Here is a 117500-nt window from a genome sequence, read left to right as displayed (position 1 = left end):
GAGAGAAGGAGAGAGAGGGAGAGAGATGGAGAGAGAGAGAGGGAGATGGAGAGAGAGAGGGAGAGAGAGAGGGAGAGAGAGGGAGAGAGAGAGAGAGGGGGGAGAGAGAGGGAGAGAGAGAGAGGGAGAGAGAGAGAGTGAGAGAGATGGAGAGAGAGAGAGGGAGAGAGAGAGGGGGGGAGGGAGAGAGAGAGAGAGGAGATGGAGAGAGAGGGAGAGAGAGAGATGGAGAGAGAGAGTGGGAGAGAGATGGAGAGAGAGAGAGACTGTGCAAAGCTCTTAGGCTCATATTTGAGTCACAGCCGGCACTGTGGTAATTCTATGAATTGCATGGTGCTGCCGCCTCAAAAAATACTCATAACCTCTGTGAGTGGATAAACCTGATTCCGATCTGGGTCTCTCTGTTGTCAGCTGAGAGTGGGAGAGGGGGGATCGTGGCTGGGAAAGGGGCAGGGAGAGGGGCATCGTGGCTGGGAAAGGGGGAAGGGAGAGACGTTCTGTAATGACCAAAAAAACAATTGTTTGGCATCTAATCAAATGGCCCTCCCCCGCCCCTGGGTCCCCTTCTCAGCAGCCCCCCCCCCCCCTGCGAGAGAGAGAGAGAGAGAGAGGAGGGATAGAGAGAGAGGTAGTGGGGTGGAAGAGAGAGAGGGAGAGGAGGGGGAAGGTGAGAGAGGCAGAGAGAGAGAGGGAAGGAGAGAGAGGGCAGAGAGAGAAAAGGGACAGGGAGAAAGTAGGAGAGAGAGAAGGAAGGAGGGAGAGGGAGAGAGAGAGAGAGGCAGAGAGGGAGGGAGAGAGAGCGGGCAGAGAGAGAAGGGACAGGGCGAAAGTAGGAGAGTAGGGGGGAGAGGGAGAGAGAGGGAAGGAGAGAGAGGGGAGAGAGGCAGAGAGGGAGGGAGTGAGAGAGAGAGAAGGAAGGAGGGAGAGGGGAGAGAGGCAGAGAGGGAGGGAGAGAGGGGGGGGCAGAGAGAGAAGGGACAGGGGCGAAAGTAGGAGAGAGTAGGGGGAAGGAGGGAGGGAGACAGAGGCAGAGAGGGAGGGAGAGAGAGAGAGGGAAGGAGAGAGAGGGGAGAGAGGCAGAGAGGGAGGGAGTGAGAGAGAGAGAAGGAAGGAGGGAGAGGGGAGAGAGGCAGAGAGGGAGGGGGAGAGAGGGGGCAGAGAGAGAAGGGACAGGGCGAAAGTAGGAGAGAGAGTAGGGGAAGGAGGGAGGGAGACAGAGGCAGAGAGTAAGGGAGAGAGGGGGAGAGAGAGAGGGAGAGGCAGAGAGAGGCAGAGAGGGAGGGAGAGAGAGAGGGAGGAGAGTGGCAGAGAGGGAGGGAGAGAGGGGGGGCAGAGAGAGAAGGGACAGGGTGAAAGTAGGAGAGATAGGGGGAAGGAGGGGAGGGAGACAGAGGCAGAGAGTAAGGGGAGAGAGGGGGAGAGAGAGAGAGGGAGAGGCAGAGAGAGGCAGAGAGGGAGGGAGAGAGAGTGGCAGAGAGGGAGGGAGAGAGGGGGGGCAGAGAGAAGGGACAGGGCGAAAGTAGGAGAGAGTAGGGGGAAGGGTCGCTCGGGTGAGGCAGGTGCGCTATGTGGTGGGAGGTGGGGCAGGGAGGGCACAGCTGCTGACAGCGACGGCGACCTTCCCGGACCTGCAAAGCCAAGAGGCCTGACGGCGTGACCCAGTTTCCCCGCCGAGAGGCGGATATGCTCCGCTCTGCTCGAGGCCCTCCCCCCACCCTACCCCACCTCCCCTCCCCCCTCACCACTTCCTCTGGGACTGGCGGTCGCGTCTCGACACCTGCTCCTGTTGTTTTTTAGTTTGCATCCGCCCCTCTCTCTCTGTTTCTCACTCAGCTCTCTCCCCCGCGGCTCTATGTTTGAGTCATTTTCCGACTGTCACCGGAGCGAGGGCAGGATGTGATCTCGACCGCGGACAGAAGCCGTGTCTGTTTACCCCCGCTTAATGCTCTCGAAAACAACATTGCTTTGGAGAGAGAGAGACGGTGGCAGGTGTTAATCTCAACAACACAGCACGGAACAGGCCCGGGGGCAAGCGCCTCCCTCCATTCTGAAACACACAGGCCCCCCCCACCCCGCTCCTATGCACTCCCCTCCGTTCACGGGTGTGTGTCCTACCCTCGTATACCGAGGTCCCCCTGTCCCTCGACACTCCCCACCGTTCACGGTGTGTGTCCAACCCTCGTACACCGAGGTCCCCCCTGTCCCTCGACACTCCCCACCGTTCACGGTGTGTGTCCTACCCCCGCGTACACCGAGGTCCCCCTGTCCCTCCACACTCCCCCACCGTTCACGGTGTGTGTGCTACCCCCCCGTACACCGAGTTCTCTCTGTCCCTGGACTCTCCCCCACCGTTCACGGTGTGTGTCCTACCCTCGTACACCGAGGTCCCCCTGTCCCTTCACACTCCCCACTGTTCACGGTGTGTGTCCTACCCTCGTACACCTAGGTCCCCCTGTCCCTCGACACTCCCCACCGTTCACACTGTGTGTCCGACCCCTCGTACACTGAGGTCCCCCTGTCCCTCGACACTCCACCCACCGTTCACGGTGTGTGTCCGACCCCTCGTACACCGAGGTCCCCCTGTCCCTCGACACTCCCCACCGTTCACGGTGTGTGTCCGACCCCTCGTACACCAAGGTCCCCTCTGTCCCTCGACACTCCCCACCATTCACACTGTGTGTCCCGACCCCTCGTACACCAAGGTCCCTCTGTCCCTCGACACTCCCCACCATTCACGGTGTGGTGTCCCTACCCTCGTATACCGAGGTCCCCCTGTCCCTCGACACTCCCCACCGTTCACGGTGTGTGTCTTACCCTCCTACACCAAGGTCCCCCTGTCCCTGGACACTCCCCACCGTTCACGGTGTGTGTCCTACCCTCGTATACCGAGGTTCCCCTGTCCCTCGACACTCCCCACCGTTCACGGTGTGTGTCTTACCCTCCTACACCAAGGTCCCCCTGTCCCTGGACACTCCCCACCATTCACGGTGTGTGTCCTACCCTCGTATACCGAGGACCCCCTGTCCCTCGACACTCCCCACCGTTCACGGTGTGTGTCCGACCCTCGTACACCGAGGTCCCCCTGTCCCTCGACACTCCCCACCGTTCACGGTGTGTGTCCTACCCTCGTATACCGAGGTCCCCCTGTCCCTCGACACTCCCCACCGTTCACGGTGTGCGTCCTACCCTCGTATACCGAGGTCCCCCTGTCCCGCGACACTCCCCACCGTTCACGGTGTGTGTCCCCACCTCGTACACCGAGGTCCCCCTGTCCCTCGACACTCCCCACCGTTCACGGTGTGTGTGCTACCCCCCGTACACCGAGTTCTCTCTGTCCCTGGACACTCCCCACCGTTCATGGTGTGTGTCCCACCCTCGTACACCGAGGTCCCTCTGTCCCACGACACTCCCCACCGTTCACGGTGTGTGTCCGACCCTCGTACACCGAGGTCCCCCTGTCCCTCGACTCTCCCCACCGTTCACGGTGTGTCCTACCCTCGTACACCGAGGTCCCCCTGTCCCTCGACACTCCCCACCGTTCACGGTGTGTGTCCTACCCTCGTACACCGAGGTCCCACTGTCCCTCAACTCTCCCCACCATTCACACTGTGTGTCCGACCGTCGTACACCGAGGTTGCCCTGTCCCTCGACACTCCCCACCGTTCACGGTGTGTGTCCTACCCTCGTACACCGAGGTCCCTCTGTCCCTCGACACTCCCCACCGTTCACGGTGTGTGTCCTACCCTCGTACACCGAGGTCCCCCTGTCCATCGACACTCCCCACCGTTCACGGTGTGTGTCCTACCCTCGTACACCGAGGTCCCCCTGTCCCTCGACACTCCCCACCGTTCACGGTGTGTGTGCTACCCCCCGTACACCGATTTCTCTCTGTCCCTGGACACTCCCCACCGTTCATGGTGTGTGTCCGACCCCTCGTACATCGAGGTCCCCCTGTCCCTCGACACTCCCCACCGTTCACGGTGTGTGTCCTACCCTCGTACACCGAGGTCCCCCTGTCCCTCGACACACCCCACCGTTCACGGTGAGTGTCCGACCCCTCGTACACCGAGGTCCCCCTGTCCCTCGACACACCCCACCGTTCACGGTGTGTGTCCTACCCTCGTACACCGAGGTCCCCCTGTCCCTTGACACTCCCCACCGTTCACGGTGTGTGTCCTACCCTCGTACACCAAGGTCCCCCTGTCCCTCGACACACCCCACCGTTCACGGTGTGTGTCCGACCCCTCGTACACCGAGGTCCCCCTGTCCCTCGACACTCCCCACCGTTCACGGTGTGTGTCCGACCCCTCGTACACCGAGGTCCCCCTGTCCCTCGACACTCCCCACCATCACAGTGAAAGGCTTCCCTTCTACCACCAGGGCCGTGAGTCCACTCCCCGCACTTTGGATATCCGCCGGTCTGTCGGAGGGCCTCTGAGACGCCTCCATTGTAGTTGACTCTGTCAGGACCACTGGCGGGTCATTGCAGTCACCCACCGCTCTGTGTGTGGGACAAAAGACATTCCCCTGACAGGTCCTTGGTAACTATCTCCTCTCACAATCAAGAGAAGTTCTCCCAAGAGGAGGAAAATGGTGTCCGTGCACTTTTTTGTCATCCGATTAACCTCCGTCAGTTCCCGCTTCAACCTCCAACACTGCAGGGAAAACATCCCCGGGTTGCCTGACCCCCCTCCTTCTGCCTCACGCCCTCGCACCCTCTCACTAGAACCATGACACCACAGCACAGTACAGGCCCTTCAGCCCTCCATGTTGTGCCGACCCATATAAAAACTTACTAAACCGACACTACCCCAGAACCCTCCATTTTTCTTTCATCCATGTGCCTGTCCAAGAGTCTCTTAAATACCCCTAATGTTTTAGTCTCCACCACCATCCCTGGCAAGTCATTCCAGGCACTCACAACCCTCCGTGTAAAAAACGTACCCCTGATATCTCCCCTAAACCTCCCTCCCTTAATTTTGTACATATGCCCTCTGGTGTTTGCTATTGATGCCCCGGGAAACAGGTACTGACTATCCACCCTATCTGTGACTCTCATAATCTTGTAGACCTCGATCAAGTCCCCTCTCGTTCTTCTACGCTCCAAATAGAAAAGTCCCAGCTCTGCTAACCTTGCTTCATATGACTTGTTTGGCAGGATACTTGGTAGTGTGGAGGAGCAGAGGGACCTGGGGGTACATGTCCACAGATCCCTGAAAGTTGCCTCAGAGGTAGATGGGGTAGTTAAGAAAGCTTATGGGGTGTTAGCTTTCTTAAGTTGAGGGATAGAGTTTAAGAGTCGCGATGTGAGGATGCAGCTCTATAAAACTCTGGTTCGGCCACACTTGGAGTACTGTGTCCAGTTCAGGTCCCCTCACTACAGGAAGGATGTGGAAGCATTGGAAAGTGTACAGAGGAGATTTACCAGGATGCTGCCTGGTTTAGAGAATACGCATTATGATCAGAGATTAAGGGAGCTAGGGCTTTACTCTTTGGAGAGAAGGAGGATGAGAGGAGACATGATAGAGGTGTACAAGATATTAAGAGGAATAGACAGAGTGGACAGCCAGCACCTCTTCCCCAGGGCACCACTGCTCAGTACAAGAGGACGTGGCTTTAAGTTGAGGGGAGGGAAGTTCAAGGGGGATATCAGAGGAAGGTTTTTCACTCAGAGAGTGGTTGGTGCGTGGAATGCACTGCCTGTGTGGAGATTAAAGCTACGGCAGTGACTGGGACAGTTCGCCAGAAGTCAGCGGGGGTTGGAGCTGCCTCTCCTAGATGAGCTATCGACCGCGGCTGATGCCTCCCCCCCCAACTCTGCACGAAGTGACAGGCTCTAGGGGGCCAGTAAACCCGCCCCTTGCCCCGTCTCCCATCAGTAGAAACGGATTCATAGAGCATAGAGCGGTACAGCACCTTACAGGCCCTTCGGCCCACAATGTTGTGCTGACCCTTAAACCCTGCCTCCCATATAACCCCCTACCTTCAATTCCTCCATATACCTGTCTAGTAGTCTCTTAAACTTCAATAGTGTATCTGCCTCCACCACTGACTCAGGCAGTGCATTTCACGCACCAACCTGTCTCTGAGTGAAAAACCTTCCTCTAATATCCCCCTTGAACTTCCCACACCTCACCTTAAAGCCATGTCCTCTTGTACTGAGCAGTGGTGCCCTGGGGAAGAGGCGCTGACTGTCCACTCTGTCTATTCCTCTTAATATCTTGTATACCTCTATCATGTCTCCTCTCATCCTCCTTCTCTCCAAAGAGTAAAGCCCCAGCTCCCTTAATCTCTGATCATGATCCACACTCTCTAAACCAGGCAGCATCCAGGTAAATCTCCTCTGTACCCTTTCCAATGCTTCCACATCCTTCCTATTGTGAGGCGACCAGAACTGGACACAGTACTCCAAGTGTGGCCAAACCAGAGTTTTATGGAGCTGCATCATTACATCGCGACTCTTAAACTCTATCCCTCGACTTATGAAAGCTAACACCTGATAAGCTTCCTTAACTACCCCATCTACCTCTGAGACAACTTTCTGGACATGTACCCCCAGATCCCTCTGCTCCTCGCACTACCAAGTATCCTGCCACTTACTTTGTACTCTGCCTTGGAGTTTGTCCTTCCAAAGTGTACCACCTCACACTTCTCCGGGTTGAACTCCATCTGCCACTTCTCAGCCCACTTCTGCATCCTATCAATGTCTCTCTGTAATCTTCGACAATCCTCTACACTATCCACAACACCACCGACCTTTGTGTCGTCTGAAAACTTGCCAACCCACCCTTCTACCCCCACATCCAGGTCGTCAATAAAAATCACGAGAAGTAGAGGTCCCAGAACCGATCCTGGTGGGACACCACAAGTCACAGCCCTCCAATCTGAATGTACTCCCTCCACCATGACCCTCTGCCTTCTGCAGGCAAGCCAATTCTGAATCCACCAGGCCAAACTTCCCTGGATCCCATGCCTTCTGACTTTCCGAATAAGCCTGCCATGTCAAACGCCTTCCTAAAATCCATGCAGATCACATCCACTGCACTACCCTCATCCATATGCCTGGTCACCTCCTCAAGGAACTGACGAGCTGAGTCACACGTGAAGGCCGGGAGCCGGGCTTAGTTGTCAGGGGCGATTTGAAATGCAAGCCTCTGGGAAGGTGAGAGGTGACCTGTCTGTAAGGTGGTGAGAGCCACAGATGGAGTGGACCGCCAGAGAATTTTACCACCCCACCCCCGCCCGGGGCGGAAATGGCTAATACGAGGGGTCATACTTTTCTGGTGATTGGAGGAATGTGGGTAGTGGATGTCAGAGTGAGTGTTCTGTTCCATGGAGACGGCGGGTGCGTGCGACGCTGAAGAAAGTATAGATGGAACTTAACGCAGACAAGTGCGAGGTGGTGTACGTTGGTCGGACTGACCAGGGTGGGTCTCCCACCGTGAACGGCCGGGCCGCTCCACGCACCGACCACTCTCTGAGTAAAAAGCCTTCCCCTGATCTGCCCCTTGAACTTCCCTCCGCTTACCACAGGAACTAACCCTAATGCGGAGGAGCAAGGGGATCTGGGAATGTGGGCCCATAATCCCTTGGAAGTGGCGTCGCAGGTAGACAGGGTCATAAAGAGAGCTGTCGTCACGTTGAACCATATAACACTTCAGCACAGAAACAGGCCTTTAGGCCCTTCTTGGCTGTACTGAACCATTTTTCTGCCTAGTCCCACTGACCTGCACCTGGGCTGTTATCCCTCCATACCCCTCTCATCCATGTACCTTTACTCTATCTATACCCGTCATAATTTTATACACCTCTATCAAGTCTCCCCTCATTCTCCTACGCTCCAGGGAATAAAGTCCACACCTATTCAACCTTTCTCTGTAACTCAGTTTCTCAAGTCCCGGCAACATCCTTGTAAACCTTCCCTGCACTCTTTCAACCTTATTAATATCCTTCCTGTAATTTGGTGACCAAAACTGCACACAATACTCCAAATTCGGTCTCACCAATGCCTTATACAACCTCACCATAACATTCCAACTCTTATACTCAATACTTTGATTTGTAAAGGCCAATGTGTCTAAATCTCTCTTTACGACCCCATCGACCTGTGACGCCACTTTTAGGGAATTATGTATCTGTACTCCCAGATCCCTCTGTTCTACTGCACTCCTCAGTGTCCGACCATTTACCTTGTATGTTCTACCTTGGTTTGTCCTTCCAAAGTGCAATACCTCACACTTGTCCGCATTAAACTGCATCTGCCGTTCTTTCAGCCCATTTTTCCAGCTGGTCCAGGTCCCTCTGCAAGATTTGAAAACCTTCCTCACTGTCCACTTGTGGTGAACTACGTGTGCCTGTCTGGACACGCCCCCCGCTGACTGCTCCTGTGGCTCCTCCCACAGACCCCGGTATAAAGGCGATTGAGGTCTGAGCCCGGCCTCTCAGTCTCCCGGATGTAGTATGGTGGTCACTCACTGCTTGTTCCTTCTTCCAGTCAATAAAAGCCGATATCTCGCCTAATGTCTCGGTGTGAGTTATTGATGGTGCATCTCCACTACTCCTTCACAAGTCAAAGTATTGAGTACAGGAGATGGGATGTGATGTTGAAGTTGTACAGGATGTTGGTGAGGCCTTGTTTGGGGTACTGTGTGCAGTTTTGGTCACCGGATTACAGGAAAGATGTAAACAAGGCCGAAAACATGCAGTGGTTTTTGCCAGCACTGGAGGGACTGAGACGTAAGGAAATATTGAACCGTAGAACTACAGAACAGTTCGGCAAAGAAAACAGGCCATTCGGCCCTTCTAGTCTGGGCCGAAACTTCATTCCGCTCGTCCCTTTGACCTGCACCCAGTCCATAACCCTCCAGACCTCTCCCATCCATGCATCTGTCCAATGTATTCTTAAAACGTAAGAGTGAGCCCGCATTTACCACGTCAGATGGCGGCTCGTTCCACGCTCCCACCACTCTCTGAGTGAAGATGTTCCCCCTAAACCCTTCCCCTTTCACCATAAAGCCATGTCCTCTCGTAGTTATCTCTCCTAATCCAAGTGTAAAGAGCCTACTCGCATTTACTCTGTCTATACCCCTCATAATTTTGTAAACCTCTATCAAATCCCCCCTCATTCTTCCACACTCCAGGGAATAAAGTCCTAACCTGTTCAATCTTCCCCTGTAACTAAACTCCTGAAGACCCAGCAACATCCCAGTGAATCTTCTCCACACTCTTTCCATCTTACTGATAAACTACACACAATACTCCAAATTCGGCCTCACCAATGTCTTATACCACCTCACCGTAACATCCCAACTCTTATACTCAATACTATGATTTATGAATGCCAGGATGCCAAAATCCTTCTTTACAACCCTGTCACCCTGTGACGCTACTTCCAGGGAATGATGTCTCTGAACTACCAGATCCCTCTGTTCCTCCGCACTCCTCAGCGCCCTGCTGTTTACTGTGTATGATTTGTCCTTCCAAAATGCAGCACCCCGCACTTGTCCGCGTTAAATTCCGTCCAGACCCCCCCGGCCAGCTTTAAAAGCTTTCCTCGCTGAAACTCCACAACGCCTCCAAACGTAGTGTCAGCAAACTTGCTGATCCAATTTACCTCCTTATCATCCAGCTCGTTGATATAGACAACAAACAACTATCGTCCCAGCACAGATCCCTGAGGCCCACCACTAGTCACAGGCCTCCGGTCTGAGAAGCAATCATCCACCACCACCCTCTGTCTTCTCCCACAAGGCCAATTTCGAGTCCAGTTTACAACCTCTCCCTGGATACCTAGTGACCGAACCCTCTGAACTAACCTCCCATGTGGGACCTTGTCAAAGGCCTTACTAAAGTCCATGTAGACAACATCCACAGCCTTTCCTTCATCTACTTTCTTGGTAACCTCCTCAAAAAACACTATAAGATTCGTTAAACACGATCTACCACGCACAAAGTCATGCTGACTACCCTTTATCAGCCCTTGGCTGTCCAAATACCTGTATATCTGATCTCTCAGAACCCCTTCCAATAACTTACCTACTGCTGATGTCAGGCTCACTGGGCTGTAATTACCTGGTGTACTTTTGGAGCCTTTTTCAAACAAGGGAACAACATGAGCTACCCTCCAATCCTCCGGCACCGCACCCGAGGCTGAGGATATTTCTGCCAGGGCCCCTGCAATTTCTGCACGAGTCTCTCTCAAGGCCCGAGGAAATATCATGTCAGGCCCGGGGGATTTATTTATCTTTATTCACCGTGAGGCAGGAAGCAACTCCTCCTCTTTAATCTCCATGTGTTCCATGACACTGCTGCTTGTTTCCCTTCCTCCCATATACGCTATGCCAGTTTCCTGAGTAAATACTGATTCAAGAAAACTGTTTAAGATCCCCCCCCCCCTCCAGCTCGTGAGGCTCCACTCTGATCTTCCAGCGGACCAATTTTGTCCCTTACTATCTTTTACCCTATAATATACTTGTAGAAACCATTCGCTTTTACCTTCACATTATCTGCCAAAGCAACCTCATGTCTTCTTTTTGCCTGCCTGATTTCCTTCTTTAGTATTTTCTTACATTTTCTGTACTCTTCAAGTATCTCATTTGTTCCTTGTTGCCTATACCTACACAAGGTTGGGACTTTATTCCCTGGAGCCCAGAAGGTTGAGGGGAGGTTTGATACATCCATAATGCTGCCTGGATTAGAGAGGGTACAGAGGAGATTCACCAGGATGCTGCCTGGATTAGAGAGGGTGCAGAGGAGATTCACCAGGATGCTGCCTGGATTAGAGAGGGTGCAGAGGAGATTCACCAGGATGCTGCCTGGATTAGAGAGGGTGCAGAGGAGATTCACCAGGATGCTGCCTGGATTAGAGCGGGTGCAGAGGAGATTCACCGGGATGCTGCCTGGATTACAGAGGGTGCAGAGGAGATTCACCGGGATGCTGCCTGGATTAGAGAGGGTGCAGAGGAGATTCACCGGGATGCTGCCTGGATTAGAGAGGGTGCAGAGGAGATTCACCGGGATGCTGCCTGGATTAGAGAGGGTGCAGAGGAGATTCACTAGGATGCTGACTGGATTAGAGAGGGTACAGAGGAGATTCACCAGGATGCTGCCTGGATTAGAGAGGGTGTAGAGGAGATTCACCGGGATGCTGCCTGGATTAGAGAGGGTGCAGAGGAGATTCACCAGGATGCTGCCTGGATTAGAGAGGGTGTAGAGGAGATTCACCAGGACGCTGACTGGATTAGAGAGGGTGCAGAGGAGATTCACCAGGATGCTGCCTAGATTAGAGAGGGTGCAGAGGAGATTCACCGGGATACTGCCTGGATTAGAGAGGGTGCAGAGGAGATTCACCGGGATGCTATCTGGATTAGAGAGGGTGCAGAGGAGATTCACCGGGATGCTGCCTGGATTAGAAAGGGTGCAGAGGAGATTCACCAGGATGCTGCCTGGATTAGAGAGGGTGCAGAGGAGATTCACCAGGACGCTGACTGGATTAGAGAGGGTGCAGAGGAAATTCATCGGGACGCTGCCTGGATTAGAGAGGGTGCAGAGGAGATTCACCAGGATGCTGCCTAGATTAGAGAGGGTGCAGAGGAGATTCACCGGGTACTGCCTGGATTAGAGAGGGTGCAGAGGAGATTCACCGGGATGCTATCTGGATTAGAGAGGGTGCAGAGGAGATTCACCGGGATGCTGCCTGGATTAGAGAGGGTGCAGAGGAGATTCACCAGGATGCTGCCTAGATTAGAGAGGGTGCAGAGGAGATTCACCGGGATACTGCCTGGATTAGAGAGGGTGCAGAGGAGATTCACCGGGATGCTGTCTGGATTATAGAGGGTGCAGAGGAGATTCACCGGGATGCTGCCTGGATTAGAGAGGGTGCAGAGGAGATACACAGGGACGCTGCCTGGATTAGAGAGGGTGCACAGGAGATTCACCGGGATGCTGCCTGGATTAGAGGGTGCAGAAGAGATTCACCAGGATGCTGCCTGGATTAGAGAGGGTGCACAGGAGATTCACCAGGACGCTGCCTGGATTAGAGAGGGTGCAGAGGAGATTCACCAGGATGTTGCCCGGATTACAGAGGGTGCAGAAGAGATTCAGCAGGATGCTGCCTGGATTAGTGAGGGTGCAGAGGAGATTCACCGGGATGCTGCCCGGATTACAGAGGGTGAGAAGGGATTCACCAGGATGCTGACTGGATTAGAGAGGGTGCAGAGGAGATTCAGCAGGATGCTGCCTGGATTAGAGAGGGTGCAGAGGAGATTCACCAGGATGCTGCCTGGATTAGAGAGGGTGGATTAGTTTCGCCAGGATGCTGCCTGGATTAGAGAGGGTGCAGAGGAGATTCACCAGGACGCTGCCTGGATTATAGAGGGTGCAGAGGAGATTCACGAGGTCGCTGCCTGGATTAGAGAGGGTGCAGAGGAGATTCGCCAGGATGCTGCCTGGATTAGAGAGGGTGCAGAGGAATTTCACCAGGATGCTGCCCGGATTAGAGAGGGTGCAGAGGAGATTCTCCGGGATGCTGCCTGGATTAGAGAGGGTGCAGAAGAGATTCACCAGGATGCTGACTGGATTAGAGAGGGTGCACAGGAGATTCAACAGGATGCTTCCTGGATTAGAGAGGGTGCAGAGGAGATTCACCGGGATGCTGCCTGGATTAGAGAGGGTGCAGAGGAGATACACAGGGACGCTGCCTGGATTAGAGAGGGTGCAGAGGAGATTCACCAGGATGCTGCCTGGATTAGAGAGGGTGCACAGGAGATTCACCAGGACGCTGCCCGGATTACAGAGGGTGCAGAAGAGATTCACCAGGATGCTGCCCGGATTAGAGAGGGTGCAGAGGAGATTCACCAGGATGCTGCCTGGATTAGAGAGGGTGTAGAGGAGATTCACCAGGACTCTGCCTGGATTAGAGAGGGTGCAGAGGAGATTCACCAGGACGCTGCCTGGATTAGAGAGTGTGCAGAGGAGATTCGCCAGGACGCTGCCTGGATTAGAGAGGGTGCACAGGAGATTCACCGGGATGCTGCCTGGCATTCATAGCAAAAGGATTTGTGTTCAGGAGCAGGGAGGTTCTACTGCAGTTGTACAAGGCCTTGGTGAGACCACACCTAGAATATTGTGTACAGTTTTGGTCCCCTAATCTGAGGAAAGACATTCTTTCCTCAGAGGGAGTACAGAGAAGGTTAACTAGATTGATTGCTGTGATGGCAGGAATTTCATATGAAGAAAGACTGGATCGACTAGGCTTATACTCACTGGAATTTAGAAGATTGAGGGGGGGATCTCATTGAAACGTATAAAATTCTAAAAGGATTGGACAGGATAGATGCAGGAAGATTGTTTCCGATGTTGTGGAAGTCCAGAACGAGGGGTGACAGTTTAAGGATAAAGGGGAAGCCTTTTAGGACCGAGATGAGGGAAAACTTCTTCACAGAGAGAGTGGTGAATCTGTGGAATTGTCTGCCACAGGAAACAGTTGGGGCCGGTTCATTGGCTATATTTAAGAGGAAGTTAGATATGGCCCTTGTGGCTAAAGGGATCAGGGGGTATGGAGAGAAAGCAGGTACCGGGTCCTGAGTTGGATGATCAGCCATGGTCATACTGAATGGCGGTGGAGGCTCGAAGGGCCGAATGGCCGACTCCTGCACTTACATTCTATGTTTCTATGGATTAGATTCACCAGGATGTTGCCTGGATTAGAGAGGGTGCAGAGGAGATTCACTAATACGAGTTGCTTAAGTTTTAAGGAGATTGGAGGACGGAGTGCGGCGGGTATTGGAGTTAGGTTTCTTTATGCAGAGGGGAGTGGGTGTGTTGGACGCGTGGTAGAGGCAAGCACATCAGGGATATTTAAGAGTTCCTTCAGTAAGCAAACGGATGAAAGCAAATTGAAAGCTTTGCGGGACTGAAGGGTTAGATTGATTTTGAAGAAGGCAGAGAGGTCAGCACAGCATCTTGGGCCGAAGGGCCTGCACTGTGCTGTTGTGTCCTATGCTCTCAACGCTATGCAATCACGCGATTGTTGAATCATTGCAAAATCCTCAGATCATGAATTCAAGAAGTTATAAAATCATGAGATCATGCATTCACCAATTCATAAACTCATAATCACGACCGTATGAAATTATGAAATCATTTAAAATAGAAATAATGGAATCACAGGGTTAAAACATCGTGAAAAGGTAGAAATCATTTAATGGTAAAGTTACAGAAAGATGAAAAATATAGGAATCATCGAATGAAGAATTTATAAAATCATATAAGAATAGAAATCATGGAAACAAGAAGTTAAAAATCATGAAATCACGGAATCAAGAAGTTATTAAATCTTTACAAATTAACAGATATGATGGGAAAGAGCCATAAGATCATGCCAAAATAGAAACTACAGAATCATGAAGTTACAAAATAAAAATCATGGAATCATGAAATTACATAACAGAAATCATGAAATCATGAAGTCACAAAACTGAAATTACAGAATTCACAAATCATGAAGTTGTGAAATAGCAAGTTTCTAAAGCATGGATTTGCGGAATTTAAAAATCATGAAATCAACGAATCGCAATAGTAAACTTATGAATCCATTAAATTGTGGAATTGTGAAAGAATAAAGCCCCAGAGTAATAACATCAGAAAAAGAACATAACATTGTGAAACTGTCCAATTCATGAGAAATAAAATCATCAAAATATACAGATCAGGGAGACCAGCGATGACAACATGGAGAGGGAGGAAGCTGGGAAGAAGGAGCGATGTGCAAGCTCTCGACATACGAACAGACAGGCACACTGAGAGACACACCTCCACTGGAACCGGGACTCTCTCTCACACCCTCCCTTCCTCCCTCCCTCTCTCTCTCTCTCTCTCTCTCTCTCTCTCTCTCTCTCTCTCTCTCTCTCACACACACACACACTCTCTCACACACACACATACACACACACACACACACTCTCACACACACCATACACACTCTCTCTCTCTCACACACACACACTCTCTCACACACACTCTCTCTCTCTCTCACACACACACACACACACACACACACACACACACACACACACACACACATACACACACACACACACACACACACACACACACACACACACACACACTCACACACACACATCGAATCCGGCTCTCTCCACTTTGCCAGCCGAGCGACAGAGACTGGAAGCGACTGAGTGACAAAGGTGGCGGCGAGATTGGAAGAGCAAGTCTGGGCTGGGCGCCCGACAGAGGGCGAGAGTGAGGGAGCACCGGCCATTAGTGACCCCGACGGCCGGGTGATCTTGAGGGCCGACGATGACGCTCCCTTCATCCTTCCCATCCAATGCTCCTGACCCTTCTCGGCCATTCAGTCAAATCTTCTCTTGTACGATGACTGGAATAGAAAAGGGGAGAGAAGAAAACGGCGGATCAAAAAACGGATCAGAGGGATCTTGGGGTCTGAGTACATAGGATGCTCAAAGCAGCTGCGCAGGTTGACTGTGTTGTTAAGAAGGCGTACGGTGTATTGGCCTTCATCAATCGTGGGTCTGAGTTCAGGAGCCGAGAGGTAATGTTGCAGCTATATAGGACCCTGGTCAGACCCCACTTGGAGTACTGTGCTCAGTTCTGGTCGCCTCACTACAAGAAGAACGTGGAAGCCATAGAAAGGGTGCAGAGGAGATTTACAAGGATGTTGCCTGGATTGGGGAGCATGCCTTATGAGAATAGGTTGAGTGAACTCGGCCTTTTCTCCTTGGAGCGACGGAGGATGAGAGGTGACCTGATAGAGGTGTATAAGATAATGAGAGGCATTGATCGTGTGGATAGTCAGAGACTTTTCCCCGGGGCTGAAATGGCTAAAACAAGAGGACACGGGTTTCAGGTGCTGGGGAGTAGGTGCAGAGGAGATGTCAGGGGTAAGTTTTTTACTCAAAGAATGGTGAGTGCATGGATTAGAGAAGGTGCAGAGGAGATTCACCGGGATGCTGCCTGGATTAGAGAGGGTGCAGAGGAGATTCACCGGAATGCTGCCTGGATTAGAGAGGGTGCAGAGGAGATTCACCAGGACGCTGCCTCTATTAAAGAGGGTGCAGAGGAGATTCACTGGGATGCTGCCCGGATTAGAGAGGCTGCAGAGGAGATTCACCAAGACGCTGCCTGGATTAGAGAGGGTGCAGAGGAGATTCACCAGGACGCTGCCTGGATTAGAGAGGGTGCAGAGGAAATCCACCAGGATGCTGCCCGGATTAGAGAGGGTGCAGAGGAGATCCTCCAGGATGCTGCCTGGATTAGAGAGGGTGCAGAGGAGATTCACCAGGGTGCTACATGGATTAGAGAGGGTGCAGAAGACATACACCGGGATGCTGCCTGGATTAGAGAGGGTGCAGAGGAGATTCACCATGATGCTGCCTGGATTAGAGAGGGTGCAGAGGAGATTCACCAGGATGCTGCCTGGATTAGAGAGGGTGCAGAGGAAATCCACCAGGATGCTGCCCGGATTAGAGAGGGTGCAGAGGAGATCCTCCAGGATGCTGCCTGGATTAGAGAGGGTGCAGAGGAGATTCACCAGGACGTTGCCTGGATTAGAGAGGGTGCTGAGGAGATTCACCGGGACGCTGCCTGGATTAGAGAGGGTGTAGAGGAGATTCACCAGGACGCTGCCTGGATTAGTGAGGGTGCAGAGGAGATTCACCGGGATGCTGCCTGGATTAGAGAGGGTGCAGAGGAGATTCACCATGATGCTGCCTGGATTAGAGAGGGTGCAGCGGAGATTCACCAGGATGCTACCTGGATTACAGAGGGTGCAGAGGGGATTCACCAGGATGCTGCCTGGATTAGAGAGTGTGCAGAGGAGATTCGCCAGGATGCTGCCTGGATTAGAGAGGGTGCAGAGGAGATTCACCATGATGCTGTCTGGATTAGAGCGGTTGTAAAGAAGATTTCCCAGGATGCTGCTTGGATTAGAGAGGGTGCAGAGGATATTCAACGGGATGCTGCCTGGATTAGAGAGTGTGTAAAGAAGATTTACCAGGGTGCTGCCTGGATTTGAGAGGGTGCAGAGGAGATTCACCAGGGTGCTACATGGATTAGAGAGGGTGCAGAAGACATTCACCGGGATGCTGCCTGGATTAGAGAGGGTGCAGAGGAGATTCACCATGATGCTGCCTGGATTAGAGAGGGTGCAGAGGAGATTCACCAGGATGCTACCTGGATTACAGAGGGTGCAGAGGAGATTCACCAGGATGCTGCCTGGATTAGAGAGGGTGCAGAGGAGATTCACCATGATGCTGCCTGGATTAGAGAGGGTGCAGAGGAGATTCACCAGGATGCTGTCTGGATTAGAGCGGGTGTAAAGAAGATTTCCCAGGATGCTGCTTGGATTAGAGAGGGTGCAGAGGACATTCAACGGGATGCTGCCTGGATTAGAGAGGGTGTAAAGAAGATTTACCAGGGTGCTGCCTGGATTTGAGAGGGTGCAGAGGAGATTCACCATGATGCTGCCTGGATTAGAGAGGGTGCAGAGGAGATTCACCAGGATGCTACCTGGATTACAGAGGGTGCAGAGGAGATTCACCAGGATGCTGCCTGGATTAGAGAGGGTGCAGAGGAGATTCACCATGATGCTGCCTGGATTAGAGAGGGTGCAGAGGAGATTCACCAGGATGCTGTCCGGATTAGAGCGGGTGTAAAGAAGATTTCCCAGGATGCTGCTTGGATTAGAGAGGGTGCAGAGGACATTCAACGGGATGCTGCCTGGATTAGAGAGGGTGTAAAGAAGATTTACCAGGGTGCTGCCTGGATTTGAGAGGGTGCAGAGGAGATTCACCAGGGTGCTACATGGATTAGAGAGGGTGCAGAAGACATTCACCGGGATGCTGCCTGGATTAGAGAGAGTGCAGAGGAGATTCACCAGGATGCTACCTGGATTACAGAGGGTGCAGAGGAGATTCACCAGGATGCTGCCTGGATTAGAGAGGGTGCAGAGGAGATTCACCAGGATGCTGTCTGGATTAGAGCGGGTGTAAAGAAGATTTCCCAGGATGCTGCTTGGATTAGAGAGGGTGCAGAGGAGATTCACCAGGATGCTGTCTGGATTAGAGAGGGTGCAGAGGAGATTCACCGGGATGCTGCCTGGATTAGAGAGTGTGCAGAGGAGATTCGCCAGGATGCTGCCTGGATTAGAGAGGGTGCAGAGGAGATTCACCAGGATGCTGTCTGGATTAGAGCGGGTGTAAAGAAGATTTCCCAGGATGCTGCTTGGATTAGAGAGGGTGCAGAGGAGATTCACCAGGATGCTGTCTGGATTAGAGAGGGTGCAGAGGAGATTCACCGGGATGCTGCCTGGATTAGAGAGTGTGCAGAGGAGATTCGCCAGGATGCTGCCTGGATTAGAGAGGGTGCAGAGGAGATTCACCAGGATGCTGTCTGGATTAGAGCGGGTGTAAAGAAGATTTCCCAGGATGCTGCTTGGATTAGAGAGGGTGCAGAGGATATTCAACGGGATGCTGCCTGGAGTAGAGAGGGTGTAAAGAAGATTTACCAGGGTGCTGCCTGGATTTGAGAGGGTGCAGAGGAGATTCACCAGGGTGCTACATGGATTAGAGAGGGTGCAGAAGACATTCACCGGGATGCTGCCTGGATTAGAGAGGGTGCAGCGGAGATTCACCAGGATGCTACCTGGATTACAGAGGGTGCAGAGGGGATTCACCAGGATGCTGCCTGGATTAGAGAGTGTGCAGAGGAGATTCGCCAGGATGCTGCCTGGATTAGAGAGGATGCAGAGGAGATTCACCAGGATGCTGTCTGGATTAGAGTGGGTGTAAAGAAGATTTCCCAGGATGCTGCTTGGATTAGAGAGGGTGCAGAGGATATTCACCAGGATGCTGTCTGGATTAGAGAGGGTGCAGAGGAGATTCACCGGGATGCTGCCTGGATTAGAGAGTGTGCAGAGGAGATTCGCCAGGATGCTGCCTGGATTAGAGAGGGTGCAGAGGAGATTCACCAGGATGCTGTCTGGATTAGAGCGGGTGTAAAGAAGATTTCCCAGGATGCTGCTTGGATTAGAGAGGGTGCAGAGGAGATTCAGCAGGATGCTGTCTGGATTAGAGAGGGTGCAGAGGAGATTCACCGGGATGCTGCCTGGATTAGAGAGTGTGCAGAGGAGATTCGCCAGGATGCTGCCTGGATTAGAGAGGTTGCAGAGGAGATTCACCAGGATGCTGTCTGGATTAGATCGGGTGTAAAGAAGATTTCCCAGGATGCTGCTTGGATTAGAGAGGGTGCAGAGGATATTCAACGGGATGCTGCCTGGATTAGAGAGGGTGTAAAGAAGATTTACCAGGGTGCTGCCTGGATTTGAGAGGGTGCAGAGGAGATTCACCAGGGTGCTACATGGATTAGAGAGGGTGCAGAAGACATACACCGGGATGCTGCCTGGATTAGAGAGGGTGCAGAGGAGATTCACCATGATGCTGCCTGGATTAGAGAGGGTGCAGAGGAGATTCACCAGGATGCTGCCTGGATTAGAGAGGGTGCAGAGGAAATCCACCAGGATGCTGCCCGGATTAGAGAGGGTGCAGAGGAGATCCTCCAGGATGCTGCCTGGATTAGAGAGGGTGCAGAGGAGATTCACCAGGACGTTGCCTGGATTAGAGAGGGTGCTGAGGAGATTCACCGAGACGCTGCCTGGATTAGAGAGGGTGTAGAGGAGATTCACCAGGACGCTGCCTGGATTAGTGAGGGTGCAGAGGAGATTCACCGGGATGCTGCCTGGATTAGAGAGGGTGCAGAGGAGATTCACCATGATGCTGCCTGGATTAGAGAGGGTGCAGCGGAGATTCACCAGGATGCTACCTGGATTACAGAGGGTGCAGAAGGGATTCACCAGGAAGCTGCCTGGATTAGAGAGTGTGCAGAGGAGATTCGCCAGGATGCTGCCTGGATTAGAGAGGGTGCAGAGGAGATTCACCATGATGCTGTCTGGATTAGAGCGGGTGTAAAGAAGATTTCCCAGGATGCTGCTTGGATTAGAGAGGGTGCAGAGGATATTCAACGGGATGCTGCCTGGATTAGAGAGTGTGTAAAGAAGATTTACCAGGGTGCTGCCTGGATTTGAGAGGGTGCAGAGGAGATTCACCAGGGTGCTACATGGATTAGAGAGGGTGCAGAAGACATTCACCGGGATGCTGCCTGGATTAGAGAGGGTGCAGAGGAGATTCACCATGATGCTGCCTGGATTAGAGAGGGTGCAGAGGAGATTCACCAGGATGCTACCTGGATTACAGAGGGTGCAGAGGAGATTCACCAGGATGCTGCCTGGATTAGAGAGGGTGCAGAGGAGATTCACCATGATGCTGCCTGGATTAGAGAGGGTGCAGAGGAGATTCACCAGGATGCTGTCTGGATTAGAGCGGGTGTAAAGAAGATTTCCCAGGATGCTGCTTGGATTAGAGAGGGTGCAGAGGACATTCAACGGGATGCTGCCTGGATTAGAGAGGGTGTAAAGAAGATTTACCAGGGTGCTGCCTGGATTTGAGAGGGTGCAGAGGAGATTCACCATGATGCTGCCTGGATTAGAGAGGGTGCAGAGGAGATTCACCAGGATGCTACCTGGATTACAGAGGGTGCAGAGGAGATTCACCAGGATGCTGCCTGGATTAGAGAGGGTGCAGAGGAGATTCACCATGATGCTGCCTGGATTAGAGAGGGTGCAGAGGAGATTCACCAGGATGCTGTCTGGATTAGAGCGGGTGTAAAGAAGATTTCCCAGGATGCTGCTTGGATTAGAGAGGGTGCAGAGGACATTCAACGGGATGCTGCCTGGATTAGAGAGGGTGTAAAGAAGATTTACCAGGGTGCTGCCTGGATTTGAGAGGGTGCAGAGGAGATTCACCAGGGTGCTACATGGATTAGAGAGGGTGCAGAAGACATTCACCGGGATGCTGCCTGGATTAGAGAGAGTGCAGAGGAGATTCACCAGGATGCTACCTGGATTACAGAGGGTGCAGAGGAGATTCACCAGGATGCTGCCTGGATTAGAGAGGGTGCAGAGGAGATTCACCAGGATGCTGTCTGGATTAGAGCGGGTGTAAAGAAGATTTCCCAGGATGCTGCTTGAATTAGAGAGGGTGCAGAGGAGATTCACCAGGATGCTGTCTGGATTAGAGAGGGTGCAGAGGTGATTCACCGGGATGCTGCCTGGATTAGAGAGTGTGCAGAGGAGATTCGCCAGGATGCTGCCTGGATTAGAGAGGGTGCAGAGGAGATTCACCAGGATGCTGTCTGGATTAGAGCGGGTGTAAAGAAGATTTCCCAGGATGCTGCTTCGATTAGAGAGGGTGCAGAGGATATTCAACGGGATGCTGCCTGGAGTAGAGAGGGTGTAAAGAAGATTTACCAGGGTGCTGCCTGGATTTGAGAGGGTGCAGAGGAGATTCACCAGGGTGCTACATGGATTAGAGAGGGTGCAGAAGACATTCACCGGGATGCTGCCTGGATTAGAGAGTGTGCAGAGGAGATTCGCCAGGATGCTGCCTGGATTAGAGAGGGTGCAGAGGAGATTCACCAGGATGCTGTCTGGATTAGTGCGGGTGTAAAGAAGATTTCCCAGGATGCTGCTTGGATTAGAGAGGGTGCAGAGGATATTCAACGGGATGCTGCCTGGAGTAGAGAGGGTGTAAAGAAGATTTACCAGGGTGCTGCCTGGATTTGAGAGGGTGCAGAGGAGATTCGCCAGGATGCTGCCTTGATTAGAGAGGGTGCAGAGGAGATTCACCAGGATGCTGTCTGGATTAGAGTGGGTGTAAAGAAGATTTCCCAGGATGCTGCTTGGATTAGAGAGGGTGCAGAGGAGATTCACCAGGATGCTGTCTGGATTAGAGAGGGTGCAGAGGAGATTCACCGGGATGCTGCCTGGATTAGAAAGGGTGCAGAGGAGATTCACCAGGATGCTGCCTGGATTAGAGAGGGTGCAGAGGAGATTCACCAGGATGCTGCCTGGATTAGAGCGGGTGCAGAGGAGATTCACCGGGATGCTGCCTGGATTAGAGAGGGTGCAGAGGAGATTCACCAGGATGCTGCCTGGATTAGAGCGGGTGCAGAGGAGATTCACCGGGATGCTGCCTGGATTACAGAGGGTGCAGAGGAGATTCACCGGGATGCTGCCTGGATTAGAGAGGGTGCAGAGGAGATTCACCGGGATGCTGCCTGGATTAGAGAGGGTGCAGAGGAGATTCACCGGGATGCTGCCTGGATTAGAGAGGGTGCAGAGGAGATTCACTAGGATGCTGACTGGATTAGAGAGGGTACAGAGGAGATTCACCAGGATGCTGCCTGGATTAGAGAGGGTGTAGAGGAGATTCACCGGGATGCTGCCTGGATTAGAGCGGGTGCAGAGGAGATTCACCGGGATGCTGCCTGGATTACAGAGGGTGCAGAGGAGATTCACCGGGATGCTGCCTGGATTAGAGAGGGTGCAGAGGAGATTCACCGGGATGCTGCCTGGATTAGAGAGGGTGCAGAGGAGATTCACCGGGATGCTGCCTGGATTAGAGAGGGTGCAGAGGAGATTCACTAGGATGCTGACTGGATTAGAGAGGGTACAGAGGAGATTCACCAGGATGCTGCCTGGATTAGAGAGGGTGTAGAGGAGATTCACCGGGATGCTGCCTGGATTAGAGAGGGTGCAGAGGAGATTCACCAGGATGCTGCCTGGATTAGAGAGGGTGTAGAGGAGATTCACCAGGACGCTGACTGGATTAGAGAGGGTGCAGAGGAGATTCACCAGGATGCTGCCTAGATTAGAGAGGGTGCAGAGGAGATTCACCGGGATACTGCCTGGATTAGAGAGGGTGCAGAGGAGATTCACCGGGATGCTATCTGGATTAGAGAGGGTGCAGAGGAGATTCACCGGGATGCTGCCTGGATTAGAAAGGGTGCAGAGGAGATTCACCAGGATGCTGCCTGGATTAGAGAGGGTGCAGAGGAGATTCACCAGGACGCTGACTGGATTAGAGAGGGTGCAGAGGAAATTCATCGGGACGCTGCCTGGATTAGAGAGGGTGCAGAGGAGATTCACCAGGATGCTGCCTAGATTAGAGAGGGTGCAGAGGAGATTCACCGGGTACTGCCTGGATTAGAGAGGGTGCAGAGGAGATTCACCGGGATGCTATCTGGATTAGAGAGGGTGCAGAGGAGATTCACCGGGATGCTGCCTGGATTAGAGAGGGTGCAGAGGAGATTCACCAGGATGCTGCCTAGATTAGAGAGGGTGCAGAGGAGATTCACCGGGATACTGCCTGGATTAGAGAGGGTGCAGAGGAGATTCACCGGGATGCTGTCTGGATTATAGAGGGTGCAGAGGAGATTCACCGGGATGCTGCCTGGATTAGAGAGGGTGCAGAGGAGATACACAGGGACGCTGCCTGGATTAGAGAGGGTGCACAGGAGATTCACCGGGATGCTGCCTGGATTAGAGGGTGCAGAAGAGATTCACCAGGATGCTGCCTGGATTAGAGAGGGTGCACAGGAGATTCACCAGGACGCTGCCTGGATTAGAGAGGGTGCAGAGGAGATTCACCAGGATGTTGCCCGGATTACAGAGGGTGCAGAAGAGATTCAGCAGGATGCTGCCTGGATTAGTGAGGGTGCAGAGGAGATTCACCGGGATGCTGCCCGGATTACAGAGGGTGAGAAGGGATTCACCAGGATGCTGACTGGATTAGAGAGGGTGCAGAGGAGATTCAGCAGGATGCTGCCTGGATTAGAGAGGGTGCAGAGGAGATTCACCAGGATGCTGCCTGGATTAGAGAGGGTGGATTAGTTTCGCCAGGATGCTGCCTGGATTAGAGAGGGTGCAGAGGAGATTCACCAGGACGCTGCCTGGATTAGAGAGGGTGCAGAGGAGATTCGCCAGGATGCTGCCTGGATTAGAGAGGGTGCAGAGGAATTTCACCAGGATGCTGCCCGGATTAGAGAGGGTGCAGAGGAGATTCTCCGGGATGCTGCCTGGATTAGAGAGGGTGCAGAAGAGATTCACCAGGATGCTGACTGGATTAGAGAGGGTGCACAGGAGATTCAACAGGATGCTTCCTGGATTAGAGAGGGTGCAGAGGAGATTCACCGGGATGCTGCCTGGATTAGAGAGGGTGCAGAGGAGATACACAGGGACGCTGCCTGGATTAGAGAGGGTGCAGAGGAGATTCACCAGGATGCTGCCTGGAATAGAGAGGGTGCAGAGGAGATTCACCAGGATGCTGCCTGGATTAGAGAGGGTACAGAGGAGATTCACCAGGATGCTGCCTGGATTAGAGAGGGTGCAGAGGAGATTCACCAGGATGCTGCCTGGATTAGAGAGGGTGCAGAGGAGATTCACCAGGATGCTGCCTGGATTAGAGAGGGTGCAGAGGAGATTCACCAGGATGCTGCCTGGATTAGAGCGGGTGCAGAGGAGATTCACCGGGATGCTGCCTGGATTAGAGAGGGTGCAGAGGAGATTCACCGGGATGCTGCCTGGATTAGAGAGGGTGCAGAGGAGATTCACTAGGATGCTGACTGGATTAGAGAGGGTACAGAGGAGATTCACCGGGATGCTGCCTGGATTAGAGAGGGTGCAGAGGAGATTCACTAGGATGCTGACTGGATTAGAGAGGGTACAGAGGAGATTCACCAGGATGCTGCCTGGATTAGAGAGGGTGTAGAGGAGATTCACCGGGATGCTGCCTGGATTAGAGAGGGTGCAGAGGAGATTCACCAGGATGCTGCCTGGATTAGAGAGGGTGTAGAGGAGATTCACCAGGACGCTGACTGGATTAGAGAGGGTGCAGAGGAGATTCACCAGGATGCTGCCTAGATTAGAGAGGGTGCAGAGGAGATTCACCGGGATACTGCCTGGATTAGAGAGGGTGCAGAGGAGATTCACCGGGATGCTATCTGGATTAGAGAGGGTGCAGAGGAGATTCACCGGGATGCTGCCTGGATTAGAAAGGGTGCAGAGGAGATTCACCAGGATGCTGCCTGGATTAGAGAGGGTGCAGAGGAGATTCACCAGGACGCTGACTGGATTAGAGAGGGTGCAGAGGAAATTCATCGGGACGCTGCCTGGATTAGAGAGGGTGCAGAGGAGATTCACCAGGATGCTGCCTAGATTAGAGAGGGTGCAGAGGAGATTCACCGGGTACTGCCTGGATTAGAGAGGGTGCAGAGGAGATTCACCGGGATGCTATCTGGATTAGAGAGGGTGCAGAGGAGATTCACCGGGATGCTGCCTGGATTAGAGAGGGTGCAGAGGAGATTCACCGGGATACTGCCTGGATTAGAGAGGGTGCAGAGGAGATTCACCGGGATGCTGTCTGGATTATAGAGGGTGCAGAGGAGATTCACCGGGATGCTGCCTGGATTAGAGAGGGTGCAGAGGAGATACACAGGGACGCTGCCTGGATTAGAGAGGGTGCACAGGAGATTCACCGGGATGCTGCCTGGATTAGAGGGTGCAGAAGAGATTCACCAGGATGCTGCCTGGATTAGAGAGGGTGCAGTGGAGATTCACCAGGATGTTGCCCGGATTACAGAGGGTGCAGAAGAGATTCAGCAGGATGCTGCCTGGATTAGTGAGGGTGCAGAGGAGATTCACCGGGATGCTGCCCGGATTACAGAGGGTGAGAAGGGATTCACCAGGATGCTGACTGGATTAGAGAGGGTGCAGAGGAGATTCAGCAGGATGCTGCCTGGATTAGAGAGGGTGCAGAGGAGATTCACCAGGATGCTGCCTGGATTAGAGAGGGTGGATTAGTTTCGCCAGGATGCTGCCTGGATTAGAGAGGGTGCAGAGGAGATTCACCAGGACGCTGCCTGGATTATAGAGGGTGCAGAGGAGATTCACGAGGTCGCTGCCTGGATTAGAGAGGGTGCAGAGGAGATTCGCCAGGATGCTGCCTGGATTAGAGAGGGTGCAGAGGAATTTCACCAGGATGCTGCCCGGATTAGAGAGGGTGCAGAGGAGATTCTCCGGGATGCTGCCTGGATTAGAGAGGGTGTATAAGAGATTCACCAGGATGCTGCCTGGATTAGAGAGGGTGCACAGGAGATTCACCAGGACGCTGCCCGGATTACAGAGGGTGCAGAAGAGATTCACCAGGATGCTGACTGGATTAGAGAGGGTGCACAGGAGATTCAACAGGATGCTTCCTGGATTAGAGAGGGTGCAGAGGAGATTCACCGGGATGCTGCCTGGATTAGAGAGGGTGCAGAGGAGATACACAGGGACGCTGCCTGGATTAGAGAGGGTGCAGAGGAGATTCACCAGGATGCTGCCTGGATTAGAGAGGGTGCACAGGAGATTCACCAGGACGCTGCCCGGATTACAGAGGGTGCAGAAGAGATTCACCAGGATGCTGCCCGGATTAGAGAGGGTGCAGAGGAGATTCACCAGGATGCTGCCTGGATTAGAGAGGGTGTAGAGGAGATTCACCAGGACTCTGCCTGGATTAGAGAGGGTGCAGAGGAGATTCACCAGGACGCTGCCTGGATTAGAGAGTGTGCAGAGGAGATTCGCCAGGACGCTGCCTGGATTAGAGAGGGTGCACAGGAGATTCACCGGGATGCTGCCTGGCATTCATAGCAAAAGGATTTGTGTTCAGGAGCAGGGAGGTTCTACTGCAGTTGTACAAGGCCTTGGTGAGACCACACCTAGAATATTGTGTACAGTTTTGGTCCCCTAATCTGAGGAAAGACATTCTTTCCTCAGAGGGAGTACAGAGAAGGTTAACTAGATTGATTGCTGTGATGGCAGGAATTTCATATGAAGAAAGACTGGATCGACTAGGCTTATACTCACTGGAATTTAGAAGATTGAGGGGGGGATCTCATTGAAACGTATAAAATTCTAAAAGGATTGGACAGGATAGATGCAGGAAGATTGTTTCCGATGTTGTGGAAGTCCAGAACGAGGGGTGACAGTTTAAGGATAAAGGGGAAGCCTTTTAGGACCGAGATGAGGGAAAACTTCTTCACAGAGAGAGTGGTGAATCTGTGGAATTGTCTGCCACAGGAAACAGTTGGGGCCGGTTCATTGGCTATATTTAAGAGGAAGTTAGATATGGCCCTTGTGGCTAAAGGGATCAGGGGGTATGGAGAGAAAGCAGGTACCGGGTCCTGAGTTGGATGATCAGCCATGGTCATACTGAATGGCGGTGGAGGCTCGAAGGGCCGAATGGCCGACTCCTGCACTTACATTCTATGTTTCTATGGATTAGATTCACCAGGATGTTGCCTGGATTAGAGAGGGTGCAGAGGAGATTCACTAATACGAGTTGCTTAAGTTTTAAGGAGATTGGAGGACGGAGTGCGGCGGGTATTGGAGTTAGGTTTCTTTATGCAGAGGGGAGTGGGTGTGTTGGACGCGTGGTAGAGGCAAGCACATCAGGGATATTTAAGAGTTCCTTCAGTAAGCAAACGGATGAAAGCAAATTGAAAGCTTTGCGGGACTGAAGGGTTAGATTGATTTTGAAGAAGGCAGAGAGGTCAGCACAGCATCTTGGGCCGAAGGGCCTGCACTGTGCTGTTGTGTCCTATGCTCTCAACGCTATGCAATCACGCGATTGTTGAATCATTGCAAAATCCTCAGATCATGAATTCAAGAAGTTATAAAATCATGAGATCATGCATTCACCAATTCATAAACTCATAATCACGACCGTATGAAATTATGAAATCATTTAAAATAGAAATAATGGAATCACAGGGTTAAAACATCGTGAAAAGGTAGAAATCATTTAATGGTAAAGTTACAGAAAGATGAAAAATATAGGAATCATCGAATGAAGAATTTATAAAATCATATAAGAATAGAAATCATGGAAACAAGAAGTTAAAAATCATGAAATCACGGAATCAAGAAGTTATTAAATCTTTACAAATTAACAGATATGATGGGAAAGAGCCATAAGATCATGCCAAAATAGAAACTACAGAATCATGAAGTTACAAAATAAAAATCATGGAATCATGAAATTACATAACAGAAATCATGAAATCATGAAGTCACAAAACTGAAATTACAGAATTCACAAATCATGAAGTTGTGAAATAGCAAGTTTCTAAAGCATGGATTTGCGGAATTTAAAAATCATGAAATCAACGAATCGCAATAGTAAACTTATGAATCCATTAAATTGTGGAATTGTGAAAGAATAAAGCCCCAGAGTAATAACATCAGAAAAAGAACATAACATTGTGAAACTGTCCAATTCATGAGAAATAAAATCATCAAAATATACAGATCAGGGAGACCAGCGATGACAACATGGAGAGGGAGGAAGCTGGGAAGAAGGAGCGATGTGCAAGCTCTCGACATACGAACAGACAGGCACACTGAGAGACACACCTCCACTGGAACCGGGACTCTCTCTCACACCCTCCCTTCCTCCCTCCTCTCTCTCTCTCTCTCTCTCTCTCTCTCTCTCTCTCTCTCTCTCTCTCTCTCACACACACACACACTCTCTCACACACACACATACACACACACACACACACTCTCACACACACCATACACACTCTCTCTCTCTCACACACACACACTCTCTCACACACACTCTCTCTCTCTCTCACACACACACACACACACACACACACACACACACACACACACACACACATACACACACACACACACACACACACACACACACACACACACACACACTCACACACACACATCGAATCCGGCTCTCTCCACTTTGCCAGCCGAGCGACAGAGACTGGAAGCGACTGAGTGACAAAGGTGGCGGCGAGATTGGAAGAGCAAGTCTGGGCTGGGCGCCCGACAGAGGGCGAGAGTGAGGGAGCACCGGCCATTAGTGACCCCGACGGCCGGGTGATCTTGAGGGCCGACGATGACGCTCCCTTCATCCTTCCCATCCAATGCTCCTGACCCTTCTCGGCCATTCAGTCAAATCTTCTCTTGTACGATGACTGGAATAGAAAAGGGGAGAGAAGAAAACGGCGGATCAAAAAACGGATCAGAGGGATCTTGGGGTCTGAGTACATAGGACGCTCAAAGCAGCTGCGCAGGTTGACTGTGTTGTTAAGAAGGCGTACGGTGTATTGGCCTTCATCAATCGTGGGTCTGAGTTCAGGAGCCGAGAGGTAATGTTGCAGCTATATAGGACCCTGGTCAGACCCCACTTGGAGTACTGTGCTCAGTTCTGGTCGCCTCACTACAAGAAGAACGTGGAAGCCATAGAAAGGGTGCAGAGGAGATTTACAAGGATGTTGCCTGGATTGGGGAGCATGCCTTATGAGAATAGGTTGAGTGAACTCGGCCTTTTCTCCTTGGAGCGACGGAGGATGAGAGGTGACCTGATAGAGGTGTATAAGATAATGAGAGGCATTGATCGTGTGGATAGTCAGAGACTTTTCCCCGGGGCTGAAATGGCTAAAACAAGAGGACACGGGTTTCAGGTGCTGGGGAGTAGGTGCAGAGGAGATGTCAGGGGTAAGTTTTTTACTCAAAGAATGGTGAGTGCATGGATTAGAGAAGGTGCAGAGGAGATTCACCGGGATGCTGCCTGGATTAGAGAGGGTGCAGAGGAGATTCACCGGAATGCTGCCTGGATTAGAGAGGGTGCAGAGGAGATTCACCAGGACGCTGCCTCTATTAAAGAGGGTGCAGAGGAGATTCACTGGGATGCTGCCCGGATTAGAGAGGCTGCAGAGGAGATTCACCAAGACGCTGCCTGGATTAGAGAGGGTGCAGAGGAGATTCACCAGGACGCTGCCTGGATTAGAGAGGGTGCAGAGGAAATCCACCAGGATGCTGCCCGGATTAGAGAGGGTGCAGAGGAGATCCTCCAGGATGCTGCCTGGATTAGAGAGGGTGCAGAGGAGATTCACCAGGGTGCTACATGGATTAGAGAGGGTGCAGAAGACATACACCGGGATGCTGCCTGGATTAGAGAGGGTGCAGAGGAGATTCACCATGATGCTGCCTGGATTAGAGAGGGTGCAGAGGAGATTCACCAGGATGCTGCCTGGATTAGAGAGGGTGCAGAGGAAATCCACCAGGATGCTGCCCGGATTAGAGAGGGTGCAGAGGAGATCCTCCAGGATGCTGCCTGGATTAGAGAGGGTGCAGAGGAGATTCACCAGGACGTTGCCTGGATTAGAGAGGGTGCTGAGGAGATTCACCGGGACGCTGCCTGGATTAGAGAGGGTGTAGAGGAGATTCACCAGGACGCTGCCTGGATTAGTGAGGGTGCAGAGGAGATTCACCGGGATGCTGCCTGGATTAGAGAGGGTGCAGAGGAGATTCACCATGATGCTGCCTGGATTAGAGAGGGTGCAGCGGAGATTCACCAGGATGCTACCTGGATTACAGAGGGTGCAGAGGGGATTCACCAGGATGCTGCCTGGATTAGAGAGTGTGCAGAGGAGATTCGCCAGGATGCTGCCTGGATTAGAGAGGGTGCAGAGGAGATTCACCATGATGCTGTCTGGATTAGAGCGGTTGTAAAGAAGATTTCCCAGGATGCTGCTTGGATTAGAGAGGGTGCAGAGGATATTCAACGGGATGCTGCCTGGATTAGAGAGTGTGTAAAGAAGATTTACCAGGGTGCTGCCTGGATTTGAGAGGGTGCAGAGGAGATTCACCAGGGTGCTACATGGATTAGAGAGGGTGCAGAAGACATTCACCGGGATGCTGCCTGGATTAGAGAGGGTGCAGAGGAGATTCACCATGATGCTGCCTGGATTAGAGAGGGTGCAGAGGAGATTCACCAGGATGCTACCTGGATTACAGAGGGTGCAGAGGAGATTCACCAGGATGCTGCCTGGATTAGAGAGGGTGCAGAGGAGATTCACCATGATGCTGCCTGGATTAGAGAGGGTGCAGAGGAGATTCACCAGGATGCTGTCTGGATTAGAGCGGGTGTAAAGAAGATTTCCCAGGATGCTGCTTGGATTAGAGAGGGTGCAGAGGACATTCAACGGGATGCTGCCTGGATTAGAGAGGGTGTAAAGAAGATTTACCAGGGTGCTGCCTGGATTTGAGAGGGTGCAGAGGAGATTCACCATGATGCTGCCTGGATTAGAGAGGGTGCAGAGGAGATTCACCAGGATGCTACCTGGATTACAGAGGGTGCAGAGGAGATTCACCAGGATGCTGCCTGGATTAGAGAGGGTGCAGAGGAGATTCACCATGATGCTGCCTGGATTAGAGAGGGTGCAGAGGAGATTCACCAGGATGCTGTCCGGATTAGAGCGGGTGTAAAGAAGATTTCCCAGGATGCTGCTTGGATTAGAGAGGGTGCAGAGGACATTCAACGGGATGCTGCCTGGATTAGAGAGGGTGTAAAGAAGATTTACCAGGGTGCTGCCTGGATTTGAGAGGGTGCAGAGGAGATTCACCAGGGTGCTACATGGATTAGAGAGGGTGCAGAAGACATTCACCGGGATGCTGCCTGGATTAGAGAGAGTGCAGAGGAGATTCACCAGGATGCTACCTGGATTACAGAGGGTGCAGAGGAGATTCACCAGGATGCTGCCTGGATTAGAGAGGGTGCAGAGGAGATTCACCAGGATGCTGTCTGGATTAGAGCGGGTGTAAAGAAGATTTCCCAGGATGCTGCTTGGATTAGAGAGGGTGCAGAGGAGATTCACCAGGATGCTGTCTGGATTAGAGAGGGTGCAGAGGAGATTCACCGGGATGCTGCCTGGATTAGAGAGTGTGCAGAGGAGATTCGCCAGGATGCTGCCTGGATTAGAGAGGGTGCAGAGGAGATTCACCAGGATGCTGTCTGGATTAGAGCGGGTGTAAAGAAGATTTCCCAGGATGCTGCTTGGATTAGAGAGGGTGCAGAGGAGATTCACCAGGATGCTGTCTGGATTAGAGAGGGTGCAGAGGAGATTCACCGGGATGCTGCCTGGATTAGAGAGTGTGCAGAGGAGATTCGCCAGGATGCTGCCTGGATTAGAGAGGGTGCAGAGGAGATTCACCAGGATGCTGTCTGGATTAGAGCGGGTGTAAAGAAGATTTCCCAGGATGCTGCTTGGATTAGAGAGGGTGCAGAGGATATTCAACGGGATGCTGCCTGGAGTAGAGAGGGTGTAAAGAAGATTTACCAGGGTGCTGCCTGGATTTGAGAGGGTGCAGAGGAGATTCACCAGGGTGCTACATGGATTAGAGAGGGTGCAGAAGACATTCACCGGGATGCTGCCTGGATTAGAGAGGGTGCAGCGGAGATTCACCAGGATGCTACCTGGATTACAGAGGGTGCAGAGGGGATTCACCAGGATGCTGCCTGGATTAGAGAGTGTGCAGAGGAGATTCGCCAGGATGCTGCCTGGATTAGAGAGGATGCAGAGGAGATTCACCAGGATGCTGTCTGGATTAGAGTGGGTGTAAAGAAGATTTCCCAGGATGCTGCTTGGATTAGAGAGGGTGCAGAGGATATTCACCAGGATGCTGTCTGGATTAGAGAGGGTGCAGAGGAGATTCACCGGGATGCTGCCTGGATTAGAGAGTGTGCAGAGGAGATTCGCCAGGATGCTGCCTGGATTAGAGAGGGTGCAGAGGAGATTCACCAGGATGCTGTCTGGATTAGAGCGGGTGTAAAGAAGATTTCCCAGGATGCTGCTTGGATTAGAGAGGGTGCAGAGGAGATTCAGCAGGATGCTGTCTGGATTAGAGAGGGTGCAGAGGAGATTCACCGGGATGCTGCCTGGATTAGAGAGTGTGCAGAGGAGATTCGCCAGGATGCTGCCTGGATTAGAGAGGTTGCAGAGGAGATTCACCAGGATGCTGTCTGGATTAGATCGGGTGTAAAGAAGATTTCCCAGGATGCTGCTTGGATTAGAGAGGGTGCAGAGGATATTCAACGGGATGCTGCCTGGATTAGAGAGGGTGTAAAGAAGATTTACCAGGGTGCTGCCTGGATTTGAGAGGGTGCAGAGGAGATTCACCAGGGTGCTACATGGATTAGAGAGGGTGCAGAAGACATACACCGGGATGCTGCCTGGATTAGAGAGGGTGCAGAGGAGATTCACCATGATGCTGCCTGGATTAGAGAGGGTGCAGAGGAGATTCACCAGGATGCTGCCTGGATTAGAGAGGGTGCAGAGGAAATCCACCAGGATGCTGCCCGGATTAGAGAGGGTGCAGAGGAGATCCTCCAGGATGCTGCCTGGATTAGAGAGGGTGCAGAGGAGATTCACCAGGACGTTGCCTGGATTAGAGAGGGTGCTGAGGAGATTCACCGAGACGCTGCCTGGATTAGAGAGGGTGTAGAGGAGATTCACCAGGACGCTGCCTGGATTAGTGAGGGTGCAGAGGAGATTCACCGGGATGCTGCCTGGATTAGAGAGGGTGCAGAGGAGATTCACCATGATGCTGCCTGGATTAGAGAGGGTGCAGCGGAGATTCACCAGGATGCTACCTGGATTACAGAGGGTGCAGAAGGGATTCACCAGGAAGCTGCCTGGATTAGAGAGTGTGCAGAGGAGATTCGCCAGGATGCTGCCTGGATTAGAGAGGGTGCAGAGGAGATTCACCATGATGCTGTCTGGATTAGAGCGGGTGTAAAGAAGATTTCCCAGGATGCTGCTTGGATTAGAGAGGGTGCAGAGGATATTCAACGGGATGCTGCCTGGATTAGAGAGTGTGTAAAGAAGATTTACCAGGGTGCTGCCTGGATTTGAGAGGGTGCAGAGGAGATTCACCAGGGTGCTACATGGATTAGAGAGGGTGCAGAAGACATTCACCGGGATGCTGCCTGGATTAGAGAGGGTGCAGAGGAGATTCACCATGATGCTGCCTGGATTAGAGAGGGTGCAGAGGAGATTCACCAGGATGCTACCTGGATTACAGAGGGTGCAGAGGAGATTCACCAGGATGCTGCCTGGATTAGAGAGGGTGCAGAGGAGATTCACCATGATGCTGCCTGGATTAGAGAGGGTGCAGAGGAGATTCACCAGGATGCTGTCTGGATTAGAGCGGGTGTAAAGAAGATTTCCCAGGATGCTGCTTGGATTAGAGAGGGTGCAGAGGACATTCAACGGGATGCTGCCTGGATTAGAGAGGGTGTAAAGAAGATTTACCAGGGTGCTGCCTGGATTTGAGAGGGTGCAGAGGAGATTCACCATGATGCTGCCTGGATTAGAGAGGGTGCAGAGGAGATTCACCAGGATGCTACCTGGATTACAGAGGGTGCAGAGGAGATTCACCAGGATGCTGCCTGGATTAGAGAGGGTGCAGAGGAGATTCACCATGATGCTGCCTGGATTAGAGAGGGTGCAGAGGAGATTCACCAGGATGCTGTCTGGATTAGAGCGGGTGTAAAGAAGATTTCCCAGGATGCTGCTTGGATTAGAGAGGGTGCAGAGGACATTCAACGGGATGCTGCCTGGATTAGAGAGGGTGTAAAGAAGATTTACCAGGGTGCTGCCTGGATTTGAGAGGGTGCAGAGGAGATTCACCAGGGTGCTACATGGATTAGAGAGGGTGCAGAAGACATTCACCGGGATGCTGCCTGGATTAGAGAGAGTGCAGAGGAGATTCACCAGGATGCTACCTGGATTACAGAGGGTGCAGAGGAGATTCACCAGGATGCTGCCTGGATTAGAGAGGGTGCAGAGGAGATTCACCAGGATGCTGTCTGGATTAGAGCGGGTGTAAAGAAGATTTCCCAGGATGCTGCTTGAATTAGAGAGGGTGCAGAGGAGATTCACCAGGATGCTGTCTGGATTAGAGAGGGTGCAGAGGAGATTCACCGGGATGCTGCCTGGATTAGAGAGTGTGCAGAGGAGATTCGCCAGGATGCTGCCTGGATTAGAGAGGGTGCAGAGGAGATTCACCAGGATGCTGTCTGGATTAGAGCGGGTGTAAAGAAGATTTCCCAGGATGCTGCTTCGATTAGAGAGGGTGCAGAGGATATTCAACGGGATGCTGCCTGGAGTAGAGAGGGTGTAAAGAAGATTTACCAGGGTGCTGCCTGGATTTGAGAGGGTGCAGAGGAGATTCACCAGGGTGCTACATGGATTAGAGAGGGTGCAGAAGACATTCACCGGGATGCTGCCTGGATTAGAGAGTGTGCAGAGGAGATTCGCCAGGATGCTGCCTGGATTAGAGAGGGTGCAGAGGAGATTCACCAGGATGCTGTCTGGATTAGTGCGGGTGTAAAGAAGATTTCCCAGGATGCTGCTTGGATTAGAGAGGGTGCAGAGGATATTCAACGGGATGCTGCCTGGAGTAGAGAGGGTGTAAAGAAGATTTACCAGGGTGCTGCCTGGATTTGAGAGGGTGCAGAGGAGATTCGCCAGGATGCTGCCTTGATTAGAGAGGGTGCAGAGGAGATTCACCAGGATGCTGTCTGGATTAGAGTGGGTGTAAAGAAGATTTCCCAGGATGCTGCTTGGATTAGAGAGGGTGCAGAGGAGATTCACCAGGATGCTGTCTGGATTAGAGAGGGTGCAGAGGAGATTCACCGGGATGCTGCCTGGATTAGAGAGTGTGCAGAGGAGATTCGCCAGGATGCTGCCTGGATTAGAGAGGGTGCAGAGGAGATTCACCAGGATGCTGTCTGGATTAGAGCGGGTGTAAAGAAGATTTCCCAGGATGCTGCTTGGATTAGAGAGGGTGCAGAGGAGATTCACCAGGATGCTGTCTGGATTAGAGAGTGTGCAGAGGAGATTCACCGGGATGCTGCCTGGATTAGAGAGTGTGCAGAGGAGATTCGCCAGGATGCTGCCTGGATTAGAGAGGGTGCAGAGGAGATTCACCAGGATGCTGTCTGGATTAGAGCGGGTGTAAAGAAGATTTCCCAGGATGCTGCTTGGATTAGAGAGGGTGCAGAGGATATTCAACGGGATGCTGCCTGGAGTAGAGAGGGTGTAAAGAAGATTTACCAGGGTGCTGCCTGGATTTGAGAGGGTGCAGAGGAGATTCACCAGGGTGCTACATGGATTAGAGAGGGTGCAGAAGACTTTCACCGGGATGCTGCCTGGATTAGAGAGGGTGCAGAGGAGATTCACCATGATGCTGCCTGGATTAGAGAGGGTGCAGCGGAGATTCACCAGGATGCTACCTGGATTACAGAGGGTGCAGAGGGGATTCACCAGGATGCTGCCTGGATTAGAGAGTGTGCAGAGGAGATTCGCCAGGATGCTGCCTGGATTAGAGAGGGTGCAGAGGAGATTCACCAGGATGCTGTCTGGATTAGAGTGGGTGTAAAGAAGATTTCCCAGGATGCTGCTTGGATTAGAGAGGGTGCAGAGGATATTCACCAGGATGCTGTCTGGATTAGAGAGGGTGCAGAGGAGATTCACCGGGATGCTGCCTGGATTAGAGAGTGTGCAGAGGAGATTCGCCAGGATGCTGCCTGGATTAGAGAGGGTGCAGAGGAGATTCACCAGGATGCTGTCTGGATTAGAGCGGGTGTAAAGAAGATTTCCCAGGATGCTGCTTGGATTAGAGAGGGTGCAGAGGATATTCAACGGGATGCTGCCTGGATTAGAGAGTGTGTAAAGAAGATTTACCAGGGTGCTGCCTGGATTTGAGAGGGTGCAGAGGAGATTCACCAGGGTGCTACATGAATTAGAGAGGGTGCAGAAGACATTCACCGGGATGCTGCCTGGATTAGAGAGGGTGCAGAGGAGATTCACCATGATGCTGCCTGGATTAGAGAGGGTGCAGAGGAGATTCACCAGGATGCTACCTGGATTACAGAGGGTGCAGAGGAGATTCACCAGGATGCTGCCTGGATTAGAGAGGGTGCAGAGGAGATTCACCATGATGCTGCCTGGATTAGAGAGGGTGCAGAGGAGATTCACCAGGATGCTGTCTGGATTAGAGCGGGTGTAAAGAAGATTTCCCAGGATGCTGCTTGGATTAGAGAGGGTGCAGAGGACATTCAACGGGATGCTGCCTGGATTAGAGAGGGTGTAAAGTAGATTTACCAGGGTGCTGCCTGGATTTGAGAGGGTGCAGAGGAGATTCACCAGGGTGCTACATGGATTAGAGAGGGTGCAGAAGACATTCACCGGGATGCTGCCTGGATTAGAGAGAGTGCAGAGGAGATTCACCAGGATGCTACCTGGATTACAGAGGGTGCAGAGGAGATTCACCAGGATGCTGCCTGGATTAGAGAGGGTGCAGAGGAGATTCACCAGGATGCTGTCTGGATTAGAGCGGGTATAAAGAAGATTTCCCAGGATGCTGCTTGGATTAGAGAGGGTGCAGAGGAGATTCACCAGGATGCTGTCTGGATTAGAGAGGGTGCAGAGATTCTCCGGGATGCTGCCTGGATTAGAGAGTGTGCAGAGGAGATTCGCCAGGATGCTGCCTGGATTAGAGAGGGTGCAGAGGAGATTCACCAGGATGCTGTCTGGATTAGAGCGGGTGTAAAGAAGATTTCCCAGGATGCTGCTTGGATTAGAGAGGGTGCAGAGGAGATTCACCAGGGTGCTACATGGATTAGAGAGGGTGCAGAAGACATTCACCGGGATGCTGCCTGGATTAGAGAGGGTGCAGAGGAGATTCACCATGATGCTGCCTGGATTAGAGAGGGTGCAGCGGAGATTCACCAGGATGCTACCTGGATTACAGAGGGTGCAGAGGGGATTCACCAGGATGCTGCCTGGATTAGAGAGTGTGCAGAGGAGATTCGCCAGGATGCTGCCTGGATTAGAGAGGGTGCAGAGGAGATTCACCAGGATGCTGTCTGGATTAGAGTGGGTGTAAAGAAGATTTCCCAGGATGCTGCTTGGATTAGAGAGGGTGCAGAGGATATTCACCAGGATGCTGTCTGGATTAGAGAGGGTGCAGAGGAGATTCACCGGGATGCTGCCTGGATTAGAGAGTGTGCAGAGGAGATTCGCCAGGATGCTGCCTGGATTAGAGAGGGTGCAGAGGAGATTCACCAGGATGCTGTCTGGATTAGAGCGGGTGTAAAGAAGATTTCCCAGGATGCTGCTTGGATTAGAGAGGGTGCAGAGGATATTCAACGGGATGCTGCCTGGATTAGAGAGTGTGTAAAGAAGATTTACCAGGGTGCTGCCTGGATTTGAGAGGGTGCAGAGGAGATTCACCAGGGTGCTACATGAATTAGAGAGGGTGCAGAAGACATTCACCGGGATGCTGCCTGGATTAGAGAGGGTGCAGAGGAGATTCACCATGATGCTGCCTGGATTAGAGAGGGTGCAGAGGAGATTCACCAGGATGCTACCTGGATTACAGAGGGTGCAGAGGAGATTCACCAGGATGCTGCCTGGATTAGAGAGGGTGCAGAGGAGATTCACCATGATGCTGCCTGGATTAGAGAGGGTGCAGAGGAGATTCACCAGGATGCTGTCTGGATTAGAGCGGGTGTAAAGAAGATTTCCCAGGATGCTGCTTGGATTAGAGAGGGTGCAGAGGACATTCAACGGGATGCTGCCTGGATTAGAGAGGGTGTAAAGTAGATTTACCAGGGTGCTGCCTGGATTTGAGAGGGTGCAGAGGAGATTCACCAGGGTGCTACATGGATTAGAGAGGGTGCAGAAGACATTCACCGGGATGCTGCCTGGATTAGAGAGAGTGCAGAGGAGATTCACCAGGATGCTACCTGGATTACAGAGGGTGCAGAGGAGATTCACCAGGATGCTGCCTGGATTAGAGAGGGTGCAGAGGAGATTCACCAGGATGCTGTCTGGATTAGAGCGGGTATAAAGAAGATTTCCCAGGATGCTGCTTGGATTAGAGAGGGTGCAGAGGAGATTCACCAGGATGCTGTCTGGATTAGAGAGGGTGCAGAGATTCACCGGGATGCTGCCTGGATTAGAGAGTGTGCAGAGGAGATTCGCCAGGATGCTGCCTGGATTAGAGAGGGTGCAGAGGAGATTCACCAGGATGCTGTCTGGATTAGAGCGGGTGTAAAGAAGATTTCCCAGGATGCTGCTTGGATTAGAGAGGGTGCAGAGGAGATTCACCAGGGTGCTACATGGATTAGAGAGGGTGCAGAAGACATTCACCGGGATGCTGCCTGGATTAGAGAGGGTGCAGAGGAGATTCACTATGATGCTGCCTGGATTAGAGAGGGTGCAGCGGAGATTCACCAGGATGCTACCTGGATTACAGAGGGTGCAGAGGGGATTCACCAGGATGCTGCCTGGATTAGAGAGGGTGCAGAGGAGATTCACCATGATGCTGCCTGGATTAGAGAGGGTGCAGAGGAGATTCACCAGGATGCTGTCTGGATTAGAGCGGGTGTAAAGAAGATTTCCCAGGATGCTGCTTGGATTAGAGAGGGTGCAGAGGACATTCAACGGGATGCTGCCTGGATTAGAGAGGGTGTAAAGAAGATTTACCAGGGTGCTGCCTGGATTTGAGAGGGTGCAGAGGAGATTCACCAGGGTGCTACATGGATTAGAGAGGGTGCAGAAGACATTCACCGGGATGCTGCCTGGATTAGAGAGAGTGCAGAGGAGATTCACCATGATGCTGCCTGGATTAGAGAGGGTGCAGAGGAGATTCACCAGGATGCTACCTGGATTACAGAGGGTGCAGAGGAGATTCACCAGGATGCTGCCTGGATTAGAGAGGGTGCAGAGGAGATTCACCATGATGCTGCCTGGATTAGAGAGGGTGCAGAGGAGATTCACCAGGATGCTGTCTGGATTAGAGCGGGTGTAAAGAAGATTTCCCAGGATGCTGCTTGGATTAGAGAGGGTGCAGAGGACATTCAACGGGATGCTGCCTGTATTAGAGAGGGTGTAAAGAAGATTTACCAGGGTGCTGCCTGGATTTGAGAGGGTGCAGAGGAGATTCACCAGGGTGCTACATGGATTAGAGAGGGTGCAGAAGACATTCACCGGGATGCTGCCTGGATTAGAGAGAGTGCAGAGGAGATTCACCAGGATGCTACCTGGATTACAGAGGGTGCAGAGGAGATTCACCAGGATGCTGCCTGGATTAGAGAGGGTGCAGAGGAGATCACCAGAACGCTGCCTGGATTACAGAGGGTGCAGAGGAGATTCACCAAGATGCTGCCGGATTAGAGAGGGTGCAGAGGCGTCTCACCAAGATGTCTCCTAGTTTAGAGGATAGGTCACACACCGTGAATGGTGGCGAGTGTCGAGGGACAGAGGGGCCTCAGCGGACAAGGTTAGGACCCAGCACCTGAATGGCGGAGGGCGTGCGTTCTTTAATTAGCCATATTACCAGGTAGCGAAATGGAGGGATATTTGAGCAAGTGCGGGTAGATGAGGGGTGTCAGTGGGCGTCCTGGCTGGCAGGGACACTCGGGCCGAACGGATTCTTCCCGCCGGTCCCCGCCCTGCCCGCCCCACCTCCCGCGCCTCGCCGCGGACACGGGCTGCCGCCGGGTTCGTGGTCGGGAGAGGTTACCTTCGCCTTCCAGCCCAGTACCACCAGGATGATGCCGTAGAGGACGCTTTTGAAGATCAGGATGAGATACGTCAACCTACCGGCGTGTAAGGTGGGCAGCTTTTGCTCTGTCGAAGAGAAAAGGAAATGACGTTGGCGTTTGGAAGCCTGAACTGACTGACATAGGCAGCTCCTTATGGCGCGTCTCCCATTCCAGCGAGTGGCCCCCTCTTTGTTCATTTATGGATAAAACGCGTGACCCCTTGCTAATAAACCGCCTGCCCGCTACACGCCGAAGTTAAAAAGTTGCGGAAACGTGAGAAACTTTGCTTAATTGGAGCGACTGGGCTTGTATACACTGGAATTTAGGAGGATGAGAGGGGATCTGATTGAAACTTATAAGATTATTAAGGGATTGGACACACTGGAGGCAGGAAACACGTTCCCGATGTTGGGGGGAGTCCAGAATCAGAGGCCACAGTTTAAGTATAAGGGTTAGGCCGTTTAGAACGGAGTTCAGGAAAAACTTGTTCACCCAGAGAGTGGTGGATATGTGGAATGCTCTGCCTCAGAAGACAGTGGAGGCTAATTCTCTGGATGCTTTCAAGAAAGAGTTCGATAGAGCTCTTAAAGATAGCGGAGTCAAGGGATATGGGGAGAAGGCAGGAACGGGGTACTGATCGGAAATGATTGAATGGCAGTGCTGGCTCGAAGGGCCGAATGGCCTACTCCTTCACCAATTGTCTATTGTGCTTCACCCTACTCTACAAATAGTAAATAAAATGAATAGTGCGTACTTTTCACTTTCATTCTAAACATCGTACTGATGGTAAGACTATTGGCAGTATGGAAGATCAGAGGGATCCTGGGATCCGAGTCCATAGGACACGCAAAAGAGCTATGCATGTCGACAGTGTTGTTGAGAAGGCGTACGGTGCATTGGCCTTCATCAATCATGGGACTGAGTTTAGGAGCCGAGCATGTTGCAGCTATATAGGACCCTGGTCAGACCCCACTTGGAGTACTGTGCTCAGTTCTGGTCGTCTCACTACAGGAAGGATGTGGAAACTGTAGAAAGGGTGCAGAGGAGATTTACAAGGATGTTGCCTGGATTGGGGAGTATGCCTTATGAGAATAGGTTGAGTGAACTCAGCCTTTCCTCCATAGAGCGACGGAGGATGAGAGGTGACCTGATATAGGTGTATAAGATGATGAGAGGCATTGATCGTGTGGATGGTCAGAGGCTTTTTCCCAGGGCTGAAATGGCTAACATGAGGGGCATAATTTAAGGTGCTCGGAAATGCAGGCAGTCCCCGAGTTACGAACGTCCGACTTACGGACCCTCGCAATGGATATAGTCTGATCAAGATGATGAGAGGCATCGATCGTGTGGATAGTCAGAGGCTTTTTCCCCGGGGCTGAAATGGTTGCCTCAAGAGGACACAGGTCTAAGGTGCTGGGGAGTAGGTACAGAGGAGATGTCAGCGGTAAGTGTTTTTACTCAGAGAGTGGAGAGTGTGTGGAACGGGCTGCCGGCGGCGGTGGTGGAGGCGGATACGATAGGGTTTTTTAAGAGACTTTCGGATAGATTCATGGAGATTAGAAAAATAGAGGGCTGTGGGTAAACCTAGGTAATTTCTAAAGTAGGTACATGTTCGGCACAGCTTTGTGAGCCAAAGGGCCTGTATTGTGCTGTAGGGTTTCTATGCTTTTATTCACAGTTTCAACACTACACATAAAAAAGAAGTGCCGCAAAGTTTTCTGGCCGTGTAAAAATTTCTTGCTTAGAGCAATGGTTGGTCTGCGCAACTGGGAATACATGTAAGTCTATAAAACCATAAGATATCAGAGCAGACCAGGCCAATAGCTCCGCCATTCAATTATGGGCTGATCCAATTCTTCCAGTCATCCTCACTCCCCTGCCTTCTCCCCATACCTTTTGCTGCCCTGGCTAATCAAGAACCTGTCTATCTCTGCCTTAAATGCACCCAATGACTTGGCTTCACAGCCGGTCGTGGCTGCGAACCCCACAGATTTACCACCCTCCGACTGAAGTAAATTTTCCACATCTCAGTCCTGAAAGGGCGTCCTTCAATCCTGAAGTCGTGCCCTCTTGCCCTAGACTCCCCCCACCCCACCATGGGAAATAACTTTGTCATCTCTAATCTGTTCAGGCCTTTTAACATTCGGAATATCCCCTCTCATTCTCCCGAACTCAGTGCAGCCCCGGAGCTGCCAGAAGTTCCTGATACGGTATCCCTTTCATTCCTGGAACATTTCGCACATTTCCCACATCTCCCAGACCACCCGACCCTGGGAGAAGAGACCGTGCGCATTCAGCCTCTCTGTGCCCCTTCGTGGGGCGAAACGCAGCGGTGAGATCTTCAGGACTGGAAAGGAAGGGTGGGGGTGGGGTGGGGTGCAGTATGCAAAATAAGACGGTAGGGCGGGGGAAGGGACGGGACAGCAAGTTGGAAGGAGATAAGTGAGACCAGGCGAGGGGAAAGGTGGCTGAGAGAGGGGGGGGGGGAAGTGATGAGATGGGGAGATGTGAGAAGCTGGGAGGAGACAGGTGGGAGAGGCAAAGGGCCGAAGGTGAAGGAATCTGATTGGACAGGAGGAAGGACCATGGAAGAGCGGGGAGGAGGTGAGGGAACTAGAGGGAGCGGATTGGTGGAAGATGCGAAGGGCCGAAGGAGAAGAAATCTGATTGGACTAAGGACGATGAAAAAAATGAGAAGGGAAGAACCGGGGTGGTGATGGTGCCGGTTTGGGGGGGGGGGGTGGTGGTTGGTGGGGGAAGATAGGTGGAAGCAGTAAAGAGTTTAAGAAGAAGGGGATTAGATAGGAGCGGACAGAGGACCACGGGACAGAGGGAAGGAGGTGAGGAGCCGAGAGGAGAGATAGGTGGAAACGCCAAAGGGCTTGAAAGAAAAAGGCATCTGACAGGAGAGAGGACAGAGGACCATGCGAGAATGGGAATGAGCTGGTGTTGCAGAGCGTGGCCATGGATCCGGAGGATGAGAAGAGAAGGGACGAGGCGCCATCAGAATGAGGGAAAACAAAAAAGGGGGTGCGGTGGGGGGGGGGTACGAATGCGAACGCGCAGGGACGTTAGAAAGCGCCGCAGAGAGTCGCGGACCCGGCCCGATGAAATATATTTTAAATAAACGGTTCGTAGACGTTTTGGAAGACTTACTACTGGATAAATCACATCGATCTGCGGGGAAAGAAAAGAAAAGACAGAGGTTAACCCCAGAATATCCATTTCAACGCCCAGGGCTTACCGGCAGCGAACGCGGATCACCCCCCACCCCCCCGCAGGGGTCGGCGTTGGCGACCGCAGATTCTCATTACCGAACGGCGGGAAGGGATTGACGCCGGTGCGGCCGAGTCTGGCAAGTCACCGCGTGCAGACAGAAGGGGCATGAGGGAATTGAGGACAGGAGGTGGGATAGAACATAGAATATAGAATAGTACAGCACAGAACAGGCCCTTCGGCCCACAATGCTGTGCTGACCCTTAAACCCTGCCTCCCATACAACACCCCCACAAATTCCTCCATATACCTGTCTAGTAGTCTCTTAAACTTCACTAGTGTATCTGCCTCCACCACTGACCCAGGCAGTGCATTCCACGCACCATCCACTCTGAGTGAAAACCCTTCCTCTAATATCCCCCTTGAACTCCGCACCCCTTACTTTAAAGCCATGTCCTCTTGTACTGAGCAGTGGTGCCCTGGGGAAGAGGCGCTGGCTGTCCACTCTATCTATTCCTGATGGATAGATAGAAAGATAGATAGATAGATGGTTGGATGGATGGATGGATGGATGGATGGATGGATGGATGGATGGATAGATAGATAGATAGATAGATAGATAGATAGATAGATAGATAGATAGATAGATAGATAGATAGATAGATAGATAGATAGATAGATAGATAGATAGATAGATAGACAGATAGATAGATAGATAGATAGATAGATAGATAAATAGATAGATGGATGGATGGATAGATAGAAAGGTGGTTAGATAGATGGATGGATAGGCAGACAGAAAGATGGCTAGACAGATGGATAGACAGATGGATAGATAGATATATAGACAGACAGATAGATGGACGTGGACGGTCAGAAGATCGAGCAAAGGAGTGGCGGCTGGAGTCCAGCTGTGGGACATTTGCACTCGCTAGTCTGACGAACTGAATACCGAGGATTTGGGCCCGCTCCGGGGATTGGGATCTAAGGACTCAATTTGGTTTGGAATGCTTCTATTTTTTACATGATTTGTTTTTTTCTCTCTCTCCCCCCTGCGCTGAGAGGGTTGGGGGGGGGGTTCGATCTTTATTTTTTTAAATTGGTTTATTTCCGGTTTCTTGGTTTGCGCCTGACTGTAAGCAAACAACTCTCACTGTTGCACACCTAATTTGCATTCTTTGGTTGTAAATGTACTTTCAATCTTTGCAGCATCGCGGGGAGAATTAAGGTGGAGACTATTTTTTGAAGTAGATAGTGGTCGACAAATCGATACCGAAGGCACCCTCTGCACCCTCTCTAATCCGGGCAGCGTCCTGGGGAATCTCCTCTGAACCCTCTCTAATCCGGACAGCATCCCGGTGAATCTCCTCTGCACCCTCTCTTATTCAGACAGCATCCTGGTGACTCTCCTCTGCACCCTCTCTATTCCAGGTAGCGTCCTGGGGAATCTCCTCTGAACCCTCTCTAATCCGGACAGCATCCCGGTGAATCTCCTCTGCACCCTTTCTAATCCAGGCAGCATCCTGGTGAATCTCCTCTGCACCCTCTCTAATCCAGGCGGCATCCTGGTGAATCTCCTCTGAACCCTCTCTAATCCGGGCAGCATCCCAGTGAATCTCCTCTGAACCCTCTCTAATCCGGGCAGCATCCTGGTGAATCTCCTCTGCACCCTCTCTAATCCAGGTAGCGTCCTGGTGAATCTCCTCTGTACCCTCTCTAATCCAGGTAGCGTCCTGGGGAATCTCCTCTGAACCCTCTCTAATCCGGACAACATCCTGGTGAATCTCCTCTGCACCCTTTCTAATCCAGGCATCATCCTGGTGAATCTCCTCTGCATCTTCTCTAATCCAGACAGCATCCCAGTAAATCTCCTCTGCACCCTCTCTAATCTAGACAACATCCTGGTGAATCTCCTTAGCACACTGTCTAATCCGGGCAGCATCCTTTTAGAACCATAGAACATTAGAGTACAGAAACAGGCCTTTTGGCCCTTCTTGGACGTGCCGAACCATTTTTCTGCCTAGTCCCACTGACCTGCACCTGGGCCATTATCCCTCCATACCCCTCTCATCCGTGTACCTGTCCAAGTTTTTCTTAAATGTTAAAAGTGAGCCCGCATTTACCACTTCATCTGGCCGCTCATTCCACACTCCCATCTCTCTGTGTGAAGAAGCCCCTCCCCCCCAATGTTCTCCTTAAACTTTTCCCCCTTCACCTTTAACCCATGTCCTCTGGTTTTTTTTCTCCCCCAGCCTCAGTGGAAAAAGCCTGCTTGCATTCACTCTATCTATACCCATCATAATTTTATACACCTCTATCAAGTCTCCCCTCATTCTTCTACGCTCCAGGGAATAAAGTCCTCACCTATTCAACCTTTCTCTCTAACTCAGTTTCTCAAGTCCCGGCAACATCCTTGTAAACCTTCTCTGCACTCTTTCAACATTATTAATATCCTTCCTGTAATTCGGTGACCAAAACTGCGCATAATACTCCAAATTCGGCCTCACCAATGCCTTATGCAACCTCACCATTACATTCCAAATCTTATACTCAATACTGTGATTTATAAAGGACAATATGCAAGAGCTCTCTTTACGACCCTGCGTACCTGTGACGCCACTTTTAGGGAATTATGTATCTGTACTCCCAGATCCCTCTGTTCTACTGCACTCCTCAGTGTCCGACCATTTACCCTATATGTTCCACCTTGGGTTTTCCTTCCAAAGTGCAATACCTCACACTTGTCTGTATTAAACTCCATCCGCCATTTTTCAGCCCATTTTTCCAGCTGGTCCAAATCCCTCTGCGAGCTTTGAAAACCTTCCTCACTGTCCACTACACCTCCAATCTTTGTATCATCAGCTAATTTGCTGATCCAATTTACCACATTATCATCTAGATCATTGAGAGATGAGAAATAACAATGAACACAGCACTGATCCCTGTGGCACACCACTAGTCACAGGCCTCCACTCAGAGTAGCAATCCTCCACTACCACTCTCTGACTTCTCCCATTGAACCAATGTCTAATCCAATTTGCTACCTCTCCGTGTATACCTAGCGACTGAATCCTCCTAACTAACCTCCCATGCGGGACCTTGTCAAAGGTCTTACTGAAGTCCATATATACAACATCCACTGCCTTCCCGTCATCCCCTTTCCCGGTAACCGCCTCGAAAAGCTCTAATAGATTGGGTAAACATGACCCGCCGCGCACAAAGCCATGTTGACTCTCCCTAACAAGTCCCTGTCTATCCAAACACTTGTAGATCCCGTCTCTTCCACGCGGCCACGCGGAGCACGGGCGGACTTCCTTTCAGACGGCGCCGCCATTGAACCCAGCGCTCATGGCGTCGCTACGCGGCCCAGTTTCCGCCCACCCTGTGTACTGTGTCGGGCGCAGTAACGTTCATCAGTTATGGTGTATCAGATTGTGAGAGACATTGATCGTGAAAGTCCCCCCCCCCGCCCCCCAGGGATGAAATGGCTAGAACGCGAGGGCACGGTTTTAAGGTGCTGGGGAGTGGGTAGAGAGGAGATGCCACCAGGGGCAGGCTATTTACGCAGAGAGTGGTGGAAGCGTGGAATGGGCTGCCGGCAATGTTCCCGCGCCAGAGCCGCTCAGTGTCCGCTGTTGGCCATGCCGATACTCACCTATCTTGACATCGATATGATCCTTGATCTCCACTGGGTTGGAGCCATCTTTGTAGTGCTCCACGAAGCACACGATCTTCTTGCTGCCGGCGTACTCCTCGAGGCTGAGGAGGAGCCGGCTGCTGATGCTGTAGCTGTCGTTATTTGTATTGGCCGACGACTCCGGATCCGTCAGCAGCCGGCTGTCGTTGGACGGGATTCTCACGTTGTTCAGCAGCCAATGGATGCGCAGGTTGTCCGGGTAGAATTCGGTGACGAGGCAGACCAAGGTGACCTTCTGCGTCTCCTTCAGTTCCCATGGCGACGGCTGCAGGAGGGTCACGTTTGGACTTCGTTCCTTTTTCTTGGGATCTTTGGAGAGAGGGTGGGGGGAGGTAAATAGGGTCGAGGAATTAATAGCAGTAATTTATTACATGATTACGAAAATACAGTCAGATATATTGGAGGAGTTCTGGATGTAGCTGCAGGTGGTTGAGGATATAGACAGGCTGCAGAGTTGGGCAGAAAAATGGCAGATGGAGTTCAATCCGGACAAGTGTGCAGTGATGTATTTTGGAAGGACAAACCAGAAGACTTGAGTACAGGATTAATGGTCAGTTACTTAAGAGTGTGGATGAACAAAGGGACCTTGGGGTTCAAATCCATACATCCCTCAAGGTCGCTGCACAAGTTAATGGGGTAGTTTAGAAGGCCTATGGGATGCTGGGGTTCATTAACAGGGGGATTGAGTTCAAAAGTAGAGAGGTCATGTTGCAACTCTACAAATCTCTAGTGAGAACACATTTAGAGTATTGTGTTCAATTCTGGTCACCTCATTATAGGGAGGATATGGAAGCTATGGACAGGATGCAGAGGAGATTTACCAGGATGTTGCCTGGTTTGGAGAACGAGTCATATGAGGCAAGGTTAGCAGAGCTGGGACTTTTCCCTTTGGGGCGTAGAAGAATGAGAGGGGACTTGATAGAGGTCTACAAGATTATGAGAGGCAAAGATAGGGTGGATAGTCAGAGCCTGTTTCCCAGGGCACCAATAGCAAACACTAGAGGGCATAGGTACAAAATTAAGAGAGGGAAGTTTAGGGGAGACATCAGGGGTACGTTTTATTACACAAAGAGTTGTGAGTGCCCGGAATAACTTGCCAGGGATGGTGGTAGAGGCTAAAACATTAGGGGTATTTAAAAGCCTCTTGGACAGGGACATGGATGAAAGAAAAATGGAGGGTTCTGTGGTAGTCTGGGTTTATAATCCATATCCATTTCTTTTTTTAAAAAAGATTATATGGGTCGGCACAACATGGAGGGCTGAAGGGCCTGTACTGTGATGCAGTGTTCTATGGTTCTATGGTTCCATATCTCCGATAAAATTAAAAATGAATGGGAGGAGGAACTTCAACTTCCTTTGCAATAGAAGAACAGTTTTTCAATTATCTAACTTCTATTTGTGCGAAACACATGTTGATTCAATTTAAAGTGGTGCTTGGGGCTCATATGTCCAAATATAAATTAGCTCGTTTTTAACTCTTATGTAAATCCGATTTGTGATAGACGTCATTTGACGTAGCCTCTCTGACTCATATGTTTTGGTCTTGTCCTCTTTCGGAAAAAATTCGGAAAGATATTTTTCATATATTCTCTATAGTTTTGCACGTTGATTTACAACCTCGCCCTGCCACTGCAATTTTCGGTTTACCAATGAGTGATCTGCCCTCGTCAGCTCGGCGGATGATTGCATTCGCTACATCAATGGCGAGAGGATCTATTTTATTGAAATGGAAAGAGATGAATCCCCCCCCCCACTACATCTCAATAGTTTCCCCAAATCATATCCTGCCCGTCTCCACCACCGTTGCCGGCAGCCCATTCCACGCACCCACCACTCTCTGTGTGAAACACTTACCCCTGACATCTCCCCAGTACCTACTCCCCAGCGCCTTAAACCTATGCCCCCTCGTGTTAGCCATTTCAGGCCCGGGAGAAAGCCTCGGGCTATTTTAGAAACACAGAAAACCTCCAGCACAATACAGGGACTTCGGCCCACAAAGTTGTGCCCAACATGTCCCATATAAACCATCTAACAATCACAGCACGGAAACAGGCCATCTCGGCCCTTCCAGTCCGTGCCGAACGCTTACTCTCACCTAGTCCCACCGACCTGCACTCAGCCCATAACCCTCCATTCCTTTACTGTCCATATACCTATCCAATTTTACTTTAAATGACAATACCGAACCTGCCTCTACCACTTCTACTGGAAGCTCGTTCCACACAGCTAACACTCTCTGAGTAAAGAAGTTCCCCCTCGTGTTACCCTTAAACTTTTGCCCCCTAACTCTCAACTCACGGCCTCTTGTTTGAAGCTCCCCTACTCTCAGCTGGATCAGCAAATTTACTGATGATGTAAAGATTGGAGGTGTACTGGACAGTGAGGAAGGTTTTCAAAGCTTGCAGAGGGATCCGGACCAGCTGGAAAAAAGAGCTGAAAAATGGCAGATGTAGTTTCATGCAAAGAAGTGTGAGGTATTGCACTTTGCAAGGAAAAACTAAGGTAGAGCATACAAGGTAAATGGTCGGGCACTGACGAGTGCAGTAGAGCAGAGGGATCTGGGAGTACAGATACAAAATTCCCTAAAAGTGGCGTCACAGGTAGATAGAGTAGTAAAGTGAGCTATTGGCACATTGGCCTTTATAAATCCAAGTATTGAGTATAAGAGTTGGAACGTTATGGTGAGGTTGTATAAGGCATTGGTGAGGCCGAATTTGGAGTATTGTGTGCAGTATTCGCCACCGAATTACAGGAAGGATATTAATCAGATTGAAAGAGTGCAGAGAAGGTTTACAAGGATGTTGCCGGGACTTGAGAAACTGAGTTAGAGAGAAAGGTTGAATAGGTGAGGACTTTATTCCCTGGAGCGTAGAAGAATGAGGGGAGACTTGATAGAGGTGTATAAAATTATGATGGGTATAGATAGAGTGAATGCAAGCAGGCTTTTTCCACTGAGGCTGGGGGAGAAAAAAAAACAGAGGTCATGGGTTAAGGGTGAAGGGGGAAAAGTTTGAAGGGAACATATGGGAGGGGTTCTTCACACAGAGAGTGGTGGGAGTGTGGAATGAGCTGGCAGATGAAGCGGTAAATACGGGCTCACTTTTAACATATAAGAAAAACTTGGACAGGTACACGGATGAGAGGGGTATGGAGGGATATGGGCCAGGTGCAGGTCAGTGGGACTCGGCAGGAAAATGGCTCGGCACAGCAAGAAGGGTCGAAAGGCCTGTTTCTGTGCTGTAATGTTCTACGGTTCTATCAGAGAAGTTCAAGGGGGATATTAGAGGGAGGTTTTCCACTCAGAGAGTGGTTGGTGCGTGGAATGCACTGCCTGAGTCAGTGGTGGAAGCAGATACACTAGTGAAGTTTAAGAGACTACTAGACAGGTATATGGAGGAATTTAATTTGGGTGGTTATATGGGAGGCAGGGTTTGAGGGTCGGCATAAATTTGTGGACCGAGGGGCCTGTAATGTGCGGTATTATTACGGGTTCTTTCACCATCCCGTTTGAGGGTTGGAGAGGGGGCAGGAGAGGAAAGAAGCTGCAGAGGGTGGAAATTGAGCCAGCTTCATCATGGATAATTCCTCCCCGCCCCCACAACCACCCCCGCGTCGGGGACATCTTGAAAAGGCGATGCCTCAAGAATGTAGTTTTCAATATTAAGACTTTAAGGACCCATTCCCCCCTCACAGCTAGCCCCACCACCTTGGACATGCCCTCTCCTCGTTACTAACAAGAGGGAGGAGGTGAAGGTGCTGTGTTGCACAATGATCTCTGTTCTCGAAACCAGTTGTGGAGGGGCGGAGACTGTTTGCAATCGCCGAAAGGCAGGAAATGGATGGCGGTTGAAATGAAATGTTCCACCGCCTGATCTTAAATTGAGAATTTCCGTTGCTGCTGCAATACTGGACTCAGTGCTGTTTACTTCACAGCAGTCATCAAGGGGGAAATGTACTTGTCAAATGTCACACATTCCACTTGTCGTTGTGAAGCTCCCGACCCCCTAACCCGCGCAGCTTCCCATAACACACTCCCGGGATCAGACACGGAGTGAATCTCCCTCCACACCGTCCCATCACACACTCCCGGGGTCAGACACAGAGTGAATCTCCCTCCACACAGCCCCATCACACACTCCCGGGGTCACACACAGAGTGAATCTCCCTCAACTCCGTCCCATCACACACTCCAGGGGTCAGACAGAGAGTGAATCTCCCCCCACACCATCCCATTACACACTCCCGGGGTCAGACACAGAGTGAATCTCCCTCCACACTGTCCCTTCACACACTCCCGGGATCAGACACAGAGTGAATCTCCCTCCGCACCGTCCCATCACACACTCCCTGGGCCAGACAGAGTGAATCTCCCTCCACACCGTCCCATCACACACTCCCGGGGTCAGACACAGAGTGAATTTCCCTCCACACCGTCCCATCACACAGCCCCGGGGTCAGACAGAGAGTGAATCTCCCTCCACACCGTCCCTTCACACATCCCCGGGGTCAGACACAGAGTGAATCTCCCTCCACACCGTCCCATCACACACCCCCGGGGTCAGACACAGAGTGAATCTCCCTCCACACCGTCCCTTCACACACCCCCGGCGTCAGACACAGAGTGAATCTCCCTCCGCACCGTCCCGTCACACACTCCCGGGATCAGACACAGAGTGAATCTCCCTCCACACCGTCCCATCACACACTCCCGGGGTCAGACACAGAGTGAATCTCACTCCGCACCGTTCCATCACACCCTCCAGGTAAGACACAGAGTGAATCTCCCTTCACACCGTCCCATCACACACTCCTGGGGTCAGACACAGAGTGAATCTCCTTCCATACCGTCCCATCATACACTCCCTGGATCAGACACAGAGTGAATTTCCCTCCACACCGTCCCACGCTCAGTCCCGGGGTCAGACACAGAGTGAATCTCCCTCCACACCGTCCCATCACACAGTCCCGGGGACAGACACAAAGTGAATCTCCCTTCACACCGTCCCATCACACACTCCCGGGGTCAGACACAGAGTGAATCTCCCTCCACATCGTCCCATCACACTCCCGGGGTCAGACACAGAGTGAATCTCCCTCCACATCGTCCCATCACACTCTCCCGGGGTCACACACAGAGTGAATGTCCCTACACACTGTCCCATCACACACTCCCGGGGTCAGACACAGAGTGAATCTCCCTCCACACCGTCCCATCACACACTCCCGGGGTCAGACACAGAGTGAATCTCCCTCCACACCGTCCCATCACACACTCCCGGGGTCAGACACAGAGTGAATCTCACTCCGCACCGTTCCATCACACCCTCCAGGTAAGACACAGAGTGAATCTCCCTTCACACCGTCCCATCACACACTCCTGGGGTCAGACACAGAGTGAATCTCCTTCCATACCGTCCCATCATACACTCCCGGGATCAGACACAGAGTGAATTTCCCTCCACACCGTCCCACGCTCAGTCCCGGGGTCAGACACAGAGTGAATCTCCCTCCACACCGTCCCATCACACAGTCCCGGGGACAGACACAAAGTGAATCTCCCTTCACACCGTCCCATCACACACTCCCGGGGTCAGACACAGAGTGAATCTCCCTCCACATCGTCCCATCACACTCCCGGGGTCAGACACAGAGTGAATCTCCCTCCACATCGTCCCATCACACTCTCCCGGGGTCACACACAGAGTGAATGTCCCTACACACTGTCCCATCACACACTCCCGGGGTCAGACACAGAGTGAATCTCCCTCCACACCGTCCCATCACACACTCCCGGGGTCAGACACAGAGTGAATCTCCCTCCACACCGTCCCATCAGACTCTCCCGGGGTCAGACACAGAGTGTATCTGCATCCACACCGTCCCATCACACATTCCCGGGTCAGACACAGAGCGAATCTCCCTCAACACCGTCCCATCACACACTCCAGGGGTCAGACACAGAGTGAATCTCCCTCCACACTGTCCCTTCACACATTCCCGGGGTCAGACACAGAGTGAATCACACTCCGCACCGTCCCATCACACACTCCCGGGGTCTGTCTCAGAGTGAAACTCCCTCCACACCGTCCCATCACACACCCCCGGGGTCAGACACAGAGTGAATCTCCCTCCACACCGTCACATCACGCACTCCCGGGGGCATGAATAAACCGTGAGTGGGAACGAAGGGAGCCTGTTCTGGTTGTCTGCCCGCCACCATTGGTGTTTCACTGGGGTCTGTGTTGGGACCGATTTTTTTAGGTTTATATGTCAGTGATTTGGATAATGGAATTGATGGCGTTGTTGCAAAGTTTGGTGAGGTTATGAAGGCAGGTGGAGGGGCAGGTAGTTTTGAGGAAACAGAGGGGCTGCGGAAGGACGCAGACAGATTAGGAGAATGGCAAGGAAATGACGGAACGCGGTGTCGGGAAGCGCAGGACCCTGAACATATGGCATGAGAAGATATGAGAGGGCTGTCCTTTTGTGTTACAAGTGGAGAGAAAATGGAAAAATCTGAGCGGACAGAGGACATTTGGAGACCTCGGGCAGGATTCCGGAAAGGAATCAGTTTGCACATCGAGTCGGCGGTGAGGAAGGAAAATGCACTGTTAGCATCCATGTCAAGGGGACTTGTGCATCAAAGCGCCGGTGTCATGTTCGGGCTTTCGGAAGCGCTGCCGGGGTGCTGCGAGCAGTTTTGACCCAGTCCCTCAGCGAGGAAGTGCCGAAACTGGACAGAGTTCAAAAGCGGTTCACCAAAATGATTCCGGCATTAAACTGACTGCCATAACGAAGGGAGTTTCCGCCGGTTCTGACTGGAATTTAGAAGAATCGACCTGACTGAAGCCGATCGAATGTTGAAAGACGGCGATAGAGCGGATGTGGCGAAGTTGATTCCTGTGGTGGGAGATTCTAACACGATGAGAGATGGGAGCAGAATTAGGCCATCATTCTGCCGTCATTACCCCGCCGTTCAATCATGGCTGATCCTTTCTTTCTCCTCCTCAACCCCAGTTCCCACCTTCTCCCCGTGACCTCTCAGGCCGTGTCCGGTCGAGAACCCGTCAATCTCTGCCTCAAACACGTCTCCACGAATCCCACCTTCTCCCCGTGACCTCTCAGGCCGTGTCCGGTCGACAACCCGTCAATCTCTGCCTCAAACACGTCTCCACGAATCCCACCTTCTCCCCGTGACCTCTCAGGCCGTGTCCAGTCGAGAACCCGTCAATCTCTGCCTCAAACACGTCTCCACGGCTGCACGAATCCCACCTTCTCCCCGTGACCTCTCAGGCCATGTCCGGTCGAGAACCCGTCAATCTCTGCCTCAAACACGTCTCCACGTCTGCACGAATCCCACCTTCTCCCCGTGACCTCTCAGGCCATGTCCGGTCGAGAACCCGTCAATCTCTGCCTCAAACACGTCTCCACGTCTGCACGAATCCCACCTTCTCCCCGTGACCTCTCAGGCCGTGTCCGGTCGACAACCCGTCAATCTCTGCCTCAAACACGTCTCCACGGCTGCACGAATCCCACCTTCTCCCCGTGACCTCTCAGGCCATGTCCGGTCGAGAACCCGTCAATCTCTGCCTCAAACACGTCTCCACGTCTGCACGAATCCCACCTTCTCCCCGTGACCTCTCAGGCCGTGTCCAGTCGAGAACCCGTCAATCTCTGCCTCAAACACGACTCCACGAATCCCACCTTCTCCCCGTGACCTCTCAGGCCGTGTCCAGTCGAGAACCCATCAATCTCTGCCTCAAACACGTCTCCACGTCTGCACGAATCCCACCTTCTCCCCGTGACCTCTCAGGCCGTGTCCAGTCGAGAACCCATCAATCTCTGCCTCAAACACGTCTCCACGTCTGCACGAATCCCACCTTCTCCCCGTGACCTCTCAGGCCGTGTCCAGTCGAGAACCCATCAATCTCTGCCTCAAACACGCCTCCACGGCTGCACGCGGCAACAAATTCCGCAAACTCACCATCCCCTGCTGAAGTAAATTTCTCTGCATCTCTGTTCTGAAAGGGCGCCCCTCTATCCTGAGGCTGTGACCCCCTCGTCCTAAAATCTCCCACCACGGGAAGCATCCTTTCCACATCTACCCTGCCGAGGCCTTTCAACATTCGAAAGGTTTCAATGAGATCCCACCCCCCCACCCCCCAGCCTTCTGAATTCCAGTGAGTACAGACCCAGGGCCGTCAAACGTCTCTCGTATGATAACCCTTTCATTGCTGGAATCATCCCTGTGAACCTCCTCTGGACCCTCTCCGACGCCAAGAGGAGGGGCCCAACACCGTTCACGACACTCGAGGTGAGGCCTGACCAGTGCCTCAGCGTCACATCCCTCTCTCGTACCCTGGACCTCTCGCAATGAACGCTAACGTGGCATTTGCCTTCCTCGCCAACGACTCGACCTGCAAGTTCAACTTCAGGGTGTTCTTGCCAAGGACTAGCAAGTCCCTGTGCATCTCAGGTTCCTGGATTTTCTCTCCGTTTAGAAAGTAGTCCGCACATTTATCCCTACGACCAATGAGCATGACCGTGCATTTTCAAGCATTGTATTTCATTTGCCACTTTCTTGCCCATTCTCCTAGACTGTCTAATTTCTTCTGCATCCTACCTGTTTCCTCAGCGCTACCTATCCCTCCACCAATCTTTGTATCATCTGCAAACTTGGCAACAAAGCCATCTACTCCATCATCTAAATCACTGATGTACAGCAGAAAATGAAGGGGTCCGAACACGGACCCCTGCGGAACACCACTAGTCACTTGCAGCCAACCAGAAAAAGATCCTTTTATTCCCACTCGCTGCCTCCTCGCTATCAGCCAATGATGTATGCATGTTCGCAACTTTCCAGCAAGGCCACGGCTCTTAACTTGGTAAGCAGCCTCATGTTTGGCACCTTGTCAAAAGCCTTCGGAAAGTCCAAATATACAACATCCACTGCATGCCCTTTATCTATCCTAATTGTAATCTCCTCAAAGGATTCCAACAGGTTCGTCAGGCAGGATTTTCCCTGAAGGAAACCATGTTGACTTTGTACTGTCTTGTCCCGTGTCACCAAGTACTCCATCACCTCGTCCTTAACAATTGACTCCAACATCTTCCCAACCACTGAGGTTAGGCTAACTGGTCTATAATTTCTTTTCTGCTGCCTTCCTCCTTTCTTAAAGAGTGGAGTAACATTTGCATCACTGAGGTCAGGCTAACTGGTCTATAATTTCTTTTCTGCTGCCTTCCTCCTTTCTTAAAGAGTGGAGTAACATTTGCATCACTGAGGTCAGGCTAACTGGTCTATAATTTTCTTTCTGCTGCCTTCCTCCTTTCTTAAAGAGTGGAGTAACATTTGCACCACTGAGGCTAGGCTAACTGGTCTATAATTTCTTTTCTGCTGCCTTCCTCCTTTCTTAAAGAGTGGAGTAACATTTGCACCACTGAGGTCAGGCTAACTGGTCTATAATTTCCTTTCTGCTGCCTTCCTCCTTTCTTAAAGAGTGGAGTAACTTTTGCCGTTTTCCAGTTCTCTGGCACCATTCGGGGGCCCAATGATTTTTGAAAGATCTGGTCACCTCTGGTCACAGAAATGGTCACCAATTCTGGTCACATTATAGGAAGGATGTGGAAGCTATGGAGAGGGTGCAGAGGAGATTTAACAGGATGTTGCCTGGTTTGGAGAACAAGTCATATGAAGCAAGGTTAGCAGAGCTGGGACTTTTCTCTTTGGAGCGTAGAAGAATGAGAGGGGACTTGATAGAGGTCTATAAGATTATGGGAGGCATAGACAGGGCGGATAGACAGTACCCATTTCCCAGGTCACCAATAGCAAACCCCAGAGGGCATAGGTACAAAATTAAGGGAGGGAAGTTTAGGGGAGACATCAGGGGTAAGTTTTTTTACAGAAAGTTGTGAGTGCCTGGAATGACTTGCCAGGGATGGTGGTGGAGACTAAAGCAATAGGGGTATTTAAGAGCCTCTTGGACAGGCACATGGATGAAAGAAAAATGGAGGGTGATGGGGTAGTGTGGGTTTAGTACTTTTTTTAAAGGATTATACGGGTCTGCACAACGTGGAGGGCTGAAGGCCCTCCATGTTGCCGTAGGGTTCTCCGGTTCTATGGTTCTATCATTTCTAGTGCCACCACAGTCTCTAATGCTACCCTTTTCAGAATCCTCGGGTGCAGTCCACCTGTTCCCGGTGACTTATGTACCTTTAGATCTTCCAGCCTTTTGAACATCTTCTCTCCAACAACAGTAACTGCACCCACTTCTCTTCCTTCACACACTACAACATCGGGCACACCACTAGCGTCTTCCACAGTGAAGGCGGACTCAAAATACTCATTTAGTTCATCGGCCACCCCGTTGTCCCCCGTTATTATTTCTCCTGCATCATTTTCTACCGGTCATAGATCCACTTTCATTCCTCTTTTACTTTTAAGAGACTTGGAAAAAAAAAACTTTTACTAACCATTTTGATATTGGTTGATAAATTGCTTTCATATTTCATCTTTTCCCTTCCAATGATTTTTTTTGGAGTTATTCTCTGCAAGTTTTTAAAAACTTCCCAGTCCTCTATCTTCCCACTAATTCTTGTTCTGTTGTATGGCCTTCCTTTTGTCTTTACAACATCTTTGACTTCCCTAGTCAGCCACCGCTGTACTATTCTAACATTGGAGTATTCCTTCATTTTTGGAATACCCATGTCCTGCACCTTCCTAATTTTTCCCCAGAAGCACACGCCACTGTTGCTCTGCAGACATCTCCGCCAGCAGCTTCTCCCAATTTACTTTGGCCAACTCCTCTCTCATACCACTGTAATATCCCTCACTCCATTGAAATGCTGCTGCATCAGACTTTGTCCCTGTCGAATTTCAGTTGAACACAGTCATATTGTGATCACTGGCTCCTCAGGGTTCTTTTACCTTAAGCTCCCTAATCTCCTTCAGTCCGCCACATAACACCCAATCCAGTATGGCTGATCCCCTAGTCGGCTCAACGACAAATTGCTCTAAAAAGCTACCTCTTAGTCATTCAACGAACTCGCTCTCTGGAGATCCGTTACCAACATGATTGTCCCAATCGACCTGCCTGTTAAAATCTCCCATAACATTGCCCTCTCGACTCGCCTTTCCTATTTCCAGTTGTCATCTGTGGTCCACCTCCCAGCCACTGTTGGGAGGCCTCTATATAACTGCCGTCAATGTCCCTGGCAGTTTCTTAACTCAGCCCAGAGGCATTCAACGCCCCCCGATCCTCTGTCACCTTTCTACCGAATTGAAGCCACTCTTCACAAGTAGAGCCACACCGACCCCTCTGCCTACCTTCCTCTCCCTCCGATTCAACGTGTAACCTTGGACATTCGGCTCCCAACTATAACATCCAACAGACAACAGACGGCAGGTGCAGGGGTAGGCCATTCGGCCCTTCGAGCCAGCACCGCCATTCAGTGTGATCGTGGCTGCTCGTCCACCATCAGTCCCCCGTTCCTGCCCTCTCCCCACATCCCTTGACTCCGCCATCTTTAAGAGCTCCATCTAACTCTTTTCAATTTCCCACCCGCACCCCGTGTCCCGGTGATCTCCGTCTCAGAGCTCGATTGCAATGAGGTCTGTGTATTACGCCGAGAAGCGTATAACATCTCTACCTCTTTCTGCGGGTCACAGTGTTTAGCATGGGGACGGCAGATTTCACAAAACGCGCCAGTGATAATGAAACCCGATTCTGATCCGGAACCTGCGCCGGCAGATCTACAGCCTGAAGTCAGTTGCCAGGATTTATTTCCCCCCCCCCCCCAGTGGGATGGTGACCATTTGGGAAAGTGGGGGCCAAGCAACGGGAAACGCAGCTCGGTCTCAGCCAGGGCGAAGCGTTGCGTTTTGGGACAGGGCCTGCCCAGCGAACGGCCGGGAAGTGGTAGAACAGAGCGGCTCAGGGATAGCGGTAAGGTGAAGGGTGTGTGTGTGTGTGTGTGTGTGTGTGTGTGCAGGGCAGTGAGGGGAGAAGGCTCCCTGAAAATGGGGTCACAGGCAGACGGGGCGACCCATGGAGGCACGCTGGCCTCCGTCAGTCAGGGCTCGGAGTTCGGGAGTCGGGAGGTCGCGTCGCGGTTGTGCGAGGCGTCGGCCAGGCCGCACTTGGGGCCCAGTGCTCGGCTTTTGCCGCCCCGCAGTAGGAAAGAGGCCGCGGAGCTGGACCGAGCGCAGGGGGGTGGGGGAAGATTTGCGAGGATGTTGCCGGGACTCGAGGGGCTTATGTCGTCACGGGCGGCTGTGCAGGCCGTCATTGGGAGGCAGTTAAGCCAGAGATAGATAGGTTCTTGATTAGCCAGGGCATCAGAGGGTGCGGGGAGAAGGCAGGGGAGTGGGGTGACTGGATGGTGCATCAGCCCATCATTGAATGCCGGAGCAGACTCGGCGGGCCGAATGGCCCACTTATGCTCCTACGGTTTATGTTCTTCTGGACTGAGTAACGGAGAGAGGTCGGGCAGGTCGTGACTTCAATCTGCGGAGCGCAGGAGCGACCTTACCGAGGTGTCGGGGCACAGACAGGGTGGACGAGCACGGACCTTTTCAGGCAAATCGAGATACCGGAGGGCACAGGCTTGAGATGGGAGAGATTTAACAGAGGGGGGGAAAATTCTCACGGAAGTGACTACTCGACAGGACGAGACAGAGAGAGAGAGAGAGAGAGAGAGAGAGAGAGAGAGAGAGAGAGAGAGAGAGAGAGAGAGAGAGAGAGAGAGAGAGAGAGAGAGAGAGAGAGAGAGAGAGAGAGAGAGTGAGAGAGAGAGAGAGAGAGAGAGAGAGAGAGTGAGAGAGAGAGAGAGAGAGAGAGAGAGAGAGAAATGGGGGAGAGAGAGAGAAATGGGGAGAGAGAGAGTGGGGAGAGAGAGAGAGAGATGGGGGGAGAGAGAGAGAGAGATGGGGGGAGAGAGAGAGAGAGATGGGGGAGAGAGAGAGAGTGGGGAGAGAGAGAGAGATGGGGGAGAGAGAGAGAGAGAGAAATGGGGAGAGAGAGAAATGGGGGAGAGAGAGAGAGAAATGGGGAGAGAGAGAGAAATGGGGGGGAGAGAGAGAGAGAGAGAAATGGGGAGGGGAGAGAGAGAAATGTGGGGAGAGAGAGAGAGAGAAATGGGGAGAGAGAGAGAGAAATGGGGGAGAGAGAGAGAGAGAGAGAGAAATGGGGAGAGAGAGAGAGAAATGGGGGGAGAGAGAGAGAGAGATGGGGGGAGAGAGAGAGTGAGAGAGAGAGAGAGAGAGATGGGGAGAGAGAGAGAGAGGGAGAGAGAGAGAGAGTGAGAGATTGGGGAGAGAGGGTGGGGAGAGAAACAGTTGAGGGAGCCACTGGTTTAGAAATGGGCGAAGTAGCGCTAGCCAGTGGAGGCGACTTGAAGGGCCGCGTGACCCGGCGATTCCAGCACGTAGCACACGGAACGGCACGGCAACGGGCAGACCATTCGGCCCGCAATGCTTTGCCTGTCCTGAGATGTTACGTCATCGACACGCTCCTCTGTGTATTGCCCCCTACCCCCTCACCATTCATTTGAGTTGTCAGGCCACAAGTGGAGTATTCCGTTCAGGTTCAGTTGTCCCGCCACGGAAAGGGTGCTGGGGAGGTCGGGCTTTGGGTAGCGGGGGGCGGGGTTGCCTCGGGATGTTGCCTAGAACAGAGGGCATAAGCTGTAAGGAGAGGTTGGTCAAAATATAAGGAGAGGGTTCAGAGAAGATTCACGAGAATGATTCCAGGAATGAAAGGGTTACCGTATGAGGAACATCTGGCAGCTCTCGGGCTGTATTCCCTGGGGTTCAGGGGAATGAGGGGGAAATATTTATAGAAACATTCCGAATATTAAAAGGCCTGAACAGATTAGATATGGCAAAGTTATTTCCCATGGTTGGGGAATCCAGGACAAGAGGGCACGACTTCAAAATTGCAGGACGTCCATGTAGAACAGAGACGTGGATAAATTACTTTCAACAGACAATAGACAAAAGGTGCAGAAGTAGACCATTCGGCCCTTCGAGCCTGCACCGCCATTCTGAGATCATGGCTGATCAACGTCAGACGTTAGAAAATCTGTGTACTTTGTTGCCGCCAGCGGCCGTGGAGGCCAAGTCATTGGGTGCATTTAAGGCAAAGATAGAGCGGTTCTTGATTAGCCAGGGCATCAAAGGGTATGGGGAGAAGGCAGGGGAGTGGGGATGACTTGAAAAATTGGATCAGCCCATGATTGAATGGCGGAGCAGACGCGATGGGTGGAATGGCCCACATCTGCTCCTATATTTTATGGTCTTATGGCCCTATGCCACCGTTTCTTGGTGTTAAATAAATTGCCTCTCAAGTTCTTCATTAAGCTTTGCCCTCTCACCTTAAACTTACTCCCTCTCGTTCCTCTATCTCCCTGTCCCTGCCCCTCGTGGTAATAGAACACCTGTAAGATCATCTCTCAGTCTCCTACGCTCTACGTTATAAAGTCCCATCCGAGACCGACCTGCCTCCATCATCAGTTCCTCGTCTCCGAACAACCAAGATCCTCGAAAATCCCCCTCTATATTCTTTCCAGTTTAATGGCATCTTCCCGGCAATATTTTTTTTTTAAAAATATCGCCTCTCCGTCTCTTACGCTCTGAGGAATGAAGGCTTACTCGCCCAATCTCTTCCTATAACTCAGTCCTGGCGATATCATTGCCTACCCTCTCCGCATTCTTTCAAGATTAATGACATCTTTCCTGTAGGACGGTGACCAACCCTGAACACAGCATTCTAAGCGTGGCCTTAGCAGCGTGCGGCACGGCCCCCAAGGTTTATATGGAATGCCCTGTCATTCAATGTTCCCTGACTTGGCCGTCCTCGTATTTGGTTATTAGCTAAGCATAATGCCTTGTACTCTGTAGAGTTCCTATACTCTGTGCAGGTGGTATTCTAGAAGTCCAAAGGTCTTTTAAACCCCACCGGGCTGCCCGCTTCTACTAGCGCTTCCGGTTAGCCACAGCAAGCACTCTCTGCGTAAACAAAAAATAATTAAAAAAAGACTTTGCTCTCACTTCGCATTTCAACCCAGCTGCGTGTTACACCCTTGGCAGGGTTTCTGATTCTCCCCTCTGCTCCAAACTTAAGCACATCTCATCAGGTATATGGGATTTACACCCGAGGGAACTGGACTCAGATTGTCCGATCTATCTGCATCCTCTTAATTCATAGAGCATAGAAAACCTACAGCACAATACAGGCCCTTCGGCCCATAAAGTTGTGCCGAACACGTCCCTACCTCAGTAATTACCAGGCTTACCTATAGCTCCCTATTTTACTAAATGGGGGTCTCTTAAAAGACCCTATCGTATCCGCCTCCAACACCGTTGCCGGCAGCCCATTCCACACACTCTCCACTCTCTGAGTAAAAAACTTACCCCTGCCTCTGTACCTACCCCCCAGCACCTTAAACATGTGTCCTCTTGTGTCAGCCATTTCAGCCCCGGGAAAAAGCCTCTGACTATCCACATGATCAATGCCTCTCATCATCTTGTACACCTCTGTCAGGTCACCTCTCATCCTCCGTCACTCCAAGGAGAAAAGGCCGAGTTCACTCAGCCTATTCTCATAAGGGCATGCTCCCCAATCCAGGCAACATCCTTGTAGGTCTTTTTAAAAAATCTCCTTCAAAAATAATAATAAAAAAACAGACATTTCCGATAGAAGGGGGAGCACAGGACAAGGGAGCGTCGGGGTCGAGACGTCCATCTCGTGCAGAGACGAGGAGGATTTGATGAATCCGTGGCATTCATTGCGGCAGACGGCTATTGAGGCCAGGTCATTGGGGGGTACTGAAAACGGACGTTTATAGGTTCCTGATTAGCCAGGGCGCCCCAGGTTGCAGGGAGAAGTCTGATGAACGGGGTTGAGCGGGATAGCAAATCAGCGGGGCAGTCTCGTCTGGCCGAGTGGCCTGTTGGCGATTCTACGTCTGACGGGCTGATCAGGCCTCCCCCCCCCGCCTCTGAGGTGGACAGCCCGACTTCATCAGACCTTCCCGTATTCTCTGGCACCCCCTGCTCAAATCTCCTCACCCCAACACAGCGTTCCTGCAACTGGGCGACCTGTACCGTCTCCAGACGCTGCCTGCCCGGAGTCTCTCTTTTAAGTAACTGTAATAATATGTCTTCCATATAAACCATATAACAATTACAGCACGGAAACAGGCCATCTCGGCCCTTCTAGTCCGTGTCTAGCCCCGTCTACCCGCACTCAGCCCATAACCCTCCATTCCTTTCCTATCCATATACCTGTCCAATTTTACTTTAAGTGACAATACCGACCCTGCCTCTACCACTTCTACTGGAAGCTCGTTCCACACAGCTACCACTCTCTGAGTAAAGAAATTCCCCCTCGTGTTACCCCCTACTCTCCCCTACTCTCAATGGAAAAAAGCCTATCCACGTCAACTCTATCTAACCATGTAACAATTACAGCACGGAAACAGGCCATCTCGGCCCTTCCAGTCCGTGCCGAACGCTTACTTTCACAATCTGTCTATCCCCTCTTAATTTTAAATACCTCTATCAAGTCCACCCTCGACCTTCTACGCTCCAAAGAATAAAGACCTAACTTCTTCAACCTTTCCCTGTAACTTAGGTGCTGAAACCCAGGTAACATTCTAGTAAATCTCAGCCGTACTCTCTCTATTTTGTTGACATCTTTCCTATAATTCGGTGACCAGAATTGTACACAATACTCCAAATTCGGCCTCACCAGTGCCTTGTACAATTTTAACATTGCATCCCAACTCCTATACTGAATGCCCTGATCTATAAAGGCCAGCATAACAAAAGCTTTCTTCACCACCCTATCCACATGAGATTCCACCTTCGGGGAACTATGCACCATTATTCCTGGATCACTCAGTTCTACTGCATTCTTCAATGCCCTACCATTTACCATGTATGTCCTATTTTGATTATTACTATCAAAATATGGCACCTCACACTTAACAGCGTTAAACTCCATCTGCCATCGTTCAGCCTACTCTTCCAACTGGCCTAAAATCTCTCTGCAAGCTTTGAAAACCTACTTCATTATCCACAACGGCACCTATCTTAGTGTCATCTGCATACCTACTAATCCAATTTACCACCCTATCATCCAGATCAACAATGTATATGACAAGCAACATTGGACCGAGTACAGAACCCTGAGGCACACCACTAGTCACTGGCCCTCCAACCTGACAAACAGTTATCCACCACTACTCTCTGGCATCTCCCATCCAGACGCTGTTGAATCCATTTTACTACTTTAATATTAATACCTAACGATCCTTGAAGGTTCAATGGTTAGATATTAGGTATTAATAAATCTTCTCTGTACTCTCTCTATTTTGCTGACATCCTTCCTGTAATTCGGTGTAGGGAATTCCCTACATTCCCTGCACGTCCTCTATCGTCTCTGCCTCCACCACCACTCCTGGTCTCACATTGCAGGCACCCACCGCTCCCTGTGTTAAAAAAAAAACTTGCGCCTCACCTCTCCTTTGAAATTACCCCCTCTCGATACACAATGGCCGACAAGACATCTTTAAATGTGAAATACCCTTAGAAAGCAAGACCATACATTTCGGCTATGTACCTCAAGAATGGTTGAAAGGAGATAAATATTTAATGAATATACTGCTGGTGGCTGGTAAAAAGATTCTTACTAGGAAATGGTTATCACAGGAGAGCCCAGCCTTGAACGCTTGGATGGAAATTACACAAAATGGAGAAGTTAACAGCATCTATTAATCATCAGTTGGAACAATTTGATTCATACTGGGAAAAAATGGTCTAATAACATAATACCTCACAGGCCTGATTTTATTCTCACAGATCAACGAATATGTTTTAAAATAAGAGATCACGCCCTACTTGTGCACATTTTTTCCTTTTCCTTGTTCTTTCTTTCCTCTCTTTTCTATAAGTGTATGCCTCATAAGTGTATACTATTGAACCACAGCACATTACAGCACAGAAGCAGGCCCTTCGGCCCTTCTTGGCTGTGCCGAAACATTTTTCTGCCTCGTCCCACTGACCTGCGCCATATCCCTCCAAACCCCTCTCATCCATGCACCTGTCCAAGTTTTTCTTAACTGTCAAAAGTGAGCCCGCATTCTCCACTTCATCTGGCATCTCATTCCACGCTCCCACCACTCTCCTTGTGTGAAGAATAATGTTCCCTTTAAACTTTCCCCCCTTCACCCTTAACCCATGTCCTCTGTTTTTTTTCTCTCCCCTAGCCTCAGTGGAAAAAGCCTGCTTACATTCACTCTATACGCATCATAATTTTATATACCTCTATCAAGTCTCCCCTCATTCTTCTATGTGGAGATTGAGAGGGGACCTGATTGCAACATATAAGATTATTAAGGGATTGGACAAGATAGAGGCAGGAAATATGTTCCAGATGCTGGGAGAGTCCAGTACCAGAGGGCATGGTTTGAGAATAAGGGTAGGTCATTTAGGACAGAGTTAAGGAAAAACTTCTTCTCCCAGAGAGTTGTGGGGGTGTGGAATGCACTACCTCGGAAGGCTGTGGAGGCCGATTCTCTGGATGCTTTCAAGAAGGAGCTAGATAGGTATCTTATGGATAGGGGAATCAAGGGATATGGGGACAAGGCAGGAACCGGGTATTGATAGTAGATGATCAGCCATGATCTCAGAATGGCAGTGCAGGCTCGATGGGCCGAATGGTCTACTTCGGCACCTATTGTCTATTGTCTATTGAGATTTGACAATATGATAAATATGTATACTATCTGAAATACAACTTATGGAAATGATTGTGTTACGATGAACTTCAATAAAAATAAATTATATATAAAAAAAGATATTGCCGCCTCTCACCTTAAGTATACGCCCTCTGGTATTAGATACCTTCCCCTCCCCCGAGGGATAAAAGTACGGGCTGTCTACTCTAACTCTGCCTCTTGCAATCGTATAAACGTCTAGCAGGTCTACCCCTTCACCCCTCCCGACCCCCCCACAAAAAAACCCCTTCCCGTCACGGGGCGACCAGGACCGCGCACCATCCCCCAAGTGCGGCCTGACCCGAGTGCTACCAAACAGCAAAGCGGCTTCTCCCCCATTCCCAGTGCATCCATGGGTCTGTCACAGCTCTGTCGTATCTGCCCCCCCCCACCCCTACCCCCGCCTCTCGGGAGTACATTCGAAGCACTCACCGCTGTCCATGTGAAAAAATAAAAGAACGCCCCCCCCCCCAACACACACACGTCTCATTTGAATTTGCCCCCTTCCCTCCGGTGCGAGACACCCCCGACGCTTCGGGATTAGGATCCTGGCTGCCTGCCCTATCTGTGCCCCCTACAAGCCTCCCCAGCCTCCGCCGCTGCAGAGGATCCAGCCAGGTTCTGAACACAAGGGACTCCGGAGGTGACAGACAGTCCGTAGTGCTCACACGCACACACACAAAATGCCAAAGGAACCCAGCTTCTTTCGGAGAGGTACGGAGTCACCGTTTCGGGGCCCGGACACTTCATCAGGTCTAACGGGACCCACTATTTACAGTTCAATCGCTCTCACTCCGGCTGACCCCCAGCGACCCTTGAATCCCCTGATTCTACCCCCACCCTCCCACAACCCGCGCCCTCACACACTCTCCCCACCACGACCCGCAAACTCTCTCCGGACGAGCGGCTGTCGCCTTACCCAAAACGACCAGCTTGGTCCCGCTGCCGAAGTCGTACGCAAACGCGAACCCCCACCCCGCGAGTTGGGCCCGTCCCGGCCTCAGCCCTTGCCCGTTGAAACCCTAGCGACAGGGGCAACGTTTTTGGGGTCGGGAGGGGAGGTAAGGGGTAGGCTGCGGACTGAGGGTTCGGGTCCAGGAGCCTCGAGAGCTAAACGCTGCTCGTTTTCACAAGAGTCGGGGGGATGGTAAACCTGACTGACCCCTCACCAGCATCTCGGTCATCTAATCTTTCCTCGATTCAGTCTGCCTTCCTTTTCGTGCTCTCTGCCCACACTTCAGAGCATAGAACATAGAGTAGTACAGCATAGTACAGTGCAGGCCCTTCGGCCCACAATGTTGTGCTGACCTTTAAACCCTGCCTCCCATACAACATCCCCACCTTAAATTCCTTCATATATTTGTCTAGTAGTCTCTTAAACTTCACTAGTGTATCTGCCTCCACCACTGACTCAGGGCAGTGCATTCTACGCACCCACCACTCTCTGAGTAAAAAACCTTCCTCTAATATCCCCCTTGAACTTCCCACACCTCAACTTAAAGCCACGTCCCCTTGTACTGAGCAGTTGTGCCCTGGGGAAGAGGCCCTGGCTGTCCACTCTGTCTATTCCTCTTAATATTTTGTACACCTCTATCATGTCTGCTCTCATCCTCCTTCTCTCCAAAGAGTAAAGCCCTAGCTCCCTTAATCTCTGATCATAATCCATACTCGCTAAACCAGAGAGCATCCTGGTAAATCTCCTCTGTACCCTTTGCACTTCCCCTCTCTCTCCTTTCCTCTCTCTCCTCTATTCACAATTTCACTTTGAGCCCCTCATAACTCCCTCGTCTCTCGTCCCCTCTCTCCTCTCTTACTCCGTCCCTATTATCATCCCCTCACGCCCTCACCCCTCTTCCACTCAAGCTCCCTCCCTTTGCCTCTCTCCCTGCTCTCCCTACCACTCACCCTCCTCATGCCATCTGCCCCTCACCCCCTCTCCCTTCTCGCTCCATTTCCCGTCCCTATTTTCCACTCCCTTTCCTCCTCTCCCTCTGTCACTCTATCCCCTCTCCTTCCAATCCCTCGCTCCACTCCATCCGTCCTGCCTCACCCCTTCCTTAATCCCCACCACGCTTCTCCCTCTCCTCTTCTTCGTCTTATTTCCAATTCTCATCCCCTCTCTCTCCTTCCCGCTTCGCAAACCTTTTATCCTCACCTCTCTCCCTCTTACCCTCCCCGTAAACTCTCTCCTCCTCCCCATTCTCTTATCTGTTGTCCCCTTTCTCCTCTCAATCGTCTTCTCTCCTCTCCGTCCAGACTCTCACTTTTCCCATCTTCAACACAGGCCATCATGGCACAAGACAAGAGAGTAGAATTCGGCCATTTGGCCCATCGAGTCTGATTTACTACTCCTCTCAAACTCATACTCTTCCCTTCTCCTCTTGACCTTTGACCCCCTAACTGATAACGAACCAATCAAAAAATTATCTTGATCTTTCTATTCTGAGGCCGTGCCCTCTGGTCCTAGACTCCCCCACTACAGGAAACATCCTCTCCACACCCCACTCTATCTGTGTCCTCTGGTCCTAGACTCCACCAGTATAGGAAACATCCTCTCCACATCCACTCTATCTGTGTCCTCTGGTCCTAGACTCCCCCACTACAGGAAACATCCTCTCCACATCCACTCTATCTTTGTCCTCTGGTCCTAGACTCCCCCACTACAGGAAACATCCTCTCCAAATCCACTCTATCTGTGTCCTCTGGTCCTAGACTCCCCCAATACAGGAAACATCCACTCCACATCCACTCTCTCTCTGTGTCCTCTGATCCTAGACTCCCACACTATAGGAAACATCCTCTCCACACCCACTCTATCTGTGTCCTCTGGTCCTAGACTCCCCCACTACAGGAAACATCCTCGCCACATCCACTCTATCTGTGTCCTCTGGTCCTAGACTCCCCCACTATAGGAAACATCCTCCCCACATCAACTCTAACCGTGTCCTCTGGTCCTAGACTCCCCCACTACAGGAAACATCCACTCCACATCCACTCTCTCTGTGTCCTCTGATCCTAGACTCCCACACTATAGGAAACATCATCTCCACACCCACTCTATATGTGTCCTCTGGTCATAGACTCCCCCACTACAGGAAAGATCCTCTCCGCATCCACTCTATCTGTTTCCTCTGGTCCTAGATTTCCCAACTATAGGAAACATCCTCTTCACATCCACTCTATCTGTGTCCTCTGGTCCTAGACTCCCCCACTACAGGAAACATGCTCGCCACATCCACTCTATCTGTGCCTTCTGCTCCTAGACTCCCCCACTACAGGAAATATTGTCTCCACATCCACTCTATCTGTGCCCTCTGGTCCTAGACTTTCCCAGTACAGGGAACATCCTCTCCACATCCACTGAACATCCTCTCCACATCCACTCTCTCTGTGTCCTCTGGTCCTAGACTCCCCCCACTACAGGAAACATCCTCTCCACATCCACTCTATCTGTGCCCTCTGCTCCTAGACTCCCCCACTACAGGAAACATCCTCTGCACATCCACTCTATCTGTGCCTTCTGCTCCTAGACTCCCCCACTACAGGAAACATTCTCTCCACATCCACTCTATCTGTTTCCTCTGGTCCTAGATTTCCCAACTATAGGAAACATCCTCTTCACATCCACTCTATCTGTGTCCTCTGGTCCTAGACTCCCCCCACTACAGGAAACATGCTCGCCACATCCACTCTATCTGTGCCTTCTGCTCCTAGACTCCCCCACTACAGGAAACATTGTCTCCACATCCACTCTATCTGTGCCCTCTGGTCCTAGACTTTCCCAGTACAGGGAACATCCTCTCCACATCCACTCTCTCTGTGTCCTCTGGTCCTAGACTTTCCCAGTACAGGAAACATCCTCTCCACATCCACTCTCTCTGTGTCCTCTGGTCCTAGACTCCCCCACTACAGGAAACATCCTCTCCACATCCACTCTATCTGTGCCCTCTGGTCCTAGACTTTCCCAGTATAGGAAGCATCCTCTCCACATCCACTCTATCTGTGCCCTCTGGTCCTAGACTTTCCCAGTATAGGAAGCATCCTCTCCACATCCACTCTATCTTTGTCCTCTGGTCCTAGACTTTCCCCAGTATAGGAAGCATCCTTTCCACCCAGGCCTGTTTGAATATTGGATGGTTTTGATTGAGATCTAACTAATTTTTCTAAACTCCAGTAAGTACAGGCCCAGAGCCATCAAACACTCCTCGTACTCTAACTCTTTCATTCCGGGGATCATTCTGGTGTGCCCCCCCATGGGCCCTCCCTAATGTCAGCACGTACTTTCGCAGATAGAGAACTCCAAACCGCTCGCAAGTACACCCTCGCCAATGCCCTATCAAGTCTCAGCTTTACTCTAGACTTCTCTAGTTGTACCGTGGGGAGCATTCTGACAGGCTGCATCACTGTCTGGTATGGAGGGGCTACTGCACAGGACCAAAGAAGCTGCAGAGGGTTGTAAATCTAGTCAGCGCCATCTCGGCACCGGCCTACGAAGTACCCGGGACATCTTCAGGGAGCGCTGTCTCAGAAAGGCAGTGTCCATTATTAAGGCCCCTCCCAGCACCCAGGGCATGTCCTTTTTCTCACTGTTACCGTCAGGGAGGAGCTACAGAAGCCTGAAGGCACACACTCAGCGATTCAGGAACAGCTTCTCCCCTCTGCCATCAGGGAAGATGTACAGGAGCCTGAAGGCACACACTCAGCAATTCAGGAACAGCTTCTTCCCCTCTGGCCATCAGGGAAGAGGTACAGGAGCCTGAAGGCACACACTCAGCAATTCAGGAACAGCTTCTTCCCCTCTGCCATCAGGGAAGAGGTACAGGAGCCTGAAGGCACACACTCAGCAATTCAGGAACAGCTTCTTCCCCTCTGCCATCAGGGAAGAGGGTACAGGAGCCTGAAGGCACACACTCAGCAATTCAGGAACAGCTTCTTCCCCTCTGCCATCCGATTCCTAAATGGACATTGAATCTTCGGACGCTACCCCTCACTTTTAAAAATATACAGTATTTCTGCTTTTACACATTTTAAAATAATGTATTCAAAATACAATTTACTTGTTTATTTATTATTATGTTTTATTTTATTTTGTTTCTCGCTCTGTGCGAGATTGTGTATTGCATTGAACTGCTGCTGCTAAGTTAACAAATTTCACGTCAAAGGCCGGTGATAATAAACCTGATTCTGATTCTGATTCTGCCCTCTTGTAATCAATGCATTTGCCTTCATTACCACCTGCAGGGAATCCTGCGGGAGGATTCACAAGGCCCCCTGCACCTCGGATCTTTTCGATTTCCACCCCCGTTCAGAAAAATATTCTCTTTCCAAGTCTTTTCTCGCCTCCCCTCTTCTGCCTCATCTCTCCACCATCCTCCACCTCCCTCCCCTTTAGACCCGCGATACAAGCCCAGTTGCTCCAATCTTTCAACATATGACAGTCCCGCCATCCCGGGAATTAACCTCGTGAGCCTACGCTGCACTCCCTCAATAGCAAGAATGTCCTCCCTCAAATTTGAGTATAGGAGTTGAGTACAGGAGCAAAGAGGTCCTTCTGCAGTTGTACAGGACCCTGCTGAGACCACACCTGGAGTATAGTGTGCAGTTTGGTCTTCAAACCTGAGGAAGGACATTCTTGCTATTGAGGGAATGCAGCGTAGATTCACGAGGTTAATTCCCGGAATGGCGGGACTGTCATTTGTTGAAAGATTGGAGCGACTGGGCTTGTATACACTGGAATTTAGAAGGATGAGAGGGGATCTGAGTGAAACATATAAGATTATTAAGGGATTGGACACACTGGAGGCAGGAAACATGTTCGCGATGTTGGGGGAGTCCAGAACCAGAGGCCACAGTTTGAGAATAGGGGGGGGGGCCATTTAGAACTGAGTTGAGGAGAAACTTTTTCACCCAGAGACTGGTGGATCTGTGCAATGCTCTGCCCCAGAAGGCAGTGGAGGCCAATTCTCTGGATGCTTTCAAGAGAGAGTTAGATAGAGCTCTGAAAGATAGTGGAGTCAGGGGGATACGGGGAGAGGGCAGGAACGGGGTACTGATTGTGGATGATCAGCCACGATCACAGTGAATGGCGGGGCAGGCTAGCAGGGCCCACTCCTGCACCTGTTGTCCGTTGACTATTGCCTCTCTGTTTATCTGTCCGGTCTGTTTTCTTTCTCCCTCTCTCGCTCTCTACCTCTCCCTCACTCTCTCCCCCTCTCTGTTTATGTCTCTATCTGTTTGTCTGTCTCTCTCTTCCCTGCAAGCTCTCCGCCTCTCTCTCTCTCTCTCCCTCTCTGTCTCCCTCTCTCTCTCCCCCCCCCTCTCTCTCTCTCTCTCTCTCTCTCTCTCTCTCTCTCTCTCTCTCTCTCTCTCTCTCTGCTCTTGAAAAGCCCCCGTCTCTCGACGCCCAAACCGACCGACCCCCTGGGAACGCATCTGTCCCTCAAAAGTCTAGCGGTCTCATCACCACCCCCCCCTCCTCTCGGAGTGAACTTCAGGGGCAGAGGGGAACTCTCCTATCGAAAACGACCAGGCTCGCCGAAGCAGACTTCGGTAACATTACCCCCCCAATTCGGGGCCGTCTCAAAACACAACCCGGCCTCTCACCTTATGTGTCCGCACACCCGTCTCTTCTCACAGTCTATTCCCATCAACCCCGCTCTCTCTCTCTCTCTGTCTCGTCTCTTGAGCTTCTCCCATCACATGTTCTTGCTCATTCCTGTTTCTCTGTCTGTGTCTCCCCCCTCCCCTCTGCACCCTTCTCGCACTCTCCCCTGCCCCTCGCTGCCTCGCTGTCCCTATCCCCTTCTAGCACCCCTCTCTGTCACTCTCTTTTCTGTCTGGCGGCCTCTTCCACTCGACACTCCCGCCCCCCCCCCACACACCGCCCGGCTGTGCGAACAGCCCAAAGAGGAGTCATTCCCTCAGACGTCTAACTCCGTGCCCTCAAGCCACCGCACTCCCCGCCAGCCCCGCTCTGCCCCGGGGGTGAGCCCACTCACCGAAAACGACCAGCTTCGTCCCGTCGCCGAAGTAGTAGTCATAACACAGCAGTTCGGGCCTGTCTGTAAACAGGATCTGACCCCCCGCCCCCCCCGCCCCCAGCCTCCTGCACACCTGCCGCCGTCAGCCCTGTCCGTAACCTTTCTCGGCAGACAATGAATCTCTCTTCTTCGGGCAAATCTCTCTCTCCCTCCATCCCTCCCACGTCATCTCTTCCCCCTTTCCCACCCGTCTCCGCATTCTTTCTCCCCCCCTCTCTCCATCTCTCATTTCTCTGCTCCCCCCTCTGTCTTCCGTCTGCCTCCCAGGCCGCATCTCTCCCTTCCTCTGCTTATTCTCGTCCCTTGGTCTCTCCCCCTCCTCTCATTTCTCTTCTCTCCCCTCCCCCCCCCGGTCCAGCTGTATCCTTGTGACCCTCAGCCCCTCCGCTCGGAGTCAGCCTCACCCGGCCCGCTAGACTCACGCCCGCTTACCTAAAACGACCAGCTTTGTCCCGTCGCCGAAGTAGGCTTCGTTATAATTACACACCGGTTCGGGGCTGTCTCTAAACGCACCCCGGCCTCTAACCTTGTGCCTGTACACCCGCCGCCGTCACTCCTGTCGGTGCATCCCTTCCTGAGAGACAATGACTCCATTTCCAACAGCCTATCTCCCTCTTTCGCTCTTTCTTCCCCTCTCACCCCGTCTCGCCTATTTCCCCACGTCTTCTCCCCCTCTCGTTTTACCCTCCCTGCCCCGTCAACCTTCTAATCCCCTTTTTACTCTCTCTCCAACTCGCACCCTCCCCCCTCTATTTCTCTCTCTCACTTCCAGTTCCTCATCTTCCTCTCAGACTCTCGCTTCCCCTTTCTATCCCCTTTCCTCTCTCCATTCTCACCCCTCTTTTCCTCCCGCTCCATCTGTCCCTTTGCCCCTCCAGCTCGCTTCTAACTTTCTTTCCTCCCCCCTCTCTCCAATTCCCCTCAGCCCAACCCTTCTCCTCCACTCTTCCTAGTTTTTCTTTTCTTCGTTCTACCTCCCCGGTCTCTCGTTTGCCCCTCGTTCCCGCTCTCCTCCATCTTCCCCTCTCCCGCTGTCGATCTTTCTCTTCCAGCGACAAAAGAAAATTCTCCCTTCCTTTCTCTTCTCTCAGGGGAAGTTCTCCCGTGCGTCCTCCCTCTCTCAAACTCCATCCAGACTCCACACCCCCCCACCCTGCTGGCGGAATAACCCGGGGCTATTTCCCGCCCTGAAACCTCTGCCCCCGGTCACCCCGTACTCCGCCCCGAGTCCAGAAGTAAGCCGACTCACCCAAGACGACCAGTTTGGTCCCGTCGCCAAAATACTGCTCAGCGTTGGTACACAGCGGCCGGGGCCTGTTTCAAAACCAGCCCTCGGTTCTCTCTCGCCGCGCCTGCTCAGCCGAGACCAGAATAAATTCACCAGCTTCTCCCCCCCCCCCACTACGACATAGAAACAGGCTCTCTATCGCACCCGACCTCTCCCCCGTTCTCGCTTATTTCCACCCTTCCTCTCTCTCTCTTTGGCTCCATTCCCCTGTCTTCGCTCTTCTCCTCTCTTCCCTCTCCGCTATTCTTCCGCTTCTCCCCTCCTCTCAGTCTCCGAGCCTTTCCCCTCCATATCCCTCCCTTCTTCTCTGTACACCTCTCTCTCCCCCCTTCTGTTCCCCACTGTTGCTCTCAATTTTCCCGTCCCTCTACCTCACAGGGGATCTCTCCCGTTTCCTCTCCTTTCTCCCTGGAAACTGCGTCTGCTCTTCACCGCCTGTTCGTCCCACTCCCCACCTCCCCAACCTCCCCTCCGAGCCGCACTAGAACCGAACCGACTCACCTAAGACGACTAGTTTTGTCCCGCTGCCGAAGTACTGCTCGTTAGCAGTGCACGGCAGCCGGGGCCGGGTTCAAAACCAGCCCTCGCTCTCTCTCGCCGCGTCTACTCGGGCGAGGCTGGAACACAATTCGCGGCCTCCCTCCGCACGGTCGTGGGATGACACAGCGCAGGAGGAGGCCGATCAAGCACCAAGTTTCCTGGTGTTCACCCGGCGGAGAATCCCACCTGCTCCCTCAACACCAGCTCCATAGCAAAGAAAGCCCAGCAGCGTCTCTACTCTCTGCGAAGGCTGAGGAAAGTCCATCTCCCACCCCCCATCCTCATCACTTTCTAACAGGGGTTGTATTGAGAGCAATCCTGAGCAGCTGCATCACTGCCTGGTTCGGAAATTGCACCATCTCGAATCGCAGGACCCTGCAGCGGACAGTGAGGTCAGCTGAGGAGATCATCGGGGTCTCTCTTCCCGCCATCACGGACATTTACACCACACGCTGCATCCGCAAAGCAAACAGCATTATGAAGGACCCCACGCACCCCTCATACAAACTCTTCTCCCTCCTGCCGTCTGGGAAAAGGCTCCGAAGCATTCGGGCTCCCACGACCAGACTGTGTAACAGTTTCTTCCCCCGAGCTATCAGACTCCTCAATACCCAGAGTCTGGACTGACACCTTACTGCCCTATTGTCCTGTTTATTATTTATTGTAATGCCTGCACTGTTTTTGTGCACTTTCTGCAGTCCTGGGTAGGTCTGTAGTCTAGAGTAGTTACTTTTCTGTGTTGTTGTTTTTTTACGTAGTTCAGTCTAGTTTTTGTACTGCGCCATGTGACACCATGGTCCTGAAAAACTCTGCCTCATTTTACTATGTACTGTTATGGTCGAAATGACAATAAAAGTGACTTGACTTGACTTGAAGATGCCTCATCCGAGATAAACCAAATTTTCTAGCGTTTAAGTACCCCGCCCCCAACCTCACCTTGAACCTGTGCCCGAACCTGGGGGCTAAAGTCTGGACGAATTCACCCTATCGAAGCCCCTCTCGTGGTTTTATACACCTCTGTCAGGTAACCCCCGCTCTGTCCTTCCCTCTCAGCGATAATATCGCGTCCTGCCCAGTTCCTCCAGCCCCCTTAACACCCTCGCAAATCTCTCCCCCCCCCTCCTCCACTCCTTCTTGATTAATGGTATTCTTTGAAGGACCATCTCCCAGTCTGCTGCGCTTCCCCTATGCAACGCCTCCTATGTATTCCCAGCCCCTTTAGAATCCTGGCATCGCCTCTGTCAACCTTGCCCCGCATTCCTCCAAGATTGATGACTTTTTGCCTACAGGGAGGGGGGGGGCACTGACCCTTGACCCCACCATCCTTGCCTTTCCTTAGTGCTTAAGCGTACATTGACCTGTCTGTACTTTGTCCAGTCCGTGGTTGAAACGCCCCGCAGGTCACGCAGAGACTTGGGCCCCCTTCCAAACTTAGTCCACTCAGTTAACTGTCCCTCGCCCCCGCCGACCAATCTCATCACGCGCCCTTTGAAAGTTGAGTAGGGGAGCCATTGCTATGGTTGCGGGAAAAGGTACAACTCGGAGACGACGGGAAATCGCCTTGGAAAGTCTCAATGCGACATGATACCAGGGAGAGCTCAGCCCCCTAAAAGCGGAGCTCCGAGACTCTGTCTGACAATGGCTCACGGTCTTAATTGTATCCCAACGGACAAGAGAAAAGCACATAAATCAGAAGGAGGCCCGAAAAAAAGCAGGATCTCCCAGAGGCCGCACATTTTAATTCCACGTCCCATTCCCATTCTGATATGTCTATCCATGGCCTCCTCTACTGTCAAGACGAAGCCACACTCAGTTTGGAGGAACAACACCTTATATACCGGCTGGGTAGCCTCCAACCTGATGGCATGAACATTGACTTCTCTGTTAATGCCTCTCCTCCCCTTCTTACCCCATCCCTGACATATTTAGTTGTTTGCCTGTTCTCCATCTCCCTTTGATGCTCCCCCTTCTTTCTTTCTTTCTTTCTTTCTTTCTTTCTTTCTTTCTTTCTCTTTTCTTTCTTTCTTTCTTTCTTTCTTTCTTTCTTTCTTTCTTTCTTTCTTTCTTTCTTTCTTTCTTTCTTTCTTTCTTTCTTTCTTTCTTTCTTTCTTTCTTTCTTTCTTTCTTTCTTTTTCTTTCTTTCTTTCTTTCTTTCTTTCTTTCTTTCTTTCTTTCTTTCTTTCTTTCTTTCTTTCTTTCTTTCTTTCTCTCTCTCTCTCTCTCTCCCTAGGCCTCCCGTCCCATGATCCTTTCCCTTCTCCAGCTCTGTATCCCTTTCGCCAATCACCTTTCCAGCTCTTAGCTTCACCTCACCCCCTCCGGTCTTCTCCTATCATTCCGCATTTCCCCCTCCCCCCACTACTTTCAAATCTCTTACTATCTTTCCTTTCAGTTAGTCCCGACGAAGGGTCTCGGCCCGAAACATCGACAGCGCTTCTCCCTACAGATGCTGCCTGGCCTGTTGTGTTCCTCCAGCACTTTGTGTGGGTTATAGACAATAGACAATAGGTGCAGAAGTAGACCATTCGGCCCCTCGAGTCTGCAGCGCCATTCTGAGATCATGGCTGATCATTCACTATCAATACCCAGTCCCTGCCTTGTCCCCATATTCCTTGATTCCCCTATCCATCAGATATCTATCTAGCTCCTTCTTGAAAGCATCCAGAGAATTGGCCTTCACCGTCTTCCGAGGTAGTGCATTCCACACCTGCACAACTCTCTGGGAGAAGAAGCTCTTCCTCAACTCTGTTTTAAATAACTGACCTCTTATTCTCAATCCATGCCCTCTGGTACTGGATTCTCCCAACATCTGGAACATATTTCCTGCCTCAATCCTATCAAATCCTTTAATTATCTTAAACGTTTCAATCAGATCCCCTCTCAATCTCCTCAATTCCAGCGTGTACAAGCCCAATCTGTCCAATCTCTCTGCGTAAGACAGCCCTGCCATCCCAGGAATCAACCTAGTGAATCTACGCTGCACTTCCTCAATTGCCAGAATGTCCTTCCTTAAACCTGGAGACCAAAACTGTGCACAATATTCCAGGTGTGGTCTCACCAGGGCCCTGTACAAATGCAAAAGGACATCCTTGCTCTTGTACTCAATTCCCCTTGTAACAACATTCCATTTGCCCTCTTCACTGCCTGTTGCACTTGCTCATTCACCTTCATTGACTGGTGAACTAGGACTCCTAGGTCTCTTTGCATTTCTCCCTTACCTAACTCTACACCGTTCAGACAATACTCTGCCCTCTTGTTCCTGCTTCCAAAGTGGATAACTTCACATTTATTCACATTGAATGACATCTGCCAAATATCTGCCCACTCACCCAGCCTATCCAAGTCTCCCTGTATTCTCCTAGCGTCCTCTTCGCATGTCACACTGCCACCCAGTTTAGTATCGTCAGCAAACTTGCTGATATAGTTTTCAATGCCCTCATCTAAATCATTGACATAAATCGTAAAGAGCTGTGGTCCCAATACAGAGCCCTGTGGTACCCCAGTAGTCACCTCCAGCCAGTCCGAGAAACACCCATTCACTGCTACCCTTTGCTTTCTATGTTGCTTGTGTTCTATGTTTCTATGTTACTAGGTTGCTGGAGGAACATCAATGGCAGTGCTGCCGAGTAGCAAAGTTACAGGATGTGTCCCTGAGCGGTTTACTTCAGTGTTACTTTCTCAAAAGAGTCTATCAGACAGGCCTCAAGACGTGTGATGACCCTGAGAACAACAAATACAAGCATAGCTATTTTAATCAGCCTGACCGAAATGCACATTGTCAGCAGCACAGAGCACGTTGGTCACAGTAGACCTTGATTTTACATTGGAAGATCATTAACCCTTCCTTGCTCAATGCAGTGTCAGCACTGGGTATTTTCTTCCACAGTTCAAGTGCCGAACACTAGCTGTGAAGAACAAAAACCCTTAATATCCAGCCAGTGACAACATTTCTTCCCCAGCCACGCTCATTCACAACTAACAGGAACACTCCCGTGAGTTGTGGTCACCGTTTGCTGGATGCTCCCCATCCGACTAAAACCCCAGCCGCCTAGCCGGGCCCATTTCCCAACGCCAGGCCCATAATGGCCCCTCCTCCACATGGGCCACGCACAAACTGTTTCAAGGTAACCGTCTTGAGCAAATTCTGGCCGGTCTAAACCTCTCGCACTCAGGATATCCTGGTCTATTGAGGGGGTTGGAGTAGTCACCTACAATAAACCAGGCTGACTTCTCCACCTGTCGCGAATCTGCCTGCATACCCTGCCTGTCCTCACAAGCTAAGCATACAGGCCCCGCACTCTACGGTATTTCTGTACTCTTTGCAGTTGGCGTTTAAATATCCGCCGCAGGTCACGCGAGGGTTTGTCAAAAAAAAAAAGCCTGATTCTAATTAACTCTCCCTTACGCTTGCCTAATATTCTCATAACCTGCCCTGGTAACGTTGAAAACGAGACCCATGGTTATTCTTGTTCCTTTGCCACAGGTGAACATACTGAATCCTGATCGCCACTTGCCGGATGCTCCCCCCACCCCCCCCCCACTGGAAGGCCCAGTCGCCTGGCCAGGCTGGTTTGCCACCGCCCAGACCAGAGTAACCACTCCTCCAGTTGCCCCAGTTGCAAGCTGTTTCAGGAGACCCCCTTGAGTGCCGTGGTCAAATTCTGCCCCGACTGTACCTCTTGTACTAGGGAGGCCCATGTCTATGTTGGGAGAGTTGAAGTCACCCAGGATAGCAAACGCGTTGTTTTCCGCATCTTTCTCTAATCTGCCGGCTTATCGACATATCTATCCCTCAATGTTTCGGTTGCTACTGGTGGGGAGGGGGGAGGGGGAAGGGGTAGACAAATTCCGTGATTGCTGTTCTGTTATCATTTGAGTTCTACCCACAGAGACCCAGTGAACCAATCGTCCATTATGTCTCCTTCCCCCCCTCTCGATTTCGGGCCCTCAAGCGAGGCCTAGTCTCGACATAGCGTGAGATGCAAGGAAAGAGACTATTCGACCCAGCTGCCCCATCGAAGCTAATACTTGAACGTACACGGAACATAGAACATAGAATAGTACAGCACAGTACAGGCCCTTCGGCCCACAATGTCGTGCCGACACTGAAGCTCTGCTTCCCATATAACCCCCACCCTAAATTCCTCCACATACCTGTCTAGTAGTCTCTTAAACTTCACTAGTGTGTCTGCCTCCACCACTGACTCAGGCAGTGCATTCCACGCACCAACCACTCTCTGAGTGAAAACCCTTCCTCTAATATCCCCCTTGAACTTCCCACACCTCAACTTAAAGCCATGTCCTCTTGTAATGAGCAGTGGTGCCCTGTGGAAGAGGCACTGGCTGTCCACTCTATCTATTCCTCTTAATATCTTGTACACCTTTATCATGTCTCCCCTCATCCTCCTTCTCTCCAAAGAGTAAAGCCCTAGCTCCCTTAATCTCTGATCATAATCCATACTCTCTAAACCAGGCAGCATCCTGGTAAATCTCCTCTGTACCCTTCCCAACATGCACTGCACTCTGTTGAGTTCCCGTAATCCTCCGAAGGTCACGTGAGGATTCGCCCAAAAATTCCCTTTGAAAAATTAACTGGACCTCGCCCCTGCCTAATAATTTCATAATCATGCCCTCTTGAAGTTGAATACAAGATCCATCATGATGTTCATTCATAACGACATGAGTACCTAATGAGTTATGATCTCATTGTTGGCCGAGTGCTCCCCATGCTGAAAGGTCAGCCTCCTGGCCAGATTCATTCCCCAACGCCAGGTCCAGAATCGCCCTTCCTCCACTTGGGCAATGCGCAAACTGTTTCAAGGTTACCCTCCTGGAGGTGCATTGAGCAAATTATGCCCCATCTGAACCTTTCTTCCTAAGGATGTCCCAGTCCACGCCGGGGGTTGAAGTAACCCAGGATAATAACCCTCTTCCTTTCCCCTCCTTTCTCCAATCTGCCTGCTGCCGAAGGGGTTACGGCCCAAAACTTTGACCCTTCGACCCTTATCCATAGATGCCGAGTCCCTCCAGAAGTTCCCGCTTGTTGCTGTAGTCCGATCCGCCAGCGTCAGATTTCGACCGGACAGCGCAGGAGCAGAATCGAGCAGAATTAATGCCCCATACCCCCTCCAAACCTTCCCTGTTCTTGTATCTGTCTAACTGCCCTCCGGAAGTTTTTTTTTTGTTGTACCTGCCTCAACCATTTCCTCCGACATCACGTTCTACACAGTGTGGAGGAAACAGAGATCCTGCAGAGAGACTCAGATAGTTTGGGGGAATGGGCAACGAAGTGGAAAATGGAATACAGCGTTGGAAAGGGTATGGTCATGCACTTTGGCGGGAGAACTAAACAGGCAGATTATTATTTGGATGGGGAGGGAATTAGAAGTGCAGAGATGCAAAGGGACTTGGGGGTCCTCGTGTAGGATACCCTGAAGGTTAACCTCCAGGCTGAGTCGGTGGTGAAGAAGGTGAATGCAATGTTGACATTAATTCCTACAAGTATAGGACATAAGAGCAGGAATGTGATGTTGAGGCTCTGTATGACCACACTTGGAGTATTGTGTGCAGTTCTGGGCTCCTTATTTTAGAAGGGATGTGCTGACATTGGAGAGGGTTCAGAGAGATTCACGAGAATGATTCCAGGAATGAAAGGGTTACCGTATGAGGAACGTCTGGCAGCTCTTGGACTGTATTCCCTGGAGTTCAGGAGAATGAGGGGGATATCATAGAAACATGCGGAATGTCAAAAAGACTTGAACAGATTAGATATGGCAAATTTATTTCCCATGGTAGGGGAGTCTAGGACAGGAGGGCACGACTTCAGAATTGAAGGACGTCCAAGAGCAGAGATGCGGTGAATAGTCAGAGGGCGGCAAGTCTGTGGAATTAGTTGCCACGAGCGACTGCGGAGGCCAAGTCGTTGGTACATTTCAGGCAGAGGTAGATAGGTTCTTGATTAGCCAGGGATAGCAAAAGGTATGGGGTGAAAGCAGGTTTGTGGGAATGACTAGAAGAATTGGATCAGCCCATGATTGAAGGGCGGGGCATTTCGATGGACCGAATGGCCTACTTCTACTCCTATATTCTATGTATTATGGTCCTATGCCACCGTTTCTTGGCGTTAAAGAAAACTGCCTCTCAAGTTCCTCACGAAGCTTTGCCCTCTCACCTTAAACCTGTTCCCTCTAGTTCCTCCATCCCCCTATCGCAGCCCCTCATGGTACTAGAACACCTGTAAGATCATCTCTCAGTCTCCTACGTTCTACGTTATAAAGTCCCATCCGAGACCGACCTGCCTCCATCATCAGTTCCTCGTCTCCGAGCAACCAAGATAATCGAAAATCCCCCTCTATATTCTTTCCAGTTTAATGGCATCTTCCCGGCAATTTTTTTTTTTTAAATATCGCCTCTCCGTCTCTTACGCTCTAAGGAATGAAGTCTTACTCGCCCAATCTCTTCCTATAACTCAGTCCTGGCGATATCATTGCCTACCCTCTCCGCATTCTTTCAAGATTAATGACATCTTTCCTGTAGGACGGTGACCAACCCTGAACACAGCATTCTAAGCGTGGCCTTAGCAGCGTGCGGCACGGCCCCATCAGGTCTCCAAAGTTTATATGGAATGCCCTGTCATTCAATGTTCCCTGACTTGGCCGTCCTCGTATTTGGTTATTAGCTAAGCATAATGCCCTGTACTCTGTAGAGTTCCTATACTCTGTGCAAGTGGTGTTTAAACATTCCCCAGAGGTGAGAGTTAAACCACAGCTAGCTTTACTCGATTAACTCTCCCTCGCTCCTGCCTAAATACTCTCATTAGTTGTACTGAAGTTGAATACGAGATCCGTTACTAAGTTCAGGGAAACTAATGAGTTGTGATCACTGTTGGCTGGATGCTCTCCGCCCCGCCACTGACAGGCCAGACGCGTTTTCCAACGCCCTCCTGCGCCAGTCATCTGTCACGTCTTTCCTATAACGAAGCCCCTCGAATCCTGGCAGCATCCTCCTAAACCTTTCCCGCATCCTTTCAGGATTATTGACACCTCAAGTGAGCTGAGAAGTCCAAGTGTGGACTTAGCAGCGTCCTGTATAATTGTCGCAGGCCACCCCGCCCAAGTTTTAAGCCGAATGGTATGTCATCCAAGTTTCGCCAAACTTTCCATCCTTGTCCTCCCGAAACGTACATGTCCTGTACTGTGCGGATTAACGGAGATAGTCTTTAAACATCCCCCCCCACCCCACCCCCCACACATGTCAGATGCGGACTTGCCCAAAAAGATTGGCGGTGCTCAATTATCCCTCTCTCGCCTCTGAGCATATATCAGAGAATAGTACAGGACAGTACAGGCCCTTCGGCCCACAATGTTGTGCCGACCCTTAAACCCTGCCTTCCATATATCCACCCCCCATCTTAAATTCCTCAATATGCCTGTCCAGTATTCTCTTAAATCTCAATAGTGTATCTGCCTCCACCACTGACTCAGGCAGTGCATTCCACGCACCAACCACTCTCTGTGTGAAAAACCTTCCTCTAATATCCCCCTTGAACTTCCCTCCCCTTGCCTTAAAGACATGTCCTCTTGTACTGAGCAGTGGTGACCAGGGGATGAGGCGCTGGCTGTCCACTCTGTCTATTCCTCTTAATATCTTGTATTCCTCTATCATGTCTCCTCTCATCCTCCTTCTCTCTCCAGAGAGTAAAGCCCTAGCTCCCTTAATCTCTGATCATAATGCGTATTCTCTAAACCAGGCAGCATCCCGGTAAATCTCCTCTGTACCCTTTCCGATGCTTCCACATCCTTCCTGTAGTGAGGTGACCAGAACTGGACACAGTACTCCAAGTGTGGCCGAACCGGAGTTTTACAGAGCTGCATCATTACATCGCGTCTCTTAGACTCCATCCCTCGACTAATGAAAGGTAACACTCCATAAGCTTTCTTAAATACCCCATCTACCTGTGAGGCAGTTTTCAGGGATCTGTGGACATGCACCCGCAGATTTATTCCCCGCCAGTTGAACGCTTTTCTAGGAGACCCATTACCATGTTCCTTTGCGTCCACCTGAAAACCTGTGCGCGGTGATTTCTCTTTACAGGGTGCTCCCCTGCCGAAATGCCAGCCTTATGCCCCGGCGCCATGTCCAGAATTACCCCCCCCCCTCCTCTAGTTAGACCATCCAGGAACTACTTCAGCGAACTCCTTCGGACGCCCCGAATAAGACTGGCCTCGTCCAGCCCTCTTGCACTAAGGAGGCCCCAGTCAATAGTGGGGAAGGGAGGGGGGGGGGTTTGAAGTCAATCACGACAACAAATGAGGGTCGTTTTGCAACTTCCTCTAATGGCCTGCATTTCTGTTCCCAATTGTCTTGTTGGATATAAAGGGTCAGCAGTGTGATCCCATCGGGGTGATTGCAAAATTCCTCTTTTTAAATTTTGCCCATGTAGGGACAGTTATTGAGCCCTCCGATGAGTTTGGCTTTGTCTCAAAGCAAGGCCTGGCCTCTCTATATCTGTTCTCACAATAGTCTGTCGATACATCTCTCATCGGCAGTCTATTGCCATCATCCCAGTCTATCTCTTCTTGCCCACTCTCACGCATTTCTCTCTTCCTCCCTCTCTCACACTTCTTTCCCACTTCTCCCGATCCATCCGTCAGTCAATGCCCCTCTCTCATCCACAGAGAGCAGAGACTGCCGCTGATTGACAGTCTTTCCTCCCTCTCACTTCCTCTCGATCCCTCATTCCTCCCCCTCTCTATCTCCCCCTTGCCCCATTCTTCTATCTCCCCTCTCCCGTCTCCACTGCTCTCTATCATTCCCCTCTTTCCCTCACTCCTTCCTCTCACGCTCTCTACCGTCCACCGCTCTCACACTCCCTCTGTCCCCCTCCACCCCCACGTAGAACACGACAGACGCTTTCCCCGTCTCTCCATCTGCCCCAGTATGTTTCTCTGCCACCCCTTTCTCTCCTTCTCGCTCTCTCTCCCCCCATCCCATCTCTCTACCCCTCTTTCTGTCTGCCTGCCACTCTTCCCTCCGTTTCAGATTACCTTCCTCCCTCTCTTTTCGGCTCTATCTGTGTGCGTGAATCTCCCTCACATTCATTGCCTATCTCTGTCTACCTGTCTCCCTGTTTGCCTGTCTCCCCCCCCCTTTACTCGCTACCTCATTTTCCCCTCTCTCTTTCTCTTTCGCGATCGCAGTCGCTCACCTCTCCGCCTGGCTCTGTATATCTGCCCACCCATCTCTTTCCTCCCTCTCCTCCCCCCCCCCGTTACTTTCTCACTGCTTCACGCCCGTTATCTCAGGACCCCTCCTTATCCCGCTCTGGGAATGCTCCCTCGATCCGACAACCGAAGTTGTTAGTTTGGAGCCGTCCATCCATAGTCACACTGCCCCCGTCCCCCTCACCTCCCCCCTCGCCCTCACCGCCCCGGAGGCTCCCCGTGAGCCTCACCCGGCGTCAGACGGGCGCCGACTTACCAAAAACGACCAGTTTTGTCCCCTCTCCGAAGTAAGCTTCAGCAGCGTTACACACCGGTTCGGGGCCGTCTCAGAACAAGGCCTGGCCCCTGAACCTGCCTCTGACGGCACCCGCAGCCGCAACCCTGCTGGCTTTTCGCTCACTTCTCTAACCTGCCTGCACACCCCTCCCCCCCCACCAGCGCTCTTCAATGTGTATTGGAAGCGGGGTTGTAATTGTATCCCGTCAGAAAGTCTGCTCACATAGACCCAGCAGCGGAGCCCTCCGTTATGTTCCCCCCTCCCCCCCCTCCCCCACCGAGGCGGGACTCGGGACTCATTTGTACAGGGCCCTGGCGAGACCACACCTGGGGTATTGTGGACAGTTTTGGTCTCCAGGGTTAAGGAAGGACATCCTGGCTGTAGAGGAAGTGCAGAGTAGATTCACGAGGTTAATTCCTGGGATGTCGGGACTGTCTTACGCAGAGAGGTTAGAGAGACTGGGCTTGTACACGCTGGAATTAAGGAGATTGAGAGGGGATCTGATTGCAATTTATAAGATTATTAAGGGATTGGGCAAGATAGAGGCAGGAAATATGTTCCAGGTGCTGGGAGAGTCCAGTACCAGAGGGCATGGTTTGAGAATAAGGGCTAGGTCATTTAGGACAGAGTTAAGGAAAAACTTCTTCTCCCAGAGAGTTGTGGGGGTGCGGAATGCACTGCCTCGGAAGGAAGTGGAGGCCAATTCTCTGGATGCTTTCAAGAAGGAGCTAGATAGGTATCTTATGGATAGGGGAATCAAGGGATATGGGGACAAGGCAGGGACGGTGTATTGATAGTAGATGCTCAGCCGTGATCTCAGAATGGTGGTGCAGGCTTGAAGGGCCGAATGGTCTACTTCTTCACCTATTGTCTATTGTCTAAAAGGCCGACGCTCTACCATCCCCCCTTTTGGGTACACAATCCTCTGTGGGATACCCCCCTCGTCTACTGTCTGCTTTGATCAGGCCACGTAGAATATGCGGAGATAGAGCGCAGAACAGGGCAGCGGAGGAAGAGGCCATTCGGCCCACAATGGTGCGCCGGACCAGCAAATCAGAAACACCCTTAATACCAATCCCTCCCGCCTGCACCGCGTCCATTTCCCTCCATCTTCCTCGCATCCACGTGCCTGTCCCAACGTCTCTCAAAAGCCTCCATTGCACCACACCAGGGTGCGCATTCCCGGCATCCGCCGCTCTGAGTCGAAAACCTACCCCTCATACCAACCCCTTCCCACCTTCAATGCATACCCTGTGGTATTAGACGTTCCACCCCGGGGAACAGATACCCTCTGTCCACTCTTACCTCTGCCTCCCATTCATCTTATGAGCCTCTCCCAGATCTCCCCTCGGCCTCCGGCACTCCATCGGAAAACAGCCCAGGTTCGCCTAGACTCTCGTGAGAGCACACGCCCTCCAGACCCTCCAGCATCCCGGTGACCCTCTGCAAGGTCTCGGCATCCTGAAGACTCAATGGGGAGCCGTCTATCATGTCCCTACTGAACGCAGAACAAGGCCCAGGCCTCTATCCGCTGGTCTGTCCACACAGTTCTTATCCATTTTGGCCAGCCTCTCTTCCTCTTCCACATTTTCTCCATCTCTTGCTCTCTCTCTCTTCCTCCCTGTTCTCTAACGATCCCCCCCATCTCTCTTTCCTCTCTCTGTCGCCCAATCTCCTCTCAGACAGACAAATGTATACTATATACTAAGACAGACAGACATGCTTTATTGATCCCGAGGGGAAACTGGGTTTCGTTACAGTCGCACCAACCAAGAATAGTGTAGAAATATAGCAATATAAAACGGTAAATAATTAAGTAATAATAAGTTAATAATGCCAAGTGGAAATAAGTCCAGGACCAGCCTATTGGCTCAGGGTGTCTGACACTCCAAGGGAGGGGTTGTAAAGTTTGATGGCCACAGGCGGGAATGACTTCCTAAGACGCTCAGTGCTGCATCTCGGTGGAATGAGTCTCTGGCTGAATGTACTCCTGTGCCTAACCAGTACATTATGGAGTGGATGGGAGTCATTGTCCAAGATGGCGTGCAACTTGGACAGCATCCTCTTTTCAGACACCACCGTCAGAGAAACCACCGTCTCTCTTCCCTCGCTCCCCCCTCCTTTACCTCTTCCCCTCACTATTCCATCCCAACCCTCCCTCTTCCCTCCCGCTCCCCCTCTTCCATTCCTCTCTCTACCTCTTCTGTCTTTCGTCCCCTCCTCCATTTTCCCCTTCTCTCACTCTTTCGCCCACGAGCCATCTCTTCCCCCAAAACACCCCTCTCCTCCACCAATATCCCTCTCCCTCCTTCGAATCACGCTTTGCCCGCACATCTTTCCATCCCCTGCTCTGAATGTCTCTCCTTCTCACCCTCTCTTTCTCTTTTTCCCTCTCCTTTTCCCGTCTCTCGCTTCTGCTCTGTGCTCTCTCTTCCTCACCCTCCCCTGGTCTCGCCCCCTTACTCTCATTCCCCTTTCCTTTCTAAATCTGCCTCTCCCTCCCCCGTCAAAATCCTCCTTTCTCTCTGCCTCGCAGTCTCACTTTATCCCAGGGAAAGTCGATCTTGCCTCGCCCCCACCCCCCATCCCTCCAAACTCCGACCCCGAGAGAACCCCGGCGTGCCTTTTAGCCCGAATTTGACCCCCCTGCCCGACCCGCCCCGCTCCCAGTCAGACAGACTCGGCGCCGGACGTGCATCCACTCACCCAAGACGACCAGTTTGGTCCCGCCGCCGAAGTAGGCTTCTCTGTTGTTACACAGCGCTGTTCCTCCGTAGCAAAACCGACCCTGGCCTCCCTCGCGTTTCAAGGGCCTCCCCCCACCCTCCCAGCCTCCGCCACTCCAGAGAAGTCTATCCAACCCCTCCCGATACCTTATGCCCTCTAATCCAAGCGGCATCCTGCTCACTCTCGTCCGCTTCCTCCCCAAATACCCCCTCTCCGCTACGATGGGTACACCCCCCACCCACCCACCCCTCCATCGGTCAGAGATAGAGGAGGCTCGGCCTCAAGAGGACGACAACTGGAATCGAACGACCCGCGCCATCTTCCCGCATCTCCTATCGGGCAGGAAGGTGCAGAAGCCCGGTGCCCCCATCCCCACCCCCAACACCAGGTTCAGGAAGGGCGACCTCCCTTCCGACCAGCCGCTGCTCGGACCGACCCGAATCCCCCCGGGGCGCAGCGGCCCCTTGCCCACTCTGCCCCGGGACGGTTGCGGACAAATCGGTGTTTAATTGACGCTCCTGTGGCGAAGGTCGGGCCGGGTCCGTGGCCTCGCGGGCCAGCCATGCTGATACGGGCAAGCGCTTCCTTTGCGCCTGCGCGCGTCGCACCGACGACAAACTCCACGTTGACTTCGGTGTCAGAGACAGGCGACGTTGAGGGAAGGGCGGGGGGAGGGGTGAGCTTGGCGGGGTCACTTGGGGCATCAGGTTCTTCAATGTTGTTATAACCGGGGAGGGGGAGGGGGTGGTAATAGGGACGTGCCTGCACTCCCTATTGAATACACCCGATGGCGTGCGCCTCAAACAGCCCCTGACCACCGAGTCCAGCTCCCGGCCTTCACGTGTGGCTCAGCGGCCGAGCCGGGCGGGAACGTTTCTACAGACAGGAGACGGGGAGGGTTGGGGGGCAAAGGCGGGTTATTGGCGATTTGCAACCAGTCACCTCGGGCAAGACGGGGCACATCAGCCGTGGTCGGCAGGAGACGGAGGTCTCTGATCTCAGACCTCTCAGGGGGAAGGTATCAGATGTTTACCCCCCACCCCACCCCCGAGGGAGGGACAAAGATCCGGAAACGGAGACCCTGACGCGGGTCTACGTTGAGTTCGACGCTGACCAGCAGCTCTGCTGGTGTCAGACTGTATCGGTCCCTGCCGTTCCTTCGCGTTCATCGGCCGCGCGGAGAGCGGGATACCCAGGGCGCGATATCCACAGTCGACCCCGACCAAAGGGCGGGCCTGGGCAGAGCCGTACCGCGTGGAAACGAGCCCGTCGGGCTGACTGCACTGTGCCAACCCGTTTGCCCAGCGAGCTGGGCCCAGCGGCGCGCGTTTGGCCCATAGCCCTCTCAACCTCTCCAAACCTCGCGCCAATCTAGATGGCTTTCAATCGCCGCCACCGTGCGCCCCTTAAGTCCTAATGGCGGCAGCCCAGTCCAATTACCTGCCTTCTTCTCTGTTCGAAGAAGCTGCCCCTGATGTTCCCCTTCTTAAATCTCTCACCCTTCATCTTAATTCCAGTGCTGCCTTATGTCGACCAGCCGCTGCCTGGGGCACACGCTCTGTTCCTTCACCCTGTCTACACCCGCCGCCATCTCGAGCCCCTCTCTCAGGGCACGTCTCATCTCCCTGCGTCACGGGGCATAGAGTCGCCATCTGTGAAAACTCTCCACCCTAACTCTGTCCAGGCGGCATATCCTGTGATAATTTGTTTCCTGCACCCTCGCCAGTTTAATCACATCTTCCCGGTAGCGGGGTTACCCAAACCCGGCAACGGCGGTCTCACCAACGTCTCGTACAACAGCAACACGACACCCTAGCAACTGCGTCCAATGCCCCGACTGATATGCTAAATGCCTTCTTCTCCACCCTGTCTGGTAGTCCTGTAGGGAGGGAGGGGGGGGGGAACGGTCTTGTGGATTTCCCTCTGAGGATCACAGTCCCCGGCCATCCCAATGCCCCGGCTGTGTAGTTGGACCTTCTGGGCCCGGCCTCGCTCACTCACGCGTGGAGGGAGGTTTTTGTACGGGCCCTGCGCCGGCTTGTAACACAGTGCCCCCGCTGTTCCCACGGTGTTAGACAGTCACACAAAAAAAACACACGCAACGAAGGTGACGCGGCCGCGTGGCCACGCCCACCAGCCAGGTTGCCAAGGTTGTCTGACGCTGTCATCTCCCCACGTCCCTTCACGCTCAGTGCAGTCAAGAACCAATCGAACTCCGCCTTCAATATACCCAACGACTAGGCCTGAACAGCCGCCTGTGGCAACGAATTCCACAGATTCACCACCCTCTGGCGAAAGAAATTCCTCCTCATCTCCGTTCAAAGTGGACGTCCCTCTATGCTGGTGCTGTGTCCTCTGGTCCTAGACTCTCCCAGTACAGGAAACATCCTCTCCACATCCACTCAATCTGTGTCCTCTGGTCCTAGGCTCCCCCACCACAGGAAACATCCTCTCCTCATCCACTCTATCTGTGTCCTCTGGTCCTAGACTCCCCCAATACAGGAAACATCCTCTCCACATCCACTCTATCTGTGACCTCTGGTTCTAGACTCCCCCACTGTAGGAAACATCGTCTGTACATCCACGCTGTCTGTGTCCGCTGGTCCTAGACTCCCCCACTACAGGAAACACCCTCTCCACATCCACTCTATCTATGTCCTCTGGTCCCAGACTCCCACACTACAAGTAAACATCCTCTCCACATCCACTCTGTCTGCGTCCTCTGGTCCTAGACTCCCCCACTACAGGAAACATCCTCTCCACATCCACTCTATCTGTGTCCTCTGGTCCTAGACTCCCCCAATACAGGAAGCATCCTCTCCACATCCACTCTATCTGTGTCCTCTGGTCCTGGACTCCACACTATAGGAAACATCCTCTCCACATCCACTCTGTCTGTGTCCTCTGGTCCTAGACTCTCCCAGTACAGGAAACATCCTCTCCACATCCACTCTATCTGTGTCCTCTGGTCCTATACTCCCCCAATACAGGAAACATCCTCTCCACATCCACTCTATCTGTGCCCTCTGGTTCTAGACTCCCCCACCGTAGGAAACATCGTCTGCACATCCACGCTGTCTGAGTCCGCTGGTCCTAGACTCCCCCACTACAGGAAACACCCTCTCCACATCCACTCTATCTATGTCCTCTGGTCCCAGACTCCCACACTACAAGTAAACAACCTCTCCACATCCACTCTGTCTGCGTCCTCTGGTCCTAGACTCCCCCACTACAGGAAACATCCTCTCCACATCCACTCTATCTGTGTCCTCTGGTCCTGGACTCCCCCACTATAGGAAAGATCCTCTCCACATCCACTCTGTCTGTGTCCTCTGGTCCTAGACTCTCCCAGTACAGGAAACATCCTCTCCACATCCACTCTATCTGTGTCCTCTGGTCCTAGACTCTCCCAATACAGGAAACATCCTCTCCATAACCACTCTATCTGTGACCTCTGGTTCTAGACTCCCCCACTGTAGGAAACATCGTCTGCACATCCACGCTGTCTGTGTCCGCTGGTCCTAGACTCCCCCACTACAGGAAACACCCTCTCCACATCCACTCTATCTATGTCCTCTGGTCCCAGACTCCCACACTACATCCTCTCCACATCCACTCTGTCTGCGTCCTCTGGTCCTAGACTCCCCCACTACAGGAAACATCCTCTCCACATCCACTCTATCTGTGTCCTCTGGTCCTAGACTCCCCCAATACAGGAAACATCCTCTCCACATCCACTCTGTCTGTGTTCTCTGGTCCTAGACTCCCCCACTACAGGAAACATCCTCCACATCCACTCTATCTGTGTCCTCTGGTCCTGGACTCACCCACCAAATAAAACATCGTCTTCAGATCTTATAATTTGCCTCCCAGAACCCCGAAGCTCTACATCCTTAACAATTGACTCCAACGTCTTCCCAATTACATGAAACGTCCTCTCCAGTTAGGTCAGACTAATTGGCTTATAGTTCTCCCATCTCTAAGTGTGGAGTGACTTTTGCAATTTTCAATTCCTCCGGATGCATGGGGGAATCAATTGATTCTTGAAAGATCATTGCTAATGCCTCCACAATATCTTCAGCCATCTCCTTCAGAACCCTGGGTTGCACCCCATCTGGTTTATCTACCCTCAGATCTTTCAGTGTCCTAGCAACCGTGCATTGCGGCAATCTCACACACATCTGCCACCTGACGCTCTCGAACTTCCGGCGTAGTTCTTCCACAGTGAAGACTAATAGAAAATATTTATTCAGTTCATGCGCTAGTTCCTTGTCTCCCTTCCAGCATTGATTTCCAGCGGTCTAATATCAAGTCAAGTCAAATCACCTTTTATTGTCATTTCGACCGTAACTGCTGGTACAGTGCACAGTAAAAATGAGACAACGTTGTTCAGGACCATGGTGTCACATGACGCAGTACAAAAACTAGACTGAACTACGTAAAAAAAAAAAACAACACAGAAAAGTAACTACACTGGACTACAGACCTACCCAGGACTGCAGAAAGTGCACAAAAACAGTGCATACATTACAATAAATAATAAACAGGACAATAGGGCAGTAAGGTGTCAGTCCAGACTCTGGGTATTGAGGGGTCTGATAGCTCGGAGGAAGAAACTATTACTCAGTCTGGCCGTGAGAGCCCAAATGCTTCGGAGCCTTTTCCCAGATGGCAGGAGGGAGAAGAGTTTGTGTGACGGGTGCGTGGGGTCCTTCATAATGCTGTTTGCTTTGCGGATGCAGCGTGTGGTGTAAATGTTCGTGATGGGGGGGAAGAGAGACCCCGATGATCTTCTCATCTGACCTCACTAACCGCTGCAGGGTCCTGCGATTCGAGATGGTGCAATTTCCGAACCAGGCAGTGATGCAGCTGCCCAGGAGGCTCTCAGTACAACCCCTGTAGAATGTGATGAGGATGGAAGTTGAGAGATGGACTTTCCTCAGCCTCTCTTTTACACTTCATCTCTCTGAAGAAACCTTTGAAACCTCTAATATTATTGACTAGCTTATTTGCGCGTACTGTATATAACCATATAACAATACAGCACGGAAACAGGCCATCTCGGCCCTTCTAGTCCGTGCCGAACGCTTACTCTCACCTAGTCCCACCGACCCGCACTCAGCCCATAACCCTTCATTCCTTTCCTGTCCATATACCTATCCAATATTTTTTTAATGAGAAAATCGAACCTGCCCCCACCAGTTCTACTGGAAGCTCGTTCCACACAGCTACCACTCTCCGTGTAAAGAAGTTCCCCCTCGGGTTACCCTTAAATTTTTGCCCCCTAATTCTCAACTCATGTCCTATTGTTTGAATCTCCCCTACTCTCAATGGAAAAAGCCCATCCACCTCAACTCGATCTATACCCCACATAATTTTAAATACCTCTATCAAGTCCCCCCTCAACCTTCTGCGCTCCAAAGAATAAAGACCTAACTTGTTCAAACTTTCCCTGTGACTTAGGTGCTGAAACCCGGGTAACATTCTAGTAAATCTCAGCCGTACTCTCTCTATTTTGTTGACATTTTTCCTATAATTCGGTGACCAGAACTGTACACAATACTCCAAATTCGGCCTCACCAATGCCTTGTACAATTTTAACATTACATCCCAACTCCTATACTGAATGCCCTGATCTCTAAAGGCCAGCATACCAAAAGCTTTCTTCACCACCCTATCCACATGAGATTCCACCTTCAGGGAACTATGCACCATTATTCCTGGATCACTCAGTTCTGCTGCATTCTTCAATGCCCTACCATTTACAATGTATGTCCTATTTTGATTATTCCTATCAAAATATGGCACCTCACACTTAACAGCGTTAAACTCCATCTGCCATCGTTCAGCCCACTCTTCTAACTGGCCTAAATCTCTCTGCAAGCTTTGAAAACCTACTTCATTATCCACAACGGCACCTATCAGGTTGACTCTGTTGTTAAGAAGGTGTACGGTGTATTGGCCTTCATCAACAGTGGGACTGAGTTTAGGAGCCGAGAGGTAATGTTGCAGCTACATAGGACCCTGGTCAGACCCCACTTGGAGTACTGTGCTCAGTTCTGGTCACCTCACTACAAGAAGGATGTGGAAGCCATAGAAAGGGTGCAGAGCAGATTGACAAGGATGTTGCCTGGATTGGGGAGCATGCCTTATGAGAATAGGTTGAGTGAACTCGGCCTTTTCTCCTCGGAGTGACGGAGGACGAGAGGTGACCCGATAGAGGTGTGTAAGATGATGAGAGGCATTGATCGTGTGGATAGTCAGAGGCTTTTTCCCGGGGCTGAAATGGTCGCCACAAGAGGACACGGGTTTAAGGTGCTGGGGAGTAGGTACAGAGGAGATGTCAGGGGTAAGTGTTTTACTCGGAGAGTGGTGAGTGTGTGGAACGGGCTGCCGGGAAGGTGGTGGAGGCGGATACGAGGGGGTCTTTCAAGCGACTTTTGGATAGGTACATGGAGCATAGTGAAATAGAGGGCTATGGGTAAGCCTAGTAATTTCTAAGGTAGGGACATGTTTGGCACACCTTTGCGGGCTGAAGGGCCTGTATTGTGCTGTCGGTTTTCCATGTTTCTGTGTTTCTAAACTCCAGTCACTGCTGCTCGGTCACCATTCCGGCCAGTGTTCGCTTCTGATCAACTCCTTCCCAACTGCTCTCTCATGCCTCAGTCATTCCCTTTACTCCACTGGCGCACAGCTTCTCCTTCTCAAATTTCAGGGTGAATTCCATCACATCCTGATCTCCGTTTTCCCCTCGGGGTTCCTTTACCTTAAGCTCACGAATGAGTTCCGGTCCGCGGCTCAACAGCCAATCCAGAAGAACTGGTTCCCCTCCAGGGCTCAGCCATGAGCTGCTCTTAAAAGCTAATCTGGTAGGCACTCTATTAATTCCCCCCCCCCCCACACACACACACACACACACTCCTGGAATCAAGCACAAACCGATTTTCCTAATCTACCTGCATACTGAAGTACCCCGACTATTGCCACATCGCCCTTTTGACATGCATTTTCTCCGTCATTCTTTATTACTTAACTGAGTTGCTTCCAGTTGGTTTTCAAAAGCTTCCCAGTCCTCCAGCGCCCGTCAATCTTTTCCCCTCTCTTTCTCTTACTTTGTCTTTGACTTTTGACTTGTCAGCCATTGTTGCATCCCCCTGCCTTGAGAATATTTCTTCCTCTTCGGGACGCGCATACCCCGCGCCCTCCGAATTGCTTCGAGATATCCCAGCCCTTTGCTGCCCGGCCGGACAGTGCTGGCCGAATCCCCCCCCCCCCCCCCCCATGGCTCTGTCATCCCCCTCACTCCACTGTCACACGAATACACCTGACTTCAGCGTCTCTAATCTCAAACTGCAGGGTGAACTCGAACATGTTATGATCACTTCCCACCCCCCTTAAGCTCACTAATCTTAGTACATAGAACATAGAGCAATAGTACAGCACAGTACAGGCCCTTCGGCCCACAATGTTGTGCCGACCCTTAAACCCTGCCTCCCATATAACACCCTCCCCCACCTTAATCTCCTCCATATACCTGTCTGGTAGCCTTTTAAACTTGACTCGTGTATCTGCCACCACCACTGACTCGGGCAGTGCATTCCACGCACCAACCACTCTCTGAGTGAAAAACCTTCCTCTAATATCCCCCTTGATCTTCCCTCCCCTCAACTTAAAGCCACGTCCTCTTGTACTGAGCAGTGGTGCCCTGGGGAAGAGGCGCTGGCTGTCCACTCTGACTATTCCTCTTAATATCTTGTATATCTCTATCACCTCTATCATAATCTTAAATCTCCACCAGATCTCTCGCCTGCATCCGCTGCTCGAATCACAGTAAACCAGAAATAACTGATCGACATCCAGCTGTGTTCCCCCTACAGTCCTCCACGCTGACCACAGATCCGGCAATCCACCCCGCTATGCTCCCTCTCAAGCCACGGGCAGCCGAGGTCCCAGCGCGGCTCGCTGCGGGGCCTCACTGGCCACGGGCAGCCGAGGTCCCGGCGCGGTTCGCTGCGGGGCCTCACTGGCCACGGGCAGCCGAGGTCCCAGCGCGGCTCGCTGCGGGGCCTCACTGGCCACGGGCCTCCAGGCCAGAGTGGGCGGCCGGGCCGCGCTGGCGCCGGCGGGTGCGGCGACCCTGGCGGACTGCCCGAAGGCCTTCCCTCGCAGGCGAAGCCTCGCACTTCACGAGTCGGTGGACTCGCGATAAATAAACTTGAATCCCGAATCTTGAAAGAAAAAAATCAGCCTTCCCACCTTTAATCTCTGTCTGCCGCTGACCAGCCCTCTGCGGATCCGGACTTACAATTCACTGTCCTTCACCATACCATGCGGGACCCAATGCCAACACGTGTGTACATAAGGCCATAAGACACAGGAGCCTGCTCCTTTAGGGCTGATCCTTTTTTTCTCTATCTCCTCCTCAACCCCAGTTCCCGGCCTGCTCAAGACAAGTCAAGTCGTTACTTTTATTGTCATTTGGACCATAACTGCTATGTACAGTACACAGTAAAAACGAGACAACGTTTTTCAGGACCATGGTGTTACATGACACAGTACAAAAACTAGACTGAACTACGTTAAAAAACAACACAGAGAAAGCTACACTGGACTACAGATCTACCCAGGACTGCATAAAGTGCACAAAAACAGCGCAGGCATTACAATAAATAATAAACAGGACAATAGGGCAGTAAGGTGTCTGTCCAGGCTCTGGGTATTGAGGGGTCTGATAGCCCGGGGGAAGAAACTGTTACAGAGTCTGGACGTGAGAGCCCAAATGCTTCGGAGCCTTTTCCCAGACGGCAGGAGGGAGAAGAGTCTGTGTGAGGGGTGCGCGGGGTCCTTCATAACGCTGTTTACTTTGCGGATGCAGCGTGTGGTGCAAATGTCCGTGATGGCGGGAAGAGAGACCCCGATGATCTTCTCAGCTGACCTCACTATCCACTGCAGGGTCTTGCGATCCGAGACGGTGCAATTCCCGAACCGGGCAGTGATGCAGCTGTTCGGGATGCTCTCAATATCTTGATATGGGCATAGGTACAAAATTAAGGGAGGGAAGTTTAGAGGAGACAACAGGGGTAAGTTTTTTTACACAAAGGGTTGTGAGTGCCTGGAATGACTTGCCAGGGATGGTGGTGGAGGCTAAAACATTAGGGGTATTTAAGAGCCTCTTGGACAGGCACATGGATGAAAGAAAAATGGAGGGTTCTGGGGTAGTGTGGGTTTAGTACTTTGTTTAAGGATTATATGGGTCGGCACAAGATGGAGTGCTGAAGTGCCGGTACTGTGCCGCGGTGTTCTATGGTTCTATGGTTAATATTCTCCCCGTAACCGTCGATGCCGTGTCCAATCAAGAACCTATGAATCTCTGTCTGAAAGACACCCAACGAGTTGGCCTCCACAAATTCACCACCCTTTGGCTAAAGAAATTTCTCCGCATCTCGGTTTTGAACGGATGCCGCTCCACCCTGAGCCTGTGCCCGCTCGTCCTGGACCCTCCCACCAGGACAAACAGTACCAGAGCGCAGGATAAAGGGTGGCAGTTCCGGAGAGAGGGCAGCGCAGGCAGAAGATGAGGAGCAAGGGGCCGCGACGAGGTAGTTCGCGGGTTCAGGGTCTCATCTGATCCCACTAGGGGACCGTTCCGTCGTCGCAACGGCGTTGCAGAACCTGTCCTTCAACCTGGCCGTTCTGCGTTCCGTTATCGCTTTATCGTCAACAATAGACAATAGACAGCAGGTGCAGGAGTAGGCCATTCGGCCCTGCGAGCCTGCACCGGCATTCAATGTGATCATGGCTGATCATCCATAATCAATACCCCGTTCCTGCCCTCTCCCCATATCCCTTGACTCCACTATCTTTAAGAGCTCCATCTAACTCTCTCTTGAAAGCATCCAGAGAATTGGCCTCCACTGCCTTCTGGGGCAGAGCATTCCACAGATCCACAACTCACTGGGTGAAAAAGTTTTTGCTGAAGTCCGATCTAAATGCCCCCCCCCTTATTCTTAAACTGTGGCCTCTGGTTCTGGACTCCCCCCAACATCGGGAGCATGTTTCCTGCCTCTAGCCTGTCCAGTCTCTTAATAATCTTATATGTTTCAATCAGATCCCCTCTCATCCTTCTAAATTCCAGTGTATACAAGCCCAGTCGCTCCAATCTTTCAACAAATGACTGTCCCGTCATTCCGGGAATTAATCTTCTGAACCTACGCTGCACTCCATCAATAACAAGAATGTCCTTCCTCAGATTTGGAGACCAAAACTGCACACAATACTGCAGGTGTGGTCTCACCAGGGCCCTGTACAACTGCAGAAGGACCTCTTTACTCCTATACTCGACTCCCCTGGTTATAAAGGCCAACGTGCCATTAGCTTTCTTAGAGGGGGGGGGAGAGCGAGGTAGAGATATACATATAGAGAGTGGTAGATAGTGAGAAGGGGAAGAGAGAGAGAAAAACAGATAGAGGTAGAGAGTGGGGGAAGTGGGAGAGAGACTGATAGACGCAAGGGCCGACAATGAGGGAGAGACAGGCGGAGGCTGCAAAGGGTGAGTGAGAATGCGACAGATGGAAGGATGAGGGATAGAGAGAGACACGGAGAGATGGGATTGCGGGAGAGAGGGATAAAGAGATGCAGATGATACTAAGATAGGTGGCGTTGTGTACAACGAAGTAGGTTTTCTAACCACGGCGTTGGAAGCGTGTGTTCTGAATGTCAGTTAGAACCACATTTTTCACTCTCCCTCGGCGCATGTCACAAAAATAAACCAGTTACCGGTTTACTTGGACGGCCGTGTAAGACCATAAGACTATATGATATAGGAACAGAACCTGGCCATTCGGCCCATCGAGTCTGCCCCGCCATACGGTAGTGGACTGAGTCCTTTTCCCGCTCAGCCCCATTCGTCTGCCTTCTCCCCATATCCCTTCATGCCCTGTCCAATCATGAATCTATCAGCCTCTGCCTTAAATATACTTAGAGACTTAAGTATATACTTTTATATACAAACAGATGCGTGAGGCAACGAATTCAAACGATTCTTCACTCTCTGGCGAATGAAACTTCCAATGATCTCAGCCCGAAAAGACTGCTTTTCTATTTTGAGGCTGTGTCCTCTGGTCCCAGTCTCCCCCACTATAGGAAACACCCTCTCCACATCCACTCTGTCTGTGACCTCTGCTCTATCTGTGTCCTCTGGTCCCAGTCTCCCCCACTATAGGAAACACCCTCTCCACATCCACTCTATCTGTCTCCTCTGGTCCTGGACTCCCCCACTCCAGGAAACATCCTCGCCACATCCACTCTATCTATGTCCTCAGGTCCTAGACTCCCCCACTACAGGAAACATCCTCTCCACATCCACTGTATCTGACTCCTCTGGTCCTAGACTCCCCCACTACAGGAAACATCCTCTCCACATCCACTGTATCTGACTCCTCTGGTCCTAGAATCCCCCACTACAGGAAACATCCTCTCCACATCCACTCTATCTGTGTCCTCTGGTCCTAGACTCCCCCACTACAGGAAACATCCTCTCCACATCCACTCTATCTGTGTCCTCTGGTCCTAGACTCCCCCACTACAGGAAACATCCTCTCCACATCCACTCTATCAGTGTCCTCTGGTCCTAGACTCCCCCACTACAGGAAACATACTCTCCACATCCACTCGATCTGTGTCCTCTGGTCCTAGACTCCCCCACTACAGGACAAATCCTCTCCACATCCACTCTCTCTCCGCATCTGCTGTCGAGGACTTTCACCATGCGATAGGTTTCAAATAGGTCACCTCTCATTCTTTTATATTTCAGTAAGTGCATGCGAGGAGCCATCAGTCGCTTCCTCTTTGAGAAGCTGTTTAATTTCGGAATCATTTTCCCGAGTTCCTTTGTACACGCTCCCGTTCCGGCCCATCATTTCTAAAACAGGGGCCCGAAACTGCACACAATACTGCAAGTGAGACCTCAGCAGTGCTTTATAAAGTCTGAACATTACCTTCCATGTATGGATGTGACACGTTCAGTGGGATGTGGACCAAACGCGGGGAAAAAGCGACTGCCAGAGACGGCAAGTTTGCTCGGCGTGGACAATTTGTGCCGAAGGTCCCGTTTCTCTGTCGGCGGCCGGTAGTCGCCACTTGGCCGGAGGTTATAGGTTTTATAGAGGGAGAGGGAGAGAGAGATTGAGAGAGAGAAAGAAAGAGAGAAGAGGAGAGAGAGTGAGGGGAGCGGAAGAGAGAGATGGAGCAAGAGAAGAGAGAGAGAGAGTGGAGGGAGAGGGAGAGAGAGGGGGAGAGAGAGAGGAGAGAGAGAAAGAAAGAGAGAAGAGGAGAGTGTGAGGGAAGAGAGAGATTGAGAAAGAGCAGAGAGAGAGAGTGGAGGGAGAGGGAGAGAGTGGGGGAGAGTGAGAGGAGAGAGAGAAAGAAAGAGAGAAGAGGAGAGAGTGTGAGAGGAGGGGAAGAGAGAGATTGAGAAAGAGCAGAGAGAGAGTGGAGTGAGAGGGAGAGGGAGAGAGAGAGGGAGGTGGGAAAAAGAGAGAGGGGAATGAGTGGAGGGAAAGAAAAAGAGATGGAAGGCAGAGAGAGATAGAGAGACAGACAGAAAGAAAGTGACAGAGTGACAGAGAGAGAGAAACAAAGAGTGCGCGAAAGGCAGCAATAAAATAAGTAGCGAAATAGAGAGACGGAGAGAATGAGAGAGATAGCGACAGGGAGAGAGTGAGGGAGATACAAAGTGAGGGTGAGAAAGTGAATGAGAAAGAGAGAGAAAACGAGAGCGAGAGGGAGCGATGGACAGAACGAGGGAGTGAGTGAGAGAGAGAGACACACAGAGACAGTGAGACAGAGAGAGAGAGCGAGACAGAGATAGATAGAGAGAGAGAGAGAGAGAGAGAGAGAGAGAGAGAGAGAGAGAGAGAGAGAGAGAGAGAGAGAGAGAGACGACAGAAAGAGCCGTGCTCTCTCGGTGTTTAAAGGGTGCACCGCATTCCTTCCTCTCGACCCCCTTCCCTGCGGCGGGAAGGCGGGAAGCAGCCCGAATCCTGGCCCCACTCGCACCCGGTTAGCCCCGTTCCCTCCTCCAGCCACCTTGAGCCAGGACGTGCCGTGAATCCACTCACCCAAGACGACCAGTTTCGTGCCGTCGCCGAAGTAGGCTTCATAGCCAGAGCACGGCGGTTAGACGGCGTACCAGAACCCGCTCTCGGCCCTGACGCTCAGGGAGCGCGTCGGAGGGCAGCACAGCGCGGGGACGTGCCCTTCGGCCCGACGGGTCCGTGCTGGCCAACGCGCCCACTCGGCACCCCCCACCTCCACCACCAGACTCCCTGTCCTCAATACCCCTGTCGAGTTTTTTTTTAAATTAATATTTTCTTAAACCAGCCTCAGCCGCATTTTCTGGCAACTGCTTCAGGGCCTCCTTCGCGTGAAGGAGTTTCCCTCGGGTGCCTTCGATATCTTTGCCCTCTGACCCTAAACCCACGCTCCGTACTGTCGGACTCCCCCACCCCGGGGGAAAGTCGGGGCCCGTCCACTTCATCTTCAGTATCGCCCTCCTAATTCGAAGCCCCTCTCCCAGGTCGCCCTTCGTATCCCTCCGCTCCCCGGAATAAGGACTGGCCCGGCCCGCCTCTCTGTTTACCCGTGGCCCCCTGACGTCCTGGGCAAGTCCCTGTTTCACCCACAGAGTGACCACTAAAACGGAACCCCATCTTCCAACTGTAAAGGGACCTCTCTACCTCCCGGCAGCATCCCAGTAAATCTCCCTCCGCACTCTTTCCAGCTCCGCGGCATCTTTTCCTCATCAGGGCGACCGAAACCGAACACAGTACTGCAATCTCGGCCTCACCGACGTCTCGTACAACTGGGACGTGACCCCCCGACTCCCGTACTCAGTCCCGACTGACGAAGGCCGGCGTGTCGAACCGGGGTTCGTGATCTTGAATTGGCGCCTTAAAATGTACAGTGCTTTAAAAGTCCCTCCGGCCCCTACGTGTCGATACTCCCGACCAAGATGTCTGTCAGTCCCATCCCATTTAAGACCATAAGACCATAAGATATAGGACCAGAGGGAGGCCATTCAGCCCACCGAGTCTGCTCCGCTAGTTAATCATAGGCTGATCCAATTCTTCCAGTCATCCCCACTCCCCTGCCTTCTCCCCCTAACCTTTGATGTCCCGGCTAATCAATAACCTATCAACATCTGCCTTAAATGCACCCAACGACTTGGTCTCCACAGCTGCTCGGGGCAACAAATTCCTCAGATCTTCCACCCTCTGACTAAAGAAATTTCACCGCACATCTGTTCTTGGACGTCCTTCTGAAGTCGTGCCCTCCTGTCCTAGACTCCCCTACCATGGGAAATAAATTGGCCATATCTAATCTGTTCGTCTTTTTGACATTCCGCATGTTTCTATGATATCCCCCTCATTCTGAACCCCAGGGAATACAGTCCAAGAGCTGCCAGACGTTCCTCATACGGTAACCCTTTCATTCCTGGAATCATTCTCGTGAATCTTCTCTGAACCCTCTCCAATGTCAGCACATCCCTTCTAAAATAAGGAGACCAAAACTGCCCACAATACTCCAAGTGTGGTCATACAGAGCCTCAACATCACATCCCTGCTCTTATGTCCTATACTTGTAGAAATGAATGGCGACAATGCATTCACCTTCTTCACCACCGACTCAGCCTGGAGGTTAACCTTCAGGGCATCCTGCACGAGGACTCCCAGGTCCCTTTTGCATCTCTGCACTTTGAATTCTCTCCCCATCCTAATAATAATCTGCCCGTGTATTTCTTCCATCAAAAGGCACGAGCATAGAGAATCTATACTTAAATGTGTATCCGATTTCCAAGTAACTGCAATAGCTTTTTTGGCTACTGCCAGTGCAATTTCTTGGAAGAAAGAAATCTATGGTTGTATTCCATTAGAAAAAATTACTTATAATTTAAGAGATAAATATGAAACATTTTTGAAAATTTGGAGCCCTTATTTACAAAAGACAGGATTAAATATATAGATGCTTTTAAGATGAAACAATTGGTTATTAGGGGAAAGAAATAAATATACATATTAAAATTATTACGAACTCCATGGAGCATGTGGAGATCTTCCAACCACCAGGCATTCTTTCTTTCTTTCTTTCTTTCTTTCTTTTTTTTTTCTATGGGGCAGTTAGGGGGGAGGGGTTAAGGGGAGGGGGTATGGGTTATATACATTGTTTTTTCATACTTTGTAATCATTTAAAAATGCAATAAAAAATTATTAAAAAAAAGGCACGAGCATACAGTTTCCAGCATTGTATTTGATTTGCCATTTCTTTGCCCATTGTCTAAGTCTCTCCGCAGGCTCTCTGCTTCCTCAGCACTACGCCCTCCCCCACCGACCTTTGTATCATCACAAATTTAGCCGCTAATCCATTAATCCCATTGTCAAGGTCTTTGACATACCAGGGGTGACCTTACTGGCGGAAGGTAGAAGGAGTCAATTTTAGAAAACCTCGCACATTCATCTTTCGGCAAGAGTCCCTCCCCCACATTTACACACACAGTCCAGGGGTCGTGGAGCGTACTGATCTGGGACCCCCGGGAAGAGTCCGCAGCAGAGGTGACTGACAAGTTCGTGGCCTGAAGTAGGAGATGGGTTATACAGCTCTCGACGCGCGCACCTGCAGCCCGACCCTCTGAGTGATCAGGCAGAAAGTTTGAAGTTAATAACTCATCTTCCACCCTGGGCCACGAACCTCTCAATCACCTCTCGTGCATGGGTAAAGGCAGCGGCTCCAACGGCGATCCCTGTGGGACTCCGCTGGTAACCGGCAGCCAGCATTGCCGAATGGCCCTTTTCCTGCGCTGTATGGCGTTCTATCAGTCTGTTTTCTGCCGATCAGCCAACGCTCCACCCGTGCTGGTAACTTCCCTGTCATCCCACGGGCTCCGGCCTTGCTAAGCAGCCTCATGTGCGGCAACTTGTCAAAGGACACCACGTCTACCGCATCCCCTTTGTCTACCCTGCCTGTAATTTCCTCAAAGAATTGCAGTAGGTTTTGTCAGGCAGGGTTTTTCTTTCAGGAGACCATGCTGGCTTTGGCCAATCTTGTCATGTGCTCCGTATTCTCATCCCTAACAATCGGTTGCAACAACTTCCCAATCACTCATGTCAGGCTAACAGGTCTATAGTTTCCCTTCCTGCTGCCGCCGACCCTTCCCAAATAGCGGAGTTACATTTGCCATTTCCCAGTGCTGGTCCCACACCCGTCTAACTCCTTACACCTTCGCGGTGGAGAAGTAAAAATGTTCCCCACTAAATGTTCTGCGCTACAAGGAGTGCCGTTCCGACCTCCCGCTCCTGCAGATCTCCCCCTTGTCACTCTCCCCTTTGAAGGAATCTCTCCCGTGTTCTCGTTCTCACCCTCCTTTCCCCGGGAGCAGCCCGAGGTGGCCCCCGTCCACCCCACTCCGCTCCGACTCGGCGCCAGGCGTAAAATCCACTCACCCAGGACGACCAGCTTGGTCCCGCCGCCGAAGTAGGCTTCTGCACCAGTAGAGCACAGCGATTGGGCACCGTGACAAAACAGACCCAGGTCGCTCTTGCCTCGTCTGCACCGCCGGGCTTGAAGAGGCCTCGGGCCTCCGCCCCGGCGTCACTCGTAAGGGCGATGCAGAGTGGGGGGGGGGAACACCAAGGGTTGGTGTGAAAAGGGGAGGCCGTTCATCTCTTTATGGACGCCATTCTCGGCACAGAAAGAGAGAGAGAGAGAGAGAGAGAGGGAGAAGGAGAGAGAGAGGGAGGGAAAGAGTGAGAGGAGGGGGAGGGGGAGATGGGGAGGGAGAGAGAGAGTGGGGGAGAGGGAGAGAGAGAGAGGAGGGGAGGGGGAGTGGGGGGGAGAGAGAGGGGAGAGATAGGGAGGAAGAGAGAGAGGGGGAGAGAGCGGGAGAGAGGGAGAGGGAGAGAGCGAGAGGCAAGGAGGAAGGGTAAGAGTGAGAGAGAGAGAGAGAGAGGGAGAAGGAGAGAGAGAGGGAGGGAAAGAGTGAGAGGAGGGGGAGGGGGAGATGGGGAGGGAGAGAGAGAGTGGGGGAGAGGGAAAGAGTGAGAGGAGGGGGAGATGGGGAGGGAGAGAGAGAGTGGGGGAGAGGGAGAGAGAGAGAGGAGGGGAGGGGGAGAGCGGGGGGGGGAGAGAGAGGGGAGAGAGGGAGGAAGAGAGAGAGAGGGAGAGAGCGGGAGAGAGGGAGAGGGAGAGAGCGAGAGGCAAGGAGGAAGGGTAAGAGTGAGCGGTCTGACTGGGGTTTGGCAGGAAGACGTGGAAAGTTGGAGTGGGAGGGTGGGTAGAGGGGAGAGTGAGTGAAAAGGGCGAGCAGGAGTGAGGGGAAGTGAAGAGAATTTCTCCTCATCTTCGCTCCCTGAATCTACTCCCCAAAGCCACAACCTCGTTCCTCAACTAAGGAGACCATTAAACCCATCTGACTGCACATGGCTCACAGCCCTCTGTTCCCCGGCTGACCAACTGCCTCCCAAATACTGCCATTTCACCTTCCTCCAACCGAGGTCTCCCGAATCGGAACCTGTCCGATTTAGAATCAAAACCAGAACCCGAATCAGAATCAAAATCTAAATCTTAATTATAATCATAATCCGATGACCAACATGGCGTGAACAGTTGAGCAAAGCACACGAAATGCAGGAGGATCTCAATAGACTAGGCAGCATCTATGGAGGAGACGTTTCGGACCGAGCGAGCCCTACATCGGGACTGGAAAGGAAGGGGGGTGGGGGCATTAGTCTCAAGAAGGCCGCATCCATCATGATGGTCAATCGCCTTCTGCGACGTGCGCTCCGATGACGTGGGATTGAGGAGGTTTGGTATGTCGTCACAGACCCCAGCAAATGTCCACAGATGTACCGGAATTACCCTTCCTGGTTCATGATCAGTTTACAATCGTTCACGGTGTGTGTGTGTTTACCCTTGTACACCGAGGTCCCTCTTTCCCCTTGGCACTCCCCATCCGTGCCCTACCATAGAACCATGGAACATTACAGCACAGAAACAGGCCTTTCGACCCTTCTTGGCTGTGACGAACCATTTTTTCTGCCTAGTCCCATTGACCTGCACCTGCCCCCATATCCCTTCATACCCCTCTCATCCAAGTACCTGTCCAAGTTTTACTTAAATGTTAAAAGTGATCCCGCATTTACCACTTCAGCTGGCAGCTCATTCCACACTCCCACCATTCTCTGTGTGAAGAAGCCCTCCCATAATGTTCCCTTTAAACTTTTCCCCCTTTACCCTTAACCCATGACCTCTGTTTTTTTTTCTCACCTGGCCTCAGTGGAAAAAGTCTGCTTGCATTCACTCTATCTATACCCATCATAATTTTATTCACCTCTATCAAATCACCCCTCATTCTCCTACGCTCCTCACCTATTCGACCTTTCTCTGTAACTCAGTTTCTCAAGTCCCGGCAACATCCTTGTAAACCTTCTCTGCAGTCTTTCAACCTTATAATATCCTTCCTATAATTCGTTGACCAAAACGGCGCACAATACTCCAAATTCGGCCTCACCAATGCCTTATACAACCTCACCATAACATTCCAACTCTTATACTCAATACTTTGATTTATAAAGGCCAATGTACCAAAAGCTCTCTTTATGACCGAATCTACCGTGACGCCACTTCTAGGGAATTTTGTATCTGTACTCCCAGATCCCTCTGTTCTACTGCACTCCTCAGTGCCCGACCATTTACCTTGTATGCTCTACCTTAGTTTTTCCTTCCAAAGTGCAATACCTCACACTTGTCTGCATTAAACTGCATCTGCCATTTTTCAGCCCATTTTGCCAGCTGGTCCGGATCCCTCTGCAAGCTTTGAAAAACCTTCCTCACTGTCCAGTCCACCTCCAATCTTTGTATCATCAGCAAATTTGGTGATCCAATTCGCCACATTGTCACCCCGATCATTGATGTAGATGACAAGCACCGTTGTACACAGAGATCCCTCTGTCCCACGACACTCCCCACCGTTCACGGTGTGTGTCCCACCCTCGTACACCGAGGTCCCCCTGTCCCACGACACTCCCCACCGTTCACGGTGTGTGTCCTACCCTCGTACACTGAGGTCCCCCTGTCCCTCGACACTCCCCACCGTTCACGGTGTGTGTCCTACCCTCGTACACCGAGGTCCCCCTGTCCCTCGACACTCCCCACCGTTCACGGTGTGTGTCCTACCCTCGTACACTGAGGTACCCCTGTCCCTCGACACTCCCCACCGTTCACGGTGTGTGTCCGACCATCGTACACCGAGGTCCCCCTGTCCCTCGACACTCCCCACCGTTCACGGTGTGTGTCCTACCCTCGTACACCGAGGTCCCCCTGTCCCACGACACTCCCCACCGTTCACAGTGTGTGTCCTACCCTCGTACACCGAGGTCCCCCTGTCCCTCGACACTCCCCACCGTTCACGGTGTGTGTCCTACCCTCGTACACCGAGGTCCCCCCTGTCCCACGACACTCCCCACCGTTCACAGTGTGTGTGTCCTACCCTCGAACTCAATAAACTGTTTGGAAAGGCCGGCTCTCTTATGAGAGTCAAACTGGAGGCTGCGCGGGAACAAAGGCCCCGGCTGGAAATCCTGGCATTTCTGGGCAATGTATCTCACCCTCTTTAGCTGAACGGAGGAGCACTTTTAGTGAGAGAGTAAGACATCTGCCCTGGTCCATAGAGAACTATCTGAAGTCATCCTTACCCTCGGCCATTAGGCTCTATAATGTGTCAGCCTATGGCTGTGGAGGTGATGACACTCTCCCGTTAGAGTGTTTGAGATAATAGTTTTGAAATTCTTCACAACTTCTGTCCTAATATTTGCATATTTCCCTCTGTAGTATCCATCTGTCTATCGAAACACAATAGGCAATAGACAGTAGGCGCAGGGTTAGGCCATTCGGCCCTTCTAGGCTCACTGTGATCATGGCTGATCATCCACAATCAATCAGTACCCCGTTCCTGCCCTCTCCCCATAATCCCTAGACCCCGCTATCTATAAGAGCTCTATCTAACTCTCTCTTGAAAGCATCCAGAGACTTGGCCTCCACTGCCTTCTGGGGCAAAGCATTCCACATATCCACCACTCTCTGGGTGAAAAAGTTTTTTCCGCATCTCTGTACTAAATGGCCTACCACTTATTCGTAAACTGTGGCCTCTGGTTCTGGACTCACCCAACATCGGGAACATGTTTCTTTCCTCCAGTGTGTCCAATCCCTTAATAATCTTATACGTTTCAATCAGATTCCCCATCATCCTCCTAAATTCCGGTGTATAAAAGCCCAGTCGCTCCAATCTTTCAACACAACAGCTATGGAGAATGATTGGAAGACTGAACCAAGAGGGCGGACAACCGTCTTGCAAATACGGAAAGAAAGAAAAATTAATAATAAATAAATAAGCAATAAATATCGAGAACGTAAAAGGAAGAGTCACTGAAAGTGAGTCCATAGGTTGTGGGAAAAGTTCAGTTACGGGGCAAGTGAAGTTCAAGAGCCTGATGGTCGAGGGGTGATAACTGTCCCTGAACCTGGTGGTGTGGGACCTGAGGCTCCTGTATCTCCTTCCTGACGGTTGAGGGGTGATAACTGTCCCTGAACCTGGTGGTGTGGGACCTGAGGCTCCTGTACCTCCTTCCTGATGGTTGAGGGGTGATAACTGTCCCTGAACCTGGTGGTGTGGGTCCTGAGGCTCCTGTAACTCCTTCCTGATTGTTGAGGGGTGATAACTGTCCCTGAACCTGGTGGTGTGGGTCCTGAGGCTCCTGTATCTCCTTTCTGATGATTGAGGGGTGATACCTGTCCCTGAACCTGGTGGTGTGGGCCCTGAGGCTCCTGTACCTCCTTCCTGATGGTTGAGGGGTGATAACCGTCCCAGAACCTGGTGGTGTGGGTCCTGAGGCTCCTGTATCTCCTTCCTGATGGTTGAGGGGTGATAACCGTCCCTGAACCTGGAGGTGTGGGTCCCGAGGCTCCTGTATCTCCTTCCTGATGGTTGAGGGGTGATAACTGTTCCTGAACCTGGTGGTGTGGGTCCTGAGTCTCTTGTACCTCCTTCCTGATGGTTGAGGGGTGGTAACTGTTCCTGAACCTGGTGGTGTGGGTCCTGAGGCTCCTGTACCTCCTTCCTGATGGCTGAGGGATGAGAACTGTCCCTGAACCTGGTGGTGTGGATCCTGAGGCTGCTGTACCTCCTTCCTGATGGTTGAGGGGTGATAACTGTCCCTGAACCTGGTGGTGTGGGTCCTGAGGCTCCCGTACCTCCTTCCTAATGGTTGAGGGGTGATAACTGTCCCTGAACCTGGTGGTGTGGGTCCTGAGGCTCCTGTACCTCCTTCCTGATGGTTGAGGGGTGATAACTGTCCCTGAACCTGGTGGTGTGGGTCCTGAGGCTCCTGTACCTCCTTCCTGATGGCTGAGGGATGAGAACTGTTCCTGAACCTGGTGGTGTGGATCCTGAGGCTCCCGTACCTCCTTCCTGACGGTTGAGGGGTGATAACTGTTCCTGAAACTGGTGGTGTGGGTCCTGAGGCTCCTGTACTTCCTTCCTGATGGTTGAGGGGTGATAACTGTCCCTGAACCTGGTGGTGTGGGTCCTGAGGCTCCTGTACCTCCTTCCTGATGGTTGAGGGGTGATAACTGTCCCTGAACCTGGTGGTGTGGGTCCTGAGGCTCCCGTTCCTCCTTCCTGATGGCAACAGTGGGGAGAGGGCATGCCCTGGGTGGCGGGGGTCCCTGATGATGGATGCTGCTTTCCGGCGACAGCGTTCCGTGTGGATGCGCCTTTTACCCGGGACAGACTGGGCCGTGTCCACGACAAGGGGTGTTTCCGGGCCAGGCCGTGATGCAGCCAGTCAGTACGCTCTCTGGAGGTCCGGCAGAGTTTGAGGTGCCATGCCGAATCTTGGCAAACTCCCGAGGAAGTGGAAGGACCCGCCGTGATTTCTTCACAATTGCCTTTTCCTGCTTGCCCCAGGGCAGATCCTTCGAAATGATAGCACCGAGGAATTTAAAGTTGCTGACACCCCCCCCCCCTCACTCCCCCCCACCCCCCCGATGAGGACTGGTCAATGGACCGCGGGTTTACTCCTCCTGAACCTATAACACCGGACAACACAGATTTTGCTTCCTGAATACCTTTAGGTGTATCTTATGAATTTTGGGCTACTGATCATGAAAACCGCGAGGAAATTTCCCTATCACGCACCATTTAAAAAAAAAATAAACTTAACGCTTATGTAGTAGTATTTCGCAGCATCTAGTATTAGTATTACTAACACTATACTAGTACTAGTAGTATCTAGTAGTATTCAAGAGACTACTAGCCAGGTATGTGGAGGAATTTAAGCTGGGGGTTATATGGGAGGCAGGGTTTGAGGGTCGGCACAACATTGTAGCGGAGTGTAGCGGGGTGGATTTCCGGAGCTGTGGTCAGCGTGGAGGACTGTAGGGGGAACACAGCTGGATGTCGATCAGTTATTTCTGGTTTATTGTGATTCGAGCAGCGGATGCAGGCGAGAGATCTGGTGGCGATTTAAGATTACGATAGAGATATACAAGATATTAAGAGGAATAGACAGAGTGGACAGCCAGCGCCTCTTCCCCGGGGCACCTCTGCTCACTACAAGAGGTCGTGGCTTTAAGGTGAGGGGAGGGAAGTTCAAGGGGGATATCAGAGGAAGGTCTTTCACTCAGAGAGTGGTTGGTGCGTGGAATGCACTGCCTGAGTCAGTGGTGGAGGCAGATACACTCGTGAAATTTAAGAGACTACTGGACTGGTATAGGGAGGAATTTAAGCTGGGGGTTATATGGGGGGGCTGGGTTTAAGGGTCGGCACAACATTGTGGGCCGAATGGCCTGCACTGTGCCGTACTGTTCTATGTTCTATGTAATTCTGGTGCCTCTACCTTCAGCTTTTCGTTCTGAAACTTCTGGGCGGATCCGATCGTTTTATCATCACCTGTCCCTGCGGGTTCTCTGACCACAAGTTCCCCAATCAATTCCGGTGCCGTGCACAATAACTGATCTCCTGGGGGGCTCAGCCGTGAGCTGCTCTGAAACCCCATCTCGGAGGCTTTCTAGAAATCCCCCCCCCCCAACCTAGGCATCCAGCACCACCAGTGACGGATGCAGAAAACACGTACTAATATTCATCTTGCCCTTTTACGGACAAGTGGCATTTTGTTCGTTGTTCTCTTTATTATTTCAATTCATAATTCAAGTCAATTAAAATGTTGCCTACAACGTCAGCTGGAAAGTTTCCTATCTTGCCCAGGCGTGCTAGGGCGGCGCGGCTGCTGCGTGGCAGGACAGGTTTTAGGAATAATTACTGGGCTCAGGACTGTAAGGGTGGAATTTGCTATCGCCAGGCACAAAAATGATTTTGACATTCGAGATGGATGCTTCCCAGAATAACTGATGCCAAGATTAAGGAAAGCATTTTTGTTGGTCCACAGATAAAAAAGGTTACCAATGACAGGCAGTTTGAAGAATTTCTAGTGGGACCGGAGAAAATCACGTGGAAGGCGTTCCAGGAAGTTGTTGAAAATTTTCTCGGAATCGACAGAGCACCAAACTACAGGCAGCTGATTGAAAGAGTGCTTCAAGCATATAAAACCATGAAATGCAACATGTCACTGAAGGTTCATTGTCTGCATCCCCATTTAGACTTCTTCCCTGCAAATCTTGGTGCTGTTAGTGACGAGCGTGGTGAAAGGTTTCACCAGGACATTGCGGTCATGGAGTAAAGATACCAGGGCAACTGGAATCCATCAATGCTGGTGAATTATTTTTGGACACTTAAGCCTCAGACGCTGAGTACAATTGAAAATCATTGACAAAATAATTTTAACTTAGTTGAACTATTGCAAGGCATCAGCTCCATTATGCAACTAAACACATTATATTCAATTAAAGTCGATTTGTTGTTTCTCCAAATTCCTACGTGATACAAGTAGTCTGAAATTATATTTGTGTTCATCTTCAAGCAGTCTATCATAAAGTGAACAAAATTTCTGAGGAAGCAATACTTCTGAAAAAAGATTGTTGTCCAGTGGGAATCAGCCCCTTGGCCTTTCTGCCATTGAGTGACAGGTTGTCGTCGTGGCCCCGCTCAGCCAGATTTTCAATCTCTCTCCGACGTTCTGACTTGACTAAAGAACATAGAATAGGACAGCACAGTACAGTACGGGCCCTTCGGCCCACATTGTTGTGCTGACCCTTAAACCCTGCCTCCCATATAACCTCCCACATTAAATTCCTCCATATACTTGTCTAATACTCTCTTAAACTTCACTAGTGTATCTGCCTTCACCATTGACTCAGGCAGTGCATTCCAAGCACCAACCACTCTCTGAGTAAAATACCTTCCTCTAATATCCCCCTTGAACTTCCCTCCTCGCACCTTAAAGCCATGTCCACTTGTACTGAGCAGTGGTGCCCTGGGGAAGAGGCGCTGGCCGTCCAGTCTGTCTATTCCTCTTAATATCTTGTACACCTCTATCATGTCTCCTTTCATCCTCCTTCTCTCCAAAGAGTAAAGCCCTAGCTCCCTTAATCTCTGATCATAATGCACACTCTCTAAACCAGGCAGCATCCTGGTAAATCTCCTCTGTACCCTCTCCAATGCTTCCACATCCTTCCCACAGTGAGGCGAGCAGAACTGGACACAGTACTCCAAGTGTGGCCTAACCAGAGTTTTATAGAGCTGCATCATTACCTCGCGACTCTTAAACTCTATCCCTCGACTTATGAAAACTAACACCCCTTCTGAACTAACAAGCCTTCTGAACTACCCTATCTAACTACGAGGCAACTTGCAGGGATCTGTGGACATGTACCCCCAGATCCCTTTTCTCCTCCACACTACCAAGTATCCGGCCATTTACTCTGTACTCTGCCTTGGAGTTTGTCCTCCCAAAGTGTACCACCTCACACTTCTCCGGGTTGAACTCCATCTGCCACTTCTCAGCCCACTTCTGCATCCTATCAATGTCTCTCTGTAATCTTCGACAATCCTCTACACTATCTACAACACCACCGACCTTTGTGTCGTCTGCAAACCTGACAACCCACCCTTCTACCCCCACATCCAGGTCGTTAATAAAAATCACGAAAAGTAGAGGTCTCAGAACAGATCCGTGTGGGACCCCCCTAGTCACAACCCTCCAATCCGATTCTCCTCCCTCCACCACGACCCTCTGCCTTCTGCAGGCAAGCCAATTCTGAATCCACCTGGCCAAACCTCCCTGGATCCTATGCCTTCTGACTTTCTGAATAAGCCTACCGTGAGGAACCTTGTCAGTTTACCCTACCGTGCCCTTTCTCTGTAACTGTAACACTTTTTCTCATGGTTTCCCCTTGTGCTACCTCGATGTAAAGATGTAATCTGTACGGACGCTATACAGAGGAACTTATTTCCGTATATGCGGCCATAAGCAACTTCACCATTGCATTTTAGAAAATCCAGTTACTAGGACGTGACGTCATGCGCCGACGAGCCTGCGGCTGTGCGCTTCCACACTCTGTGCTCTGTGTTCTTTAACCACATAACAGTTACGGAAACAGGCCATCTCGTCCCTTCCAGTCCGTGCCAAGCGCTTACTCTCACCTAGTCCCACCTACCCGCACTCAGCCCATAACCCTCCATTCCTTCCCTGTCCATATACCTATCCAATTTTACTTTCAATGACAATACCGAACCTGCCTCTACCACTTCTACTGGAAGCTCGTTCCACACAGCTAACACTGTCTGAGTAAAGAAGTTCCCCCTCGTGTTACCCTGAAACTTTTGCCTCCTAACTCTCTACTCAATCTCCCCTACTCTCAATGGAAAAAGCCTATCCACGTCAACTCTGTCTATCCCCTCATAATTTTAAATACCTCTATCAACTCCCCCCCCCCCCAACCTTCTACGTTCCAAAGAATAAAGACCTAACTTGTTCAACCTTTCCCTGTAACTTAGGTGCTGAAACCCAGGTAACATTCTCGTAAATCTTCCCTATGCTCTCTCTATTTTGTTGACATTGTGCTAAGCATTTGTCAGGACAATACACACCCATGCCATCATCTGTGTGAACTTTTTCCATCCGGCAGATGTTATAAGATTTTCTGTGCCCGGACTTTCAGACTGAAAAATAGCCTTTTTTTCCCCTCAGAGCTATAATTGCTCTGAACCAATTGATTAAGCATCATCCATAAATTAGTTATATTGCTACTTTGAAAACTGGTTTTATGACTGTCATGGGTCGGAGCGACGCCTGTGTACTGCTGGACGTTGCTTGTACCGGCAGGTTACTTGATTTTATTTATTTCTTATTTATTTTATTTGTTGTTTGTTGTTTTATAAGCATTGAGCACGAGAGTGCAAACTCATTTTCGCTGCGTTGGTGCATGACAAAGTGGACGATGCAATGACAATAAAGATATTCTATTTCATTTCACTTCATTTCAACCTTGTGCCTCTAACTCCGCATCCCCCCACCCCACAAAGTCTTTGCCACGAGTGGAGGGAGGTATTTGTACGGGGCCCCGGCCCGAGTGTAACACAGTGCCACCCCCGCTACTCCCACGGTGATAGACGGTCATACAAAAAAATAAGGCGATGACGTCGGGGTTTGTAGCCCCGCCCTCTGGCCGGCTGCCCAATGGGCGCGGGAGCCCTTGGGAAAGCTGGGGCCGCTGGGACAGCGTTCCCACAGGGAGGGCGGTGGTGAGTGGGTGGAGCGGCACTGAAGCTCGCCGTTCGGCCCATCACCTGAGTTAGCTCCCCCCCCCCCAGTCATCCCAGTGGTCGTCTGCATGGAAATGGTGATACACGGTTCTCGATCCAGCCCAATCATTCTTTTACACCCTCCTCAGCTCTCACCCCTCTCTCCCACTCCTCCCCTCTATCGAACTCTCATTTCTGCTAAATCCCCCTTCTATTCCCCTTCACACCCCTCGCAGTCCCTCCCCACCTCTGATATTTCATTCTCTCTATCTATCCCCCTCTCCCGCTTTTTCCTTCCCTGTCCCTCGTTCATTTCTCCACCCCCTCCCTCGTCTCCCATTTTTCCCCTTCGTTCTCCCGGACTGTCTTATCGGCCTTCCTCCTCTCCCACATCCTCTTGTCTCCTTCTTCTTTCCCTCAACAGCAGACCAGCTTCCCCGTCCTACTCCTTTCTCTGCTCTCCCCCTTCTCCTACCCCTCTCTCCCACTCCCATCTCTCCGCCAAATCCCTCCCTTCCCACTTCTCTGCCTGTCTCCTTTCTCTAGCAACTAATCCTCACTCCCTCTCACTCTTCTCTAGTCAAGTCAAGTCACTTTTATTGTCATTTCGACCATAACTGCTGGTGCAGTGCATAGTAAAAATGAGACAATGTTTTTCAGGAACATGGTGTTACATGGCACAGTACAAAAAAAAAAGAAAAGAAAGCTACACTGGACTACAGACCTACCCAGGAGTGCATGAAGTACACAAAACAGTGCAGGCATTACAATAAATAGTATTCTCATCCGCTTTCTCATCTCCCACTTCCCACTGCACACAATACTGCATACCATATAACAATCAATCACAGCACGGAAACAGGCCGTCTCGGCCTCCTAGTCCGTGCCGAACTCTTACTCTCACCTAGTCCCACCCGACCCGCACTCAGCCCATAACCCTCCGCTCCTTTCCTGTCCATATACCTATCCAATTTTACCTTAAATGACACAACTGAACTGGCCTCTACTACTTCTACAGGAAGCTCATTCCACACAACTATCACTCTCTGAGTAAAGAAATACCCCCTCGTGTTTCCCTTAAACTTTTGCCCCCTAACTCTCAAGTCATGACCCTCTCGTTTGAATCTCCCCTACTCTCAATGGAAACAGCCTGTTCACGTCAACTCTATCTATCCCTCTCAAAATTTTAAATAACTCGATCAAATCCCCCTTCAACCTTCTGCGCTCCAATGAATAGAGTCCTAACTTGTTCAACCTTTCTCTGTAACTTAATTGCTGAAACCCAGGTAACATCCTAGTAAATCGTCTCTGCACTCTCTCTAATTTATTGATATCTTTCCTATAATTCGGTGACCAGAACTGTCTCCAGCGGCCATACACGGCGGACTATTCAATTTCTTTCGTAATAGAGCTGTAAAAAGTCTGTAGGGCTTGTATTTAAAGTCGATACTTATGCTTATTTTGCAATACGATGATAGGTACAATGTGCGCTGCGTCACATTCTGATTCGTGCGCAAGAGCAGACGACGCAAGGCCATACGTCACAACACCATTAGATACAGGAGCAGGATTAGGCCGTTTGGCCCATCCAGTCTGCTCCGCCAATTCAAGATGACCGATCCATTTTCCCTCTCAGCCCCAGTCTCCCGCATCGCCGTCTGGCATGGGTAGGGGTGGGAGGAGGTGCGCTACCGCACGGGACCGAGAGAAACTGCAGAGAGTGATAAACTTAGTCGGCTCCATCTTGCGTACTGGCCTGCACACTGCCCAGGACATGCCCAGGGAGCGGTGCCTCAGAAAGGCAGCGTCCGTTATTAAGGACCCCCCCAGCACCCAGGGCATGTCCTTTTCTCACTGTCACCGTCAGGGAGGAGGTACAGGAGCCTGAAGACACACACTCAGTGATCCATGAACAGCTTCTTCCCCTCTGCCATCAGGGAGGAGGTACAGGAGCCTGAAGACACACACTCAGTGATCCAGGAACAGCTTCTTCCCCTCTGCCATCAGGGATGAGGTACAGGAGCCTGAAGACACACACTCAGCGATTCAGGAACAGCTTCTTCCCCTCCGCCAACAGGGAGGAGGTACAGGAGCCTGAAGACACACACCCAGCGATTCAGGAACAGCTTCTTTCCCCTCTGCCATCAGGGAAGAGGTACAGGAGCCTGAAGGGACACACTCAGCGATTCAGGAACAGCTTCTTCCCCTCCGCCAACAGGGAGGAGGTACAGGAGCCTGAAGACACACACCCAGCGATTCAGGAACAGCTTCTTCCCCTCTGCCATCAGGGAAGAGGTACAGGAGCCTGAAGAGACCACACTCAGCGATTCAGGAACAGCTTCTTCCCCTCCGCCATCAGGGAGGAGGTACAGGAGCCTGAAGAGACACACTCAGCGATTCAGGAACAGCTTCTTCCCCTCCGCCACCAGGGAGGAGGTACAGGAGCCTGAAGAGACACACTCAGCGATTCAGGAACAGCTTCTTCCCCTCCGCCATCAGGGAGGAGGTACAGGAGCCTGACGACACACACTCAGCGATTCAGAACAGCCTCTTCCCCTCCGCCACCCGA

At 51.5% G+C, this 117500-nt stretch overlaps 1 gene segment (V, D, J or C); it reads right to left on the bottom strand.

The window, feature by feature from the left end:
• Positions 1-27755: 27755 nt before the first annotated feature.
• Positions 27756-100338, bottom strand: LOC132389803 (Ig lambda chain C region-like). The segment is given in 5 exon segments: positions 27756-28971; positions 40376-40482; positions 43554-43574; positions 47269-47619; positions 100179-100338. Coding segments are annotated over 5 exon segments (513 nt in total).
• Positions 100339-117500: the final 17162 nt, after the last annotated feature.

This window comes from Hypanus sabinus, unplaced genomic scaffold (assembly GCF_030144855.1).
Source record: "Hypanus sabinus isolate sHypSab1 unplaced genomic scaffold, sHypSab1.hap1 scaffold_659, whole genome shotgun sequence".
NCBI lineage: Eukaryota > Metazoa > Chordata > Chondrichthyes > Myliobatiformes > Dasyatidae > Hypanus > Hypanus sabinus.
The sequence above is the reverse complement of the archived record's forward strand: the minus strand, read 5'-3'. Positions and strand labels throughout refer to the sequence as shown.